At 40.3% G+C, this 143958-nt stretch overlaps 1 protein-coding gene across 1 annotated transcript; it reads right to left on the bottom strand.

The window, feature by feature from the left end:
- Positions 1-38639: 38639 nt before the first annotated feature.
- nfasca (neurofascin homolog (chicken) a) lies at positions 38640-115545 on the bottom strand. The gene is made up of 27 exons (XM_027272978.1): positions 115273-115545; positions 95979-96046; positions 89837-90011; positions 85391-85408; positions 84211-84316; positions 79533-79729; positions 79074-79196; positions 77210-77380; positions 76701-76809; positions 73936-74120; positions 73708-73839; positions 72996-73139; positions 72669-72780; positions 72349-72515; positions 71462-71609; positions 70871-70995; positions 69328-69429; positions 68576-68773; positions 68102-68172; positions 66936-67155; positions 66559-66674; positions 66210-66420; positions 65596-65718; positions 65096-65269; positions 54221-54349; positions 52754-52823; positions 38640-43951 (listed from the first exon to the last, which is right to left on the bottom strand). Exons 3-27 carry the CDS (start codon positions 89928-89930, stop codon positions 43723-43725), a joined length of 3474 nt encoding a protein of 1157 aa, XP_027128779.1. The 5' UTR covers positions 89931-90011; positions 95979-96046; positions 115273-115545; the 3' UTR covers positions 38640-43722.
- Between the last annotated feature and the right edge of the window lie 28413 nt (positions 115546-143958).

Below are 143958 nucleotides of genomic sequence, written 5' to 3'. Positions count from 1 at the left end.
CACAATAAGCCACATCAGTGAGCATGAACATCACAGGACCCTGGATTCAGAGCTCCTAACTGGAATTCCACCATTTTAAGGTTATCATGGCATGTCAACGTGTCAACGTGTTTGTTTCTTCCCTTTACAATAAAAAGCTGTCCTTTGCACAGATTTACTGTTCATCATCACCATCACTGGCACCTTGTATTGATCAGCCCACTCCACCGTCGTTCATTCTTTACAGTATATCATACTCCCAGGTGGTGAATGACAGGCCAGACTCTGATCTCCCTCAAGGCTGCGTCCATCTGTTGCTCAGAGCAACAAGATCAATACTGCCGATGTTAATGATGGCTAAAAGCCTGCTAAGAAACCTGAGAGGCTCTTTTAGCTCAGGGCTAGTGCTGTCACCCCGCTGGGCCATCAGTCCTCTGGTCCACTGGTCGACAGAAGACAGAGTCAGCTAACACAGAGGGGTCTCATGGTGGATCAGTGTGGGCTGAGATTTAGTCTCAGTATGTACCTGTTATGTAATTATCATTTTCACACATAATTCCTGCACTGACTGTTAGAGAAACACACTTCTACACTACTGAAAGAGTTATATAAAAACATAACAAGTTATATTTGCTTGTCGTCAGCTTTACAGTTTTGGGATGAGATTACTTTAGGAATCTTCCAGCATTTTGTCTTCAAAATGCTGTTGTTAGTTTGATATCCTGCCACCTTTCTCTGAAACAGGATAAATTTGCACATGAGATTTGATTGTTGTCACAAACAGCAGCTCATCCTAATGTAAAAATCAATGCAGGAGGTTTAAATGTGGAAGGAAGCCATCAACACCCACGTGGGATCATTGGACACAATGCTATATTGTGTATGTATCCTGTCACCTTCAAGTAAACACAAGAAAAGCACAATATACTGTACTCAATCAAAAGTCCTTATTTCTGCTCTGTGCTTTCTGCTATTTAGTTTCCAACCAAAAGATACTGTGTGTATCTCTGAGGCCTTACAAACATTTTAAAATGTATTTCCTTCATAGTCATAGTTTAATAAGGCTGAGCCCAAATGTAGACACTGAACAGGGAGGTAAGGTGAAACAAGTCTGTTACCAGCAGGAATGGAGCGCTGAGGTGAGGCGGAAGAAATTCAGGTGGAGGCTTGGCAGAGAGAGTTGGCTGATGGGCTTGGTGGATGGCGAGACAGGCAGGCAGATAATCCTGAGTAGGCATAAGACAGACAGACAGGCAGGTTAACAAACTGACTAGACTGGAACAAAACTGTTATAAAAATTAGGATTATACTGGGGTTCAGATGTTTTAACTCTATATAACTATAATGTGTGTTTCCTGTTTCATGTCTCATGCACTTCTTTTATTTGGACTGTGTTTTGCTGAGGATGGCAGGGAGAGATAATTGTAGATCAGTAGTTCAAGGACAGGAGAGACAAGGACGTGAGAAACAGCCTGAGAAGTGTCATTTTGATACATAATGTTTATTGTTGAGCAGACTCATCAGTGAGGGAGGTGTCCGAGACAGCCCATTTTAAAAAATGTATAAGAACCTACTGATAGAGCTCCTCAGGGAGCCTTTTCTCTGTAACCTCCCTTGTGTGTTGTACTGTTAAATGCTCCTTGTTGTACAAGAATAATAAATTCTACTTACACTTTGATACTTTGAATCCAGTCCTCCTTATTCAAGGGTTCCCTTGAATAATCTAGGTTCTAAACAGGACGTGTAGCACAAAGACAAACTGTGTGTAGAACTATGATCCAGAGAGGACTGGCAGTTTGTCCTGTAGACAGAAGTGACTGTCAATGATCTCTGTCCATGCAGAAAAAAAACATTACATACAGTACTTCATTACTTCAAAGCATAGCACTTCCAGGCAACATTTTAGCATTCAGACCAACATAATGTCAATGGTGCAAAATCCTGAAGAAACAGTTAATATATCCCGTGTTTGCACACCCCGCCTTTACCCAACTGTCTCAGCTGCCTGCTGCCTCAGCATGTTGTAAGCAACATACAAGAACCTGAACAAAAAGATGCTTTCAGTGCTTCATCATCATCTTAACCAACTGCCGGGTGATTCACAGATGTGGTGAATTGTATAAGGTGTTTATGGTGCAACCTTACTGCAGGTGTCTGGTAATTCATGCTGTGCAACGACACGTTGCAAAAAGATGTTTCACAGTTTCTGTGTTTGCACCTGGCACATTATGTACACAGTGATTCTCATTTAAAGTGACCTGTACCATATTTGATGCCTTTAAGAGAATACTTTGATTTATTTTCATGAATCTGTATGAATTTGTGATAGAGCTTTAGCACTTGATCAAAGTCCTGCTTCTTGGTAGCTCTGTGTCTTTTATGATATTATCTCTATATATATATTATATATCTATAGATCTATATATTTACTGACCAAGACTTTGGCCTCTAGATCTCACAGTGTCTGCTGAGTGAAGGTGGCCTTCCTCCCTCTGCATGGTGGTGGTAATAGCACAATTACCCCTCTCTCTCTGTATTTTCTGTATTCACTGTGTGTGTGTGTGTGTGTGTGTGTGTGTGTGTGTGTGTGTGTGTGTGTGTGTGTGTGTGTGTGTACGTATTCCACTTGTTAGCATCCCCATGGTTTAGAATTTTTACCACAAAATTGCCACAAAAACTCACCCACTTGTCTAAAACAGAGGAGTAAGAGTAAAAAAAACACAGGAAAGAACAATCTCTACCTGCTTGTTTTACAAAGCCTTCTTGTGCCAGCAGGGAGCTTTGTTTGCAGCCAGAGCAGTTTTTGACTTTCCATCTATGAATGGTCAGCTGCAAAAACTTGTTTGATGCTTTGGGGATTGGGAAAACACAGAAACATGTAACGACTCATTTTCACCGCAGGACAGAACAAGAGGCTGCAGATCAGACTGAACTTTGAAGATGGAAGTTACAATAGGTTCAAAATAACCAGAAGGAACACAGCAGAGTGCGGTGTTGTTAGTCAACAATAACAGTATCAGTCTCTTTATGAAACCTCAGCATCACTGTTATATGTTTGTTTTTCATCACCTCTTTGGCTGAACCGCAGACTGAGTGATGAGGCTACAGTATTGGTCGTTGAGTGTTGGAGTTGCTGGGACTTGTTTGTTCTCTGTAAATTTTATTATAAAGAGTACAGTCTGGACCTGCTCTGTATGAAAAGTGTTATGAGATAACTGCTGTTAGGATTTGGCATTATATGAATAAAAGTGATCTGATTCAGCTGCTGCTCTTTTGAAACAAGTTGGTATGAACACTCATCAGTTACATCCTCGGAGGGCTTTTACAGAGGCTCCATTCACTGACTGCTGCTCATTCCAAATCTATTGCATGGTAAGAATATGGAATATTCTGCAGGTCTTAGATATCTGAAGACTAAAGCAGTTTTTCTCAAACATTTTACATCGCATACCACCTCAGAAAATATTCAACTCTTATGATAGGGGTTAAAACAGTCAATGTTCAGTTACAGTCAGGCAGGTTTATTTGTATAAACAGATTATATAATGCTGAACGGAACTGGTTCCGGAACCAGAGCTGCCTGGGTGGAAAATATCTGCGCTTCTCTTCTTTATATTTCCTGTTTGGAGCTACAGTTGCAGTGTTTGTTTGACCTCCACTTACTGTCTTCATGTCACATTTCAGCTCATAACTAATCATGGATGTAAGTGTGTGCTACATGCTACCTGCTTGAACGTGATAAAGTATTACAGGTGATGAAAAACATTTTAAATTACATTCTAGTGATCTCAAGTTAAGTCTCTTTGTGAAATGTATTTAAAAGAATAATATATTTCAGAGATTCCTCTGTGTGACACTCAAGGGAGCTCGCGTAAAACCAGTGGTACTGAGAACCAGTGAACTAAAGACTTCTGAATTCATTGACAGGTCGGTCACTAATAGATGTTTGCACTGTGTTACAGTGTCTTTACCAAACATGCACAAAGTGGGCCCAAAGAATGATGACCACCATATTGTATTTGTAACATATTGGTAGATAGATGACAACAGACTTAGTGTTGTGGAGAAATTTCTGAAGTCAAAGGACGATGGTGAGGTCAGGAGTTCAGAAAGTGTTCAGGAGCCTCTGATGTCTTATGCTGTATTATTTATTGATGCTTGATCAAGGAGAATTAGAGACACTCTCAAAGTTCATCAGAAGTGCTTGAGTTGGTCTCGCATTCTGCTGAACTCGTGATGGTGCATATACTTTAAACCCCAAGATAACACCACAAATACTACACGCCCAGGATTAGTCAAAGAGAATGTTTTTACACATGCAGGTGTTATTGTCAACATATTCTAGTCTGGAGACACAGATGTCTGTTTACGCAGATTGGAACGTCAATGTCAAGCTATCTATTATATCTATGAAGGCAGCAACAGGTCTCTTTGACCCTGGCCACCACAGTGTTGAGATATGTGGCACCCAGTCAAAGACAAACAATTAGTACTGCCGAGGACCACAAGGCCCACACGTGACCTTGTGTAACCTAAGGATAGAAAATTCCATAACACTTAGAAGTCAATCTTATTAGGAAAAAGTATATCAATCATATTTATTGTGTCAGTCAGTGGCGCTATTTACAATTGCACCTCTCATTCTCTATGATGCAGGCTGATCATTAAAGGGATGGAGAAAATTGGACAGTAGTGTCAGGATCTGTATAGAGAAAATACACAGGACACTGGCAACATGTCAAATGAAATAATTCATTAATATTTAATCTCTAGAGTCCAGGTACATCCCTCTGTGCTTTCACTGCAGGACAATGTAAGTGGATGAAACTTAGTTTTATGGTTCCATAAATTCAAACATACTGACAATGCTCAAGAGTTTCATTAGTCAGAACTACAACTTCATGACAAATTTATTCATTACACTGTTACACTCTCGGCTATATTGTATGGTGTATTTTGCTATACTCCTTTATTTTCCTTTAAGAAATATGACTACAGTTTACAGCTTGTCTTGTCTCATAGCTGTGACTCGTTACAAGACCAGCCTGGAGTTTAGGTAGTAAAATGATGTCTGGTATAAGTGGCTATTTAAAATAAGTTTCTTTGGGGAGTTCTTCTTCTTTAACTTTCAAAGTTAGGATAGCGGCCTCTGCCTCATCATGGGAGGACTCCACTTGTCAGAACTGAACTTCAGTTGAACTCCTCAAGTAGGAAGCTCTATGGTCAGATCAGGGGCAGAGCAAGAACTGTATAAACATGTAACTCTGTTTCACTGTTTGTCAGACTCTGAACCACCTTGTGATGTGATGAGTGATGATCTCTGATGAGATGTGATGACCTTTCAGCTGAAATACTTAGAACTTGTGCAAATACTTAGAACTTGGTATTCTCTGTATGAAGTTGTTGTAGTGGTCTTCTTAAACTGTAGTTTTTACTCTGCTCGAATAAATCAATGACAAAGACAATATCAGAGTAACTGTGTTTATTTGTTCATCTCTCACTGGAATTGCTGCCACACTTTTCAGCCCACTGCAAAATGTGCAAACTGTTACAATGCTGCATGAATTTTGGAACACAAATTTAAAAAACAATTAAAACAGAATCTGGACACGGAGATAGAGGCCAGTGAGTGAGCTTAGCAGTTTATTTCAAACACAGGGGGTGATCTGCAATACATTTTCCCCTAACACTTGCATGGGCTGCAACTACTCATAAAATCTGATGACGCATGCTTTACAGGAGCTCTGTGATCTCTCAGATCAGAGAGATCACAGAGCTCATCATCTATACTTGAATCAAAACTTCAAAACGTTTTTTATCCAAAGCTCTCCACCTTCTATCCATCCTACATACATAATGGAACAAAATATCTTTTCATTAGTCAATGAGATGCTAAATGCTGACCATAGAATATGTACATTCAATATAGAGAAAATCAAATCATCCAAAGTGGAGATACGTGGTTTTGATGATATAAAAACTCATGAAGTCTGCACAGCTCATTCTGTTACGGGAAACTTCAAACAAACCACAACACTGGAATAGTGCAGGCTGTGGAAAATGCATGAAACCTACTTTCCTTCAGGGTTTGTCCTGTTAAACCAAAGTGCAGAGGACAAATTCCATTTTTAACCTCAACTGCCTTAAATGTCCTGACTCTATCCGCTTTGTGTAGACGGACAGATGTTAAGAGTGTAACAGTACACAGAAGGCATGGCTGGGTTTAAACCCCATGTGGCAGCGTGGAGTGGTTTGACATTGTGCAGCAGTACGCAGGAAGGTTGTTGCATGCTAACTTACCTTCATGACCTCATCCCAAATGTTTTGTATTGAAATGACTCTTACAGTGAGAAAAAGATATTTTCATTCCTCTGTCACATTTATTTTCCTCTTCTCGTCTGATTGTCTGGAAACAATTAGCATTTAGACGAGTTGTGTCCTCTTGTGCTGTTAACCTCACACACCCGTGGGCGTCCAGCACCTCAGCGTGTCAGCTGCTTTCCGGTGAATCTAATGGGTAAACATAGAATCACAGCACTGCTAAGTGAGCAAAACATTTTAAATAACTCTTCTTTCATTTGATTCTCTATAATTGAATTGGAAATTGTTGTGTGCCTGTCTTCAAATTATGCAAGCTAGCTGCAGCTGATAGGCTCAACTAGCCGCTGTCATCTTCTCAGCAGATAAAATCATCGACTTGAAATGAGAAGCAGCTTTTGTTTACTTCTGTGAGAAATCAAAGACCCGCAGATTTCGAGTGTGATCATCATAAACAACATATGTCATATGCAAATCGAGTAACAGTAATAACTAAAGAGTGGCTCCTCATTTTGTTTGGATTGTGTAAACACACAATGTCATTCACATCCCACCACTGATGATTTACAGTCTGTAACGGTAACGTATCAAAATATGTAAAACAAAGACAGTGAAGAGGAAGATTGCCGGATTTCAAATATTCAGATGTCTAATAGAAGGAAATGCATTCAGCATGTTAAACCACAGTGATGTACAAGGATGTGGCTGGGTTCACCTTTAGAGAGAGTGAGGATAAGGAGCCAAGAAATCCAGAGGGAGCAAGGAGTAGAACCATTACTCCTTTATGTTGGAGGTAGTATGGTGTGTGATCTGACAATATGCAGTGTAATGTGTGGAAAAATGTCTATCTTTTGATATTACTCTCAAAGCACAGAAGCAGCATGCAGGTGAAAGACTTGCACAAACATGGAGGAGTGATTTGACAGACTGGAGGGAATCTGAACAGGAGAAGGATTCCAAGCAGCCAAGACAAAACAAGGAGCTCATAGCTAAAAGATGAGCTACTTCTGTCACATAAACATCTGACAGAGACCAGAAAACTGTAACATTTAACTCTGCAAATTATTTTCACACTTCATATGAAGACCACATCTGTACTGTGTATGTAGCACGTTACAACTCGGCTAAGTTAACCTCAATTCAAAACCAGGAAAAGAGTTATGTGTTAGTCTCCAGATACAACTGACCCCGGTTATGTGTGTGTGTGTGTGTGTGTGTGTGTGTGTGTGTGTGTTCAGGTTTCATTTATTTAGGTTTTATTCCTTAAGCAGACAAATATTATTTTTAATTCTCTGTAACTTGTGATGATGCAACATGATAATTCATTGAACACTAACAATAAATCTTGATGAAGCATGCATTATTATTATTATTATTATTATTATTATTATTATTATTATTATTATTATTAATTATTATGCTGCAGACCAGTCCCAGCAACACTATAAACCTCCACAGGAATCATGTCCTGTGATGTCATCATACGACAAAGAATCAATCATGAAGTGTCACAACTTCAGCCAGCCTTTAGTTTTTCATTCACCTGTCTTCTGTTTTTTCCACATTAACTCTCATGTCATTTCAGACGCTGCCACTCCCCCCTGCTCTGCATTAACCGCTGAGTTCATTCACCTGGCTTGCCCCACCTCCACTCACCTGCTCCTCATCAGCTAATCAGCCCCTCAGTATATGTACCAGTCCACTTCCCTCAGTTCTTTGCCAGATTGTCTAGTGTGTTTTCCCTAGCTATCCAGCATCTTCTACTACCCTGATTCTGATCCTGCCTGCTCGTGTTTTGACCTGCCCTTTTGGACTTTGGACCTCCCTTTCTGCCTGCTCCTACTGGATTTGTTTGCCATGCGGACTGCTTTCTGGTTTGACCTCTGCTAAGTCGTTAAACTCTGTTTCTCCACCCAAACTGTTTCCTGTGTCGTGCTATTGGGTTCTTGCCTGCCGTTTTGTTACTCCTGACATGAAGAGAAGAAGGAGATGTCGGCTGCTACTGCAACACACATCAGAATCAGGCTTTCCGGTTTTCACACACATAGAAACTGTTCTTGTGGTGTGAGGTTCTGATCCTGATGGACTGCAGCCTCCTGCCAGAGGGGGGTGACTCAAAAAGTGTGAGGATGAAGGTAATGTCGTCCGTGAACCTCAGGTGCTTGATGGACTGATGACTGGAGGTGCAGCTGTTGGTATACAAGGAGAGGATGCAAAGATGGTTTGGTAAAATGTAAAAAAGGAATGTACTTTTTCAATTGTCATTTAAAAATATTTAAGATAAGGTAAACTATTGTATTATAGTGCTACACAGAAAGATCTGTAAAATAATGTCCATGTGTCGTCACACACAGAAGTTATTAAACTTGAGAAATGAAATCATCAAGCCCTTCCTGAATTGAGCCGGTTGAGGTGATTGGGTCACATGATCATGATCCTTTATTTTCAAGTCAAAGTAATAGGAGGAGCTGGAAAATGCTGTGCATTACCTCGCTTAGGCTGCTACACGACCCAGCTCCGGATATGCATGATACACAGTGTGAATGCTGAGAGCCAAAGAAGCTCCAGGACTGAATCGGCCTGTCAGCATCTTTATTTTTACACACACTGTCCGGCTTCAGAGGTCCATCAGCTACTGTAAGGATGCCTTCACTGGCACCAGCATGCACACCATCTGCCCAAAAAGCGTGTGTGTGTGTGTGTGTACACACCTGGGTGAAAAAAGCTGCAGCAGGAAGCTTCATCTAGCTCTCTGTTCTTACTTACATATAGCCACATTTGGAAAATGACTCCATAAAGAATAATTTATAACTCATTCATCAATGAATTACACACATTCGGAAATTTACATTCCAATACTTGCACATATGTGTACTATAAATACACTTAGGCCATATACAAATATTATTTTGGTGTCATTGATGGGCACAAACACTTTGATGTTTTATGTGGGTCTACACTGTCTGCTTAAAATTAGCTTCATATTAATATAAAATGCTAAAAGTTTTAGAGGAAGTGTAACGGCAGCATGGATTATGTTCAGTCCACAGTGTGTTCCTACGTCACAGGGAGGAGTTTGGTGTGAATGATTGGACGTACAGCTAGATAGGACTTTTAAAGCAGACCGGGTTCACCTCCAGTGTCCCATGTGTGGACAACAAATACACTCCAGTTAAAGGTCATTGGTTTGTTAAGGTGATGTTCTAAAACAACAATGGCAGTGTGTGTTTCTTCCTCTCTGCCATAGAGCTTCATTGGTGTCCAGAACTATTAAAAACACATCAGTCAGTCACTCTGTTTCACCGGGTGACATGCTCCTTCATTAGACTGTAGTTTATTTTGAGTATTTTGCTGTCCCAAATACTCACTAAAGCACCAAAAGTGGATTCATCCACAGCTAAAAATAGTCCCCAAATAATGCACTATTATTCCTGTATGGGTTACATTTCCTAAAACTAAAAACTGTTTGTTTAAAAAATAAATACATAACTAAATAAAAAGAACTATATTCAGTATTTTTAGCTGTAAAGATTTACATCCTCAGTATGAACTAATGTGCTTGGAGCAGAGTGTCACAGACAGGGATGGGAAGTCAGAAAGTAATCCAAGTAAATCCATTTTGACTGGTGTCACGACAAAAGACAATTTTACAAGTTTTTGTCTGGACATAAGACGTCAAACACCTTGATCATGCAGCTCTCCTCTGCCACAATAAAACTTGCTTTCACAGCAGCGTCACTTTGTGATTTTGCACAGGTAAAAACGTCTGCTGAAGTGTGAGATTCTTCTTTAACTGCTTTCTGTATCTTCTGCTCTGCATTCAGGCCTTTCGGGTTATCCTGATGTTTTGTCTCATAGTGCAGTCTTAGATTAAATTCTTTAATTACAGCCACATTAGCTCCACCCATTGGTTTTTAAAGGCTCTGTTTTCAGAATCAACTTTTCTCTTCGGCATTGTGAGGGCTAGCTTCGCAATAACTTGCAGCATCATAAGCTAGACTTGATTGACATGGGAAATGTTCGGCAAGGCAGCTGAAGCGCTGCATTCTGGAATCTGTAGTTTATTTTGTTACCAGCATTTCAAATCGCTGGGCCATTAATAACAATAATATAAAATGATCTCGCGGGCCGGATATAATTACACGCCGGGCCGGATGTGGCCCGCGGGCCTTGAGTTTGACACATATGCATTAGAAGAAGACAGGGACAAACACACACGGGAGAAGTCTTTTTGTGCATAACAAATGAAGAAATATCTTAAAGCAGAATGTTCTTCATACAGTTAGACTTTTAGATCATTCACATCTCTGTCTGAATGTCACTCATCCAACACGTGTCACATGCTCATTTTTCTTTTTCTTTTTTTTTAATTTTATCCCTTTTGCCTTTTGCTAAATGGTCTCTGAGCTTTTGCTTCTCATCTTCACCCCTGACAGGAAAACGATATTCTGCCAGTTAAGAATTTACTTTTCACACTTGCTCTTTGTCTCTGCCAGTGCCTTCCATTCTCACGAGTAGCTTTCTGGCATGGCTTTACAATTCAGTTAAGTGGAGTTTGTGATTGGAAAGCAGCTGACTGGAGAGCCTTTCTCTGTATTCTTGGATTTGGGGAGATCTACAGTGGAGGCTGCCAGTAGAACGAGACATCAGGCAGTCCAACACATTTTATGAATATTAATTATTGAGTTCCTGACTAATCATGAATACCTCCTTTTCTTTGTATGTGGAAGATACAATACACAGTAGTTATAAAACTGTACAAACTGAGGAAATTGAAGGAGATTGTGTTGCCTTTTGAATGTTCAAACAAACCCTGTCTCTAAATTTGCAAAGGACATGGTTGCAGCAAGTAAATCAGTGCCTTTCAATGAAGGCACATATGGCAGCCGACACATACAGTAGCATATACTGTACAGATAATCTGTCTTCACTAACAAAGACATTGCAAATATGGATATAGATTTAAATTTAGGTTTATTGGCTGTTGTGGATTAAGGTGAACCAAGATGATAAGGGATGAGGGTCAATGAATGGGTAAGGGATGAGAAGAGAAAATGGCATCGGAGATTAATGGATGAGTTTGGAGATGGGCTAGTGTCGACTGGTGGTGGGAAGATGGGTGGGACCTAGGAGGGAGTTGAGAAGAAAAAGGGGTTTGCGGGGGAGGGATGTAAAAACTGAGTCAAAGTATATTCTTAATTTTTATTAAAAGGAATAAAAATGGGTTTTAGGAAATTAAAGATGCCTCTTTTCATCTCACCGTCTGGAGGGACATGTTGTCTCTGTCAGACTGACAGCAGCTGGCAGGTTGTTACACTGTAGGGAATGAGAGACAATGTAAACAAACCTGTGCTGTAGTGCATCAGTGTTTTAGTGGTACCAGAGACTAAAAAGTAAAGACAACACTAGCGTTAAAATGTTTACTGTGCCACAGTGCAGCAGCTAATTAGCTATTTATCCTGCAAAGTTAAATTAGCAATTCATTTTGTGAATGTTTGTTTGTTTGCTTGAAGGCTCATTTGTAAGTTAGATAAAGACTTAGTAGGAAATCCACTGTGTTCTGTAGCAGTGTGAGTCTGCGGGCCTGTGATAGAACATGGACATTAAGTTAAGAAATTTGATTGGCTGTAATGAAATAAGGTTTCATCTAATGCCAACCGAGATAAAAATCAATGATTTAAAATTCTCTCTTTTATTTGTAACGTAAGTGCGGTACAGATCAGACGTGTTTGATATAGCAGAAACACAAAAAATAATAATTTAGTTGTACTTGAATCAAATGAGAGAGAGAGGGTTCAGTTTTGTGAAGATTCTCTGAGACAGAAGACATCCTGTCTGTCCATTGACTAGAGTGCATATTGATTTCCTCTACAGAGTGACAGAGATGGAGTCACTCTGGGCCCATGTGCAGATGGTCTGCAGTGTAAGCTTAGTCTGATTAATACGGATACATGGCATGTCATTCAAATATGCTGATTAAATTATGACAGAGGTTCTTTCACAAAACTAACACATGGTAGACACCCCGCCTCCATCCCAAAGCAAGCCCCCACCACATCCCACAGTGGGTGGCTCTCAGGGGACAGACCCCATTAAACCCCATTATCTGAAGACGTAGGATGAGGGGCAGAGGCATTGATCCGTCAGAGTGGACACGTCGAATGAATGGAGTGTGTCAGAGTTACCAATCTATCAAGTTGAATACCAAGGATTTGGAGTCAGAGAGTATCAGTTAGATTATCACAGCATAATTCCTTTAAAACCTGTTCACCTGCCTCCAGCAGTCCAATTAACTAATCACAGGAACAGTCTGATGGCACAGTGTCTTCCTCAAAATGGCTTCACTCTTAAATTATTTAACACATGCTCCCCCCAGAACTCTCCTTAAACAACCAACTGCTCATTTAGGTCCAGTGGGATACTTCTCTTCCCAGAAATAATCCTGTATTAAGTTACTACTAATGCAACCTAAAGACTACATACTGCTGCAGCTTCACAAGCATTTAAGTGGTGAAACATGAGTTCACTTTTATTATCAGGAGTCACAGGAAACCTGAGGTGTTTGTCAGTGAGATTAGCACTGATCACAATTTGTGTCAAAAACAAGCACTTTGAGTTGATGCATATTATACAACACACACTATACTTACTGGCAGGGGAGATACCATGATCACTCCGCCTGTGCTGACCCCTGTGAATTCCCCAAATGTGGGAATCTATCTATCTATCTATCTATCTATCTATCTATCTATCTATCTTGATGGTAATGCAGGCTGCAAGGCTCTTTCTCAATACTGGACCAAATTCAAAGTTGCATAACTGAGTAACAATACAAAATGTACTGTATATCTGAAAGAGATCCAATGGAAACACTGGGCTCAAAGAACATTCCAAATAAAATGATTAAACAAAATGGTCACGAGTTGGAGGACATGACCAACATGTGTATATGAGTGCCACATGAACGCAGGTGTGCCCCTTCTTTCTAGCTCAGTGCGCAATTATCAAATCATCTTCAATACAGGGTCTACTGTTAGTACTGAGCATTTTAAAGTCATGCAAATGAAACAACAAAATGCATCATTTGTCCATACCTTTGAGGAGGACACAAAGACGTGTTTTCAGATATCTGTCAGCAGGAAAACATCAGCGATCTTCCTTAAACACAGATTTTGACTGACTGTTATATGGTCCAATATTTTCTTTTATCTCGAGGCACATATTAAAATGAGCACTGCTGTTGTTCTCTCTGTACTTGTAGATGGTCGATCAGGGTTGAGCTGACAAAATGTCTTATCTTTGTTCTTCTTCTCCTCACATGCTTAATCCCTTCTCAGTCAGTACTGATAGAACCTGTCACCGACATCACCTGAACAAGGAACGAGTGATGTTAATCATATTCTGGGAGCAAAGTTTTGTCACTTTGCACAACCAGCTTTAGAACACCACCATGAAGAAATATCTACAGTAGAGTTCCTCACACTTCAGAATATAACAAGGAGCACTCAGTGAGCCTTCAGATCTTGGTAGAGGAGTTTGTTTTCATTGGACAAAGCCAAGAAAGCTTTTTGTAGTCATTGTGCTAAGCTAAGCTGACCAGCTTGATATTTTCACTTTACAGACTGGAGGGTGGAATCAACCTTATCATCTATAGATATAGGTGTGTGTGTGTCAGATCGTGCTGCATTGACAGGCTCTAATGAGGCTCTAAATACTGTTTCAGTTCTATGTCTGAAAATCACATTGTTCTAGAAATTGTACACATTAGTATCATACAACACCCTGACTAAGAATCTTGTGTTTGGAAACACTACACTACCTGACGTCCTCGCTCTGTGACTGTCTGAGAGTATCTCAGCTCTCAAATCATCCACTGCTTCTGAGAGCTTCACATTCAGAGCTCCGTGGTGATAAAAGAAAGACAGGGCAGAAGCAAAGCATCATCTGTGGAGGAGTGAAGAGAAGAGGGGAGAGGAGGGGGAGAAGTCATCTATGATGGGAGGTCTGAGGTGTGATAAAAGGGAAAGACTCATCAAGGGGGTGATACTTGAGGCTGGGTGGTGCTGGATTGTTCTTTTCTCCTTAAAGAAGACTCTTTGAACTCTGAACAGCTTCAAAAAAAGTGCTGACAGCTGGTAATGAATATGTTATTGTCATCATAGAATCCCGTTTGACTGCACAGCTCCCTGTGGAAGACCTCAGATCTAATTAGACCTGGTGGGGTTTTTTTTCTTCATAAAAACGAGTTCCTAACTCGACATTGTAATCTCACATGGGATATCAAACTAATACCTCCTGTGGTTGTTTCTTTTCATGGTAACAGAGGATAAGTATAAGTATTTTAAAGTTATTTAACATTTAGGCTCATTTTGTTTTGTATCAAAATGTTGATTTTTATTTCTTTTTGAAAAACACTGGCTCGCTTTGATGTTTTCCTATTCATCATAACCCAGATCATCAGGATTTCACAACCTGGGGATGAATGAAGCATGAAGAACTATCTTTCTCCAGTGACTGAGCCCACCTTTAAGGCTTTAAGTTTTACTCATTAAAAAAAGCGAGTGATTGACAGGTGGGTGCCATCACTGGCTAATTTCAGCAAAAAGACTTCCTTCAGACTGCCTCAGTCCCACCCACACTACACGTCTTTGCCCATTCTTGGAACCATCAATGGTGACAGACAGAGCCACAATGAATCCATATTTTATACTAGTCCATCCAGTACAGCCTGGCCAGACACCAGTCCATAGCAGTATGACCTGAAGCAGAACTGCTCTACAAAGTAGAAGACACATTGGCCAAAGAGGTGAAAGAGGTGATTGAACCAGTGCTGTATAAAACACCAGCTAAAGGACTACATTGACTTACATGGCACAGAGTTTGCACCCATCAACAGGCATGGACGTACTGTAAATGAATAAAGAAATAAACTACAGAATTCCCCATATGATAAAGAAATGCAAAGTGTGGTCCATATTCTTTGTTAGGAATGCCAAGCTGTGGGTCATTAAAACATAATAGATGAGAGGCCACAGGAAAACTATGAGTTATGACAGGAGATGGGGTGAAATCAGGAAGAGTTAGAGGATCTGAAGAGTTGAGGTTCAACGGACTAATGTATATTGTTATGTTTGTAACCACCAAATAATGATATGGCATTTGGAACAAATGTCAAATGTCACATAAGGTATGTGATATAAACAGTGTTGTAATTACTTTTTTCGTGTAACGTGTAACGTAGCGTGTTAGTTTCGTTAAGTAATCAGTACCTTCGTTATTTTTTTTTAAGTAATCCGTTGCTTTAAGAATTTCTTGGGATAAGGAAAGAAAAATTCTGACTGCGGCCTGCTGTTTGTCAGACAGCGCTGTGATGATGCGTCTGTGCCCTGCTGACCTACGTTACCTGTGTGTGTGTGGGTGTGTGTGTGTGTGTGTTAACGGTAACGGTAAAATGCACTCTCTGCGTTGGTGAAAAGCTTCTGTCTGTTTTCTTATTCGCCCTGTTTGACATTTTTGTTTGACAGAGAGGCAGCTGTTCAAATTTCTGTTAGATCGTTGACTGCTCGTTAATTTCTAAATGATCTGAATCTGCTGCCTGTTTACCTCAGCTTGTGTTTACTTAAGCGCACTTAAATGCACTTTCATAACTGCATTCAGGAGTCACCTCTGTTCTGACTGATCCAAAAGTAATGAATTAATAAAACACTATGTGTCATATTGCTGACTGTCTTTCCTGGTATTGTTGTCCTGCAGAGTTAGTCTGTTTGGATGACTGACATTACTCATTGTCAGGACGTCTCGGTGCATTTAAAGCAGGCTGTGTCTGTGTCAGTTAATGCAGCATGTGCGAGGCGCTGCTAACGGCTTTTCATTTGTGGTATCGCATGAGTACTCTAATGCGTTACTTTTATTCATAGGTAATGCTGTAACGTAATGGATTACTTTTAATTGGTGGTAACGTTGTAACGTAATTAACTACTTTCCTAAGTAACTATACCCAACACTGGATATAAATAAAGAGATTTACTTCCTGGCAAAGATGACTAAAATTCCAGGACCTGGCCAGAAAATAATATTAGAGGATGAGGAAAAAATTAAGATGCAGGTTTGGATTTTTTAATTGACTTGTTAATGTCAGTTATTCACAATCATTGCTCTACCTTTTCCTTACAACATGAATTTAAGTCTAGGATGTGCAGCATTTGATGAACAATAAGTTCTGGCTTTGAAGTGCTGTATGGATCAAAAGTGATCTGACCAACAGGAGATATGCTGTAAGAGCTCTGACAGCCTCGAGAAAGTTATTTAGAGCTTTTGTTTGTTTGTGTCAAATTACTTCTCATTTTAAATTATGTCACCATTGCAATGTATTCAGATATATTTACAGTTTTAAATGAGGAATTAAAGTTAATTTATTAAGATAAATAATTTAGAGGGCAGTGTTTAGCTCAGTTGGTAGAACATCCGGCCCATGTACAAAGGCTCAGTCCTTGCCACAGCAGCCCAGGGTTCAAATCTGACCTGTGGCTCTTTCCTGCATGTCATTCCCCATCTCTCTCTCTCTCTCTCTCTCTCTCTCTCTCTCTCTCTCTCTCTCTCTCTATCCACAATCCTGTCACTCTTCAGCTGCATCTATACAAAAAGAAAAAGAAAAAGAATTAAATAACTATAGGAGATATAGATATTAAAGAAGTCACAGAAGTGAAGAATGATGGAACATGGGTGACTGTAAAATGTGTTGGAATCATAGACAGAGGAATGTCGACTTTACAACGCTAGTTCACTCTATATTTAACCAAACTGTGATTACACAAAGTAAGTATTTGTGTTATCACAGTTTGATTCATTATTATTCAGTGATTTGCTTCAATACAACAGAAAGGTTACAAAGAAGCTCACCCAGTTCTTTGCTATACTGAACAAAGATATCAGTACAATGACTTTGGCTCAGTTAACTGTAAAAATCAGTGTGCATTATTCTCTAATCTGCTTCATTAAAATTGTCATAATAACCCAAATGCCAGAAATACTTCATTCTAACTTATCTTTTTTTTCAGACAGACATAATTATTAGAAGGTGGTTTTATGTTGCAGATCAAGGTTAATACAGAGAACCGTTCATGGAATTCATTACCATGCTTTTTGATGGCAGAGCGTGTTCAACATTTTTAAACAAAACTTAAACTTACATTTTTTTTACATAAGGACATGTGTAAAACATGAGATGACTTTTTGTTTTTTAGTTTTTATTTTATGCTGTTTTTGAATATGTGAGATGGATGTAGAGAGTTATTCATCTCACTTTCATTTCGATGTAATGGATGTTTGTTATATACAAGATGAAATTATTACACATCTATTGTATGTATCAGACAGAGTTTAGTGTTGCTTGTTGTCTTGTGGTTGTGTTATCTGTTGAGTCTTATTGTATGAATGTGTGGATGTGTTTTTGTGCATTTTCTGTTAACAAACATCTCATGTAAAAGTGGTTGAAATGATGTTTGCTCCAAAAGAATATGGATAAATTCATGCCCTAACAGTGTTATAGAGTACTTTTATTTGCAACCCTTGTTGCATAATAAATTAAATAATGTTACACAGACTTATTGAGCCTCCCAAAAACACAGCAGCTGCCGCTGACGCAGCCTGTGTGTTCTTGTTCTGTTGAAGTCATCATGAAAGCCCCTCTAGATTTAAGAAGTCAATATAGGCCATCTTCATTAGGAATTAAAGAGGCAAACCAATACTTAGTGCCATAATCAATCACCCGTATACTGTCAGGTATGTCTGAATCCATCCACTCATTTGAAGAATGACAGTTTCAGACTAGCAGCTAATCCTGTTAGCCTCTTGACCCCTACAAAGGATGCCTCCCTGGGGGAGTGGACAAACAAGATTCTCTTACTTACAACATAATGAAGTGAACAATGATGTGGCTCATTTCCGTCTTTGTTCATACTCAAATCTCATTTAGCTCAGGCCTTTCTGTAAATCCTGCAAGGCAACATTTAGTCACGTAAAGAATAACACAGTGTGTGTGTATGTCTGCTTTGTTGTTGTGTGTGTGTGTTTTAATCATTCACAGCACTGCAGTCATGTTTGTTTGGACTTGGTTTGTCTTTCTGGCATCAGTCCCCCACAGAGTAACTGAAATGTCAAATATGTATTTCATTCAAAGAGAAAAATAAATGGAGGCTGTTCTGAGTGAGCCTCTGCTATATCACAGTACAGTGAATAAACACGATTACATGTAATGAGATGATCAGTCACAATACAAAGCAGACAGTCAATGCTTTATGACTACACTCATAAAATAAATATGTTTTTGGTAACACTTTACAATGTGTACACTGTATATGTACACTGTAGGGGAAATGTCATCTCTGTCATGTTAATCTTTCATGTAGCGCATGATTCTGCAGTGAGTACAATGATCTCCTATTCATCTGCGATTTCCTGTCTACAGTCTAGTGACCTGTACATGTACTGTTAACTGTGCATGAACTGTCTTTCTTTTATATGTCTAATTTTAAACTTATGATTAACCTGTGGAAAGTTCCCCTAGAACCCAGTCCTTGGTTTCTTTGTCTTGTCCACATATAAAAATGCTGATGAGGATGCGCTTCTCACCGATTCCTTCTAGACTGCTTTGTCACTCTGTTAGTTCCGGTCCTCTTTCATGAAAGCAGTAATAAACTCTCAGTCTCTTTATTTTCTTCCACCACATACACAAGTTGGAAAGATATTGGCAGATTCGAACTTTAGGGATAACTCTTAAGTGAAAACATTGTTAAAACACAAAACAACTGATATCATTTTAAACCATACGCAGTATTGATGATCGCAGATTATTTAAATGCAACATTAACTGTACCATCTAAATGTGCTATCAATATGCCCTGTAATTAGTCCCAAACACCCCCTCATTAATATTGTTTCAAGTGAGCCTCTAATCGTTTAATAGGAAAATACAGCATAAAACAACACCAGGACTAAATAACAATAAGAGAGTTTCAGTGTGATGGTGAGCTCTCCATCACTTTGTGTGAAGCTCTGAGGCTTTACAATCGTAATATACTGGACAACTCTGTTCACCTGTGCACTCAGGTGCTCCTCATCAGTCTCTAGCCACTATTTAAGCAACACCAGCCCAGAGTTACATTGCCAGATTGTCTTTGTATCATGCAGACAGTACTGTGCCACCTCGCTTGTTCCTGACCCGGACTTTTTGTCTCTGCTCTGGTAAACCTGACTGCTTTCTGTCCCTGGCTCCGAACCCAGCCTGTGAGTTTCCTGGTATTATTTCGTCTGCATCTGTTTGGCGTCTTGCCGCTCCGACTTCTCCGTGGCTGATTGCTCATTGGCCGCCTTTGGCACTTGTGCTTAAGACTTTTGAACTGCAGCTCTGTCTAAAGACTTTTAAAGAGACTGTGTTCTCACCTACTGCCTATTGCAGTCATCTGTTACCAGAAGTGTAATAAAGAAAACTTAATCACAATAAGATTGTACTGCATTTGGGCCTTCCTGATCGGTGACATTTAAGCATTAATGTATACTGAAATCTTAATTTATAACGCATGAATACTCATTAGTATGTATTTTATAAACAGTTACAAATGTTTTCCTCATCATTGATAAGCACAGTAGTTATGGATTAGTAAATACTGAATTCATCATTTATAAAGCATGTTTATGATGTAAATACTCATTAGTATATGGTTTATAATCACAGTTATAAATGTTTTCCTCTTCTGTACTAATGGTTAGTGAGTGTGTTAGTAGATGTTTTATAAAAACTCACAAATTCCATTTCCAATGGATGACCTATAAACAGTTAATGCAGGAATTCAGGAATTCAGGCATCTAAAGTGGACAATATCTATGCCTTATGAAGCATATATATATATATATATATATATGATATAATATATATTATATATATATATATATATATATATATAATATCTAGATATTTATATCATGAGATTGTGTTCTGACAAACTAAAGTTTACAAGATGCAGACTTCAAGTCCTGGGCTTCAACCATCCTCATCGCTCCAGCTTCAGCTGTTCTGTAAAGAAGTCTGTACATGTTGACTTCTCATAGAGAAGGAGAAATGTACCAGGTGCTACTGTTGGATGTATGTCTGGAGCTGGTTCATAGTGATAAACAGATGGAACTAACTCTTCAGTCTGTGCCATTAAGCCATTCCAGACGGAGCGTGTGCATTGAGATGACGTGGTTAAAACAGCACTAGTTGAAGCTCAAGTGGTGGAAAACATTAAAGAAACATGATGGAAATACAATATGACATTTCTGTTTTTCATGTGTTCATGATTACAGCCTCCTCATTACTTTACATGTTTTCACCTGCCACTATTTTAAATCCTTTCAGTGGAACCAAAGATTCAGTCACATGCTTCATTGTGTCGTTAACTCATAAAATATGTAAGTAAAAATGAGTAAATTGATTTTTAGGTTGATGTAAACTCACCTGCTTGTCAAAGTTGTCAATCTATCAGGATCATTTGTGTGCTCTTGTTTTCTTTTCTCAGCAGTGTGTCAGGGTTATTTACTGTTATTAACATGTCTGCTTCTCTGTCAACAAACTATAATGTTATACACCTTTTATATTAATATCTGCTTGACTTTTGCCCCACAGAGAAACAGCTTTGTAGATTTTTGTGGCACTAATTTGGAGCTGAACTCCAAACAAAGCATTTGATGGTCAAAGTCATGAACATAATTAACATGCCAACCCCCGCCCTCCCCGACATTCAAACCAAACCCAAAGTGACAGTGGCTGTAATGAAATGTATGATGTGATTTTTTTGTAAATTTCATATGAACTGCTCTGCCGACCAAACTGACTTATTTTTCTAAAATTGGGAGCAATGAGCTGAACGAGGTCGAGTCAGTGAGTGCTGTCTGACAGCCTAAACTACAGCCAGGACACCTTACTTTGTTTCTGTTATATTTTTTTCTATATTATTGTGTAATTTTTTTTTAATTGTAAAGGACAGATTAATGGATTTATTCAAGGGAGTATTTTTCGCCAGTCACATTCATTGACCTTGTCTGTATATAAACGTAAAAGGAGACGTTTCAGATCACAGTCATTTACAAGCAGAGGAAATAAGACAGACTGTATGTCAATTATAAAGCCATTAAACAAAATGTGCTATATGGACACTGTACTCTATGTCTGATACAATGATTTTATTGATTTTTTTATTTGTTAAAATACTATTTTTGTTGGAGAGTTCTGTTTTTGTGGAAAGGAAAACCTCATCATCCTTATCAGACATTTGAATGACATTCCCTGATGACTGCATATTAGATAACAGACAAATTTTTGATCAGATGGAGCACCTCAGAGTTTAGGTAAAAGTTGATTCCAGTTATAGAATTGAATTTTTTAATATCGAAATAACTGAATACGGTGCAGCAATCTCTACACTAGGTGTGTGGAGGAGAGTGAACTGATTACATCCCATTCTAGCTGTGATCATTTCTACTCAACTGAAGTATAGTAAAACTTAATTATTTATCATTTATTTACTTATTCATCAGACCCCAATAATTGCCTCCAGGGTCCCTGGAGGTCCTCTGAGGCCACTTCACATCTCAGTCACTCAGGCCTGTTTGTTTTTAGATTAGATAGATCGTATTTTGTGCTGCAGATAATATTAATATTGATTTAATTCAGTTCAACAATCATCAAAAAATACAACTCTGCTGAAAGTCATATTGATGCTAACTCCTGATCGGCAAACCCATCCACTGGACCTGCAGCAGACAGTGGGAAGGAGGAGGGAGGGATGGGGGAATGGCTGATGTGTGTGTGGGGGGGTGTCCCTCTCTGTGATATGAGCTAATGGCTCTCCGCTGGCATCTGGCCACTGTGTATACATGCGGCTCATTAAAGAGTCACTGTGTAACTCCCAAGAGAGAACCAGATAGGGGAGGGAGGGAGGGAGGGGTGTAATGGAGGGTGAGGCGTCACACCACGATGACAGCAGCATCAAATTAGCTCCATTTCCTTCTACAGTGGGACATTGTCTCTCATTGATTTGTGTCACACAGTGTTTTCACGTGGTAATGATTTGGGTTGTTTGCCGTTTCTCATGTTGCTGTTGACTCACAGGGCCAGACAAGTGCAAGCTGCACTCTGCTGATGAAATTATTACAAGCTCCACCGGTGATTTAGAATCAATTATCTGCAATTGATAGTTGATGAGAGAGGCTCCTCTTACCTGACCCAGATCATGAAGACAGACAAAAGGAAACAGTTTAACTACATCATTCATTGTAATTCATTGTCATTTTATTATTCATTGTAATTCATTGTCATTTTATCAGTCATTGTAATTCATTGTCATTTTATCAGTCATTGTAATTGTACAATATGTTTGTGTTGATTTGTTCTGTACACGTGACATCTATTGCACGTCTGTCCGTCCTGGGAGAGGGATCCCTCCTCTGTGGCTCTTCCTGAGGTTTCTTCCACATTTTTTCCCTGTTAAAGGTTTTTTGTGTCACTCGAACCGAGGGTCTAAGGACAATGGTAAAAAAAAAAAAGGTCAAACTTGATCAAGATAACAGTCTAGCAGACAAAACATTCCACTTTTGAAACACTCCTGCATGTTGGGACATGAAGCCGCATGGAGAACAGTCACATGGCTGGCGTGTCATGGAATCATGCCAGGTAGATTTAGGGGTGTACATGAGGGGTTAGAGTCTAAACACCATTTAATAAGACTTTCCTGCATTAAAATGTTGATAAAACCAAGAGCTGCAGTATATTATATAGTTGTATTTCCCTCGTCTCAACAATGTTCAAACCCAGAGAAATCCATAGTTTTATTCTGGTAACAGTGAGTTACATGGTGTGTGTCTTCACAGGTAAACACAGGATGAATTACATTAATTAATTACCAAGCCGCTTTGTTGTTTAACAATAAAGACAACAACTCCCTACATCATGATGTCATCCAACTGCATCTTTTGTTATTGTTCTGATGTGAGAGTCCCCCTAGCAGCAGATTAATACATGCTCCATGTATTAATTAAATAATCAATGACTGAACATTTCCGCAGTGATGAACTAACTCCTCATGAATTTTATCCATTCAACTGTGTCTTCTGTCTGTCTGAGCACAGGCTATGCCACTGGGTCATACTTGTTTGTTAACTATATATAAAGGTTTGGGAGGTCTGGCAGTACATGCAATCCATATTGGATGCAGGGCTCGTGGTCATAACTCAAGTTTAGTGAAGTATCCAATTGTTATGATGACAAAAGTCCACATTTGCATTTTAATGCATGTAAGATACTTCAACAGTGTGAATGATAGAAAATGTAAATGTGGAGAAGGCAGACAGAGGGAGGGGTCCATGCATGAAGAGCAGGAGAGGAGGAGAACAGATGGACAATGGACAGGACAACGCTGCCTTGCTGCTCCTGAATTTTTTCAACTTAAGGACAACATGATGAGAGACAAGATGGAAGCCAAAGCAATAGGGAGACAGAGAGAGAGGCATTGAGAGAGAGATGGATGAGAAGAGGATGAGTTGAAGATGATGGATGAGAGAGAGCTGGAATCTGCTGCCCAAAATAAAGTGGTAAGATGGCCCATGATGCTTAGCGTCTCACCCAAGGCTGAGATGAGTGGAGAGGTTAAGTGCAGGATGCTGATGGAGCTACACAGTGACAGAGAGATGAAGTGGTTTACACTGAACATTCAACACAGGTTTCTGAGGTAATTCACATTTCACCTCAACTGCATCTTCATCAACATATACGTACATATGTGTAGACCAGCATACCAACATATACACACTATATACACACAACTGTGGAGTGGAATGTAACAGTTGAATTGGTGCAGCTGTAGCAGGGATTGAACAAATACCACATCTGCCCACAGAGTTCAGGGTGACATTTTTCCAACATAAAAGCATTTTGCTGCTTCCTCTGTACTTTCACAGCTTTTGAATAGAGAAAAGGAGAAACACAATAAACTCAAAATTGTAATTTCATATTAGTATGCAGATTTAATGCTCACTGGACAAAGGAAGTGGGTTTAAGTTCAAGGTTTACAACCACTAATAAACAATGACAAAAGACAGCAGAATTAAAGAAGTCCTCTCGTTGAGGACAACCGTGTCTACAAATTCAAACAGCTCTGGTGAGACTCACCAGAAAATATGTCACATGCATTTAAAAGGCCTTGACATGTTCCATTCAAAAGGCCACCGGAAAGATTTGCATGGTTCATTTAAGAAACCAATGAACAAACCAAAAATCAATCCTGCACTTTGAAAAGAGAATGATGAATGATTGACCTGCCTGTTCTTCTAGAAGGCACAGGGTAGGAAACTATTTTGTTGTTTAATTTGAAGGACGGTCGCTTCCCAGCCCTCAGGAACCAAACTCCAGTATCCTTCAGTAACAGACTAGAGAACAGAATAGAGTGACTGGAATCATTGCTGTATACTAAGTGACTGTATATTTTTGTAAATATAGACTCTGAATTTTATGCATCTGTTTTTATTTACATTTTACTTTTTCTGATTTTTTTGCTTGTATATTGTTTAAGTCTGTGTAAAAGGGCTGTCTGAGGTGAAGCAGTAAAGTATTGTAAATATTGTAGTTATCAGCTGACTTATGTTTTCAATGGGCATTTTTTTCATGTTTTGCTGTCCCTCCTGTCCACATTGCTCTGCTTCCATGCTGGTCCTCCTCTCTGCTCCCCAAACTGGGGTCATGCCAACCGTAGTCTATTGCAGGTAACACACATACAACCACACTTCAATAAATCCAAACTAACCCTTAAGTCTCCTGCATCAGTTCTGGCTCTTTAACTGTGTATGCCTGCAGAAATGTAACACCTTCATTACATTACCCAAACATTGCTTAAACTGGGCTGCTGCTCTACAGCTTTAATGCTCTAAGTGTAGGCAATTAGCTCAAGACATTAGATTTTTTGTTTTACTTTCCAGGCCTGAAAGAACTCTGCAGACTCACTGGGGATCCAAATTATAGATGCTAATGAATGCTACAGACATTACAATCACAATTAGAGCAGCACTGCCAGCTAAACTGAGGCAGCCTGAACACAGCTGTAGTGCGGAGTGAAGCAGAATGTTAAACAAGATAAACAGTATGACAATACATAAAGGATGTTCATCATCACCATGTCTGACTGATTCCACCATCTTCTGTCTCATTTTGTCTTCTTTCTCATCCTTCCACCTCCGTCTTCTAATTTATACTTGGCACTTGGCTCGAGTCTGGAGGAAATTAAACTTTACAGCAAAGCAGTAAATACAACAGTGACTGGCATACCAATAAAGCTAAATGAACAGAATGTATAAAGACAAAGAGTGGCTGATAATTGATACAAATGAACATAAAAATATGCAAAACAGACTATGAAGGTACTGTCTATGAATTAATACTAATAATATTAATATCAATATATGAATATTAGGAACAGCAGCCCAGTACACCACTGCAAGCTACAACCTCAATAATAATAATAATAATTTTTAAATAACATTAAAAACGGACACCAGCTGTGTGTGATGGGCGACCTGTACAGACAGTTGTGATGCATTAATAGTGACACAGTTCCAAACCCTGGTTAACATTACAATTTTATGGACTATGACATAACCACTACACATGAACTCAGCTACATCTCTTCATTTGAATGCAGAAAGTGTCATTTATTCAGATGACGGAAGGATATGAGAGAGAGGGTCATACAAAACATTGACACTGGGGTCTAAGTTCATACTCTGACTTATACTTTTTCATTATTTAGCCAGGACCAATCACTAAATCAAGTGCTCCAGTTATTTAAATAACAAATAACAATGTACATATTTTTTTATTTGTTATAATAATCTTGTTATGGTCATTTTTATATTTATGCTTCTCACCAGTACTTGCTTTTTGTCATTCTTTATATTTTTTTCAGGACAAATTCTTTGTATCTGATAAACCTGAATCTGATAAGCACAGCCCATCATTTCCTTCATCTTTTATTAGTTAGATACTTTTAAAATCTAGCTGTCTCTTGTTAGTTTCTCTTTAAAGGAATCGTTTGACATTTTGTGAAATATTTGCTTTCTTGCTAAGAATTAAAGAAGCTCCACGTCACTCTCATGTCATGTAAGGTAAATATGAAGCTGACTGTCAGACTAGCTGTTCTTCCCTATCTTTAAGCTAAGCTAAGTTGCTGCTAGTGGACAGGTATACTAAAGGTATACAAGAGAAACCTTTAACCAAGTACAAAGTACTACTGTTTATATGTGGATAAACTCCAACCCTCTATTAGCTTGTGCAGGATCCATTGATGTTCATTGATTTTCCATTGATTTCACACATCAAAGTCTGTTTACAGGTGTTGGAGATGTGTATGGCTCCGCTGTGATCAAACTGATTGTGATGACAAGTTTGAAAATGAAAATGATCTTCATCTCTTGCTTAGGCTCAAGGCTACATTATCTACTAGCAAAACACAGTTGAATCTCTCTGTCTGTGACTGACTTCAATTACAGGTACTGTAGGTGCTAGTTTTTGACACATGATATCGCTGGTTTTATTGCATGAATTGTCCATCACCAGTTTGACAAGGTTAAAAGAGTGAAGTTGATTTTCTAGACAGACAACAGAGGGATGGAATGAACAGGCAGTTCATTGGAAAGATTGTTTACTGTTCCATCCTATGAAAATATACTAAATGTCCAATTATTTGTACGTGGTTTTATAAACATTGCTCCAGAGTTCAGCCTGACACATCTTTACAATTTCAAATGAACTTCAGAGGATTAAGAATTCAACGTCAGCCGATACTTTGGATCTCGAATGACATTGACAGTCACAAGCCTAACTTCCCCAAATGTAAATACAGTTAACATACAGTACAGTATGTTTTCCCGCCTGGCCTGTCTCACCTCCCCACCTCCTGTCCGTGACCAAACGTCTTAAGCAACATGAATAATTTAGTCCTGACAGATTGAGCCTGTGGCGGCTTAGTGCCTTTTAAGCCCTTCTAGGTCTGCCACCACATCACCTTTAAATAGCTCCCCCCAATGACAAATGAACATTAATGGCATTACATGCTGTGCTGCAAGGCGTTTTATTATTTCGCCTGTGACTAATGAACAACACATGACAAATAACACAGATTGATGGTTAAAAGGTAGGCACATGCATTCATAACCAGGAAGGCGCTCGAGTCCTGCTAATCAGGTTTCCTAACACATAATAAAGTGTCTTATTGGACGAGCATGGACAGAGATGTAGTGGACTCCAAACAAATGCATGACACAATCCGGCTAATTGACTGATAGAGATGAAACACAAATAAATGATCTGCTGTGTGGACTGAGATTAATGGAAACATTCCACAGATTAAAAAAAATGTCAGACAGACAGACAGACAGACAGCAGGACTGACTGATGACGAACAGAATCAGTAGAACTCTCTTTTTTAAAACCCAATTACCGCCTTAACAAACCTTACATACACACAGACAGTGCTGGTTTGTACAGAAGGTTTAATAAACCCAGTCTGGAGATGTAAACATATATTATTTTGTCATTCCACTGCTGGATTTTGCAGCAGGGCATCCATTTTTTACAGACTCATGCATCAGGATTGTGTGCTGGCACAGAGCTGCTCTCAGGACAGCAGAATAAGACTAATGTTGACATCAGATAGCAGATCCACTCTGTATGTGAACTATGTGAAAGAACTTTCTGTGACATCCTTGAAGTCTACAATTCTGTGTTGGACTGTGGGTCAGTTGATCAGAGATCTGATTTTACCCCTGCAATACCTGCACTGGTCTGCATCACTGTCAGCTGAATTATGAACAATCTTGGGCGCTGCACTAAACTGCATTTAGACTGACAGTACAACTGGTCTGCCTGCATATGGCTCAATGCATGAAGTGTCACTGCTTCTATACAGCTCAAGAATAACTTCACATAAAATCTGTTTGTTTGAGTTTGTAGATGATGTGTACAATCACTTCATTACACTATCAAATGATCCTGGTCTCATTCCATTCACCTCCAAGAGGCCCACCTCCATGGTTGTGAAATAAAGCCACTGTGGCGGTTAGATGGTAAACAGACTGCACTGCCTTTCTTCTGACCACTCAAGGCACTTTTACACTACACATCACATTCATCCATTCATACGCACATTCATACACTGAGAGCGGAGACTGCCATACAAGGTGGCAACTGTAACTAGCAATTGGCAGTTATATGTATGGCTAAAGATAAACGTAGATACAGTAAGACTGTTATTAATGTCAGCGGTAATGACACCCGGTTACGCCAATCGGAGGTCACTAAAATTAATGTTTCATCGGTGTGTGAATACGCCAAAACGATGTCGGACTCCGTAGTTTTCTCCTGTCCCCTCCCCAATGTGACCAGTGATGACATGTTTAGCCGCATGTCGTCATTTCACCGCTGGCTGTCGAGGTGGTGTCCAGCAAACGATGTGGGCTTCATAGACAATTGGACACCTTTCTGGGGAAAACCTGGTCTGATTGGGAGGGACGGCATCCATCCCACTTTGGATGGAGCAGCTCTCATATCTAGAAATATGGCCAAGTTTATTAGCTGACCAAAATCATGTCGACAACCCAGAGTTGAGACCAGGAAGCAGAGCTGCAGTCTTACACGCTTCTCTGCGCCTCCATTAGAGCAGTTGCCCACCCAGTCCTTTAGTATAGAGACTGTGTCTGTCCCCTGTCCACCTACATTATTTAAAGATAAAACAAACAGAAGAGGAGTTCATCATAAACACTTAATACAAATTAAATCAACATCTCCAACAGTCCAAAATAAGAGAATTAAATGTGGACTATTGAATATCAGGTCTTTGTCATCTAAAGCTGTCTTAGTCAATGAATTAATATCTGACTATGATATTGATTTGTTTTGCCTCACTGAAACCTGGCTGCAGGAGGATGAATATGTTAGCTTAAATGAATCCACTCCTCCGAGTCATTATAATACTCATGTTCCTCGAAGTACTGGTCGAGGTGGTGGAGTTGGAGCCATATTTGACTCAAGTCTATTAATAAATCCCAAACCTAAACTAAATTATAATTCATTTGAAAGTCTTGTCCTTAGCCTCACTCACCCAACCTGGAAAACTTTACAGCCAATTTTATTTGTTACAGTATATCGAGCTCCAGGTCCTTATTCTGAATTTTTATCTGAATTTGCAGAATTTGCATCAGGCTTGATCCTTAAAACAGATAAAGTAATTATTGTAGGTGATTTTAACATTCATGTGGACAACCACAATGATAGTCTTAGTACTGCGTTTATCTCTCTATTAGACTCAATTGGCTTTTGTCAAAGTGTAAATAAACCGACTCATTGTCTGAACCACACTCTTGATCTTGTTCTTTCATATGGCATTGAAATTGATAATATAATAGTCTTCCCACAGAATCCTCTTCTGTCTGACCATTTTTTAATAACCTTTGAGTTCATACTACCGGACTATAAGCCTTTGTGTAGAAGCTTCTACAGCAGATGTTTATCTGATAGTGCTGTAGCCAAATTTAAGGAAGTGATTCCTTCAGCATTGAATCAAATGCCATGTCTAACTGTAACAGAGGACTTGTCTACTTCCTTTAGCCACCCACAAATAGACCATCTTGTTGATAGTATTACAGGCTCATTACGGACAACTCTAGACTCTATTGCACCTCTGAAAAAGAAGATAATTAAACAAAGAAGGCTAGCACCATGGTATAGCCAGCAGACTCGTAAATTAAAGCAAGAGGCACGTAAATCTGAACGCAAATGGCGTGCCACTAAACTGGAAGAATCTCATCTAGTCTGGCAAGATAATCTCAAAACATACAGGAAGGCTCTCCGTAATGCCAGAGCAGCCTATTACTCTTCTTTAATTGAGGAGAATAAGAACAACCCCAGGTTTCTCTTCAGCACTGTAGCCAGGCTAACAGAGAATCACAGCTCTACTGAACCATCTATTCCTTTAGGTCTAAGTAGCAATGACTTCATGAGCTTCTTTAATGATAAGATTATAACTATTAGAGACAAAATCCATCACCTCTTTCCCTCAACAGGCACTGATCTGCATTCTGATACAGAACCAATGACAGTATAAAGAATGGACAGAGCATAAGTGACATCACCCACAGGTTTCTAAAGCACCGCTCTGAAGCCGAAAATATGCAGTGCTGACCACCGCCATGTTGGCTACACTGCTTCTTGGCCTCCAGGCTAATCTAAATATCGACAAAGATGTGGATCATTGGCGGATCTGAGGTGGGCTGAATGATGCCTGGGCGCTCTAATAATCAAAGCGGCCACGCTGTTAATTATGCGCAACTTTAAGCCTTAATATCATTTGAACAGGTGAGTTGTATATAAATTCACCCTCTGTACAGTTGTCATGAACAGAGAAATTAGTTATAGAGACCAAAACTGTTTTTTGTACCAGGCTGTAAACATGTTTATTTCTGCTGTGAAACATGGGGACTTATGGAGACTGACTCACTTCTGCAACCTGTTTCAGACAGTTTTTAGCACTTCAGCATTGGCTTCATTTCCCAGTCACAGAGGTCGCCTCTTGGTTTGAATATTCCTCTAATTTGGGAAGAGTGCATTTAAGTCCACGTTGTAATGATAAACTATAATAATATTGTCATGCCTGACTAAATAACATCATTACACAGTGACATGTTTGGTGCACCCTCATGCTGTTTCATCCGGCAGATCCACATATCCACATATATCAGATCACCGACTCTGCATTAGTTAAATCTATATTAGTTGAACTCTCATTCTGTGCTACCCGCCGGTAAATCACTCATACAGACCCTACTGCAACACACACCAAGAACAGACACATACTGGTGCACTTCATTATAGCTGATTCCAGGTCTGTCATCCCTCCTTCAGTCTGCTTTGAGTCACTGCAAAGACTGTGAGTTCTAACCCCGCAACGACAGCATACTCCGCCGTCTGCCAACTCATACATAATCTGTTTGTGATGCGCTCTGGTGCGGCTCCACCGGCCACCGAGCGTCGCAAGAACGCACGAGATCTCGCGAATTCACACCTAATCGCATGATATTGCCAGCTGTAGTCTCTTTGCTCCTCTAATGGCATTCCATGCCGCATCTTTTTTCTGGTGTCCTGTGAGGATGTGAGGTGTCATAAATGTGGACCTCCAGAATCAGCTTCTCCTCATCCATGGTGTCGACGGGGTGAAAACCCCTGAAAACCTCTGACCTGTTGACTTCAGGTCGGCCCCGCCCATTATGACGTGTTCTTGAAATGAAACTCGATCCGCTGTGAACACGGAGTGTTTTATTTTGAAAATCAACTGGGGTTTTATTTTGTATTTTCTAGCCAATTTCCTTTCCCGCCCAATCTGTTCCGGCATCCGTGAAAAAAAGAAGCTCTGTGTATGTGTTGCGGAGGGCTGTCGGTTGCCGCAGCCGTTCCGGAGTCGTGACGCAGCGGGACCGGAAACTTTGTGAGCTGACACATTGACTAACATTGAAACGTTGTGGTGGAGCTGTTCCGGAGCCGTTCTGCATGCAGTGTATTTTAGGGGTTATTCACAATAAGAGCAGGCTACTCTAACCTTCGTGCTGTTTTCAAAGTCATGGGTAGCTCCAGCTGGTGTGTGTCTCATGTAATACTTGCTTTTGCATGAGATGTACATGGTCGTACAGGTTGGTGAAAGAGGACTAAATATAATAGAACTAATTAAACACAAGAGACACAGAAAACTTGTGACACAAGACACCCAAGAACTTTCAACAAAATGCTAAAACAGAAAACCATGAAACCACTCTTATTAAGAAAATGTCACCGTCAGACCTGTACTGTAGGTCACTGCGGCACATGCTCGCCTCTCTGGTCTACAGCTCGACACACTCATCCTCATTTTAGATTTCTATTGTCTTTGGTCAAACATGTGTATAACAATTTTCAGCGTGGGCTTTCTTATCTCCAACTTCTGGCTCCCATGTAGGCTAATCATCCCCTTTTTCAGAAGTTTGCTCTGATAACTATATTTGAGTCGCAGATATAGACCACTGTATCTTTTTTAAATTAAAGTTACTAGTACTACTTTTAATCTTAAAGTCTCAAGGTGTGTTTCAATTCCTGGGAGACCAGCATTACTTCCTGCTGCTGTCTTTGCTTAAGTCAAAGAAGGGAGGCACTGCTCGAAAAAATTTAATTTAAAGTTTTTCTGCTGCTAAATTGCTGCATATAAATGTCATTGTTAAAACTGATTAATGCCAAGCAGGATCTCCTGAAGCTGCAGTTGCAAATGCAGTGGACGTCATACAGACATTGCTTTTCTCATACATATCCTGTATGTACACCATATATTCTATGTATTTCCTGGTAATCTCAGCCAGTGTCATTTGTCTTTCTACAGATTGTCTGGCTGAGGTAAGTTGTGTGGTTTCCAGGCAATGGCCTCTGGAGAAAAAGCCTAAATGTGATTTTCATCTCCCCACGGAAAGTCCATTCAATCCAGCAACAATGGAGGGTGTGAGCCCATTCATTCTCAATATGGTCCTCAGTGTGGGATGCAAATGTTTGCAGGAGGGTGCATTACAAAATTAGCAGGTCATGGCATTAATAATACTTTGAGGACAGGGAGATGAAGCGTAGGAGAAGATTTTTGGCAATGACCTCACCCCCTAACCTGATGACTCAAATGAGATTCTGTCGTAAAGAGATTCATCTGGAAGGAAACTGGGGAGGCGACTTTAGCACTTCACCAGATTAAATCAGGGGTCCCACCAGTTGTGTGTGTATGTGTGTGTTCCAGGACAGTTAGTTGATTTGATTGGGTAACTGGCACACAGCCCTGCGATGACTGCAGAGCATCTGTCAGTGTTTATGCTAACGTTTCCCGGTGGAGATGCCACTGCATCTGTGACCACAAGGAGAAAAGACAAATTGTTTGTCCAACACCTTGTTTCACATCAAACTCTGGGCAGCAGACATCCTTTAATTCTTCTGAGGGAAGAGATTTTTCTTGATTGGATTACTGTAAAGTATGAGAGAGAGAGACAAGAAGGACGCATAGAGAGACAAAGGTCGTAGGACACTTTCATAGCTGGAAACACATTCAGAGATTAGGCTGATGAACAAATCACATGAAACAACCAAAGTCAACTATAAATCCTACTGACAGTACCGTGTGTGTATCCTCAGTGTCATATATCTTCTTCCTCTGTGTCACAGAGTGTCCAGTGTCGTCTAAAACTATAAAATACATCAATAAACCACACTGTTGCTCTGGTGACATGTTCCTTCATTACCATGAACACACACGGTACTTTATTTGGACTCAATTACTCACACACCATCCTGCTGCCACAAATACTCACTAGAGCATCAAATGTGGATTAATGCACTGCTGAAAATAGTCTGTTTGAGTTGTGCTTGTTAAAACTACGGTTGTCAGGTGTTATGGCAATTTTTCCAAAAAATAAAAGTATTTTTTGTGGGCTGTTTTAAAAGGTCCAGTTATACACACATGAAAACATAGCTCTTCATTTCTGACATATTCTGTACATGAAAGCCATCTAAGTCTGATACACCGAACTTTTAAAAATTTAAGTCCTCAACCAATGATATTGGAGTTCATTGGATTTGTTGACCATAACAAAAGTGTACAGAATACCGGCAACCCCTAAGATGTGCCAAGACACCCAGCTATTCATTTGATTTTATTTGCTAGGATCGCCAATGAAATAGGAGGCTCTTTACCAGCCATTGGTTCCCAAGCTTTTAAACCTCAGACATATTTTTATATGTGGTGAAATGTTATTAACAGTACAGTACAATAAAAATAGAAATGATGTGTACTTTGCAATGTAAATGTAGACATTACATCAGCAGCAATAACATTTTCATCACCCTGGACTAGCCATTATGAATCTGTAATCTCAGAATCACAGAATGTGTGATGATCTGGTGACAATGAGATTATTAATCATGTGATTCCAGGCTTTTACTTTAGGTATCAAATTGCTCCCTATAGATCCACAGAGTGACTCACTATACAATGAATTGGATTTCACGCATTGATTAGGTTACTGAAAGAGTGAACACATGAGTCCATGGCTTGAGACATTATTACAAGTCAAAGTATGCTGCGTGTGTGGAGTTCATAATAAATGAGTCAATCCAGGTTGCAACATTTACATTTGAGAGGCTGTAACTGGGTAATTGGTTAATAAAACCAATGATGGATTACATAAAAGTGTTTATTGACTAAGGAGCCATTAACTGACTAATCATTTAACCCATCGTGGAATCTTTCCATGCAGAAGCCTTTAGATTTATTTGACCAGGTTTTGTCTACCTCATAAACAAAAAAGTTACAGTTTACAAATTGTTTTTTTCTAAAACCTTTCATTCTGTATAATTGAGAGAAACAAGGACATTATTTCTTGAAATTGAAGGTTTTTTTATAGGAGGCGATCTCAGGTCCTGTCAGCAAAAATGGTCAGAAAGACATACTGTATGTCTGCTAGTCTCTTAAACAGATCTCTGCTTATGAATGCAGGTAAATTTAAAGAATAAAATAATAAAAAGCTAAATTGTCGTCAGGCGATAGTTCCAAGACTGCATTTTGACCAATTGGATGCGCCCAAGTGGCAACTTCGTGGCTGTAAAATAAAGACAACATGTTCCAAAAATTGCACTTCCTCAAAAGTCCACCTCAGGCTGGCTCCAGAAGTGAGTCAGTCTCCATAAGTCCCCATGTTAAGTGAGTCAGTCTCCATAAGTCCCCATGTTAAAATGTCCAACTTCACAAATTTTTTGATTAGCTGGGAGGTGGCAGGCAAGGAAAGGTGCTGGGGGAGCTATTCAGCCACACTTCTAAAAAAGCCTGTGCAGAGGATGCAGAGGATGGAATTGCAAAACACTGCCAGAGTCTGAGCCAAAGGCTGGATACTGTTCTGGCCATCGAGGGGATGATAACAAAATTCACATTTTAACTTTGACATTTGCTCTGAATTTCATTATAAGAATGAATATATGCCATTTTAATACTAAACTTGGAACCCTGAAGCACACACACATGGTATGTAGCAGCATATACACCTCTGATCTCCATTGTCAACTCAGATCACAGAGCAATCTTAATTTATTTTCTCAACGTTTGCCTCGGTTGCTGCAGAAACCTCAGCCTTTTATGTGGAGGAAGATGTAATAATTCCCCAACACTTCCTCTGAGACGCTGGACCAAGGCAGCTCCAGTTCACTCTGTTCTGCCAGTCCACGTATTGGGTTGCTAATGGCTTTTACCCACTGATGTACAAGATGGTGGGAACGGTTGTCTATGGATGGCTCAGACATTAATATTTACCAACCTTGAGGGGGTCACGGCAAAATGGATCAGACTATCTTAAATAAAACATATCACCACCAAAGAAACCACTCCCTCGTGCTCTTTCTCCAGTTCTGTCATCCCCGCAACAAGATTTACTGTCAGAGTGTGTTTTATTAATCTTTGAGCTGGTTTTGTGCATGTCGTTTGTGTAAAACGAGCTTAATGATCATGGCAGTTTAATGGGAATGGGGTAATCCACTTTATCCCGGGGTATAGGGGATAAATCAATACACTATAAAGTTCTGGCCTGGCTACTTTGTGGACTGAAACATGACTGTAAAATATGATCAGTGTGATGTCTGGGTGTGTAAAAGCTTTTAGGCAGAATACTTGTGCAACATATCAAAGTTTTATAATGCAGGCTTTCAGACTTTACATGGAAGGGTTAAAGAGCAGTGGGCTCCTGGATTTGTAGATGTACTTGGCACCGGACAGATAAGAGCTCACCATTATCCAAATGTGATGCACAGGGACTTGTGGTAGAGCAGGTCATGGAGATACTATCATTGATTTCTACGAGAAGCTGTGGGCAGATCATTTATAATGTAAGAAGAGAGAGTTTGACCCCCACAGAGCAGATTAAAGTGGATGCAATATCTGTGATGTCACCTGTACATTTTCGGAAGGGGTGTTCTGATCATCCTCATTCGTTGGAGGTCATGGATTTTAATTAAAGAGGACAGAGTCTGGGTCTGGCAATTAGCTAAGTTAGTTAAAGATACACTCCATGGATTTTACAGGTCTTGGGCAGGGCTACTAAATATGTGATATTAAGCATTTTGTAGTTTCAGAAGGAGGTTTGGTGTGGCATTAGAAAGAAATCTCCGTTTGAGCCTAGCGACTCAAGTGCATTAACCTCTAGTAGCATCCCAAATAGCATGGCAACATTGATTCAATGTTGAAATTCCATCAGAATCATTGTTTTTGTTGAGGTTGAATATTCAAAGCTAGATACCATTGAATCAATGTTGATTCAATGTTGGTCTGCTATCTGGGATACCACACCCAAATCTCCAGTAAAACTTAGTGGTCAAGTTGCATCGTGAGTAATGTAGGCAGCAGGTTTTACAAGAAAGAAGAAAGAGCAAATCACTGATTCTGCTGCACTGAGTTGCATTGTTATTGTGCAATGCTAAAGCTAAATACTCTTATTATACTGAACATTAGGTGTGTTCCAACACCTGAAATGTGCAGTTTGTGCCAGAGGGGTCTGTCAATATCAATAACACTATCAATAACACAGGAAGCTACAGTTTTACTCTCTGTGCCAACACTTGCAAGCTACAAGTCTACACATTAAACTAAAGTTAACTGATAGTTGCATATGATGTATACTGACTGCTGTTACTGATTTTTCTTGGTATTCAATATAGTTGGTGATATTTAAAAAAGGATGTAGTGGCCATCAATGATACTGCATCTTTTGACTACAACCCAGTTTCCGAAAAAAAGTTGGCACACTGTATAACAGAATGTGTAATCTTAAGAGTGAAATGTTTTCCCATTCTTGCTTCATGCAGGATTTCAGCTGTTCAAGGTTTTCTAAATAAAGGTTTTCTAAATAAAGATATTTAAAATAGGTGACTGTCTGGTGACTATCTGGACAGCAAGCACCCGGACCCTTTTTCTTCTGAGCCATGCTGTTGGAACTCGTGCAGAATGTGATTTGACATTGTCTTTCTGACATAAGAAAGGCCGTCCCTGAAAAAGACGTTGTCTACTTAGCAGCATTTGTTGCCTGTATATGTCACTCAGCATTGGTGGTGCTTTCACAAACATGCTGGTTACCCATCATACCATGTGACTAATGCACCCCCGTACCATCACGGATGCTTTTAAACTGTGCTCTGATAACATGCCAGGTGGTCCCTATCCTCTCCCTGACATCCATGATTTCCAAACATGATGACTAATTGTGACTTGTCAGACCACAGGACAGTTTTCCACTTCACCTTCATCTTGAGCTCAGGCCCACAGAAGGCAGTTTCAGCTGTCATTTGTGGATGCAGAGCTGAACTGTGTTCACAGACAATGTTTTTTGGGGAACTGTTCCTCAGCCCATGCAGTGACGTCCACGACAGAATCATGTTTGGTTTTGATGCAGAGCTGTCTGAGGGCCTGGAGATAACAGCTGGTTTTTAGCCTTGTCCCTTTGGTACAGAGATCACATTTCTCAGTTTCAACATTTGATTCTTTGGTGAAATCAGTGTTTTGCACATCATCACATTTTGTTTAAATGTTTGGGTATTTTGTTCATTGGTTGTAACCTGAATTCAAGCTGCTGTCCTCCGTAAGGCCAACCAACTTATTTAGCGTTACTGTCCTTGCACTAGTCCTATGAAGATGGGTATATAATACAAAACTAAAAATACATTCTGAGTGCAACATTTCTTTATGGTAATGGAATGTTGGTGCAGCATGAAGGTTCACACCCCAGTTTTGTCTGGGCCCTCTTCAGAGCCTGTTTTCCCTGTATCTGTGTAGGTTATTTTGAGGTTCTATATTTGTTTCTCCCAAGCACTGGAAAGTTTAAACAGCCCATAGGTTGGGCATGTTTGTGTCAGCCTTGTAATAGATCTGTCCAGGATGTATTCCGTCTGCCACCACCCTGCAAATGATAATCAAGTGATGGATGATAAATTCAAAGCAATTTTGCATTGGCTTCAGCAATGCTGGTGGCTTGGTACACATTTTAATATCAAGACAGTGATGGTTAGCTTAGATTGCATAATTATTTAGAGTTGATACATGAAGAATAATTTATAGTCAGATGTATCAGTGATGAACAGTTCTCAGCATAAATTTCATGACTGAAAATGTCTCATTTTATATCTGTTTTGAAAACATGACAAACGCTCAGAGATGAACAGAGACCAGCCATCAGGAGGTAGAGAAAAGGAGATAGCTTTACTATAAAGAAGGCGTCGCTAGCAGAAGTTGCAACATCTCATCATACACGCATACATGGTGAATATATTTATGCCATATTCTGTTGAGTATGTACCTTACAAAAGCTGTTATTTTGCGTGTCGAAGCAAGACTTTGACGAGCTGCTGTGTTACACATGGTGAAAACAAGAAGATGCTAATATGAGAATTTATAAAAAAGAAAAATCCAAACAGCATGTGATCAATCATTAAACAGAAATCCTGTTGCAAATCTTGTATGTGCACCAGTAAAATCTAGACTTGCAGCATTTTGAAATGAAGAAAAACACAAAGCTGTCAAACTGCACATTGACATTTTCTTTTCCCCCTTAGGAAGGTGAGCTGAGGCGATGCGGACAGTAAAAAGAGACGCTCTGCTCATGGTGCACAAACAAACAGACAAAAAAAAGCACTCTATCAGCAAAAATGCATAATTCACTTTTCTTCTTTTCTTTGTTTGTTAGGGGGAGGCATGTGGGAAGAGGGGGTCAGGATTCCAGGCAAGATCCTGAAGAAAACGTAACAACTAGTCAAGTGAGAAAGATCAACCATATGTTCCAAACCAATTTTGCGCTCTCTGTGCTTTTTCTTCCTGTTTTCTTCTTTTTCATACACCGGGCTCCTGTTTCTTTCAACACGTCTGTGCTCGGTGCCCAAACTAACAACCGCCAGTGGTCACACTAAAGTTAGAGTGAACAATACTGTAAAATAATGGCATCAAAAAAAAACCAAACTGATTGAATCTCTCAGCATACTGCTTTGAGTTTCTGCAGAAAATTGGAAGAGGGGATTAATGGCAGGTCATGCTTTAGGAAAATCTGACACTCTTTGTTTTGAAGGGGTGAGAAATACCGGGCCAGAATTGTTTTCAAAATGGCCGCCTGTCACTGAGACATGTGCTGTGTTCCATTTTAGGGGTCTCCTTCTTCAAAGTCTGCAGATTGAGAATGTCATAATGGATCCACAAGGTTAGTCCTAATTCAAAGGCTCCTCCCAAACCTGGTCAATGGATTGTGGGCCACATGTTTAATCCTTGTCAGCTTGTAATTATATCAGATAAAGTTGATGTAAAGCCAATGTGGGTGTACATAATGAGTGCTCCCTGTATCTGTGTGGGTTTCACATGGCATTACAGAGAAATTATGACAGATTTGTCTTTTTTACTTTTCCCCCAACATCACATAATGTAACCAGTTAGGGTTCATGAAAACATTGTTGATTGTCCCATAACCAAAAACTGCACTCAGCTACCAAGAGTGTGAATGATCATAGTTGTCAGTGCAGTGAAAAGGCAGATAAGGTTCAGGGTAAAGGAAGCCACAGAATATAAATTGTTGAGTTCCTCCAATGAAGAAGCTACAGTGTTTCTTTTGAGGGTAACTTCCTGATGGAAATGTGGAATTTATAATTTGATGATGAGGGCCTGAATGCAGCATTCAGGGTCAAAATGGCCCATGCTGGACCTGATGGATGTGGGCAGCAGAAATGCAGCACAGTTGGGTAAACATGACATTGGGTGTCTGCAAGGCTGGCCATAGGTATGGATATAGGTGTGTATGGTCTGCATGCAGATGATTTAACTGGCACCATGTAGACCCTCAGCAACACACAGACACAGATAGAATAATACGGACTTTAGTTTGTGTGAGGATCAGACTTTAAGGTGACCCCTGAAATGGGAGTAGCTATGCAACAATAGGCATGTTGGCTGAAAGGCATTATGGGAAGAAGAAGTATATGCAGATGACAAACAGTTTACAGGAGAACCTCAGCAAATGCATGTTTTTTAGGCCTACTAGCAGCTTGTGTGCGACGATGCTACAAACGGTATATTGCAGGAGCACTTACATCTTATTTACATCATAAAGAATCTAACGTAATCCTCTTTCACAATATAGAATCCAAACCATCATCAAACAAGTGACTGATCAACTTGCCACAGTCAGTACCATATTTCACAATGTCAAAGCAAAGGGCAACACAGAGTGAGGGATGATTCTTGTTACTTTTTCAGAGTGCAAATGTTAGTCAAAGCTACATTACAAAGGTGCATGACAGACTAAAGATGCACCTGCCGCATTTGCTCGGTGGATACAGATTTGTGACTTTTTGTATCCTTCTTGGATAAAGCATTTTTCTGGGGAAATCGACTTTTAAATATTTACAGAGATAAGAGAGTTTTTTTTTCAGGATGTACATGTACAGAATATATGTCAAATAAATAATAAGCAACAATATTAATTTTCTGCGTGGTGGAAAAGTTATGTTACACAAATCTGATTAACAACACAGAGGAACGGTAATACAACATGAGTACAAGAAGAGCAGCACAATGGACAGATAAATGTTACCCTTTTCATGTGTGATGAATGTATGAAGTTTTTTTTGTTTTGTTGTGTACAACAGAAAAGACAGCTGTTATAAAAATATCTTGAACATACTGTTGGGTTAAATGCCTCTCATGGTGAACAATAACAGATTCTGGAGACATCTTTATTTTGGCTATATCTGGTGTGAAACAACAAAATATGTTGGTCAAAAATGTGTATTTAACAATTATTAAATCAATGTCTATTAATGAAATTAATGAATATATTAATACTATCCACATAATGTAATAAATAGAAATATAAAATAAATATTTGAAATACAATGTTAAGTCCAGTCACTAACTGCAGTGAAGATCTATTTGATTTAGGGTTTAATAGTGCTGTCGAGTAGCAGGTAACTACAGTATGAGTGCCAAAGGGAGGTGGTGAAACCAGTGAGCACTCAGTGAACATTTAGTATAAAACAAGAAATCCAAATAAACCGTCAGTCCGTCCGTCTGCTAACAGACTGACTACATGACAAATATGGTTACAGGAAGTAGTGAAGTGAAAATACTGAGTGTGTGTTCTTCTAAAAACTAGTTCTGTTACTCAGTTTTCTTTTTTCTTTCATCCTCTGCAAAAACTTAAAGAAAGCCGACGCATTTCATCTCAAAGGTGACGTGGTGTGAATTAAATGTATATATTTTCATGCTGTAAATCGTGTCATTTAATTCAAGTATTCTACGCGGCCATAACACAGTCTTTTTTTTCATCAGTAATGATCAAGAAATTGATTGAGTTTATAAAAATTAGAGGGAAGGAAAGAGGTGTAGATCACTCCATCAAGGCGCATTCAGACTAAACATAAAGTGTGATACAAAAGAAGTCATCACAAAAACAAAATGGACTGAGCTAAGAAGTGTGTGAGTGAAAATCTTTCCACTTCAGCAATCAATGGCTGTTCTGAGGTTTTGTTTCTTTTATAAGAAACAAAATAGAGGCCTGGTGGACGGTGGCATCACAACACACGGTTTCTGCATATGTTACTGGCTGTATGTACATCTACACACTGGCTGTTTAAGGCGAATAAACACAAATTGCAAAATCAATCCAATGGTGAAATTTGTGCGAACAACACAAGGCAAGAACATTTAGTCTGAACACACCTTAAGGATTCTAGCCTCTCATGCTGCATTCATGTCCCACAGGAGAGAACGTAGATGATAGCTCCTGACTTAAACAACTCAGCTTACAGGAGCTAAAAAATAATTGGAAACTTTGGGGTTTCAAAATTCTGGTGTCACAACTGACAAAATATCCTGGAGGTCAGCTGTAGAGGAATATATATATGTATACATTTTTAAAAAATCCATTCCCTGTCATGATCATCATGTGGTCACTATGTTGGATTGACGTTGTAATGTTTGGTTTGGTATAAAACATCACTCACTTTTTCATGTGGGAAAGAAAAACAGAATCATGGACGCTTTACAGCTCCAAAGTACCACAGAGCTGTTCCCATTTGACATGAATGCAGCATTAGCCTGCATGCTAACAAGGGAATTCACCGGGTCGTGAACTACTGGTGTTTCTCGAGCAAAACTAACTTTTCTCTCTGTTGCCTTCCCATTTCACTTGCACTAAGTTACTACCATGCTATGGTAAATAATATTTATCATCTTTTAAAAAATGAGATTCATTAACAACATACTGTAGCAGAGCTTACTGCTTGTGGCAGAAGTAGCTTTTCTTGTGGCGGCCATTTTGAACATCTGCACTACAACATTGGATTAGAGGTTAGAAAAACATGTCTACCACATCATACAAGGCAGGTGAATAAAAGCGTGTGATTAAGCCTGCAAGTGGTTAAAAAAAGAAAGAAAAAAAAGTGTACTTTTACTAACCAGATTCAACCCAAAATGGTATGGAGGAGGTGATAGTGCATAGTTTTGCAGGGCACTAAAATGTGTGCCATGACTGTATACAGCACTCATTTAGATTCAATGACTCGTCTACCAGCTGTGGAAAAACTAAAATCTTTCATTGCGTAAATATCAATATGATAAACATATCTGCCGGCATCCTGTTGAGTTTTATGGTTAGAAGCTGATATGTTACAGGATGGGGCCAGTGTGTTTGTGTGTCCGTGTGTGTGTGTGTGTGTGTGTGTGTGTGTGTGTGTGTTTGTGTTTGTGAGTGTGTGGGTGTAGGGGACCTGCTGTGTGTACTGTATTGTGATGCTACACAGAGGTATGAGGGACGTATCAGGAAGGAGAGCACGGACACTGAAAATGTTCGGAGCCAAAACGAACCAAAGAAAAATCTCTAAAGAACGCTTGTTAATGCCTCCAAGTGCTGAAAGCCGCCCCGAAGGCACACTTCAAGTCTGTGTGGGTAAAGGGCAGGCAGAGTGCAGAGGAAAACGAGCACTGTCCACTTTGTCCAAACGTCACCTCCAAGGGGCCAATTTCTTAGAGCTGGAACATAAAATAAAGGCTTGTGGTTTAATTCCACTCCCATGTTCCCGTTACTTCATCTGTAGAGGAAAGCCTACACAGTCTCCAGACAGGCCCTGCTGTGTTTGTTCTGTTTTTAACGTGTTTCATATATTAATATATTCATGTGTGTGTGTGTGTGTGTGTGTGTTTGTGTCTGGTGTATGGTGTCGTGTTTGTTATAACACCCTCGAATCAGAAGGTGCCACTGAGTCCCCCGTGTAATACAATGCCGTTACGCCAGTGAGTAGATGGCATTGACGGGCGAGGTGGCCTCAGAGCTCTCGTTTCCCTCCGTCTCGTCCTTGTCCTTCTTCACTGTGTACTGTCCGATGAAAGAGCCGTCCTCGTTGAATTGGCCGTCGCCGCCTTCGCCATAGTCCACCAGACTGTCGTCACTCTCCTTCACGTTGCCGTCCAGCGAGGTCTGGCTGCCCTGCAGAGGCTTGTTGTCCTCGTCGCTGCTAGCAGAGGTAAATGACAGGAAGTGTTAGCGGTTCAAAATGGGAGCAGGATGTTGTTACATAGTGACAGCGGGAGTTTGGGACCTGGTCGTCCACATCAGCACAGGTTAAAAAGGGAAAGTGTAAGGTTACGCGTATTGCAGGTAAAGAAATGATAGAAATTCCTTATTTTCAGTTTTTCCATTGACAACTCTTGGTGAGGTGACTGTCACTCAGGCCTTATCAGACTAGAAGTTTTACTTTTATGATTCATTTCTTTTCCATGTTTTCCTTAAAGGATAGGTTTGAATATTTTCTGTTCTATATTAATACCGTACTCACATGTCATTCGGGAGATCACTGCATTCATTCCTCCTAACACTGGACTTCGTAGAGTGACTATAATGTAAGTGACAAGGGTAGGTTGTGATAACTTGGGGTACATTTGTTTTCCTCAAATAAAAAGTTTAAAAATATTCCAATAAATGGCCTCCTTCTCTCATCTTAGTAGTATGCCTGACAATGGCTGATACCTGAGGACAACTAAATGTCATTTTGGGTTATTACAACTAGAGAGAAACATCTTCCTATCCCAACTATCATATCTGTCATAGCTTTGTGATAAAACTTTGACTTCTGTTCATATGAGTGAAATCGTTAACATTCGATCCAAAACATTATCTAAAAGATTGTTCTGATGATTAGGCACTGATGCAGACACCTTTAGGAAAGTATATGGTGAGAAACAATTCTGCTGGATCCTCATATTAGCTTCAGCTGAACTTCAGAAGTAAGTTTTGCATGGATCAAGAAGGGATTTCTTCCCACACCAAGCTTAAATGGAATGACATTATGACCAGTACAGACAGAGGACACATGGCATGTGAGTATTGTATGAAATGGACTTGAGAAATTCCAAATCTATCCTTTAAAAACTAGCTGCATATGTATTTTATACCAGATATGCTTGCTGTTTACAGTTTAAGGTTAATTCTGCAGAACACTACACAGTTTCGCCTCTGTGTTTAAAAAGCAACCCCGTCTCCTGAAAAAGACGATGACTGATTTGCACTGATGTGTTTTGTAGGAAATGTAATTCTGCCTGGAGAATGTTCTAGATCAGCATAACATAGAACACTGTTCACTGCCAATACAACATGATTATACTGAATCAATCTGCAAACTGATCATAGTCCTGCACTCTACAGAATTATTTGTGACCATCTCATCCCTCACGTCTGTTCACCATACGAACATCATACTGAAAAAATACTGCCAATGAAAATATAATAGGCAGCAATTACATTTCCTTCAAAACATATTAGCAAATAAGTATAGATACAATATTTTGTAGCAGATGGGTGATTCAAAAAAGCATACTAAATACTGTCCTCAAAAATTCAAATAAGACACTGGCATACACATGCTAAATGGTGACCATATTCTGACATGAGATCATTTGTGGAGCTGTGCTTGATCTCATTTCAGAGCATGGCTGCATGTCTCCTAACTCTGACTTTAAAGGGGACGAGAACTTCATGCACAGGGAGAAAGAGCTAAAGGCTTAGCATTAGCTTTCTTGTCTAAGATCAAGCCAGTAGCATAACAGCAAGAAATGCATTTGAAGGATGCAAAAGTTGTAAAAATATTTTTTCTGCAGGATTTTTCTTCTCTGCTCATGTCTGTGCATTGCATTTCAATAAACATCATGTATTGAGACTCTCTGAAGAGAGGACAGAATCTACACCATAGCTTCTCTGAGTTATCATGCTACATGCTGAAAGACTTTGAGAACCACACATCACGTGAGACATTTTAGAAACCATACAACCCAGAGCATACAACCGGACCCGGGGCAGACGCAGCACAATAAAAGTCTGACACGATTCAAATCCAGCAAAGTCCAAACCAAAATCCAGAATTTAACCAATCCACAAAAAACCTGTAGTATACACCTGAGTATAGAGACAGTGAGAAAAGAGAGACAGTAAAACAATGGCTGACATGTAACAAGGTAAAGAGATGAAAAGATGATACGATAAGGAGATGAGTGTATACGAGGGTTGTGGTGGATGAATGTAATATTTTTGTAATTCGTATATCTGAGAGAGAATCATCAGAGATGTCTAAGACCACAGAGTGCAGTGTGGAAGTGTGAGGACAGTGACACTTTTTCTGCCGTGTTGGCTCCAGCACACCGGGTTTGAAATGAAACCATGACCATGATGAGGTTTAGAAAATGACTCAGCTTTTTATATAACCTTTAATGCGCAGCCCCCCAATTTTAGGGGGCAGAAGGTAATTGGACAACTAATGTCTTCCCCGCTGATGCTCTGCAAGCCTGTTCCTGTCAGGTCTTCAGCAGAAACACAGTTTAACTGAGATCTTAGTTTTTTTAGCCTTTCTTGGTTTTGTGATATTCATCTCTGACATTATTTCCCTGATCCCCAAATCAATGGAGGCAAATGTTTTGTGGTTGTAGTCAATTAGTTTGTGGTGCACATGAAAGCTTTCATGGTGTGAAAATGTGTTTTTCATTGTTATGGTTTGGATAAAGCATCATCCTCTTTTAACCATGGCTATCATCTTTTCAATGGCATCATCCTCTTTTAACCATAGCTATAATCTTTTCAATGGCTTTAACAAAGTAGATCTTGTTGTTGTGTAATTCCGTAAATGTTTTTGTTAGGGTTCCAAATATTTTTTTGTAACCCTGACAAACAATGCTGTCCTGCTGACAGGTTTACAAAATCATAAAATGTTTATGTGGATCAGAGGTAAAAAAGCTCATAAAGTTCAAAGTCAGCACGTCAGAGTTATTGTTTCATTTCTAATTTAATATGCTGCTGTCCAGAGCCCACACAGCAAGAATGTGTCACTGACCAAATGCTTATTAGACTCCAGTGTGTATTTAGTTGTAAAGAAAAGTGTTGTTATCAAACGTGCCCAGAAGGCCTGTAAACTGTCGATTCGGGCGCAGACGTCCTCAATAACTCATCAATACATCAGATGCAGTGTGCAGTAAGGTGAGCACTCCAGCAGGAAGATAAAAGTGGCTTGATGTCCTTTGAGTATGCCAGGAGTAAATCAGAAGGACATTTCTCGACGCACCAGTACTGAAACGTTTTAAGATAACATCTCCAACAGCTAATTAAATAAATCTGGCCAAGAGGCACAGCTTCTTTCAATCCACCTGACCGTTCGCAGTCGCCGAGCTTGCTTTCTTTTGTTGACCGTACTGCACCACGGACTTCAGTGAGCCGGGGGGCTTTGAGAGAGCCTTTTATTTCAGTGACTTCAAACTGTCTTCAGAATGAAAGAGGGCAGTCTGGAATGATTCAATTATCTGATTAGGTGATTTTTTAAGTAGAAGAGCAAAGGTGGGTGAAGTAAGTTCAAAATGGGAGTGAATTTCAGATAACCTTCCTTGCATAACAAAATGTAAATTCGCCTATCTGCAACATTCACAACATCTCATGAAGACAGATTTTAATGTGACTATAGAGTCAGGAAGTCAACTTCAGTTTAATGCGAGAGATTCCTATTGGGGACTTTGTTTCTACGATTCTTAATGCTTTAATTTGATGGATAAAATGTATTAGGATGCAAATAGATCAGAATGGCTCTAATGAACATTAATTGATTAAAATGCACTGCAAATGAGCAATAAAAGGATGAGATTTTCTTAGAGCAGGATTAAGAGGACTCAGGTGGTGATGCAGGAGACTCTTCTTCTTTCATACCTTTGAAGAGATCTTTGGACCAATGAGGAAAATAAATGCCCAAAAAAGACAAAACACAAACATAAAGTGGGGTGGGTAGAACAGAAAGACAGTGATGAGACAGACAGATAACCACACATGCTATAAACAGAGACTAAGAAAGGAAGTCTAACATTGTCTGTGCATGTAAATACATTTAAATCATCAGAATCCTAATGACACAAAGTAGAGGTTTTAGCTTTGAATTAAACAAATGATCATTTTGTTATTGTCCATATGAGAGAGGGCAGCATAGCACATGTTGGAGCCATCAAATACCAGCTTGTTACCACTTGGGTCTTGTTTTTGTAGTTTTTGCCATCATTTCTTTTAGTAATAAAAACACAGAATTGACCAATTGCTGCTATACTGGAGCATGGGGACCTCCTGTTTGACAGGGTAAAAAACACAGACAAGAGACACGAGCAGTCTGATTGCAACAACCTAGTATGCTAATGACCACGCACTGGATGATTTAATACCTCACACTTTATATCGTCCAATATCAGCAGTCTTGTCTGGCAACAAGGTTGGCTTGTGAACAAGCCAGCAGTCGATCCAGGTGATCTAAACCACTAGGGGTAAAGTAGGGTAATTGTACTGTTCCCCTTTGTTGCCTGTGTTTCTTTCTCCTCTAAAATATTTTCAGCTGCTGCATCCCAGATCTGAGCAATTCATTTGCTTTTTTACAGTACTGATGGGCAACTACAAAAATAAAGATCCAGGTTGTAATAAATTGGATTTATGTTTTTAACCTCTAATAATAATATAAAATCGCATGTGTCTTTCATGCGAGATGGCAAAACCTGTTTTTCTAAGAGCTGAAGTTAAGTTCTTGTCCTGCGCACTAAGACTGAAGATCCTCTGACAGAGGACAGAATTCAAAACAAGGTGGAGAAAACAGGAGATGGAAAGTATTTTGTTCTTTTTAAGATTCAAGGCCATAACTTTTTGTGTTTCTATCTTAGTGTTTATTCATTCTTTTGTCCTCCAAATCTTCTCCAGTTGTTTGTTGCCTAAATCAGTTCCTTAAGGGTGTCAAATTGTGCCAAACATAGATCGCCCTGTCCCTCCTGCCCTGACTACGACCCAAATTGATTTCCCTCGCCATCCCTCGCCCCATGCACCTGGTGGCGGATGCTTTTTAAATGTCAGCCAGTGGAGGAAAAACAATGCAATTAACCTCTAGAAGGGTGAAAAACATGTTGGTGCCTTAGCTGGAAGAAAAAAAAGGTGCAAGACCTCCATACTGTTCATTCTTGTTTTTTGGGATCACTACATCTCCTGCTGGAACAGCTGATCCGTGAACAGCCTGATGGGGTTATAGGGACGAATGCTTCTTTGTTCTTTTATTTACAGGGTGAATTTTGAGACAAGGTCTCTGGTAGGCAACTCGACACAATATTACATTATGACTGCTAATGTGCTCTTTCCATGCGGCTCTATAAGAGCCTGGGTCTGAGCCGAGGCTGTGATTAACCACAGACATTTTTTTTTTTAAAGATTATTTTTTTGGCCTTTATTGATAGTACAGCAAGCAGGGGGCAGAGAGAGGGGGAGTGACACACAGGAAATGGGCGTCCGATTCAAACCAGGGCCAGCTGCAGCGAGGACTGTAGCCTCTTACACACGGGGCGGCCGCTTAACCCACTATGCTACCGACCGCCCCGACCACACACATTTTATATTTAGGTCTGAGCCTGAACACAGCCCTGAACAGTCTCTGCTGTGTTGCGGGAGATAAAGCATCTTATCTAATTTCTTCACTCCTTGACCTCCTGTGAATCACCATGTAATTACGCTATTTTCTTTGTCGTGAATATGAAATTTAAAAACAGGACATTTATTACCATTAAGATGGAGGATATTCTGGGATTCATCTGTTGCCACAGCATATTTAAATTGCTCAAAGCCTTTTTGAAGGTTTTCATATTTCATTAGGCTTTATATTGTTATATTCTATATCATTCATGATCGATGGATAAACTGTTGATTACACAGAGGACATCAGCAACCAGTGTGATTTAGAGGTGTTGCTAAGTGTACATATACTATGTGTTTTTGTACTAGCTCTGGTCTTTATGCTAAGCCAGGCTAAATTATGGGTCCAGAATGCTTTGGAGCCAGGCAGCCCTGGCCTTGTTTTTCAAATTAACAGATTAGTTTGATGAAATAGTTTCATGTTGAATTTGACACCCCTGAAGAAACCATAGCCATCCTGTAAATCTCTCTGCTAATCATATTTGTTCATGATGTCTCCTTGTTCTATCACTTTGTTCAAATGCAGCTTTAAAAAGTAACGCAGGCCAGCTAGGCTGTTAATGCTGATATCATGAATGAAAACTATGCACTCTTTGCAGACTGACCAAAGAGCCAGCAAAGCATAATCAGCACTGTCCTGTTTGGCCTCCCCAAATAAGCTACACCATAACCCCCCCATTCTCCCCGGCTCAGGGGAAACATCTGCTCCCCCCGACATGCACAGGCCAAGAGAGATGCCGTGCCGAATCCAAAGTACCTGTTCTCGTTTTCGTTCCTGTCAGGGACAGATGACCCATTTCAGCATGGGGAAAAGAGAGTGGCAAGATGTGAGGAAACAGGGGAGACAGCAAGAGAGAGGAAGTGTAGAGAAAGGAAGAGGAAGGAAGGAGGACAAACTTGCATGCACACAAACACAAACACACACACAGAGCTGAGTGGACTTGAGGTTTAGCACCAGGGATGGAGTCTGGGTCAGAATCAGAGTGAAGCAATGAGCCTGACTGTCAAGGAGGGGTTTGGTATTGATGTTAGACTCATTACTGATTAAAAAACAGAACAGGATCTCACACACTGGATGATTATTCACACAGTATTAAGCACAACAGCACAGCACGCAGGTGCTAATAAATGCTAATTACACCTGTAGAGCCATCTATTGATGCATGAATGTTATATTCCCATTCTAGAGGACAGTCTACGGTTACAAGTTAAAGTTTTAGTGCCACTCTCACACAGCTGAGTTAGAATGTGTGCTTAGATATAAAGCTGATTAAATTAAATTGAAATGTTTTTAGTCAGAGTGGACAGAAAACGACAGACTCATTCTTCATTAAGAAGAATGAAGCCACAGAGATCAGTGGGACCTGAAAGGAGCAAAGAACACATCACTTACCAACACACACTGCACAGACACATTCTACAGTGTATACAGTACATCCTCACATAGCCTACTCTGCATGCTGTAAATGTTATTCTCAGTTGACTGCACTGCCTATACTTCACACGGGGTGAGGTTTAAGAAGTGGTGTCCAGATTTAGAAAAATGCTGTTGGAATGGCAGTTTGAACATTGGACAGCAGGGTGGCATTGTGCCTCAGCTGCTTGAGCTAGAAAACTGTCATCACTGTCCACACTAACACAGACAGATATGAAGGTGTCCCACACAGTCTGCACCTCGGTTTTCACGTAAATTGTTCTTTCCTCTCTCTTCAGATGTTGCATAAGGTTCACTTGACTATTTTGACTATCATTGACTCTTTGTTAAATGTCCACACAGAAAGCAAAAAAAAATTGCACAATGAGATTACATAAAAAGTCGATCAAATAGTCAAAAAGTCAAATAGACATATCAATTTTTGTTGTTCATGTCTACCAGACAATACTTTTGTTGCGTGTATTAGACTTTGAGTGAAGAATTTGCATGTATCATGAGGCCTTGTGTTTTGCGGAGAGGACTGGGAAGAATCGACAAGGCTGCTGCTCGCTGACAGACAGAGTGACGGGGAGCTTCTGTAGGACGCCAGAGACTCTACACTGATCCACAGCTGATTACAGGCAGGAGACTGCCTCAATTTATTTTTTATTAACTTTTAAAAAGTGGATTTAACCTCACTCTTGCTTCTCAGGCTGTCTGCAGCAGTAAGCCATATGCACTGTCTGTAGGTGCCCAGAGCCGGACAAAAAAGGAGACTGCTAAAGAAAAATAAGTGAGGGACTGTTTGGTTCCCTGATAAGTGCTGAAAATATTTGTCTTGATGAACCAAGTTAGCATCTAGCCCTAAACGATTCAAACTCCATTCAGAAAAGCAATATTTTACAAATATTTCAAACAGCATGAATTCAGACTTTTTACAAATCAGTATTATGATGTAATTATTTGAGCATTCTTTTGATCATACATTTGATCTTTTGGTCAAATCACAGAAAAATGTGCTTGTTCTGGGCTGATAACACTGGAGTAAGACAGATTAAGGGCCAATATTAGTTCAAATACAAATGATCTCACTACTAAACTCGAGTGAGTAATGCGGGGTGAAAATTGGCTTTGCTTTCTGTGAGAACACGCCAAGAGACTGAACATAAATTCCTGGGCAGCCACATCAAGACCTTTATATTTATTCATTACTGAGCATTAACTGAATGATGGGCTATTTGGTTGGTTGAGTCTTTTAAAAAAGCTTCGTCTGGGGTAGACAACAGAAGCTTGGAGAGAAACAGATGTGTTTCCAGATGAAACTGTGTTACCACCATGACTCATTACCAATTGTAAGCACACCTGTAGGGCAAATCGATCAAGGCTGGCACCTCTGCAACTAAATCTCCTGCATAATTGAAGCATTGTCTCATCTGATCTGAATTTCAAGGATGAAAACGTTCCTCAGCCCTCGCATGACTTGCTGGTGACAATGCTACATCTGGCACCAATAACAGAGGTTTCCTAAAGAGACAAGTCTGTGCACAATGACACTGCTACAGTTCAAAAGGTATTACAACATCTAGAGGGAGCTGGAAATGATCTGATCTTTCCTATAGTGTAACAGAAATAGTAGGTTGTTGTTGAATATGATGTCTTAAAGTTTTTTGTGTTCAGTATCAGTCAATCTTTGCTTGAATGTTAAAGATAAGCCACCTATGTCTGCTTGAATATATTAAACCCCATACACTCAAATCGTGTGAACTGACTAAATCTGGCAAAACCTTTCACCTGCTTAATATGTCCTGTACTATAGTACCCAAAACTTAAGTCCTCATACTAAATCAGACATGTCCACTCTAACGCAGGTCTGTTATATATACTTACTGGTAATCAAAGGATCCGTCCTGGTCTTTCTGATCTACTGGGTCCAAGGGAAGATCTTTTTTGTCACGGACTGAGGAGACAATAGAACATAATTATATTTCAGAATTTTGCTGAGAGCTCTATGTTATAGACAGACCTGATACACAAAACCATCCACATGGTGAGGGATTCCTGGAGTTAGTTTTCACATAAAAAACATATACATACATACTTTACTTTTATCACTTATTAAACTTTTAACTTACACTGTGTCCCAATTCCATACTTATCTACTAACCCCTATATTTCTCTATATATATATATATATATCTATATATATCTAATAGATATTTATATATTCCCATTCTGCAAGATGATTGAAGAATGGGAAAACTTTCTAAATGTGTTTCTATTCATTTAATATATGTATTCATCCATGTATACTGTAGTACGTACTGTATGCATTTGGAACACAATGCCCTTTTTAAGACAAACTGTTTTAGTAGCAGTTGTATAACACTGGGTTGGGTTTGTAAGATGTGTCAGTGAACTCTTCTCATTAAGCCTTCTTTGACTTAGTTCATCAGCCGCTGTTAGTTCTTAAATTTCACAGCTTCACACTTGGGCACCCACCTAGATATTTTGTGAAACCAGTCACGCAACCACCACCTAGACATTATAGAAACTGCAAAACATTAACACCACTCAGTTTCAAACTACAGTATTAAATGATCTCATACTGAAGCTTCACTGTTACACGAAGACTGTTTTCATTTTTGTCAGAACAAGAAAAATACAACTCAAAACATTTTGAAGCTGTCAGTACTATTTTTCGTTTGTTTTTTATACTGATTGTTTAAGAGAAATAAATAGACTCTTGTATTCTCTTGTGCTATTAGATCAAATATTAAATAAAATCCACAAATCATACTCTGGAATAGTAACCAGCAGCCAGTTACTGTTTTTCTTCAGTGCTGTGATGACCTGTAGTTTTTATTTTGCTTGTTTTCAGCTGAAACAGACACTGACATTTTTAATATTGGTTTTCCTTCTGAGCAGCCATGCAGGTTTCTGCACTTCCACAGTTTAAAAAAAACATGTACTGACATTTAAATAGAGATGCACATTATACACATGATGCACATAAACATTTTAACAGCTGCTGTCAGTAACCCACAACAGAACAGCTTTTTAGCACAGCTTACATATTGAAATATATTTATATCACAATAAATAACTAAAACCTAGATATCAAAGCAAATATAACAGGTCATATTTACCATGAACAACATCTGAACATCTGGATCTCAACTTAGTACAAACAGAAGAAACTATTGAGTTTGGTAAGAAACATACAATCAGAAAACTTCTTCTGCAAAATTATGTTGCCGTGTTAACTTTGGGATTGTGCATGTTTTTGTCACTTCAGTGAACGTGTGACTATGCTAGAACTGCTCCTCTAGTGGGTGTCAAAGCCTTAGACCTTACCTGGGTATTTGCCCCCGCGACTCCTCTTGATGAAGCAGACGATGAGGAGGATCAGTATGATGAGGGCGATGGCACACATCAGGCCAATGAACCAGCCTTGAGTGGCTATGTCTACCTCGTCTATGTAGGCTGCAGACACAGAACACACACACACAGGGTGGGACAGGAAAAATGAGAGAAGAGTGAGTGTATTTATGAACCGCGGTGAGTCGCAGCTATCTGTTGTCATCTCAGAACGCTGAGCAAAAGTCAACAACTCAGAACCAACATCTCATTATTTTGCCACAAGTTCATATCCAGGATGATGTTGTACAAAAGTTCTCATCCATTACAATAAGGTGTCTTGTCTTCTTTTCCATTACACAGGGTGTGAGTTTGAAAGTGAAAGTGTGTGAGACGAAGGTTTGTGGTGTGAAAAGTCACACCTGGGCATGGTTTCAGTACACCGTGAAAGAATGCAAGTTCTTTGAAAGATGCAAGGCATTCCAACTCTGAAATGTGAATGTGAATATTGAGATGCTAATCAAAACTAAAGGGGCCATTATAAGATATGAGGCAGAAAAGTGATGTTACTGTATGATAGAAATAGATAGTAAACCTCCCTTGTAAAAACGTAAAAGTTCACTGAGTACTGTAAACTTTGCTTTGGTCTAATGTGACAGCTTCTGTAAAATTGAGTTCAGCAGGTTAAGTTAGCTTTATACTTCCGTGTTTTCTCTTCTCTTAACTCTTTCAGGTACATCTTGTACAAGACCCTGCAGAATGAGAAGAAGTTATTCTGGAAGTTTTTCCTTGCCACTGTGGCCAAGCGCTTGCCCATGGTGGGAATTGTTGGGTGTCTGTAAACAGTATTATAAAGAGTGCAGTCTATACCTGCTCTGTCGTTAGATAACTTCTGTTAGAATTTGGTTCTAAATGAATAAAAGTGAAATGAATTGATTGTCCACCATAATCACCAGATTATATGTCTCAAGGTCATAAAGAACTTAAGTGGAACTACAGTATTTATAACTTATATATAACATACTTACAGTTATACTTGTGTTTGTGCAAAGAAGTACCTAGATGTACATTGTCTTGTCATGAGAATTTGCTTGACAGATCGTGTGAAGAGAACATGTGAGTTGTGTAGAGTCGCAGTCTGAAGAGTCATAAAGACAACCAAATGTGATATCAACTGAATATAGACAAACCATCATAACTCACCCAGCCTTGACTGAGTTACTGTAGATACTACTACTGACAGACTTGCACCCGGAGTATCCCACCTGGCTGGAACCCCAGTTCTACCTGGCCAGGTGGGGTCTCACCTGCTTTGGTCTTAAAGGTGACAGATTTGCTGCTGACGCTGTTGAGCTCATGGGAGTAAACCCTCAGATGGTACTTGGCGCCTGCGATCAGATCGGCCACTGTAATGGGGGGCTGTTGTTTCACTGGTACAACTTTCACCGTCTTGTCGCCTTGGAGACACAAGAAAGGGGCCAATCACACTCCAGGGGGTGTGGCCTTTATTCCACAGTATAACGGCTGTGCTTACTAGCAAAGGGCATCACAATGATTTACAGATAGACTGCTTTCTCTGAGTGAGAGCAGGGTCACTGAAGTGAATTGAGACTGATAACAATGCAGTGCCCACCGCCATCATAAAGATTAATTCACCTATTTACATTATAGAAGCAGGCACATGGTGTAGTTTAAAACTTATACTACACATTATATCTATCGTACGAGATGCAACTCACTTCAGCTGACACATTCTTGCTCATTTTCTCTTTTATGGCTTGGACACCACATTTTGTCTCAAAGGCATAATTGTCCAAAGACAACTGAACTATGAATAGAGAATGAAGGAGTAGAGGGGCACAAGGAGTTCCCTCAGGCAAAACGACCGTGGACATCAAAGTCTCACCCAACTAAAGTGATCCATGAACTGGTTGCACTTTTGCAAAATGTTTCAATCAGATAGAATTAGACCACTACAGAGCTGCCTTTGTTTTTGGGTTACATCAGGGTCTAAGGTAGCAAAGCATTGTTTGTCTCAATTATTTACAGGCCCACATTTATCTCCATGAGGTCAAAACAAAAAGACAGCGACAACAGCCTGCATCTTTCTGGTGGAAAGACGTGTCGGTCATGACGCAGCCGACCTATGAGCATGAATGGAAAGGGCAGCACAACTTGGTGACATCATGCACCATGCTATCAACCATTACACAAGGTTGATGTCATCCAACAGAACTCATTCCAAAGCCATGGTATTAATACCAGTCCTTAAACAGGACAAACAAAACATCTACTGCACACACAAGAGAAGACATGCCAAACAAAGTAATCAAAGTACTTTGATAGAGGCCACGGTCAATGTTTAGTGTTACAACTATGGTGATCTTTATGTTTTCAGGTTAATGTAAATAAATAAAAGATTCAATATCTTTTAAATACCTCACTGACCTCCTTGTCTTGTCACTTGTCTTTGCAGTGACCATTTTCACAACATTGTGTGAGCAGAAATGAAATTGGCATGGTTTCATTCTTCTGCATGTGGATCAAATTTTAAATTTTATCTCAACAGTTAATAATTTGTAAAATAATCTGGTTCCTCTGTGGTTTGATAGTTCAACTGAAGAAAAACATTTAGATACAAATTTTGATATAACCTTTTTTAATTAAATAATTAATTTGACAGTCCACCTCGAGTCCACTTCACTACTTCATGTTTCAAGAAACATTACCTCACTGTGTGAACAAGGAGACAAGGCCACGTAAAAACACTGAGAAGGGGTGGAATTACCTGTACTCTAACAGTCACCAGATAAATTTAGCATAATGTACATTACCATCAGTATATGTCCAGAATAATCATATACTCATCACTCTGCTGCTCTCAGTTTCTCTGTTAAAGCACAAATACTGTTTTCATTCATTAATTAAGTCCACTCACCTCTACTATTTTGATTGACTGTTAATTATTTCTAAAATAATTAGAAATGAACGCCTGTCTGCGAAATTCTGTTTCAAATAACAGCACGATGCAAATCATGCATTGTGAGCACAAATATATGAAGGTTATGTTTGATTATTAATGGATGAATATGACAGCACTACATAGTGTTCTTATGCATTCCTCATGTGAGAAGACTAATGGTACAACTTTGGTTACACTTGGCACCTCGTCCTCTAACTTTTACTGCATAAAGCATGTTATCTGATGACATGAACTCATTACATAAGAATTGTGTGATAAGTGGAAGTTGGAATATAGATATGTAGCAGCTTTTACATATACTCTAAACATTATAGCACTTGTGCTTTTGCAAGGTTTCCCATTTACTTTTCAATGTCACAGACAAGAAGACAGGGGGAGGATGAAGGGGCGATTATGGGAGATGGGGGAGTGTCTGGGGCTCCCTGCCACTCTTCCTTTGAGTCAAAGCTTTCAGATTTGACCTTGGAGAACAGGGACTGTGTTGGGAGGGGTAGAGACCATTAGATCAGTCTCATTATCCCCCGCCCCTCCCTTCTTCTCTTTCTATTCACATTCAGGCATCATTAAGAATTAAAGCCACTGCCCAAGTACATGAAAAATACATCCTCCCTTCTTTCCATCCTTGGCCAAAGATCACACACTGTTGAGTTGGTAGAAAGCAGTAAGAGATTGCTTATAAGCACCAGACTAGCCAATCTCAACCAGCACTGGACTCCAGAAAAGGAGGGATGATGTGTTTTATAAAAAGCAGGCTTCAAGAGTGCTAAACGACCAGTCAAAAGCAAAAGCAAATGATTATGGAAGCATGGATGGCCAAAAAAGTGACATTCAAACAGCAATGCAAAGAGAGCAAGCCAAACGGCCGTTTAACAGTGCTGGTTCACCAAGAGCCATTCAAAGCCAGGCAGCATGTTGAAAAGAAACCATCGTGATTGTGCACTGCACAGGAAGTTAGTGACATGATGATGATCAACATTTTCCAACATATAAAGAGAGACAGAAGAGTGCAAGAGACAGACAGACAGACAGACAGACAGACAGACAGACAGACAGACTGTAGTATGTTGCATTTTCTGCTTTTTTAACAAAGTTCAAATTAAGATGTCAGCTGTTAGGTCCAAATATCACATTCTTAAAAAAGAAAAGGAAAAGCTGCTGCTGCAGTTGAAGTTGCTGAGATATATTTTTATGTTTTATTTAAAAAGATCTTTTTCTTTTTTTTCTTTACTCGTGTCCTTGTGTTTCCTTTCCCTTCCTTCATGTCGTTTCCCTTTCATACCGTGGTCTCACTTTTTTTCAAACATTCTTTTTTTCATTACTTGCTTGTCTTGTCAGCAAATGGGTTGAAAAAACAAGGACACATTTCAGCAAAACCCTTAAGCAAGGAATTTTGGGGAACAAAAACCTGCCATTGAAGTGTAATTGAAGTCTGTATGAAGAAATAAAACATTAATTATTTAATGAGAAGGCCACTGACTTTTTCTAACTATTAGTATTTCCATTATCAGGAAGGAGCTGTAATTGTAATTAAAATTCAGCTGCTAACAGGACTGAACTTCATTCAGAGATGCAGGAAAACAAAAGATTGATTAGATAGGTTTCTGTTTAAAGAAAATTAACAGCACTCACATAACATTTTAAATATAGAGTGCTGTTACAGATCAAGGTGTCTTACATTAAGTTCTTTCTCTAATAGCCAGCATGCTAAGTTTTTGTGTCTTTCTCATTTTTTTAAAAACTAGCTAAATGTATGATTTTACATTAATCAGACATTTTTTGACATAATATTTGGCAAATTATGGCCTCATAAAGTTGATGACTAACATGTAGTAAATAATTGCCTATTTACACTAAACATAGCACACAGTTAATATGAGGGCCTGAATGTCAAAAGAGTGAGTGAGTTAAAGATGCTAAAGGGCTCCATGGATGATGGGAACTCTGTGGGTTCATGGCTACAACTAAAAAGCTACATTATCCATTGTCATTCCAGTCATTGTTCATATAAAAATACTGATAGTGTAGCTTTAAAATGAGAGCTTGTCAAGTCCTAAACTTTAGAGGTCAAGCCAAAATTGGAGTCAATTGGATTCTGATATAATCTCAGTATTTTGAGGCATCTGTTTTGCCCGCTCTCTGTCTGATCCTATTCTTTGTACTTAGTATCATCATTGTAATTAATACATCACCACTTTAATTAAGTTCAGATCTTGCTATAGCTCAAGCTGGGCTTGGTCTGGTCTCTTACTGTCCAGTGTGAACTCTAGCACAAACTCGCTGCTGCCGGCCGGGAAGTTGTGTCTCCAGCTGACGTTAGCGTAGTTACTGTTAGGCTCCACCGTCAGATTCCAGATCTCCCGCCCAGGGGCCACTACACAAGGGGGGGTCAGGGGGTAAAGGGTTAAAGGTCAGGGTCAAGGGGCAGAGAGGGCACAGTTACAACAACCACACACAGGGCTTAAATTAGACCTATGCATGGTGCTAGCACTAAAGGAGATGTCCTACAAAAATGATCAGGGTCCGCTCAAAACCATAAGTAAATTTAATATGTTCATGGACAGAAAATTCACCCACAAAAAAATATTCAGAGGATTTTTCAGTTCATGGAACACTTAGTAGCAATTCTTACTTCAGGTTCAGAGTGGACTCCAATGCTAATTGGACCTAAAAAAAATTAAGAAAACGATGAACTCTGCCAATATTACAATCCTTATCACTTGACAAAGGTGACCCTCATCACTCTAAAGTGTTGAAGGGTACTCAGAATTTTACAGTTTTTACATAAAAACCATTGAATAAAAAGAAAACTTTGGATTCTCACTTCCTGACCAGGAGGATAGTTGCTGGCTACATCCCAATATTCTGAAGTAATTCCCCACTTTTTGTACAGCAGGTACAGCACAGCTTATCGGAATGCAGCCTTGATGTTGTTTCCCGTTTTGTCAGGTGGGAGAAGGCAATTGTCTTTTGATATCCATGAAGTGCCATTCATGGTCAACTTAAACACTACAAAGATAGTTAAAACCACAATGGGACAATGGCATGTACCCAACACGTTCTTATCAATACGTTTGGTGGTGACGAGCACTGGAGGTGTGGTGGTAGTAGTCGCCTCAGTTGTAGTTGTGGTGGTAGTAGTAGTAGTAGTGGTAGTAGTAGAAGTCGTAGTTGTTGGAGTGGTAGAAGTTGTACTAATGGTTGTAGGAGCGATGGTGGTAGGAGGAAGAGGAGCGAGGGGAGGAGGAGTAGGACTGAAAGCTGAAGCCAGGGAGGCGTTGGTAAGCTCAACTACAAGGGAGGAGGTGGGAGAGAGCAAAGAGTTAACGACAAGGCAGCAGGAACATCAAACAGGTAGACTCTGACACACACAGCAGAAAGTCAATGAAGCTCTGAGCTGAAATACAATGAATTCAACCACAGGCAGCACTCTTCACCGTGCACATCCCTCGCCTCACTAAGTCAGCACCAGTCAAGAAATTATCATACTGTTCAATGGCGTGTTTCCTACATCATCTCTGTTGAGTTCCACACATGCTTCATCATCGTCCTGCAGAGACTTAGATGCCACTGCCACCAAGAGGACAAATCTGGATATTGCAGCATGACTGTCACACAAGACTGAAGAAGATGCAAATAAGTGGATACTGTATTTCCTAAGAGCTAGGTCTGTAAACTAGTAACCTTATGTTGCATTCATAGTGGCACGCAATTGTTTTTACAAAAAAAGTTTCCCATTTCTTTTCCCCCATCTTTCTTTCAGAAAGACTCAGCCTCTGTGGATGCTCTCTTTATACCCAATCATGTTACTAACCTGTTGCCTCATTCATTGTGAGATTTTCCACCAGCTGTTTTCTTGTAGCATTTTCCACTGTCGAATGTTTTTTTAATGTGTTGCTGCTATCGAATTCAAATGTTGATATCATTTTCCAAAAACAATTACATAACATCAGCACATTTTGTTTCTATTTACATTTTACATTTAACTTTTTTGGATCTGGGTTGTACTACTTTTTTCACTAGCCTGTGAAAATAGTTAGAATATAAATAATGTCTGGACAGAGCTGCATCAAATTGAATAACTTTTGAGATAATAACCTCTGATGATGATGATGTCAGCCTGTGTTACAAACTAGGGCCATCAGGTTTTAGACACATGGGTCAAAGACACTGTAAGTTTCATTATGGGAAATGGAGGATCCAGCATTCTTCTCATGATGGAACTGTCTATCACGAGTCCCCCAACTCTATGGAAGTGCAGTAAGTGCCTCATGCAATACACGTAACATCACATTTCTTTCAGAGGCTGTCACTACAGTAGACACTGCAACTGCGGCCCTTGTAATTTTCTGTTTAAATCAAATCAAATCAAATCAATTTTATTTGTATAGCCCAAAGTCACAAAGTACATTTGCCTCAGAGGGCTTTACAATCTGTACAGGGAGTGACACCCTCTGTCCTTAGACCCTCGGTTCGAGTGAGGAAAAACTTGCCCACAAAAACCTTTAACAGGGAAAAAATGTGGAAGAAACCTCAGGAAGAGCCACAGAGGAGGGATCCCTCTCCCAGGACGGACAGACTTTTATCATTTTCTTTTTAATAAATACAGTTTTCTCTTCTTCTGATCCTTAGTCAGCACTTTTCTTTTTAAATTATTGTTAGATTAGATAGTACCTGATTTAACTTTTTAAAATTTTAGAGAGTTTTAGACAAGAAATCTCAAGTCATTTAAATTATAAAATGAATGAAAGCAAACACTAAACTTTGCTTTTTTTTGTCCCCGTCTTATATACAGTATATTTTTCTCACACTGTGTTGCCCCCTTGTGGGGATCAGGTTGGGAACAAGCACATCCTTTCCCTCTGATTTCCACTTGAAATGTTGTTCACGCTTACTGTACCTTGAAGCTGAGGTCATCTCCAGCCAGTAAAGGGTCGCACTACTGATACCCCCACCCCACATTTCCATCAACCCCAAACCCCAGCCAGCATGCTTGTATCGCCCTGAAACCACTGTGCGAGGGAAAAAGAAAGTGGGACGAGATAATGGAAACAACAGCATGTTCAGGAGCCATCACAGCCCAGTGGTGGTAAGCCAGTTTAGCCCAAAGCTACAAGCCAGCTTACCTGTAATCCCCAGCACTGTATGTACAACTGACCAGGTGAACAGATGCAATGTATAAAGATGGCAGAGTGGCATGACTTTTGAAAAAGCTTAGAAGCAAGACGATCAAGCCGGTGAGCAAGAGTGCAAGCCAACTGCTGATCTGTCATCAGCAGCACACTCATCAAGTCACATCATTCATCAAAATGTTTTTTCTGTTTTGACATTCAGATGCAAGGTGTGCATCTTCTCCCATCACACACACACACACACACATACACACACACACACACACACTCCCAGTAAAGCAGCGTCATCATGACATTGTATTCAGTGACAAAACTTTAGAAACACATAAGTTGCAACACAAGGCTAACTTGTCTCTTGTGGTTGTCAGTGATTGCATCATACTGGAGCACCATCAAGGATTGGTTCAGAAATCTTGAGGTCATTCAAGATCTACTTGAATACAAACAGCTTAGAGGAGGATTGTACAGCAGCTATCAGGGTGTGAGTGCTGATCATGAAGTCTATCTAGTATAATATGACACTAAAGATTTAGCATGTGTCAAATATGTGATGTGAAGTTACATTTTCATATAACTGGGCTGATTATTCCATTGAAGTGTGTGAATTATAGATGCAACTTCTGTATTCAAAGGCAATGATGACCTGAGCATGTTGAGTGGGCTTCTTCAATCCCAGACAGCACATAGCAGCAGACAACAAGCATCAGCTTCACACACAGAGGAGAGATGGAGGAACAAGGAGAGGCAGACGGCAGATGGACAGGATGAGAAAAGAATTTAAAAAACAGTGTATACAGCAGTTCAGTCCACTGAGAAAAACAGGATTGTCTGTTTTTTCTCTTTTACATCATTCTAAATGTAATGACAGACAGAGTAAATACACTTCTAAATTGGAGAAAATCCATTAATCAATCACAAAAATCAGTCTTACGTGATTGATCCTCTGTTTGCAACATTACTGATGTAAATAAATCATTTAAGCAGAAGTTCATTCTTGACATGGACATAGTTTGGTAAATAGACTGAAAAAGAGGGAGTCTGTCTGCTCTGTAACTACTGAGCTTTGCAGGTGAACAGATCTCCATAGCAACTAATAAAGGTCATATGATTGGTTGAAAGTGCCAGATAAAGCTAGCCATGGACCTTAAATTAGGATCGCTTTTACAGTTTTAGAAATTATTCATAGTTTTGTCTTGGTTGCTGTGGCATTAAGCTTTGTTTGAAAAGATCTGCCACTCAGTAAGCAGCACCTACTTAAGCATGCTGAATATCCAGTTATGGAAGAGCTTCCTGCTGTGTACACATAGGTCTTGTAAATGTAAACGTACTTTATGTCAACCACGAGAAACAAGCTCCTGTTGTCTTTAATGGAAAAGCTGGAAGCTCTCAGTCTACCGTGCAAAGTAATATCTGAACCCAATGAGGTTAAAACTAATACTGCTCTCTGCCAGTATGAGCTGCAGGGGGTGGTAGAGCTGCACTTCAGTGGACAATACAATGCTGCTTAGTGTTAAGATGAACAGATAAAGAGACAGAAATGGAGGATAGGGGTGTGGAAAGGCAACAGGCAACAGGCAAGCACACTGTGCTTCTCATTCCCCATTACCTAGACCTGTAGCGTCAGTAAAGTTCTCTGCCAACAAAAAGAGAGGGAGGGGAGACAGGAGAGAGAGGAGAGGTGTAATAAACACAGAGGGACAACAACGACGATAGCGGATGAAAGGTCAGTTCAACAGATATTCTTCACTTATGATGTCTAACCATGCAATCTGTCCAGCATGGCAAGAGACCAGCAGAGCTGTTCTAAATCTGAGTAAACCAACCCTTAAACAACCTGTCGGGTGTACTTTTATTCAAGACAGTTAGATAATAAATAAATATTAAAATATCAGCACACTGCTACACCTTGTATTCATGCAAAATTAATATCACGAGTGCCTGGAAAGTCACTGGTGGATTCCAATCTTCTGATCTTCTGTGATGTTGGTGTGCTGATAATGTCATCCATCAGTGAAATGCGTGTTATTTCTGATACCCTGATAAAGAGGCCTGTGTTTGCTAAAGGGCCACAACCTCTCTAACTTTCTATTTCTATGTCTCTCTTTTCACTGTCTCTCACTCACACAGGTTCCAGTGATTCACAAAACCAGACTCTCGCAGTCAAACCAACCTAGGTCCCATGCAGCTAAAGAGGCTAAAATGGTGTAATTACACAGTAAAAGACACAATGCAGCAGAGTGAAGGTTCAGTGTCTTATGGGGTGCTCTATAGGGAAACAGAATGATGGACACACTGTGTGTGTATGGAAACATTCCAGTAACTCTTGTATTTTCTATTTTAGAAAAGTCTCTGCAAGTTGATTAGAAAAATGTGGACAGTCTTATTCTGTATTTACTGTGGTCTATGGTCTCTCTGTACTTTCCAGCTTCCTTCCTCTTTATACTGAAGATGTAAACTTTTAACAACAGCTCAAAAATATGTTCCATTTATACAAAACATCAAGAAATATTGATGTAGCTCTTTGACAAAGAGGAAGGCAGCATACACACTTTGGATACATTCACTACTTGTTAATAGCATCAATTGCCTGATTGCCTCAAAACATCACTCTGGTGAACTGGTTGCATTGTTTGGTTTTAGCATTGGCCTGTTTTGGCATTTCAGATAAACTTAACTCTCAACTAGAATCACATTTTTATGGAAGCACTGAATGTGAGATTTTTTTGGCAAAAAAAAATGGTTGAATGTAGAAATGCTCACCTTCATTGGCGAAGTGTGGAGACTCCTCAGCAAAGACCTCCCCTGCTCCCACCTGGGTGAGTGCTGACAAGTAGAACTTGTAGCGGGTAGATCTGTCCGGCAGGCGTAAGGTGAACTCTGTCACATTAGGAAGTAAAGTCTCCAACTGGGGACGACCCATCCTGGATCCATTGACTACAGACACACACATTCACAGAAGAATGACATAAAGGACAGAAACATTCTCTAATCATCTTGAGCTGAGTCTCCTTTTTATTCCTCATTTATTTCTTTTTGCTGGAGTTGTGTACATATGAAAAGTATTTACAACAAACCTTATTATCATGGGCATTTGAGTACATTTATCTTCACTGTCACCTCCAAATAAGTGGTTGAGATAACAGGGTTAAAGTGGTTTGTAGTTTAGCAAATCACCACCAACTAAAAATTGCTTTCTGTCCGAAAGTTTGAAAGCTTGTATAAAGTGTATATGTGAATTTTGGCAAATCAGAGCAGCTCACCTATTTGGTACTTTAACTGGTATCCAATCAGAATACCGTTGGGCTCAAGAGGTTTGTCCCATTCCAGATAGATTGTGTCAAAACTTCTACGGTTTATCCTGAAGAACCTTGGAGCATCTGGCACTACAAAGACACACACCAACAAGTATGTAGACAGAACAAACAAGAAAGAGGTCCAGAACAGAGGAAAAAAGTAGCTTAATTTGCTGTCATCATGGCTGAAAGCTGGGGCATTATAATGTGTTAGCTTCAAACACATCACTAGTGCCATAAACATCCATTCCAATAGTGCCAAAGTAAAGTATGAAAATGCAGTCAGTGTTTTTTCTTACAAGAGTCACAGCCTGTGTATGTATGTATGTATGTTTGCATGACAGGGCCTAAGCCTGTTTTACTATTATGTATATTATGTTATTTATCTCATTCCACTCCACAAAGATGGGCAAATATCGGAATCAAAAAATTCATTTAGAAATCTACGTGTGCTGTCATAGATACTTACTGCAGTCTTTATAAAAAGTGTGTTTGTCAGAATCCCATATGCTACATTTGGCTCAGTACACTGAAAAGAGATGTTGGCCTCTCCTGTTGTTGTTGTAGGGGTGTATCCTCACCTCCCTCCTTTGTGGTGAACTCCACTGTGTTGCTGGGTGGACTCTCAAAACGATTGTTGGCCACAACCATGAATATCTTGTATTTAGAGTAGGGCACCAGGTCGCTGAGGAAGGCAGATGGCTCATCCACAGTGCTGTAGAAACCTTTAGTCTTCTTTTCCTTACTGACCACCAGACCAGGAACCAGACTGGATTCACGCCAGTAGTACAGCTGGAAGATAGAAGGGAAAGGTTAATGGGTAAGATGTGTAGAGGAAGGTATGGAGGAGATTAAACAAAGTAAATTGTTGGAAACTATCCTCAAACTAACTTTGCAGTTGGTTCTCTTAACAAAAATACAGCCACTCACTCTGTACTCCTTGAACTCTCCATGGACAGAGTTCAGGTCAACAGGTTTCCAGTGTATGTTCGCCTTGGTGCTGTCAACCTTTGACACTCGCAGGTCAGTGGGAGAATCCGTGGGCTCTGAACACATGAAAAAGAACACATTATGTGTAAATAGTTGGAAAGGTCCTGTTCTGTTTGTGCAGGAATAATACAAATCTTAAAGTCAATGTCTTAAAGTAGGACAAAGTGAAATAACACTGTGAGGATCTGAGTTTTCATCATTTCAAAAAGCATCAAACATACTGTATCATCTATTTTGATGAATATATATTTAGCCATAGTCCAAAAGTTAATATAAGTATTGGCTTTCACAAACCGATATCCTGTGTATCTACTTACTGTCCTCTCCAGAGTATCCAGTGACCACATTGGACTCAGGTCCTGGTCCAAACTCATTCCAGGCCTGGATTTTGATCTCATAAGGCACATAGGTTTCTGTGTTGTGGACAACATATTTGGACCCCACGATGGTCACATTATTCCACTCCTCCAAATCCTTCCGTCGCCACGACACATTGTAGTGCAAGTTTGGGCCATTTCTCTCCAGATCAAGCAGAGGCTGGAAAAGAGACACACGTCATTTGGTCGATTCATTTGAATGTCTTACATGTCAGAAATCTTTTTAAAGGTTTTTTTTTTCTTACCCAACTGTATAATTTCTGTTACTGCTATTGAATCATTCATTTTTGCAATTCACATTGCAGTTAGTAGAATGTACTTATGCTAATAATAAGTATTGGGCCCTTCCAATCAGTGGAGATAAATACATTTTTTGGGTTTTTTGGACATTTATTGTCTTCCAATACTCATTCCCCCAGGATTCATGGGACAGAAGCCACAGAACACATGTAGATGCTCAAACTCCTGCAACCCACTCTGCACCTGACTCTGCAAAGGTAAAGAGACAAGTCCCTCGAGGTAGAGCGGGTCGTCCACTAATCAGATGATTGGTGGTTTGTTAAACAGTTTCCCAGAATTTCCTTTTGGCCACTCAGAACTGGCAACTGCTGAAGAAGCTACAACTTATCTGGTTTACCATGCTGCTGCTTCAAGAATCCCCTGGGCCAACCAAGCCCAAAAGCCTTCCTTTTTCAGTTTGATCAGTTTGAGTTCTTAGATTGCCCTCATGACAGACCCCAACGACATTCTGACCACAGCTCCTAGCAGCCGCCTCTACAATGGAAGCTTTGAACATGACTTCAAACATGGGATGCATGAGAAAGGTGGAAGTTCCTCACAGACAGGGGTCTACCATGGTCTTGTGAGTATCCCCACAACTGTGAGGCACGAAACGTATATATTCTATTTTACTGCATGCATTTTTTTAGTTGAGGTCATAACTGTGAATGACATGAATGTGTGACTCTTTATTATGTCAAATTAATGGAATTTTAGAATGTTTTCTCATGCTCACTCCTACTATTTTCAGATTATTTTATTTTATTTGTAGGTGTACATTTTACTTATACTGTAAGGTGTAATGTGTTGCCTTGTACATGTCTTACCTCCCAAGTAATCTCCATATTGTCCTTCTTAGACCCCCATCCTCGAAGACCTTTGGGAATGGCATCTGGGGCTTGTTTTAACAGAAAATAGGCACTTACATTAAACAACATGACGCTTCATGTCCACAAGTACAGATTTATGATGTGAGGCCTATTGGCTTGGAGCTTCTAGAATACCGTATGTTTTCCTCCTTATTCTGAAAGTCCGGCACAGTTTTATTCCAAAATTAAACATCCACAGATCAGATATATTCATACAAACTGATTAACAACATATCGTTTTTAAATAAAGTCTTTGTTAAGGTAGTTTGGAGCTTGATGAGCAAACTTGATGAACAGAATTTGATTTTTCATGATAAGTAGGTTGAAGCTAAATAATAGAAAAGATGGAAAAATATTAGGTTCAATCCAAACACATTAGTATGTGTTTGAACACATGTGTGATTTCAGTTCAGTGTGTATGGAGCTCCTCACCAGCTCCGCTGGTCTTGTATCGCAGTGAGGGGAGGCTGGGCTGACTCTGCCCCACTGAGTTGATGGCAATAACCCTGAACTGGTAGTTGACAAAGGGGGCAAGCTGCAGGACAACTGAGTTAAGGTCTCCAGGGTAAGTGGACAGGTCCTGCCACCTGCCCGGCTCATAGCGGTTCTCCTCGAACTGGACCAGGAACTCTGCAAAGACACACAGCCGGGTTGAGAACAGGTGGACCACTTTTTATTGAAGCTGTGGAAATGTGTGAGGGGTTCAAACCTGCAGTTGTGTTTTCATGTATTCTGGTATGATGTCATTTCATCCCCTCATCTCCTCTTAACTTTGTTTAATGACCCTAACGCATTAATTTTACAAACCTTCCTCTAAATACAGATTCTAATAATCATTTTATGATGAATATGCCCCCAAATTACACTTCTCTGACAGACTAGAATTGTGCCCTTATTACTGAAGAAATTGGGTATGTTTTAATGAGTATTTCTATTTCAATATCCCTACATTATCATTTCTTTTCTGAGCTTGGTGACCTGAGACAAACTCACACAATCTTCCTTCAGGATACACTCAACTGCTATGTTAGGAGACTAAGAGATGAATGAAAGCTGAACCTGTTCCACACAAATATAGCTCAAAGTATTCCTGTAACACAAGATGCATCTTTGAGAAAGGCAACAAAAGAATGCAATTTAATCCTTCCAAGATGTTCAGGAAAGATGAGAGAGGATATACTGACGTGTGATTGGGCTTCTATGGTCATTGCCTGGGATCCAGGTGAGGCGAATACTGCGGGCAGCTGGATCAGAGAGATCCAGGTCTATGGGAGGGTCTGGACGGTCTGCAGAGAAACAGGACATAATCTTATCTGAGACATGGAAGACTTACAATCTACTCTACAAACAGACAAATACAAAAATAGGCATGCTGTGAAACACATCACTCATACTGTACAATGCCATTTATTCTATTCTCATAATCAGACCCTCAAGCTTATATATTTATCAATCTTATACTCTCCTCCCAAGCCACTGTTGATGTTTTGAAACACAGTTTGAGTTACAAATCAAGCTTGACTTGGAAAATAATTGGTAAATATATCAACAGAATAAAATATAAATAAAATATTTTTCTATCATCAAACAACGTGGAACCTTTTATTCTAACAAACTGAGACAAATTTTCAGACTTAATATGAGAATAAATGACTGGACAGGATGGGCTGTGGTGCATGCATATAAAAATCCATACTGTAATAAAAAAAAAAGTATCTCCTCTCAAACAGACATTGAGGACATGTGGTAGATTATAAATCATAACAATATAAATTATACGCATGTTTTAATATATCTAAATATAATGATATATCAGAGGGACAGAGAACAAAAATAAAAACAATAAAAAGAAAAAATCAACATGAAAGAAAACCAGGTCAGGAAGGAAAAGAAAAAGAAAGATTTCCACCCGAGCCGTGTGTTACCTGGAGGCAAGGCACTAGAGACTGAGGGGTTGAGGGAGGCTTCCTCTGTGGGACGGGGTCAAGGACCAGGAAGTGGGTATAAAGGTTAGAGTTTGCAGGTTAGTCTACCAGCCAATCAACAGCGAGGGAGCACAATGTTTAACATGTCATTTAGTACACATTGTATTATTGTAAGTCAGCTTCACTAAGTCTTTGAGACAATCATGTGATCATCAGGTTTACATTTGAGACTTTTGCACTGACGATTACATTTGAGCAATATTGACTCTGTCAATAACGCAAACGTCTCAAATGTGACACACACAGGATGCTCAAACTGAGTCTAGAGTACAGCTCAACTACAGTACAGCACTTCTACACAGCACTACAGTACTGATCCTGATACACTGCATGCAAACTGGTGAATCAATGAGAGTGAGTAGAGTAAAAGCTAGGTAAGTAATTTAGTAAACTGCAGCGACAATAAAACATGCACAATTTCCCCGTGAAGGCATAAAGCTGGAAAATAGTACAGTGTCAAGAAAACTGAAGACATTTAGAGTAAAAATAGAGAGAAGATCTAAATGAGAACATACAAAGCACCAACAACAAAAATAAAAGCATCTTGACAAAAGACATTTGAGTCCATTTTGAACCTTCCTATGTTTCTTACTTCACTACATTTAACTGGCAGCTAATTTACAGAGAGTAAATAAAACATGAGCTGATACTGTGTAATAGATTATTTGTAGTTAAAACAAGATACTGTGACATATTTGGGTTCAGATATTTTTTCTTCCAGTTGCTCTGTATGTGAGTGTACCTAACACAGTGAGGCGAGCTGAGGCTGAGTCCTGGTCTATCTCAGACTGAGCAGTGCAGGCGTATGTTCCCTCATCGCCTTCATTCACATTAGAGATGGTCAGTGAATCCTCGTCTTTCTTCAGCCTGGGAAACAAATGGAGACAAGGTTAGGCTGTTATACAGCAATGTTTCAGCTTGACTTTGTGTCTTTTGGAGCTGCACACTCAGGTCTACAGTAAAATCCTATAACCTTGACAGTAGATTAATATATTTGACCTGTATTTACTATGCAATATATGTATTCCCCACCATGTATACAACAACATCTTTTTATTCTGTGCCGTTAAGCAACCTTCCTTTACTATAAATATATTAATTTCTCAAAAATTTAATGAAAAGCAAAGCTTACATTCTTAATGTCGTGGCATTAATTACCACTATGTGAGAATTATTTAAAGACAAGACAGATTTGTCAGTGTAGTGAATAAATAACACAATAAAAAAGAGGAAGTCCCAGCTGGTGAGGTGTTTCTCTGGAAAAAGCCTTTTTGGATGGGGGCACTGTGACATGCAGAATTAGTGTATGAGAGATGAGTGTAGGTGCTGTTACCTCCATCCTATATACAGAGGCTTGTCATCCTTCGTCCAGGCCACTGTGATGGGCAGGCTAGGATCAGAAACCACCTTACAGTCGAAGCGAGCTGCGGAGCCCCTTATAGCTGACTGGTGCTCCGGAGCTCTAACTATACGAGTCGGTTCTGAGTTGGAGTGAAGTCAAAGAGGAACACACACACACGCACACACACATATTATATGAACGTGCATATTTCAATGCATCCAGGACAATCAGTAAAAGGTGAAACTGTCCATAGAGTAACACACTCCTTCACTCACACCAGTACACTTTAGTATGTAAGGCTAATTCAATCTATCACCACAACTCCTAAAATCTTTCTTTATCTATTAAAGCAAGCTTAACCCTAAGAGTCCTGTACCTCCAACCATCCAACCCAACCTCTTCTGTACAACTTTTGTGCAGGAAAAGAACATCCCACTTTGTGCACTAGAAAAGGCAAGCTTAATCTTCCAAAATATATTTAGCTTAGCAAATATGAACATTGTATGAACATATTTTGAAGGGGACAGCTATGATAACACATTAAGACAATATGTTTCAGTTCATCCAGTTTCAGTCTAAATACAAATGTAACTCTTAGTCAACAGAAGATGAGAGAATTAAATCAAAGGCAAGACAGATTTGAAGAGAATCCATTATCGCAGACTGTTTGGCACAAGAAAAGGAAATCATTTCATATTTCATTCACGATTCGACCTGCAGGGGGAAACCACGTACAAAGTCATACACCCTGTTGGAGATGATTGTTGTAGGTTGCATGTGATGCAAGGGATGACTGCTAAAGTTTTCAGGTTTTAGTGAGTTTGGATGCTAAGTAATGCCTCATGTGAGTCTGCAAGTGCTTTGATGCAATGTCTGACCTTTGACCTCCAGGCGGACCTGGTTCTCAGCTGTACCCAGGATGCTGTTGGCCACACAGGTGTAGGTGCCCTCGTCCTCTGCTCGAGCCCGTTTGATCTCCAGGGTCCCGTTGATGTAAACACGGTACTGACCACCATCCAGCCCACTGCCCTGTCCGTTCTTAAACCTACACACATGGAAAACATATTTTAGGGTTAGTAAATTTATCATTACAGTAAAGGGTATGGATACACTCTCTTGCTCACAGACACACAGATAAGGATTTTTAGAGGATGATGTCAGAAGCAGTATTTTTGGACTAAATTAAATAAAAAGCCACCATCGTAGCTCTGGCAGAGGAGAACCAAAGAATGGACAGTCCAGGAAGGTGCGGTTGTTCTCGATGACTTTAATCAGCTGGTTTTTGGGGCCCAGCATCCTCGGAGGCATATCTACGAAGAAATAAAATGCATGTGTGGATGAGAGTCAGAGCAAACAATGTCAGCTTTTGTTGATGGAAAAAATCAGAGGTCAGAGGTCACGATGCAACACAGCGCACATATTCATATTTTAACAAGGCTACACAAACTGGTGTAGAGTGATCCAGCCAGTATTAGTCACCGGTCTGTTTACATTTTCAAATCAACCTCCCACGTCTGTGTCTCACCAAGGACGCTGACGAAGGCATTGGCCAGCAGGTAGCCATGCTGGTTGGAGGCATTGCACTGGTAGACAGCACTGCTGCCCATCTGCACGGAGCGAAAGATGATGGTGTCACCCAGCACCTGTCTGCTCAGGTTTGGGGGAGAACCTGTGGTCAAGCAGAGGGAAGAGAATAGGGAAAGGTGACAAAAATAATATTTAATATAGGGGTTCAACTTCTTACTGTTTATACTGGATATATAATTAACATACAACATAACACATAATTAACATAATTAATTGTTTTGAGATGTATAGTGGATACAATATGACCTTTAAGTCCTGTTGCTTAGCCGAATAAGTCATTATAGAGAACTACTTTGTTAGATATTAAAAATATGAGTAGCACAGCTCATAGTGAACTGTCCTGAGATAAAGATAGAAAGAGGCTGCATGAAGTCTTAATAAATGTACTACTACACTGTCAGGTGTTATAACAGAGGATGATACTGGACAGAGTTGCACACCGAGCCTGAGACGGCTGTCACAGTGAGTGAGAAGGAAACAGCTGCTGAACTAAGCAAGTTCCTGTGCCAGAATATGACCGTGAGAAACCTCTCAGCGGCAACAACTGTCTCAACTGGCAGCTATGTTTCCAAAATTCAAGCCAAACAGACAATAACCATAATGTTCATTTTAATATGATATTATCTTATCACAATATCAGCTGTACATACTGTCTACAGGTTGCCCGTTGATCAGCCACTGGATGTTAGGTTTAGGGTTGCCGTTGGCCCGACACACCAGGCGCCCGTTCTCATCTGGGGCTAGCACCAGATTTGTGGGTTTGTCTAGCCAATAAGGTGCCGCTGTGGAACACAGGAAGTCAGGTAAGCACGATGGACTTGCATACAAAGATGAACTCAGACATTTGTACAGACACACATACACTGTAACTGCCTCACCTTTGACCTGCACAAAGATGGAGTGACGTATGCTGCCTAACTGATTGTTGGCCATGCAAACATACTCCCCAGCATCCTCCTCTGACACGTTGATGATCTTCAGTGTCTTGTTGTAGTTCTCAAACTTCACTTTCCCGGCTGGCAGATCTCCACCCTTCTTAAACCACTTGATAGTTGGTGTTGGACTGTAGAGGACAGCGAGAGGAGAGATTTGAGTTGAGTCATTGGTTTGAGTTTGCAGGAAAACTGCAGGTTTATTAACAAATGTTTTCATTTCAAATGTTTTATATTTGTGCTTTTTACAGACAGTACACAGTAAAATAAAAAGCTGATTTTCTGAATTTGTCTTATCCTGTGTGTATGTGTTAATATCTCTTATCTCTCAAACAGTAAAGTGTGTGTGTGTGTGTGTGTGTGTGCGTGAGAGAGAGAGAGAGAGAGAGAGAGAGAGAGAGAGAGAGAGCCAGCAGCAACACTCCAGCGCAGTTTTCATCTCGTAGCACCAATTGGAACTCTCGCTCCCTGAAGGTGAAGGAAGGTCGGAGTGGACTCGCTACTTTAACGACCTTCAGACGAGGATGAAAGGGGTTAAATACACACACACACACACACACACACACATTCAGAATTAAATCCAGGAGCAATACAGTTTATCTTTGTACCATGACTCACTTCCTACAAGGAGCTAAACATCCTCTTTGTGGGCACTGCCACATAAATCTAACACTATTATTCTGATTTTTTCCTTGTGGCTGTGTTCCATCTTCACCAGGCTTTGGCCCTCTGCAGTCTGTTGTGAGGCCAAAGGAGCCTGTAAATGGATTTAACACCCTCTGGCTTGTCTCACAGGAAGACATTAAAAGATGCAGAAACAACAACAGGGTCATTGGTCTTGCTTTGTGTCTGCCAAGTGCACAGAGATTGCAATTAAAAGCTTTAATAAAACAGTTGATAAAACTTGCCCAGTTTTTCTGCTGTAATGAGATTAGTTTAACATCAGACTGAAGAATTTAAGTGTTACAGTTTTTGAGGTCATGGAGTTCATGGCTTTGGTTTTGTTCTAGCTTCCTGTAGGGCTTGGCTAAAGTAATAAGCCACAGCAGTATTGTAACTGGTAGCTTGGCCAAAACTAGAGCCTTTAGAACAGCCTTGGTGTTCTTTGGAGTTAGCTTTAAGGCTTTTATAATCTACACATGTAGTGCAATGACTGGGAGCAGGGAGGGATAAAATAATTAAAGGGTGGTTTAGAGTCAATATTGTCTTGGTTGGAAAGAACGTTTCGACTTAAACTGAATAAAACTTTTGAATTTAAATGAACCAAACAGTCAGTTCAGCTAAGCAGTCCGGGATGTGAGCAAACTGCCAAGTGCTGTCTTTGTTTGGATGCTACAACTCCAACCACTGTGAAATCACTCTGTTTAATGTACTTTCACCTAAACTACACTTCTGTGCTTAGTCCTTACCTGTTAGTTAATCTACTTTAATGTTACATACACACAAACAAAACTAAAAAGCAGACCAAAATGTCTCCGGACACGACTGGATGGAACACTAACTCAATCAGAGCAATAAAACACATGTAGTGGCTTTGGTGAATTAAACTTAGCAAATCCTGTCAGAAAACATGAGCTTCATCTGTGCCCAGGCTACTTTTACAGTTAAAGTCCTTTCAGTCTTTCAAAATGACTCTTCAACGGCTTCAAGTGCCTCCACTTAATGATTTGTGAGTAAGAGTGAGTTGACATTCTGCTTAGTGCCCCAAAATGGCTTGAGCTGACCTTTAGTATTACATCCAGTTGTATGCACCATTGCTAATGATAACTGATAACTGTTTGCAATCACACCACACAGACTGAACCAACTGAAATTTGTTTTCTTAAATGTGCTTTTTACTGACACTTCTCCTCTGCACATTTCTAGTCTGATCCAATCTCACAAACGCTAATAACACAGTCAACATAAAATCCAGTTAGCATTGAGCAGCAGCCTGCTGGGAAGTGTGTGGGATTAAATTAGCATCTCCTTTGTGATGCAGATCTGAATGGGATTAAAGCATCTGTTAGCGGTGAGCTTCTCCAGTGACTGATAAACAGACTGGAGTGGGTGAGGAGGTGAGGAGGATCTGTTAGTGACACGGTGAGGAGAAGAAAACTGACAAGAGGAGTAAACAGACAGAAAAAGAAGGCATTGGTTAGTGCTTATGTACAAAATCACTTAAGATGGTGATGCAGTGTGTGTCCTGGAAACATAGCAAACATCCTGCTCAGGGTGCTGCCAGGGCTTCCCATGATGCACTGCATCTTTAGACCGCTTCTACAAAAAGACAGACTTGTGTTTTTTCTTGTGTGTGTTCACAAGAGACTAGTAATGAAGGAGCTAGCATGTGTGTATGAGTGTGTGTGTGTTTGTGTTGTTGTGTAGTGAGTAGGAGTTGGCTTACCATATTTCCATACATATATACATGACTACTAATAACCACAGCATGGATCCGGACTGAATATTCATCATGTGACCTAATCCTTCCCTGTGCTGGAGCCTCATCGTTGTCTTCAGTCCCACTGGGCCTCAGATCCTCCACTCTGGTCTGTCACAGGGAGCATCTTCTCCCTTAGGACTCAGTGCATCTACCCCCAGGTTTCAATTTTTATACTCACTCTCCACAGTAAAGCACATAGTGAATGCTACTCCTGCAGAGCGCAGTTAGGAGATTAAATGTGTGTCTAAGGTCAGTGTGAGCTGGCAGGTTAGTGTGCTGGCCGTGTTACTGTGAGACATGACAAAAAAGGCGGACAGGAAGTGAAGCTGTCCTGACAGCAAGTGACTCACCACCATAGGGGTCAGTGGCATTGTAAGATGTGTCATTATACGGCTCCTCTGAAAACACAGGCACACACACACAAACACACTCTGAGAGCATGATGACACACAGTCGTGTTGAATGTTGAACAAAGCTGAAAGAAAAAGATTTCATGTCATTTTAAGATCAGCCGACATTTCATTGTCTTCTCTACTCTGCAGCAGCCTGAGGGAGTATCACAAAAGGTTATGATTTCATGCATCTCCTGTCATGTCATAGCATCACCTCTAGATGGGGATATGTCATATTCCATTTGGGTTGGATTGGTGCTTGATCAAAATATGCACAGCAGACATGAAGAGAGAACAGGAGCGTTACCACAGTCATCCTGTTGAATAGACTTCAGACTACAGTAACTTGAATGTTTGAAGTAAGTGTGTGTGTGTGTGTGTGTGTGTGTGTTGTGTGTCTACTCACTGGTCAAAACTTTGAGTGTGAATGGGTTCTTCTGCTGGATGGTGTGTGTGAAGAGAAAGCGTGCATTGCAGCTGTAGTCAGTGTGAGCATCTTTGGCCAAAACATTGGAGAAGTACAGGTCTCCATTCAAACCCATGGACACTCTCTTATCCTGAGGGATCGGAATCATAGCTGGGGGAAAGATGGGAGGACAGAAGAGAGGACAGAGGGGAGGATACAGGGGAGGACAGAGATAAATAGAGAAGAAAGAGATAGGGGCAATGAAACCACATTAACACATTTAAACACAGTGTACTGTAGCTAACAGAAATATCAGCATTAGTAACAGCTAATAGTTTCATGCCACCATCAACAATTAATTTTCTTCCTGGGATATTATTAAAAAATGATTCATAAATTTTGGACCCGATGTGTTAACGTCACACCTGGTCCTCATTCTAAACAGGGACAGTTTCATAGATCTCACTGCGTTATTTTGAATATTTTATCACTTATCTTACTACTTCAAATTCATATCTTACTACAGCTTTTATTTTTTGAAATGTTTGTATTTGTAAAACTTTTTCATCAGTTGCATTATGTGAATTTAAGCATCCAGCATTTTTGGAGATGATCCACAGGGACTAACACTCTGCATAGCTAAGCATCTACTGCTTCCATTATGTCCACTGATGTTTTTTTATCCCATGAGTAGATGGAAGTGCTGTATCAACCAATGACTAATGGATATGTTTAAAAAAAGCTTCACAGTTCTAGAGATGGAAACATACATTTTTGATTTCACAGGTTTATCAGGCCTTAACTGGTAGACAAACAACAAAAATTCAACATATTAAATATCAGATTTACACTGGATTAGTGTAAATACCACACACACTCTGCAGTGATAGCGTGACCTGACTTTAGTTCTGGTCTCAGGCTAAGCAAACATACCTCTAAGACCAACCACTAGATTTGTACTTCCACTTATAGACTGTTGGGTGTGTTTACATTTTCATAGGTACAACTCAGTTTGACTTCTGTTCATGTTAGTGTGGCTGATGTGTCACCCTACAGTCGCTACAGGCGAGCATTAACTTGCAGCACACCCACACAGACCTCCAGACAGACATCATCCACACTCCATAACTGCGCCAACTGACGTGAGCCGTATGGTCATCAAGACAGTGCCCGAGGACCAATCAGCAGCCGGGCCAGCAGTCCTAATCACTCATGTTACAGTGTCTGATGTGGTGATATGATCTACTGTGGTTGATTATATAATTATATATGTTTATGTCAGTGTGTGTGTGTGCGTCATTTAAGGTTCACATAAGGTTAAAAAGAGCTATATACTCTATTTACACTTTTAACAGGGAAGAAAATATTTGTGTCAATGTCTGTTTAAATGTTTTAAGTACTCTTTACCACCAATACCAATATTGAAATAAATTACATATTTGTATGTACACATTCATATTGATGAAAAATGGTCTCTGATTGGATATGTGTTCCACACACACACACACACACACACACACATATTCCCACACATGTACACATGTGAATGACAATACAGTGTAAAGGTGAGAGAGGTTCAAACCAGAGTGGTTGGAGATCAAAAGTCTAGACGAGAGATAAAAGAATGAATGAAAGCATTACGCTTAGAGGTCACTGAGACAAACTGCTATAAAAGAGAGAAAAAAGACGGTCTCTAGCTGACCTAAAAGACCTCTAGCCAAAGACCGCCCGTGTTCACATGTCTCAGTCCACCTTAAGATGATGAGACTGTAGCAGATAATGAATGACAGTGTGTGGACAATGATAAAACACACCTCATTTAGAGAAAGAGAAACAGTGTACTTGTGTGTGTGTTTGTGCTCACCGCTGTTCATCCAGAAGGTGTATGGAGGAGGCAGGCCTGGTGGGGGGTTGCAGAGCAGAACCAGTGGGGAGCCTTCAGTCACCACCACTGGCTCCAGCACCTCTTTAGGCCACAGAGGAGCCTCTGAAGGGTGGGGACGGGGAGGGGGGTTGCAGAGGGGGGAGGAAAAAGGGAGAGAGATGAGAAATAGTGGAATGACAAGAATTTCAGTCAGATGAGGCGGGGGATGCAAAGTCTCTCTGGAAATTTTGGTACATGCAATTATGAATTATTACAGAAAATTTAAAGCACTACAAACCTGCAGAAACTATTCCATCATAATTAGCTTTTTCTTTCCAGATTTGCTAATATAAGTCACCATAGCGCTCTAATTGAAACTAATTTCTTCATATCATGTGATGATACTTCACTGTGTGCATTATTGTGTGATGACATGTGTGTGTTCATGTGTGTTCTTACTGGAGACCCGCAGCAAGATTTTGTTGGATAGAGCCACTCCAAATTCATTGCTGGCAAAACACTGGTACTCTCCTTCGTAGTCCTCAGGTCGTCCTCCGCTACGGAAACCGATCTCCAGAGTTCCCGAGCGTTTTCTCATGGTTACCCTGGGATCTTTCCCGATGTTGAAAAACTTCCCGTTCCTTCGCCATGAGAACCTGAGTCAGACAACAACGAATCAAAGAGTTAGTATTAGAACAGAAGTTCATTCTACTGTTTTCCTCTTCATGTGCTGCTCATTTGAACTTGATGATAGTCTATGCTGCATTGAAATAAGTGTACTCAAGCAAAGGTTCTAAAAATATTCCCTGATACTATACTAAAATAAAGCATTGCTAATGTTACGACTGAATGGGGACCAAGGTTCAAGTTTGGAATTGTATTCAGAATTCATAGGGGTTGTACATTTTGGATTTAATAATTAGCATGTGTGTAATTATAGTTAGATATTTGTATTTTGCACCTATCTTGCTTTTATTTCAGAAATTGGAAAAAACTAACTAAATAGACAGATTGTTACTATTTCTAAGTTCTCATCAGCAGATAGAACTAAGTCTTTATTTAATTGACCTTGTTTTACATATTATATATTTATGTATTTATCTATAAGTCTCCATGTTTCCTGGTCTGATTCAGTTTAAACATTCTGTTTAAGTTTGAGTCATGGCACACTCACCACTGTGCTCAGCTTATCTCTCCTCCCCAGAAACACAATTTTCATTCACTAATTATTTTAATTATTATTTGTTTTTTGAGTGATGCTAAGCTACTGCCAGTGTAACTTCCTGTACAGTTCTTTCACAATAAAACCCTCACACCATCTTAACCTCTTCCTGGTATGATTTTAATTTAAATAGTTTGAAAAACGTAACAGAAACATTAACAAGTGAACAATGAAAACAGTCAAACCTGGTGAGTATGATTTGACTTTATTTTATGTTTCTAGGCTTACACATAAAAAAACAGCACTTCTTAAAGAGGATGATGAAGACAGGAGAAGCATGACAAAAGTTGCCAAACTGGTTGTCATCATGTTAACACGCACTCTTTTAATTGTTCCAACAGCCATAAAATGTGAAAGCCTTCAGCTTGTCATGCGGTTGCCATCTTACATTACTGGCACATAACAGTACAAAAACCTACCACACTCTCTGTGTGCATGTAATAGTACTGTAGCTTAATCCTGTTCCATGTGGTGTTTCCAGAGGACTCCCTGATTAGTGAAGAACACTAAATATGCTTACATAATACTGACTCTAATTTTAGTGACAAGCAGGGATTTGAAAAGATGCTTCCTGTCATTTTTAGTTGAGCTACAATTGAGCTGGGCCTGTTTGAGGTGCAGCACAGCACTGAACAATGGGCCACTATTGAATCACTGGAGACCAGAACTGTGTGTGTCTGTGTGTGCGGGTGTGTGTTGCGTAGTGAGAGACTGATTGCGAGTGAATAAGTGAACGATCCCTTTCGCTGAATGTTTCATGAGCATGAATAGTCAACCGAGTGCATTATTGGAGCACAATGCCTGTCCTGGGGAGGGGAGAGCCAGTATGTGCGCATGGGAGAGTGGTCGTGAGTGCCTTATTGTCAGGTTGTGTGTGCGTGTGTGTGTGTGTGTGTGTGTGTGTGTATACACAATGATCTGGGTACATGTGTATGTATGTGTGTGTGTCTTACGTAAAGCCAATCTGTCTCCAAATAAACAATGTACCACTGTCCTAAACTGGTCATACCCCCAGTGATGTAACCACTGGAGACCCAGTGTGTGTGTGTGTGTGTCTGTGTGTGTGTGTGTGTGTGTGTGTGTGTGTGTGTGTGTGTAGGTCTGCTTCTGAGTGTGAATTGTGTGCACATTTCAATGCATGTATGTGTGTGCAAGATTGGGTGTACATCACAGCAGGTTTTAACTGTGCCTTTGTCTGTGTGAATACATGTTTGTTTGTGCGTGTGTGTGTCTGTGTGAAGCTAAAGAAAGAAAGGAGGAAAAAATGTGGATGAGAGCAAGACAAGGAGAGAAATGAGACACAAAGACATCTATCGACTATCCACTCACTGATTTACGGTCTGGTGATAATGGCAAACAGAGTTTCACAGTTTAAAAATGTGGATGGATAAATGGACTGATCTCTAATCACACTCGTCAATCAGTGTACCATTAATGTCACCACATAGTGTGACCACCAAAGTGAAAGCACTTAAGTGCTTGATGGCTATCCTCTCCATAATTTGCTACTTTATGATTAGGCAGTAAATGAATGGTGCTGTAATCCATGATTTCTTGCTTTTAGTCACAAATGGTGACAAACACCATTTATTAATAATAATAATAATAATAATTTTTCTGAACATCAGGAATCCCATAGATGACTTAATCCAAACATATCATTTGTTGTTTTGATGCTGGTGGTCAGGTCAGGTCAGGAGTTTTTGACGCTCTCTGTGAGTGACATCTTGCAGGTACTGTATGTGAATCAGGACACCACCAGTGTGCCAGCCTACACAGAAAACATTGGGTGTTTTGACCTGTGTCATACACCTCCCACAGTAACTGTGTTACACGTAACATGTCAGTCCAAAATCTCAGAACACTAAACAACTGTCCTTCATGCATCGATTATATATCTCCATATATATGGTCATGTTTTTCCTTAAGTTGTCACCTATCTGTTGATGTCAGATGTAAATGTAGTTTTTAAAACACTGACTGGCTTTTAACTCAGTTTGGACATCTCTATTCTACATTTAGTGGTTTTTACAGGAGCTCCTGGACATAGTGTATATATATTTATATTGTTTATACTTTTAATATTTGATTATCTTGATCTTGATCTTTCTTATATTTTTAGAGGATGTTTGTTATACACCAATGACACCAAAATAAATTCCTTGTATGTAAAAATCTACTTGACAATAAACCTTTTTCTGATTCTGGATGTATTTCTTGGCAAAAGCTGTACAAAAGCAGTCAAAATGTCAAATCTTTACTACAGCTTTGTGTCTGCTCTTGAGCAGTAACTGTGTTCGCCATTGTCAACACTCAGATTAGTCTTTAGAAAGCGTGAAGAGAAAACAAAGCACAGGACATACAGCTTTTTACAGGCACATTGTTTCCAGAAAACAACAGAGTTCAAAGAAATTATAGGAAGACAGGGAGGCCTGATTGTGTCTGCAGCAGCTGGAGCAGACATCAGACTGAGTGATGGAGGTACTGGAAGGACAATGTGTGTCGGGGTGGGAGGGGGGTTGCAGAGAGAGAGAGAGAGAGCACGGCAAAAAGCACAGAAGACCACTTGTCAGGTTAAGGCTGTAGAGGGCAGGCAGACAGGTGTCACGCTGAGTTTAGAGGGTTGTTAGAGGGCAGGGAGGGAGTGAAAAAGGAAGAGTGGGCCGAGGTTAAAATGTGTTATTTGGTGTGGGAGACAGTTAGACAGACAGACGGGCAGGCAGACAGACATGCAGAAGAGCTGAGAGCTAAGTGGCACTGTCACTCCTTATGAGTTTCCCTGCCAGAGAGAGAGAGAGGAGGGCAAGGACACACCAAAGACAGACAGGCAGACATTCAGACAGACAGGCAGGCAGATGACAAAAGGTAGCAGGCAGTGGAAAGAAAAGAAAGATTAAACCAAAAAAGACAATGAGCCTGAGTGAGAGGAATGAATGATAGACAGTGGGAAGGAGAAAAAGAAGAGGAGGGTAGAAAAATGTGTCACCCCCCCCCCCCTGCTTTGTCCTCAGCTGTGCTGTATTTTCCTGATTACTCTCCAGCTGCGTCTGATTGGTGCACACAGTCTGCAGCCTGTCAGTTTGGAAGCTTGACAAATCAATCTCAGCTTGTCTGAGTTATCTGACAAATCTTTCCAACTTTATTTTGAAGTTGTTCTACATTTGTTCTCTTCAGCCATTCAGCTCCTCGCTTAACTTTCACTCAAGGTGAGTTCACAGGTCAGGACCGTTTACCCATCATGCCTGTGAATCTGGAGGAGCCACACAAAAATAACCCCCGTGATGTCATCAAGGTTATCTGGGCTTATGCTGCGTTCCAGACAACTTGAACATTTTGGACCAGGAAAGTACAGTAGACATACTATAGTACTTAGTGATTGTACATGCTGATGAACAAAACATTTGGATATATTTACAAATAAGTGTTGTAAAAAGTAATGTATAATGTCTGTTTTTTCCTCTGTTTTGTTTAAACATTCTGCTGAGTGTTCAGTTGTATGCACACTTGCCAAAGGAACATCAGTTTGTCACAATCAGCCATGTTTTTTTTTTTTTTTTGTGCACCTTGAACACCCGGAGGTGTGAAGTTAGAATATTTCAGCTGAGAAACTCCCACCAATAACTTTGACTGAAAGCAGCATCTCAGTGATCAGAAGTGAGGATCTCAGCATCTGCTTTGACGTTGTAATGTAGAGTTTTGCTTTGAACTGTTCAGGCCTTCTTTACTCTGAAAAGTCCACTGGACACACAGATTAAAATTCACCACAAATGACATTTTCATAACATACGAAAATAAAACAATGATATTTCTGAAACATCATCTTGTATCTGTAAAGAGATCTATTCCTTAAAACTGAAAGTATTGAGTAGATGACGATAAATGGTGTGTGTGTGTGCATGTGTGTGCACTTCTTACGTTGGCACTGGGTTGCCCTTGGCTTCACACTCGATAATGATATTATCTCTGGGGTCGACAATGTAGTCCTTCACTGACTGCTTTATGATGGTGGGAGGCTGCTTCACTGTGGGAGGAGGGAGACAAAGAGAAGGTTACAGGGATAAGGTTATGTACAGATAATGCACATGTGCACACGCATGCACACACACATTCAAACCTGGTTGTCAACAGTTAGAATATATTTGGTCACCAAGTTGTCAATTGTTTGTTGTAGCAGGCCAAATACACAGCAACCATAACCTGTTCTCTGACCATAGGGGCGTTATGAGCCCATATGTCAGTTTAAACCTGCTTTACATTCTCATAGTATATTCTGATATATACAACAGCTTCCCAGCTGTGACTCTTCACTACTCTACATATTTAATGGCTCACTTAAACCAAACCCATCAACAGTACAGACACACCACGCAGCCTGCATTTCTCTGCCCTTTTGCATTTCTAGCTCACTGAACCCTGCAGGGCTTTGAATCTGACACTGTGTACAAGTACACACACACACACACACACACACATACTGCACACACAACACGAGATAACAAGCACTTCAGAGGGCCAGGCGCCTGCTAGATTAAAGCTGAATGCTCTAAAAGAAAGCTCTGTGACTGAACTATAAGAATGAATTCTCGTGAAAAAAGAGAGAACTGTTCCTCTGTAATGGAAGCTATTCCAGCTAATCTCATCCATAACTAAAGAAGGGCACATTACACATATCCTTTGTGTTGCTATGGCAACCATAAGAGTATTTTTATAGGATGCTTGCTTGTGGTAAAAGCTAGGCTATGAGAGATAATTGGTATGGAAATTACTCCTCAACATATCGTCCAAGACTCTTCTTGATTCTATCAGCTACCTCAGAGCTATGAACGCTGCAGACAGTATAATGCTGCTAGATTTTGCATACACATTAATTACTAAAAAAGTGTGTGTTCTCTAAAGGTCCCACAGTGTTTTCTGCTCATCAAAAGAATATATTATATGAGTGTATAGACTGTATAGACCAAGAGAAGAAACTCACTGTAAATACCATCATTCACTTTGTAATATCTGTTGTTACAGCGTTACAAGATTTAAGTTATAAAATGAGTTGAGGGGACAGAAAAACATGATCAGTGACATGTTAAATAGAAATACTTACGGTCTTGCAGGATCTTTGCTGTTAGTCCAACGTAAAGCCAAAGAGAGACAGAGACAAGGATGGACAATTTGTAACGCGATTGTTAATCATATTAGAGACATAATATCTATAGTACTATGTTATAACTTTGAATATTCGTTATGTTATGTTTTTTGAATTAGTTATTATATAAATGAAAGAGAGAGAGCTGTGTGAAATGTTGACTGAGGACTTACCTATAAGGAGTTCCCATGTCAGTGAATGATGAGCAGTAAGGAAGGAAGATAACACACACGTTATGTTTCAAATTTTACATCAGAGACTGTAACACAAAAACATATGAAACTAAAGATGTCGTGTTTTTGAATTTATCTTTCTCTGGATGGATTCCTGCTTACTGCTGACAGTCCTTCCCCCGCGAAAAGCATTTAAATCACTGTTCTGATTCACCAGGCTTCATCTCATTACTGTTCACACTACACAACCTTTGGTCCTGTATTTAGGTATCTTGAACTTGTTGCGAACACTACATGACTAATCAGTGACAGGGTCTCACATTACTAACACAGTACTTTATCTTTCACAAGGGGGAATCCCTGACTAAACTACATTTTGTCATGAAAACACACCTGAGAAGTGACACATGAAATGTGCTGTTTGCAGCAAAAAAGGATGAAAAAGAAAAGATTGTGGCTGAGAGGATGGATTGAGATGTACGGACAGAGAGGACTGTCTGCACATGTTGTGGTCTTGTGAGCAAGGACAACAGGGTTACAAATACTGAAAAGCTTGTGTGTCAGTGCCAATAAATTTATATTATTGTGCTCCCATGATATAAATAAGACTAAAGGCTCAGCAGCCCTGCTCTCACTGGCAGTGGCTCGTTCCCTGAACCACCCCAGACAACCAGACGTTTAGCCTGCTTTATAGCTTTCAGACATTGGCAAGCTCTTGTGTCGTGTCTTTGAACAGTTCACACATAGTGAGCGAATGCCAGTTTACCTCTGATCTGCAGGCTTTTGTCTGCAATCTCCAAAAACTTTGGAGTGAAAAATCAGGGTTCCAATCCTGCAGTGTGAACTTGGAATACGTAGGAACACTTTTCTTTGGCAGCCTGATTCTGTGTGGTTCAGATGTGGTAAAGAGCGTACACTGAGGTGGTTTCTGTGGTTTAATGATGCAATTAAATGTGCGTCAGAAAAGACTTTTAGACATGGGGTGTCATTTTGTTCCATTTGGTATACACATGATGGGAGTATAAATACTTCACGTTTGTCCAGACTGACTGTATATAATTAGAGAGTCTTTTATTGTTATCTGGAATAAAGTGCTGATGCTGCCTGATAAAAAGTAGAGAGAAAGTAAAGGGACACATTTTTTTGGGGTGACTGACTCTGAGTATGATGTAACGTAGCAGTAATAGTAAATTATTTAACTGCAGTACAAGTTAATCAGATTTCAAAGCACTTGTTCACTTGTGTGATGGACTGTCCGGTTCAGTTTGAGCTGCTTTCATTCACAAAAAGAAGAAAGACAAATATACACTCCATGTAGTATGCATGTGTGTGTAGATATTTAGCAGTAATACGGACTGTGTGTGATGGAAGCACCATTCCTACTGACACAAGGGAACACACACACACATGCACACACAATGATGAAGCGACCCTGTGTCAGGAGCTTGTGTGGCAGTTACAGATGAGCCTTGATATACAGTAAGATGTGTGTTTGATCTGTGTGTGTGTGTGTGCATGCTAACATCCATGCTGCTATGTGCCAATGAGTGTGTATTTGATCCAGTTAATTATGATGACTAAATTTTATTATTGTTATGTTTTGTGTGTGTGTGTGTGCGTGTGTGGGTGTGTCCTGTAGGGATTTGTGGAAAGCACCCATCAATACAGGTCAAGAGTGCAGTTTTCTGTGAAGCAGATAAGGAGCCATAAGGGAAAGAGGGGGATGGGGCTTCTCATTGTGTCTACTGAATGAACCATCAGCACACTCTAATAATTAGAGCTAAACATGCCATAAAGCTCGTTTTAAAATTGTGATGACGAGCATTTGCAAACCTGAAAAATGAGTTGATATTGACTAAATGTGATCTGTACAGCTACCAAAAGGACACTCTCAGAATGTAAAATGATTGTCTAATAATGGGACAAACATTAATATTGTTCTTCAAACTGTGTGCAGGCACACTGAGAGCTATGGGCTGCAAAATATGAAGTCAAATGTCCTTTTTATGAACACGCTTGGCCTGTTTCTGATTCTGCTGTTTGAAAATATTGACAAAATGTTAGTTTCTGTAAAAACAGATTCAAAGATTTGTTCTTTGTGTTAATGAAGACATTCTATGTGTATTCTCAGTTTGAGGTTTTCATTAAAGAGCTTCTGTAATTTACATTTTGCTCCAAATAAGTAAAAAAACTTCAATTGGTCAGCTTCAGCGTGTTTGCACAGTTGGCTGGTATTTCTAAGGTTTGTATTTATTCAAACTCTTGCATGAAATATCACACATCACATCACACCATGTATCACACTGAAGCATGAGTTGAATCTATCTGTGACCAACTGATTATATTTTTGTCAGAATAAATAAAACCCCTGCCTGTCATTTATCACAGTGTGCTGAATACGTTAAAGAGAGGTCACTGGGTTATAAGAGTATTACTCAAATGGTTTCTCTTCTGCACGCTGTGTGTGTGTGTGTGTGTGTGTGTGTGTATATCAGATCAATAGAGCATCATAAGTCCAGGGTTGAAAGGTCAGGCTTGTAAAAAAAAAAAAACAGAGAGAGAGATGGCACCATGGGGGAGCAGAGAAACAGAAGACAGAACAGTTGACAGCTGACTGCTGTGTGTGTGTGTGTGTGTGTGTGTGTGTGTGTGTGTGTGGTGTGTGTGTGTGTATTAACGTATAAGCCAGGTGTCCTCGGGGCTCTCTCAGTATCAAATCATTTTTCATTGTACAATTGTGAAACATTCATCTTAGCTGCGAAAAAGCAGTGTGTGTGTGTGTGTGTGTGTGTGTGTGTGTGTGTGTGTTCTAAATAAAAAAGGAGTGTGTAGTGAGGGCACGAGGAGTAAAGAAAAGAAAAGGCTTTTGTTCCCAGTTCCCTCAGGAATCCTTTTAACTCCAGAATGCAGTCAGACTGTTATACTCGTCATAATGGACAGGTATGAGGATGTGTGTGACTGCGTGTGTGTGTGTGTGTGTGCGTGTTGGGAGTATATGAATATAACATATTAATGTGTGCGTGTTGGAATCAATGAAGACCTATCACCTTTGAATTTGCAGTGAGGGAGCTACCCACAGTGTCACCCTATTACCCCGGGATATGAAGCGGTCTATTCTCATGGTAATCAAATGTTAATGTGTTCACTGCTACAGCTCCAGCAATACACATACACTTTCATATTTAAAAAATGAAGGAAAAGTGTGTATCAGCCTCACTGTTGAAGTTATTCTGTCATGTCCACACATGCTTTTTCTCGTGCGATAAGAAGTTTGAAACTGTATTTATTTTTGTTGACTTTAAACTGAGCGCTCTAAAGCAAATACTTCATTACCACAGATTCATTTTCAAAGGGCTCATACAGTATACACCTAGCAGTGCTTAATAGGCAATATGTTAATGATGATAACATTATGATTCTATATGGTTAAAGGAACATTTAACCACGATTTGTGTGTTTAAACTTAGTAGTAGTACTGTGCTTCCATAGAGGTGGGAGATTTATAAGGGGCAGGTAGAAAAGAATGCAATGAAGCAGATTTGAACAAATCTGTGCACAAAACCGAAGAGTACAAGCCTTCTGTCTGCACAGAGAAGTCTTAAATCTTCAAGTTATGAAAAATGGAAGTGAGCAAGCTCGCTCAAGCGTTCTGCTCAGAAACTTTTTTAATACACAGTCACAGTCTGTACACAGTCAGTAGTATGTGCTGAGGTTAGCACAACAAGCAGTTGCTTCATTCAATTCAGGTTCTGGATCGCTTACAAAAGCAACAGTTAGTTGTTAATAAGACAAGGGCGGTGACGAGGACGGTGGGTCAATGTTGTCTCACTGTTGTGGGGTCCTGAATGAAAACACATGGAACATGCTAAAGTGTGATACATAACTGTGTGGGTGCTTTGAATGTTTAAATACCACCAAGGTGGGATAGACTGAAACATGCCTCCTGTAGTAGATGCTGTTAGGGAAAGTATTCAGTGTTCAGTGGACTGTCAGCAGTACACTGAGCTAAAATCTAACATCACATGGAATATATATAATAATTACCATATACTACCATCATTGTTTTCCAGGCAGCACGTCAGTGAGACTGCAATAATCCTAGCAGCACTTGTGTGACCCCAATTACAAACCTATCTGAGCCATCCATCTCAGCCAACTCCCTTTTGACCAAATGAGTTCTCACATACATGTAACATATCAGAGTGGATCAGATGATTTCTGAGTGACTTACGGTCTTGTGGGACTTCGATGGGTGCTGCTTGGTGCCACAGTAGCAGCAGTAATGACATTAGAGTCAGGACCGCATGTCCACCCTGCGCCAACATCTCTCCCCCTCCGATTGGCCGGCCTCGCCCCTCACCTCTCCTGATTGGCTAGATGGTTCTCCTGAGCGGCGTGCTGAGGATCTGTGTGTACAGACACGGAGACAGATGGTTGAGATGAAGACAGCGTAATAGAACGTACAGTATATGTACAGTATAAACTGTTTGCATGTGTGGGTGAGTGTGTAGCTGTGTACGCGTTCTGGCACGAGAATGTGTGCTGACTCTGGCCTACATTCACAGCTGAGTCCCTGTGCGGCTCCCCGGAGAGAGCAGCCTAGAAACAAAGCCAAAGAGAAGCTCTGTGACACTGATTCTTAAAGTGGGATCAGGATCCGATCACAGGCTGCTTCAGAGCAGCAAAGTGTAGAGTGGTTTAAATGATGATGAATGGAGAGCAGATTATTGGGATCATTTCAGCATTTGAATGTCTCTGCTATGGCTGAGGTTACAAAAGGGCGTTTGTAGACTTGACTGGGAAAGAACTGACTTATTTCAAATGTTCAATTCCTGGAGTACATGTTCTACAAGAACAAATATCCTTTGGGCAAATGTAATAAACATTAACATGATTGCATCATTCAATGTTGAATACTGAATATAGTCAGTCACACCTTTTTAAATATCATGTCAAGGATTTTTCCAGGACTTTCCAGGCCTGATTCATTCTTCACATTCCATTTCTGCGACGCTGATAATCTTTATTAGAACTAGTGGAACATAGCCTGAACATTAAGATGAAAAAAAAATCTAAATAACTTAAATTTCTATTCAAAATATATAATATATAAATTTGAGCACTTGACACGTCTATTTATGTCTGTTTCAAAACCTTCTAAGTTTTTTTTATCTCCTCTAATTCGCAAACATTCAATTATTTTAAGGACTTTGGAAGCATTGCATTTGGATGCATATGCTAATATCAGCATGATGTTGTGATATTTATCGTAACATAACTTATGCTGCTAGTGAAAAAGCAGGACACTTCTGCTGATTGGCCCAGCAGGAATTTGAGGGCCAAAGACTCCATATTATTCTCCACTCAGTGATCTGAACATTATTCAGCAGTCAGTCCACAGGACAGAGATTTCTAATTTATTTTTCACCACCTCCACATGACAGCCAGGTCTGTGCACTGGCAACCATGCCAGGACCACCTGCCCACTGTTAATCCCTGTCCCCCATGCTGCCATCCCCCACCAGGATCAATCCTTCACTCTGCTTCAAATCACACCAGAGCTCAAAGCTATGACGAGAGGATAAATTTAACAAAAAAAAAATCAGGTGGGAGTGTGTGTGTGTGTGTGTGTGTGTGTGGGAGGAGGGTATTCACCATAACACTGCCATTTCGAATACCCAGGAAAGGAGAGAAGGGAGAATGTAACATGACACAAAGGACTGTTGAGGTGCTGAGGAGGGCTGAATGACTGGCTGTACAATTGCATTACAAATGAAATAAAGTAATTCTCATGAAAATTGGGTTCAGATCTGCCTACTGTACAATATTCAGCATGAAGCTTGTCACTGCTGTTTCCTGATGTTTGTCCAAAATACTAAATGATACAAGTGGTCAAAAACACAAATTTATTATCAGCCTTTAACTCTTTATAACAGAGTGATTTCACAGCAGAGGGGACACAACAGCTTTTTGGCCTGAGGGCAGTAGTAAGAGCTCCCCCAAAACCTGCAAACACCTACCACACACACACACACACACACACACACACACACACACACACACACACACACACACATTATGCATAAACCATCTGGTGGTATGTCAATTCAACACTATTCAACTAAATAGCTAATCTGCCCCTGGGGAGCTAATACCGCACACTGGCTGGCATGAGGTGCCAATCACACACACACAACATGCATGGATGCAGATGCACAGGGACCTACTGTACATATGGTCACACATGGATGAAGACACACCCTCATTCCACTAGTACACACACAAAAGCACACATATCTCTGCAGCCCAGTTGTTAAACCTGACCCGTTACCACCCCATCTCTGTTAATTACTATAACTCTTTTCAGCACACACACACCCACAAGAGAGTGAGAGTAGTAGAGTGAAGGGATTAGGGGAAAAAAGCATACCACACTATCCAATATGAGCCTTGATACAGAGGCTCATGCTTTGGACTGTAGATTTATTCATGGAGAGAGAGAGAGAAATAGAGGGATAAAGAAGAGAGAGAGAGAGAGGAGAAAGAGTTTTGCAGCACTGAATCAGTGAAGCACTGAAATGGGTCAGTGTTTCTCTCCACATGTGGAACCCTCTCTGCACACTGCAGTGTATTATATATGATACCAGGACACAGTGATACGCAAGTGTACATGCAGGCAAGAAAAGGGGTCAGTGAACGCCACATACTACATACTACACATTGCAGTGGAAAATAACAGCAAAAACCTGCAGCCCATTTGTACTATTTTACTGTCTGATCATAAATGCTGATGGTCATGTCCTATAAATGTCTATGCCTTTAACATTTAGAACTATGCCTTTGATTTAAGGCATGTAGATTATCCCATGAAAGGAACGCCTTGGTGTTCTGATGCATAACAAACATTAACTAAAAGGAAATTTTAAGAAAGATACAACTCAAATAGAATAATATATGAACCTATGATCAATATGTTTTAAATGAGAAAAATGGGGAATGCTTTATTCACTTTGGGGACCAGCAGAGACTCAATGACCCGACCTCAGAAAATCCTACATTTGCATCCTACTCTTTCCACTGGGGTTTTCAAATGTGTCCTACATTGTTGGGGCATCGGAAATCAGCCACTTCCATTCACCTGCAGGCAAGGTCTGACAACTCCAGGTACATGGGAGGAGATGCATGGATGTCTACATTCTCATCAGTCAAAGGACCATATACCATAGTACACTGGCAGTAATTGACATTTTTTCAGGGGCCCAGTCAAGAGCAGAACAGCATTTAGTCCTTGACAGTCACAAGGAACTGGTGCAGCCCTTGTTGTGGGTCTGAAAAATGAAGGGTCAGGGTGTAGGTTATCAGTTTTACAGTGTAGTCTGTGGGACAAACATTCCGTGCTGACAGGTTTGGTTTGGCTGTGATGATAATTTGTTTCATCACACACACAAAGTATTTCTCCTAATGTTAAATTAATTGGTGTATCATAGAAGCCATTAGACTAATGGATGACATTTTCATGTGGCCTTCCCTTTCTGCCACTTGTGCTACAGGCTCTAACAGAAACAGACTGACCGACCTGTTGCAGGCTTTCTCTAAAATTAACATGTTCATTTGCATCATGTGTATACAGTATGCACCGTGTATCAGTGAGAACTGCTTCGTGACCTTCCATGAGTTTTACCAGAAGCATACTCCCAGTGGATATAACCTACTTCTAAACTGCAGGGAATTAGCATAACTTTGCTAAATGAGAGTGTTAAGGCAACCGTTCTTTAAATATGGTATGAGTTATTCCATTATTTAAGATGAGAGGGTGATTTCTTTAACAGAGTCATTAATACACACTGAGAATACAGATATTTTTTTATAACAAAGGCCTTGGTATCAATCTGCTGGTGTTGCCCATCGGTGTAAATGACATTTCCTAGTATTGTCAGAATTTCAGCCAGAATAAACTGGGCTGCAGTCTACCATGAACACTCTGCGTGGTGGGTGACATACTGCGAGTTGGGCGGCGCTTGGTTTTGCTTATCAATTTTAGGCAGGAGAAAATGGCGACCTGGTTAAGCAATTTTTTGTTTGCCAGTAGTAAATGTAAAATAAAACAGCAGAACAGAATATATATGAAAACATTTGTGGAAAGAAATAAGCAATGCAGTAATAGAATTTTGATTTAATTTTCTACCTAAAGTAAACAGAAGTACAGTGTGTAGTTCAAACGGCAGCCCTCAGAGCTGGCTGGAGTCTGCAGGTTTCGAGGATCTCTGGGTGCAGGGAACATTCATTTGCATTTACTTGTTCTACCCACATTGTCATAATACAAAGCCAGAGGAAAATCTGCAAAGTTTCCCTTTAAAACTTGCTTCCTTATTATAGCGCTCACAGATTTTACATGTCTTAAGAGAGACCACTTAAAATGAAAGAGCATGAAAATTTCTCAACGTCAAATGAACTGTGAAGGCGAGCGTGATTAGCATGATTGAGGCTTGATTATTCCAGCTGCAAACACAAGGCCTAATCAGCCGTTGAAGATTTTCATTTGGGTTCATTTTAGGATTATTTTCCTGGTTTCAGAGACTTGCAAGTAATTATCCATTTATAGTGGCTGCTTTTACAGTTGGATTTAGCCAACGAGAGGATCTGCTCTTTTACAGTACATCTCATATAGCAGACACCACAGTACATACTGAAAATGTACTGTATCTATATATTTTTGACTATTATTGTTATCTTTTCCTTCAACCAGATGCATTAACACATTAAATTCACTTCATTAAATTCACTTTTTATCCTAGTAGAAAGCATTCATATTGAGTTATGCCAATCTCAACCCAGTACACATAAACACTCACACAGTCTTTGTACCAACTGCCACTATTCCTTTGTTCCCAGCACTGGGAGATTCCATTAGAATCGTTTGGATGATGTTCAGTGCTAATGGTGCTCTTCTGGGACAAACACAATGGGGACACGGCTGAAGAGGTGAAATTAAATTTTTGTGTAGATTTGTTTGTGAGTGTCCCAAAATGGAAAATTCTTGTGTCTTTCATTCTGTGTGTGTGTGTGTGTGTGTGTGTGTGTGTGTGTGTTATCCCTAAAAGAAGACTGTTACTACTACTATAACTGTTATGAAACATTTATGTGCTGTTAGGAATTTATTAACTATTGAGAGCTAAAGTGTTGTCAAAAAATCATCCATAGAGGATGGCACAAGTTGAAAGCTGTAACTTTGGATATAAATTCAGTGTTGGTGGAGGGATTCATGATGAACAATTAATCTATTCTGGCAAAATATCTTTTTTGTACGTCGCAGTGTCATGACTGAAACTTAAATGCTTAAATGCAGATATTGGATGTGCTCATTACATCTTGAGGCTGAAGACACAACAGCTGGAACTTTTTGTCTCACCAATCTTTTAATCTGTCTCTGTATTTTCTCCCTTGTTGTTTACCATTGTTGTTGGTGTGTCTCTCTTTAGTGTGTCAGATTTAGGGGACTCTATTTACATAATATGACAAAAGGAAATAGAGGGTCAGATGAGGGGTGTTCAGTTGGTTGTAATCTGCAATCTTACCAGTAGATGCCACTAAATCACACACACTGAACCTTTGTAGAACACTTTGGTCAGATTAATCTCTGTTTAAATGTGCTCTCTATATAAGCGTTATTTATAAGCAGTGGATGTAGGTCATACAGGTCTATGCTACTCTGTAGGCAGCCCTTGTTAATTTAAAAGGTTTTCGTTAAAAAAAATATTTCCAGAAGGCAAATAGTCTGCAAAGATTCAAATGATTTGTTCTTCTAGCTTGTTCTAAATACAAACCCTGTAATTTTTTTTTCTCTCTTTGAGACAGTTGCAAAGCTGGAGGCATTAACACATTAACTGCTTTCTCAATGATTTCTCTGACCTCCAACACAGCACAGTTCTACAAACACCCCAAAAATAGGCCTCCACCCATCACACACAATTACCCTCAGCAACAGTACTTTCATGGCTGCTGGGAGTACTGTGCACACATAAATAAATACTGTAGGTCCAAGCAAGCCAGCAGTCAATGTAAACCGGCAATGACAGAATTCACAATCACTTGCACTTCAACAACATTAGTACATAGATAAAACTATGATGTGTTAGTATTTGTACAGGCTCTATTTTATTGTCCAATGCACAGTAGATATATGCATGACATATTTTGTAAAACTGTAAAAATGATATCAAGCGACGTTTACAGAACTCAGACATAAGAAAATCTAAAAGTCAGGGAGGTGAAAGAGGATTAGTGTGAATGTACATCACTAGTATAGTAGACTAGTAGCAGCTTACAGAGTGTGTTCTAGTGTATACTTGTGTCTAACACACAGAAAGACTGACTTGCATTCACTGATGTGGGAACTTCTCTTCTGTCTGTCCACCCACTCTGTCGTGACCACTTAGCAGACCTGATGAGACACAAAAAAACATGTTACAACCTTTGGAAACCTGTTGTGCAAAAAATAACAATGTACAGTTTAATTAATCCATTTAAAGAGAAAGCTTAAACCAGAGCTCATGATTATATCATCAAACATCTGTGATCTTACAGGTAATAGTAATAGCTAAACAAGCTCAAGTTTGTTGAGCAAAGAGAGACAATTTGCCAGTCAATATGCTGACTGCTCATTAATCTTAGTTTCAGGCGCAGGAAGAAGTGGAGAATAGAGCAGACAGCACACACACACACATGCACGCACACACACGTTTGCCTCAGGACTGTCTGCAACAGTGCTGCTGTTTCTTCAACTGTGTGTTTGTGCTTTCAAAGAGCTCGTCTGTACGCCAGCCGCTGCCCTCGGGATCACAGGATGCTCTTTCCCTCTTGTTTTTTGTCCTTCTTGTCTGTGATGCTGTTGCTGCTGCACACATTTGCACATGTACAGAAACACACAGCCTGCCTGGAGGTCTGTGGAACAGCCTCTATGGGAATATAAAACGCATGCTGTCTCTGCAGTAAAGTCTGTGCTACAGTGACAAAAATGTTTCAGTCAACACAATAACACCACCCGTTACTATGAAACTACACTTCTCACACACACTGTCCCTGTCCAGTGGCACTCAAGGATCACAAAGTTCAAGGACCTGGACCAAACGCCTCACTGTGCATGTGGACCGCTGACTTCCTGACGAGCAGACCCCAAGTGATGAGGGTGGGCAGACATACCTCATCCACCCTCATCAATAAAAATGACACTGCACAGGACTGTGTAGAAATAAAGAAAAAACGGTAATGCTCAGAGTCATTTTATCTTAACTTCTAACAGTGTCAGTCTTCAGAAACCTGGCTTTCTCAGCAATAAAACGTGTTCTGTCGTGCATAGTGAAATCCAGTTCAGCGTTCAGTGTCCTGGTTTCTCTCTCTGGTCATGATGGGCCACAAACTCAACCAGCCAGCTCAGTTGTCTAATAGTGCTGCTGAGCTTCTGTTATTCCCAGAAATCATATTTTTTTCTGGCTAACACAAATACATCTGTTCAAGATGCTGCTGAACATAAAAAAACATAATGTTCTCTGCATGTATCTACAGTGGGCTGTTCAGGCTCTATAATGCAGACTTGCCACTGCTTTGATGTAGATGTGGTTCAAAATCAGAGAAATGTTGCTTTAAGGGTTAAACTCGACACATCAATAATTCAGAGTAACATTTTCTTTTCTTTAGACTATTAAAAGGTCCAGTCTGTCAGATTTAGGTGGCACTATTTATAGAGTTAGACACCACTAAATCCTGCACACAGCTCCTTTAATTTTATGATTTCATTCTGTATGATTTCATATTGTATGAATGTGAATCTACCAGTGTAATGAGCTGAGCTTTCTAAACTATATTTAGAGTGGGAAAACTTTCATAATATCACTATCTATAAGTGGTTACATCATCTTTAATTGGATCCAATGACTAAAGAGTTCATCAAGTTCGTGTTTAAGCAGCAAACCCCCCTCCAACTACTGTATGGCACATATTGAACATCTGGGGGAGAAATGTTTAACTGGGTTAAGTGCATTGCCAAAGGGTGCAGTAGTATTATGCCCTACTTGAGGAGACTGCTTGAATGAGGCTGCTGTGTACTACCACTGATGTGCACAGCGAGACTCTCCTCTGCAGCACTGTCTTATCTGTTCTTTGGGAACACGGCTGAAGTTCTGAACCTGACCCAACTTCACCACAACAACGACGTCTTTCATCCAAAACTGACCTGACCACTGCTTCAGCACAATATCAAAAATATCAACATGTATTAATGCTGCAGTGATTTACAGCTAAAACAGCAATCCTCATTTATGTTTGCTGTTCACTTCTCAGCCTCTGCATGGTATACATTTTCATTGTAGTTGAGTGTTAATGGTCTTCACATGGTATGAAGATCATGTCATGGTTGGTCACAAAAAGGTGGTGGTGGTGGTTCTTCTGTTTGCAGACATGCTGGGGTCACTAATGAGATCAGAAGTGGACAGCAGGTGTAGGACTTGCCTATTTCTACTTGTGTTTTAGTTATTATTTCCATTTTGTAGTATTTTAGCTGTTGATGATGGTTTCTTCGTCTACCTGTTTTGTTATCTACAATGTATTTTAATACTTTCTGATGCTGATTTGATTAAGCAGCCACATGTAGCTACAACTTGAGTCAGTTTGATCAGCAGGACACCCACAGCCTGTAAGATCATCAGACTGGAAAATGTGAATACAATTAAATGGACACAGTATACATGTTAATATACAGTACCTACTATCATAAAACACAGTGCATGCTAAAATATTATCACTCAACAATATACAGTACAGTATTTACTTTGATATTAGCATCTGTCTACGGTTTGTTTTCATTATTGATTAATCTGTCCACCATTTTCTAAATTAATCATTTCTTTGTTTGGTCTTGATTTGTCCAAAACCCAAACATTCAGTTTACTGTCATAGAATAAAATATTCCCATTTAAGAAGCTGAAATTTGTTACTGACTCAAAATGATTAATTCATTATCAAAATAGTTGGTTATTAACTTCATAGTTAATAACTAATTGGTTAAACTCCTAAACTAAACTAAACATTGCAGCATGGAGGAAATGTTGTTCATGTTAAACATAATTAGGCCTAAAAATTCAATTCTCTTTTCAATCAGTCAGCTGATGTGATTCACTTCATGAGCTTATTCTCTTCTGTGTGTCCAGAGGAAGCTTCAGCTCAGTCACCTACAGTGAATCTGGTGTACTGAAGCATAAGATACTGAGCAACATCTGGTCTTAATGTGATTACAAATACATTAGACATGCAATCTATCCTGAGATCTCAACAGATGGGACCTCTATCAAATTATCCTGCAGAAGTACAGATTGTCTTACTACAATACTACTGTATTGTGCAAGTGAGATGTGACATCCTGGATCTTTACTCGTCTCTTCAAAGGGGAGAAAATCATGTTACAGATTATTGTGGGCAGGAGGCAAAGCCCCCAATTTGGAGAAGCAGACAGGAGGACCAGCATGAACACTCAGAAATGAACTGCTGTGGAAGGCAAGCAGCAACAGCCACAGTTTGGCTACCTTCAAGCGTACACTATATCAATAGTACTTTCACTGCTTTACTTTGCCATCAGACAGCCTGACAGGAAAGAGAAGTGTTTAGAGCTGTCTGTTCTCTTCAAAGCCACCAGACTTCAAGGACAACAGGTTTACCTAACAGAGCACAGGAGTTGGTCCACTGATCTGTTTCTTTGTCCTATTTTGTGACTTTTAACACGTTAGTTTGCATCTGAACAAACATTACTTGCTTCAGATTGTTACTGCTATGTCTACTGAGGATAATACAACCCCACTTCAATAAATCTGAACTAAGCCTTTATTACAAAAATGTGAATGCATATATTTGAGCTTAACAATATTTTATTTGACTTCTCATTTCCAGGAGTGTTCTTTTAATGTGAAAGAACAGAAGCCAGAGTACTATCTCTGTGTGCAGAAAACGTGCAGCAGTTAATTGAGTGTGTTTCCACACACATCATAAATAGTGAGTACTAGACTGAATGTGTAAAGGGAATGAAGAAACAAGTGATCCTGTTGATGCTCTCCATCAAACACAGCCTGCTGTAGCTCTCTCTGACCTGCTTTCAACAGCCTCATGGGACAATAAGGAGTGTGTGTGTGTGTGTGTGTGTGTGTGTGTGTGTGTGTGTGTGTGTGTGTGTGTGTGTAGGCACTTTGATGTCCAGTCTATCACCTGCTATTCCCTACTGATCTATAACAGGTCCAGTACTCACCATTTCACTAATGACTGTCCCTGAGGTGTGTATGTGTTCATGTGCGTGTGTTATGTTCACGTCCATACATGCATATTACCTCTCTCCCACCAGCCTCCTATTCAGCCTCCAGCTATGGCCTTTGAACTCCATTACTGTGCCCCTTACGTGCACACACACCCATGCACACACACAGAGGTCATGGTAATAAAAGGCACACACACACAGTAGAAGGTCACAGGTCAAATGCTAAATAGGTTTCTATGGGAAATGACAATGACATCATTTCCTTGGTATAGATGATCTTTACAGTGGTTGCCATGACAACCACTTTCAGGAGCTTATAGGATAATTAGGAAAAGTGATATGTGGAGTGATAAAAAGTACCAATTGTTAATAAGCTCACAGTCTACAGACAGAATCAAACATGCTTGTGCTGGTTAATCAGTGAGTCCATCATGCAGATGGAGATATGTTGTGATAACATCTGTGACAACATTATCCATGTGCGCTGATAGAGGTGAAAGCATGAACTCTGACTGATGCGTTTAGGTGCTCTGAAATAGGAGATAGGAAAGTTAGCTGCTGAACTGAAGTCCACTATCACTGTTCAACACATCTCATGGTGATATTAATAAAAAACAAAAACGTTTTGTTTGATGAGGTCTAAAATTAGCTTTCATGTGCAGCCTGAATGCTGTGGCTTAAGCTTTTCCCTCCCGACCCAAATAAAAGTCTGTGTGCAACACTATTCTAAAACTTTTAGTAATTTATTGGCATGACAACAGTAACAATATAGTAATAACTTGGCACAAAACATCAATATAAGCCATTAAATCACATGAATAGTTTAGTTCCGTAGGTTGTTTAGATTAGATTCAGCAGTGTAGACCGTTTTTTTGTTTTCTTATTTACACACTAAAAAAAGATATTATATATAGAATTGAATTAAATATATATAATTGCAATGAAATGTTAAGTAGAAATTCCTAATCACCCTCCAGGGGCTTAAAAGCATTCTCCAGGTAACATATTACAGGAATTACATATACATTATGAACTGTGCTGATGCTGAACCCTTCCACTGAACATCTATGAACATTATGATGTATGCAACAAAGCCACTCAATTAACCCCCAGCCCCTCTATAAAAGCCGAGCAGGAGCAAAACAAAGCGGTGTCAGATTGCAAACCCAGCCCTCTGCACCGAGCTCCTCCTGGGAAGGCAATATGGAGGAAACTAGGGTGGAGGATGGAGAGGGGTGTGGGGTGAACGCGTGGTTGCCAGGCGATACGTGTGTATATGTGGATGTCATGCTTGGCGGGAGCTGCAGCTCGATGTTGCAGAATGACCTACTTTTAATCGAAAGGGAAAGAAAGAGCGGCGTGAAAGAGTGAGGATGCAGAGGGAAGACGAGCAGCTTCACTGGTTTTATTTCATGGACAGACAGAAAAGAAAAGAGCAGAGAGGGGAAGCCAGAGATGGACAGGGAGAAAGAGACGTGATAAAGAAGGAGAAAGATGTCCCAGAGGGTCAAGCAAGAGGGCTGGGATGAAAAGGAAGACAGATGCAGCTGTAAAAAGAAAAGAGGGGAGAATGCTAAGTTGATTGACTGGTCAAATACTGTGTGTGTGTGTGTGTGTGTGTGTGTGTGTGTTGTCACCCCCAAGGGAAAGCGCCCTGCAGCTCGATCACAGATAAGTCAATCCCAGAGTTTCCGTAGTGAGCACAAACACACTTCCTGTGTCTACACAGTCTCTTTTATGAGGCTTCTTAATAAATGATGACTGCCACCTGCAGCAATGGGAATAGCCATAAGACCTGTCTGCAGCATGGTATGACTGGCCTGGGCATATGAGTCACATACATCCTATTCTCAGCATGTTAACAAAATATCTTGATGACAGAAATTAAAACATTTCTGCATAAACTTCTACAGCACACAACTGGAATGTTAAAATGGCCTGCATAGTGTGCACATGCAGGGTTTAGGGGGAACAATTGCATGGAATTTATAGACATATGAGATATGCAGGCACAAATCTAAGCTTTCCCGCAGCCAGTTTAAAATGTAAATGTGGTTTTGACTACCAGCAACTCCTGAAAATATCTGGAACTCCTGATCACCTCCTGAGCAGTGCCCCAAATGTAGTTACAGAGTGAGTAGAGAACAGTGGAAGCAGAAGCAGAAGCTGTGAAAATGGCTACATGTTATGTTCCAGGTCCTCATGTGGAGAAGAGTTAATGTTCTTGTTGTTGTCCTCTTAGGGCTCGTTTGAACAGGGCGCAGACTTAGCTTACGCAACAACGTTCATTAGGAGTGTACTACAGTCATTAGAATGTGGTGCTACTCAGTCTGACAGAAATCTAAATGTCCCAAGAAAAATTACACAAAAAACAAGTATCAGAGTCCTCTCATGACAGGGGCAAAGGAGGAAGTCCTGTGATGTCAATGAATGAGAAGGTCAGCTTGGTTGGATGGGTCCAACGTCCAACATCCAACTTCAACACGGGGGACACAGCTATGATCCTCTATGATCACGATCCTTCTATAACCTGAACCACATGTTTATTATTGTAACCTACCCTTAACAACTAGTTATTTTAACACCAAGTGCAAATCTAACCAAGTTGTTTTGGTACCTAAACCTCACCTAGTCATAAGACAGAGTGCCGTCACTTCATAAAACAGATTTATAATGTTGGGTTTATGACTGTAACAGCTTTGGAGGACACAAACAGATGATGTCATTTGACATGTCAAAATGTCCTCCATGAAAATCGTCTATTACATTTTAGAATTGCAGACTACACCACAGTGATGTGAGGCAATAAAGGACAGCTTTGACAATATGATGACTGCAGTGATAAATATCTATTGTATCAGATGCCAGTTTTTAATAAAGGACTGATATCGGCCACAAATCCTGGATCAGTCTAGCCCTCATCAGGAATACTTATTTCCAAAGATGCTAACCAGGTGACCATATCCATGATAGCACTATGCATTCATGAGCATACAGTTCACACAATGACACCTCACAAGAAAAACAAGCAGAGCAGACAAGACAAGACCACACCAGGCTCTGTAGCTCTTCCAGAACTGTGAACTTAAATCAGTTCATACTGTCTGAACAGGAAATTCAAGACAGGGGACCCCAATCAGTTTGTTACCCCCTGTCAGTTTCTACCCATCACATCCACAAAGACAGGATGGAGGCAGACAGAGAGAGAGGGAGGCTGGGGGGAGGAGAGACAAGAAGGATAGAGGTTAAAGATGGAAACAGCAAGAAATCAGCAGGCAATAAACTGGAACAACAAAACAGGGAGGCAGAGAGCAGAGGAAGACGAGAAAGAAACACAGATGCAGTATGGATCATTTATTACAGGAGATGAATACCACCGTCTCAACAATTAAAACAACATAAAGCGCATTTATAGTAGTATGCTATTCTGGGTAGCCTGGTTAGCCTGGGTAGTCTCATTGTACTTGTATAATGACAATAAAGGCATTCTATTCTATTCTATTCTATTCTATTCTATTCTAACTCCCATAGACCAACATGAATAAAAGCACAGAGGAGGATCCTCCCAATCTGTTTGGATCATTACGGCCTCAAGGTTTCCTGGTTAGTTACAGCGAAATGGACAACCATTAAGGTCAAAATGAATTCAGACTTGTCTCTGGAAACCTACATCAGCACCACCCAAATTTGCCAAGCAGATGAATTTGACAAAAACACAGACACTTGAATTTAAACAAATTGCTGAATTGCTGCTCGCCCTGAGGCGTGAGGCTTGCATGTACTCATGCATAGTCAGTGTGTGACCTACAGTAGGAAGCAGTCAGCAGGCTTTTTGAGAAGCAGACAGACGTCCTGGCACAGAAGCAGAGTGGAGCACTGCTGTGGACAGGGTCAGCAGAAAAATGTGCTTTAGCCACATAACGGCTCACCTCCCTTTGAGTGCACACTATAGTGAGCATGTTCTTGCCATGTTACTTTGCCATTGATTAGTGATCGACTCTGAATATGAACACATCCGTTTAGGACATGTTTGATATCTGTGTTTCTCACTTTACCCTAAACCATACTATTGTGTTCAAATCAAATCTATGAACCATAACTCATATTCATGTCAGACTTCCTGTTCATTAGCAGCACCAAAGGCATGAAAAACAAAAATGTTTGGTGTATTTCTACATGATTTAACAAAGAACCATCCTCCTCCATACTTCAGCTGAAATATTGAAGACCTCCTGCTGACATTCAAATCACACTAAAGACGTCCTGTCTCACCTCTGTCAAGACATCACGTATTCATGACATACAAAGAGGCCATTTAGTCATCCCTCCAGGCACACAGTCCAAAACCACACCCACCTACTGTGCGGTGGCAGACACCCAAATACCTTTTTAAAACACGCCGTGTACAGTGACACGCAGCATTATTAAAGGTTTTCCAAAATTGTGTTAAAAATCCCCCTCATTCTGCATTTAGCTTCAAATCAACATGACCACACCATCAGACAGCACTATTAGAGAATCAGTGAACGTGCACAGCAGCACATGAGAGGCTGCAGCCTGCTGGAGGTTAAATAAATGTTAGGTCGGCTCTGAGGGCTCAGCCAGAGGCTTATGACAGCACTGCTCTGCTCCACTGGAAATGGCTTATTAAAGCTAAATCCTCACTGTGGCCTGCCTACCTGTGTGTGTGTGTGTGTGTGTGTGTGTGTGTGTGTGTGTGTGTGTGTGTGTGTGTGTGTGTGTGAGGAGTGAATGTCCTCACAAAGACACAAAGGATGAAATTGTGTCCAGCCAGGAAACCACACAGCACATAGAAAGGGTGATGATGACACAGGCACAGTCTGACAAAATGTTTTTTTCTTTTCGGATCACCGTGAGTCCAGACTGCTCTGTGCTGAATACAGCAGGTCAGCATGAATAAAATGTCACCATGAATGACATCATCTTGTAGTACGGAGGCTAAGGGTTCAAATAATTGGCCAAACATTTTTACAGATGTAACTGGGACACATCTGAACATGATCCTGCATGTTTAGTCACCTTACAACTAAAATCTGAACGGGACTGTCGTAACACAGATGTGAAGTCGATCATCAATCAGCATAAAATGTCAGAAAATAGTAAAATACTGAAAACAGTCAAACCCAAAGATAAAAAAGAAAGTAAAAAGAAAAAGAAAGTAAACTGTTTTTTTTTTTTTGACAAATGACTAAAGAGATTGTTCATTGATGCATTTTCTGTCATATTAGTAATTTTTGAAGTACTACTGTGTACTAAAATAATTGGAAACAAATTGCACAGAAGTGACGAAGGTCTGGCTTCAGATCAGAATTAGTCTCAGTTAAGGTTAGGAAATGAGCCATCACATGTATAGTCATACAAGATTATGTGTGTGTTTGAGCTAATGTTCCTTTGTGCCAGGCAAAATAAATGAAAGGATACAGTCTGTCCCAACCCCCCCCCCCAGTACTTCGCTCTCTCTCTCCATCTTTTTTCTCCCCCCTGCTACCCACACTCCCCATCTTGTTTTAAATTACCTCTCCCTCTCTCCTTTATCCTCCTTTTCCTTTCCTTTATCTCATCTGTCAGTCTTTTGTTCTTGTTGCCAACATGATCTCATCATATTCGATTGTTTGTCTCCATCTAATGCTGAACCCGCTCCGTCTTCACTCATTTGAACTCATTTCATCATTCCATTTTCTACATCACGTCACTTCTATCACTCCTGGTCCATGTCTTTCTCTTCAGCACACACTCCCTCCCCTCTTTCACTAGTCCCTCTTCTGTTATCTCTCCTCACTTTTCCATCCATCCTATCAATCTATCCTTCCTATCTTTTCCTCCATGCCTCCATCACCTGCTGTGGTGTCTGCTCACCACGCCACCTCATTAGCACATCTGGATCTCACTTTGTGCTCCATCTCCATCTATCGGCCCCTCCAGCGACCTCCTCCTTTCCACCACCCCCTCCTTCTTTTTCAACTTCCTTTTTCCTCCTCTCCTCCACCTCCATCCCCCCTCATCCAATAAGAAAACTCCTCGGTCACCAGGGCTCCTTAGCAACAGCCCCACAAGGAGAAGAGGGATGGAGGTTGAGGAAAGGAGGAGGCAGATATGATGGGGGGGGAGTAAGAAGGGATGAAGATGAGGAGGAGGAGGAGGTGAATGGGGAGACCAACCCCAGCGGGAGTGTGAGGCTCGAGGTGTGTTTGCCATTATCAAAGCTTTGTATCTGAGTGTGTGTGTGTGTGTGTGTGTGTAGGGTAGAGAAAATGGAAGAGGCCTGAAAGGGATGGAGCAAAAGTGCAATCACTGTGTTTTATCAGTGTGTGTGTTTGTGCATGTGTGTGTCTGTGTCTGTGTGTTTTAATGTAACAAAAGCTGGAATCATGAAGGCGAACTGTGTGTATAATCCAGAGCGTATCATTTCAAAGTCTGGCCACCAGCTGCATTGTGTATGTGTGTATGAGTGTGTGTGTATGGACCTTTCTAGACCCGACACAGGAACAAGGTGCAACTAGCAATAATACCCCACAGTCATATTTCATGGCATAGCTTACACTCTCTGTCTCCGTCTCTCTCTGAATCCTTCTTTTAAAAGCATTTCTATTTCACATTATAATTAATAATAGAAAACAGGCTAATAACAAAGTCAAAGATGGATATGAAAAACAAGCAGGCTGCCTGGTAAGCTCCCAAGTGACTTTTTGAAAAAGTGAATGAATAAACATGAATCTGTTGTCTGGATTCTAGACACTCTTAAGGGCCATGTGATTTAAATATGTCCTAAAACGGCAGCCTAAGCACTCCCTAGCCTCAGCACAAAAGATCATATGAGTAAACCACAGTATGTGATATTAAAAAATGATTTAGTCTGCTGGACAAAAGCTGCTCATAGTCAATGTTTAATTCTTGATATCAACCAGTCACCATCGTGGCATCAAGCCATATAGCTATAATGTCGACCCATCTTCAACCTCAGTTTGGGGCCTCAAGATCAAAATCTCAATGGGACCTATCATTGTTAAAAAGAATGTTAAAAAATCTAAACTTCTGTTAAAATTATTAATAATTAATACACAATACAATCATATACTGTCTATTAAAGAAGTCTTGTTATATGTGGACCGGTTTGAAGTGAAGAATAGTGCTGATAACAAAGGTCCACTAACTTGGTGAGTACATTTCTAATAGCTGTTTCACAAAAAAAAGCCTACAGCTGGTTTACAGATTTAAAACGTTTCATGTAGCAGCAGTGACAGTTGAGTTTGAATTAGCAGGAACCTAACACAGCTCCAGTGTGGTTGAACATTGACAGATATCTCCTGTATGAGGCCGTAGAGGAATCATGTGTATCCATGAGTTTTTTGCACAGCTATCTCACCCCAGCCTAGACAGAATCAGAGTGGATGTTGTTCCCACACTCTCCTACCCCACCCCATATCTTGTTTAAGATCCACCCAGGTTCCACTCCCTGTGGTCATTCAAGGATAACCTGGCTCCAATAACTGTAAACTACATTACATCAGTGCTTTCTACTGATCGAAACTTTGGCATTTTATGACTGTGAAAACTAGATGCACCTCAGATAGATTGGGGACAGGGGACGGTTGATATATGTCTGTTTAACAGCATTAGAGGGAAAAAGGTAAATTGATGTATGCCATTGTAAAAAGCATTATGTTAATACTCCAGTTAATATTAATTATAATTTCAACAAGACAAATCAAGGCATTTGGATACACATACACTGATGTATGCTGATGTGTGTGTGATTCCACATTGGACTGCTGAGGTCATGTGTAGGGCCTCCATTAATATATGATGAAGAGGCTTCACCTGCATGTATTTATGTATATATATTGTTATTATATTCTATTACTATTATAAGAGAGACTTCTTTATGTTATGACATTAAAGTGCAATTGATTGTGACGTTGGTTACCAGGCCCCTTAGACTTAAATTTGACTTCAGTTTCAGTGTGGACTGAGTTACTTTCAGAGCATTCTACTCTCTGAATCTGTGAAAATCAAAAGGCGGTGACGCTGTCAAAGTTGACTTGACTCGCACTGAAAGAGCATCCTAAATCTGCCTCTTCCTCATTTGTCAGCATTAGACACACCTGTGTGTGTGTGGGTGTGTGTGTATGAGTGTATGTGTGACTACCAGGCCTAATTTGCCAGCATGGGCCCATCTGCTGTGAGGTTACCACGGTAATTTAAGTAATTCTGCCATTGGTTGGTCTGTCCTGCAGCCTCACAGTCACTCACACACACACACACATATGCAGTTGTCTTTTCCAATTTCTCTGGCATAATTATACCATTACCAGATTTCATTGTCGGGTCTCTGTCTCCCCCCTTCCGGTCTTTTTCTCCTCCTTTCTGTTGCGCTGATAATCTGTAAAATGACATTAAGTCCATTATGGGCTGTGCGTCCACCTAAAAAGCCATAGTGAACAGACACTTTCCTGTCCTCCATCTCCTTCTCTCCTCATTCATTATGTAGGATGATATTTCATCAATCCCTCCCATCTCTCCTTCATCTCTTCCTATGGAAAACACAGCTGGTCTGAGTTCAGTGTCAACAGATTTTATTGTCATTTTACTCCTCGTTTCTTTTCTCATCATGTTATTTTAGACTTCCTTTTTTATCTGTTTTTACATGATGTTTTTATAAATGTACAAAAATATATCTTATATTATATTATATCTTATATATCTAACTTCACCATGGTGTGTGCTCTTTGTTTCAGCTCCTCGTGTCCTTAGCTGCCTTTTTTCTTCACACAACAGTGGGTGTGACTTTGAGTGTGTTTGTGTACTTGTGTATTTTACACAAGTACACAAACACACTCAAAGTCACATTTGTGAAATGAAGCGCATGTGTGCGTGTGGACTGTTAGGAAAGCCCCCCATCCCGCTTCCCGGGGGTCCATGGTGTTAAAATGACTGACATGTCTGTGTGTGTGTGTATGTGTGTGTAGTAATTACTGCTCTGCTGGAGTAGTTAAAAGGTGTGATAAAGTGTGCTTTTGTATGTCTGTGATTGTGTGCGTGTGTGTGTGTGTGTGTGAGTGTGCGCACATTTAAGGGGCTTATGGATGATGGTGTGTGTGTGTGTGTGTGTGTGTGTGTGTGTGTGTGTGCATGCTTTAGTAAGAGTGACACACAAGCCTCTCTTAGATGAAAGAGTGGGATGTTTCACAGAAAGCATTATATTCACAAAACACATTTTATACACAAAACACTTCAGTGTTAATTACAGAATTAAGTCAATAAATAACTACATTTATAGTCACAAAGGGAGCTGCTCTGGTGCAGAGAATGTTATATAAATAAGGGAGACATACTCATGAAAATGAATGAAAAATGAAATGAAAAAGAACTCAATAAAAGGAGGTAAAGACGGATCCTTCTGTCCAGCCAGACCTTCACTTGGACGGAAATATTCATCGTTTTTTAAACCAGAAAACTGAAAGAAAAAGTTGATGTCACTGAGACTGAGGTTAATGACAACTGGCAGTATCAGAATTTAAAAAGGAGCTATCAAAAAGTGAGTTGGAAGGGACAAAAATCTTTGCATCACAGTTTTTCGGGAGTCAGTGCACAATGTTTCCATATTTATTCCCATGTTTAGTCAGGTGATTTTTTGGGTGTGAAAACCAACGTAGTGTGCATAGAAGGCAAAATAAACCAAGATGTGTTTTTAAATTTTATTCATTTAACGTGTCACACTCATGGCATAAAAGTTGATTATTTTACATGAAATTGCAGACTGCAGTAAGGGTCTGAAGTTTGGAATGTTTCTTTAATTTAGAATGTCAAACGTTACTTTAGATGATATTTAATTGCAAACTGGCATTAAACATACTGCTAAGAAGTGGATTTAAATTGTGGACTGATGTGGTGATGTGTTGACCAAGAACATACAGGTATCAAGAACTGTCCCCTGGGGTACACCACATGTTTCAGGAGATACCAGGGTCACCAGTGTTAGCTGTAGCACTACTTTGTTCTCTGAAGCATTTTGCCATGTAACAAACACAAGAAGAAATGACAATAAATCACTTAGCATGGATGGGTAAAGTAAAGCTGACGCATATATCATCTCTATCTATATGTCATATCTCAGCAAGTGCGTAAATTGAAATGAGAAAGGATCACACAAAGGCTATCCCAGCAGCAGCATTGGTCACAAATTAAAGGAACCATTTCACGACTGAGTGGAGCAATGGCCAATGGCAAGCTGAGCCCTGAAACCTAACCAATCAAGAGAAGCATTGGGTGGAAAAATACATGAGAACAAGACAACCCCAAATTGCATTTTAGATTGAGGGCAGCTATCTCCCCATTTACTTAAATGGATTTATGACACATTTTAAAAAGAGGTACAGATGAATGTTTCATTATTCAAAGAAGTGCTCTTCAAGTTCCCTTACTGGAACTGTGTGTTCATTCAGTCAGTAAGGCCTAATGCATCGTACAGTTATCTATATGGTGGTCTTCAACCCACCATGAAAAAACACAATTATTTTATTTAGTATTTTTTTCATATATTTTTGTGTATCATCATTTCAGTTTTCTTTCAGTTCCAGAACAGTTTCTTACATATGTATATCACTGATAGTAATACAGTCGAATATGTACACAAATCCACGACATGCAGCTTCATAATTAATTAATTTCATCTGTGTTGTTTTGGTTCTACTGGTGCTGTTTCTACAGGTAGACAGCTCAGTGGCAAGTGAAGACTGCCAAGTAGCCAAAATAAGTTTGATTTCCAGGTATAAAACCACATATGTTTCTGCATTGTGTGGCCCATAGAGAAAGCACACTAGAGACTTTCACCGGCTGAGCTGCTAATTTCCAGTTTAGCCCTCACTAACTTGAAAAGAAATAAAAATATTGTGCAGCTCTTCTTGACTTGCCAGATATTATCAGACCAAATGGATCAATAGAGAAATGAGTCATTTCACGATGGTTGTCAAAAAAAAAGAAGTTTCTCTTTGGGCCAGTGTGCATCACGTGACGGACATTTTGCTGTCTTTGTGCACTACATCAAATTGGTTTCAAAGCCCAGTGCTCATGGCTGTTTTCCAATGATGACAGGAAGGACAGAAGTACAGGGTTTAGGGTTTAGTTACCATGTTCAGGAGGAAACACTCACCCTGGGAAAACACACAACAGCACACACACACACAGTACCACAGTGGTTTTTGTATGTTACGACCTCTTGTTCCAGAGTGTTTATGTATGAGTAATCTTTGATCGTGTGTAATAGTTCAACAGACAGACCTGTCCCCAGGCCTTATATCTCACACACATGCACACACACACACACAGATGGATGCCTGTGCAGTAATGTAGGTTAAGTACCCGGCTCATGGGTACAACATCTGTATTCCCAAATGGTATCAGGCACGTCTGAGTCTTGACCTTCTTTAATATCTTTGTCCTTTTCCACCTTTCTGTCACTTACTTCCTCTCTGTCTCTTCTACCTGTTTCTTTCCGTTTCTGCTCCCGACTACATTTCCCAGCTTATTAGTGTGCACATGTACGCAAAGGAAATAGATATTTGTTAAAACACCTAGGTGCAACACAAAAGAGGTGTCACAGAGTCGGATACATTACCATTCTGATATTGAAATCACACAAATGCCGTCAGTCAAATTTCTCACTATTATGTCCTGATCTTGACATAATGAGCTCTGTTTTGATGGTGATCACAGAAACACAAAGCTTGTTAGATCACAAATTCATTATTATTCACAAAAGTGAGAAGATATCTTTTTAAATCAGTAATTCCTTTCACTGAAAATAGTAAAGAATGAATGTAATATCCATCCTCTTTTTTGCGCATGTTCTCATGTGAGATCTATCGTCAGCACAGAGGATCATCTTCAGCTTCAGTTCTTTGGTTTCTGCTTTCAGACAGAATATTTCATGACAGGAACTTGCCGAGTGTTTTTCTATTTGAATATTCTGCTGATGAGGGATTATCCGTGCACACACATGCAAAGATACACTTTGAGCCAACAGATTAACAGGGCAAGGCAGAAGTGGAGTCATCTCTAGCTAAATCTCTATGGTTACATAAATATCATAGTCAAAGCAGCAGACTGAAGACCAATGAAAAATATATTTCTGAAATCCCACTATTTTTGATATTCTACTTCCTTTGAATTAGATTTGTGGTGAATGAAATGCTGATATCACATCATGTCGGATAATACTGGACAACACAAAACAATAAAGTGATAATGTAAGAAAACCGAAAAATCAAGTATTTGCAAGGTTTGTCACGTATCTCTATGAAGTTATATTCCAGGCTTAAGTCCTGTATAAAAAAAAAAAACCCTTGGCACAAGTATTATCACATTTATTGCATTAACTTGTTTGGGTTGTATCTGAAAGAAATTCAATCAGAGCAGATTATTATATATTATTATTATATTCATCCACAGAAAATAGAATCATGACTGTTGTAATAATTTAGTCATGTCAGTGTGATCCAAACTCAAAATCAGATTTCCCTGCTTCCAAACAACAACATGACAGGCATCACATACGTGGCCTTGAGCGTTGTTCCTTTTGGAAGAAAAAAAAGCCATGTAACGTGGGTGGATCACAGAGTGACAATTTGTTCTGATCTTTTCCCTTCGGCCATGGAGAGAGGGGGGAGGAGAGAACGAGGGAGAGAAAGGGGGATGGGGTGGTTAGCATGAGACCTCCCAACCAAATATTTGTAGTGAAAGGCCCGTCCTTGTCCATTAGGGTCTCTCTCTCTCTCTCTCTCTCTTCCTCTCTCCGTCTTTCTTTCTGTTTTCTGGGTGCATTAACCTCCTCTTCACAATGCTCCCAAACAAAGAAGGACTGTATCTGTGTGTGTTTTCTGTGTGTGTTTCTGTGTGTGTGTGTGTGCATTTGATTTGGCACTCCCACTACTGTCCACCCTCCTCCTGCATCCCTCAACAAATACTCATCCACATCACATCACAGCACAGCACAGACACACACCTGCACATGGCAAAAAAAACAAACTTATATTACACACTAATATTAACAACAATCCTCCCACTTGCATATGACACACACAGAATACACACAAACACACACACACACACAATAAACATTTGTGAGAGAGCTGTGTGATAAATGTGTGTTTTGTGTGTTCCATGTTAAAATCCTCCTACGTGAGGGGCAAACAGCATGTTCACAGCCCTGCGTCACTGCAGCCACTTAGGCCTCCCACACACACACACATACACACACACACACACACACACACACACACACACACAGAATGGTTCAGTATACTCGGGCCATGAAGAGTTACATGAGAGAACTCAGACCTCAGAACAGGTCAAAGGTCAAAGTGATGCGCTCATGGCACTGCTACTGTTTGAGAAGAGTGAGGTAAAGAGTCTGTCACAGCGACACTGAAGTTTACACTTTCTATCCTCCACATCAGGCACAGACTTGACACTAATTTGTACTGAAGGGCACGTTCCAAGAGGTTCTTTGCTTTGCTGTATGAAGGCACAAAAATTCTTCACAGCAGGAGAATTAATGATGACATGTTCTTGTGTATTCTGTACTGACAGTGCATAACAATATTTAATAGATCAGATAATAAATCACATTGCATGAAAAAGGGGCAACCGTGAAGTGAAGCCAACATGGAAGTGCCAAAAATTGCACTTCCTCAAACATCCACTTGAGGCTGACTACAGAACAAATTAACCTCCATAAGTCCCCATGTTCAAATGTCCAGCTTCACAGCAGAAATAAACATGTTTACAGCCTGGTACAAAAAACAGTTTTGGTCTCTGTAGCTAATTTCCCCGTTCATGACAACTGTACTGAGGGTGAATTTATATACAACTCACCTGTTCACATTATATTAAGGCTTAAGGTTATGCAGGATTAAGAGTGTGTCCACGTGTGTGTGGGAACGGATAAATGAGAAGTCAACTGTTACGCATGTAACCTTACAAACAAAAATATGCCACACTGTGCCAAGTAGAAAGTAGTGCCAGGCTGCAGTCATTCAGGATCGGTACAATAAATTAGATGTGAATACAAAGATGACGTAACAAACTGTCTGTACTGCAACGTTTGTAGCTTGAGAAGTGGTCAGTGGTGTCAATGAGCGAGCTAGCTAGCCAGAAAGCTTCCACTAGACTCACTAGCTAATGTCTGAAGATCAGACATCTGGTTAGCTAGCAAATAACTGGAGGGGTGCAATTATTAGATGCAACATCACATACGCGTGAGGCTTTTTTTTAGTGACCACCACACTGCAAGCCTCAAGATGTTTTCAAAAAGACAACATGTAGACCAACGTTCTTCAGTCAAAATGCTTACAATGGATACCACAGATAGAGAGGTTATCTGTACACACACACCAACAGGCTGACAGACCCTGTGAAGACTCTTTGACTAAAACATTAGCAAATAAGACTTCAGTATGAGACAGTCAACAATGGGTACAAGACAAACTCTGATCTCACTGTGGTGTCTGAGGATGAGGCAGATAACTAAATACATGTGAAAATAAATAAATAAATATAGAAAGAGCCAAAAATGTGGACAGACATGCAGCCTTTAGGAGTAAATGTGGTCAGTGAGGTAAGATGCACATAAAACCTAATCAATATTTTTCTAATCAACTGTGGCAGACAGACTAATCAGTGTGTGTGTGTGTGTGTGTGTGTGTGTGTGTGTGTGTGTGCAGTGTAGCAGTATAGACAGATGCAACCACATTGCATTTCTCTTCATTTTAGCAGCCTGAATAATCACTGAACCAGCCAGTATAAACACATTCAGAGAAAAAAGATTTTTTTTAAATGTCATCCAGTAGATCAAACATACAACATCTTATATTCAATCAAACCACACAATTCACTCCACCACAATGATATTAACTAACATTAAAGAAGATGCCGTGCAGAAGTTATTCAAGTTTCACAACTGTTTTCCCTCTCTCTCTCTCTGTCTCTCTCACACACACACACACACACACACACACACACACACACACACACACACAAACACAAATGTGGACAAAAGCTGTGAGCTGTGAGGGATTCTAACCCATGCTAAAGTACAGTGCACTGCAATCTGTTTGATCCACGTGGACAGTGCACTGCTGTCTTTGAAATGCAATTAGTTAGGCTTTGTGAGGCTTTAAGTTAGTATTTCCCACAGAGAATTTATAACGCTTTGTCCAAATCCTGTAACTGAATTTGAGTAGAGTTTTTGCTTTAAAGCTCATTAGAAAAGAGGAAAGAGAGGAAAACTGTAAGGAGATTGGTTTAGTCTCCTCTTTACAAACACACATCACACACACACACAGACGTGTCAGTACCTCTGTCAGTAGAGCTCTTGCGTCCAGGTGTACAGTAGCGCTGAGTGAATGTGTTGTATCTCCATCCCCATCAATCCTTCAGCATCCAAAGAGAAAACAGCAAACACCAAGACTGAGCACCTGTCAGTCAAATCCAGCACAGAGACACAGACACAACAGACGGAAAGGCTGTAGAACACTCCTTCTACTATCTATCCATCGCTTTCATTCTGTTTTCTTCTTCCTCACTCTCTCCGTCCCTTTCCCTCTCTCTTTGCTCTCACTGTTTCTCAGTCCGTACGCTCTCTCTCTCTCTCTCTCTCTCTCCTCTATCTCTCACACACACACTGATTCTCCATCTGTCACCGCCCCCTCTCCTTCACCCCTCCCACCTCATACATTATTAATGAGCCTGATACTCACACACATGCTCCACTGCTGTCAAACACACACACACACACACACATTACAAGCAATGTACAACTGTCCCACACACACATGCAAGTCAAACATTGTGGAAAACCATTGTGTCTCTGTGTGAGACACAATGGTGTGTTTCTGCTTGATTTCAGAAAAAACGCATTGAAAGAAATGCATGCAATGAGTTATTTGTTGGACTCACTGTGGATTTTTTGATGGGAAATGAAACATAGCAATGACACAGTAACCTCAACCAAAACAACATACAACCAGAAAAATAATATAGCAACAGCCCCCCCCCTATTCGGAGAGACAGTGGACCAATCAGAGCTCTATAGGCAGAATAGATGACATCATTTTCCTACTGTGGCTGCAGACAAACATAGATGAGACTGGCACATCTGAGACAGAGATGAAAGTAAACGAGAAGCAACAGGACAACCAGTAGAACAGTGCGACGAATTAAAGTCCAGTGTGTTATTAGGGGCTCTATTTATAGAATGTGGACTGGAACTGGGAACTAGAGCGGGTCGTCCACTAATCAGATGATCGGCAGTTCGATCCCCGGCTCTCCAGTCTGCATGTTGAAGTCCAAGATACTGAACCCCAAATTGCTCCTGAAGGCAGCCAATGCCATCAGTGTATGAATGTGTGTGAATGGGTGAATGAGGTATGTAGTATAAAAGTGCTTTGAGTGGTCGAAAGACTAGAGAGGAGATATACAAGGTCAGTCCATTTACCATTTAAGTGCAATATAATATTCATAACTATATTTTCCTGAGTCTATAATCACCTAACATTTTGTATTGTATGACTGATATAATGACACACTTCCTACATGTACATGCAACCTATAAAAGCTCAAACACACACATCATCCATGCATGAATACATTCACATGAAAAACACACGCAGGTCATGGAGAAGACAGGGCCGATCATGCGTGAATGCAGAGCTTGCATGCACACACACACACACACACACACACACACACACACACACCAAAATGTCACACGGACAAACACGCAGAGCTGTCCATGCATACAGTTCCGGCAAGGAAGCCCCCACCCCCCCTCCCAGCTGTAGGGTATCTAAGTTTTCTCATGGACAAGACACTGCAGCAAGGACATGGAAGCAAAAAAAACAAACACATTGACAGACACAAATATATAGCAAACATTACTGACAGACATATCAAGCTGGTCACCAGTCGATTTAAGAGTCAGACAGATTTTATCTAGGTTTAGGGGATACCTGCCAACCCGACTGAGGACCGGACCTTTAGGATGTTGCATGTAGTTGCTGCATGCGGCTGTTGATTAAGCAAAAGCTCCAATAGAGGAGTCACGATGGCCTAAAGGCTAATATGTAGCACAAAAACACCACATGCCCCGTTTGAAGTGAACCTTTGCATGTTAAATAATAAAGAGGACCCAATCATGTTTTCTTCTGATGAATCTGATACACAGCCAACACAGTTTTTAAAAATTAAGTACTAAAATATGTTTTAAACAAACCTTTTCTTTAACCAACTCCTTAAAAAAAGAAATTCAATGAATTAGAATCAAACTGATCAGAATCAAAAATGATTAATTTTTCTTTTCTTTTTTAAAAATCTCACCATCTCTCTCTCTGTCTCTCTCTCTCTATCTCTCTCTCTCTCTCCCTCTCCCTCTATCTCCTTTCTTCATGCCTTGATAAGTCTGTTACAAGCACTATGAACTTTTCATAACTTTGCCTCTTTACCTTATCTGGTCATCTTCCAGTTAAATGATGTGAAGATGTTTTGTTTGTAAAAGAAGTAACGGCCAAAGTGTGTCCACAATGCACCAAGTCATCTCAAGTGACCATGTGAGGAGGATAGAGAGAGAGAAATAAAAAGAGGCTGAGGTTAGTCAGCAGGGCTTCTGGTACCTGCAGGTCCAGGACGACACATGTCATTTGCATTCTGTAATTGTATTATTCTGAGTTTGTAATAAACTTAAATTATATAAAAGAGTATCTGTCTCCAGACTAATCACTGCAGCAATAACATGATTAAAGTGGTCTTTATATTGACTGGCTTTTGACTGCTCTGTTTTACATGTTTGAGTGTTGACTCCTCACTCCTTCTAACAGCTCATCATATTAGAAAGGTCAAGATCTGCTGTAAACAAATATCCTGAATCCTGATCTTCTCATGGCATATTTGTACTAAATATCAGTTGTTATAGTTAGTTGTAGTTGGTACTGGTACTGTATATTATAGGTTTGCTTCCAACTTAATGCAAAGCTAGACTAAACCAGTGTTCATTTTGTCACCCATTTTTTTAATTTAGTCTTAGTCTTAGTCTTGTTTCAAAATTCATTCTTAGTCTTAGTCACTTTTAGTCTTTCACAAATCATTTTTGTTAGTCATATTTTAGTCGTCTAAAAGTCTCAAAATCTTAGTCTAGTTTTAGTCAAACGTGAACACAGGGTATTTTAGTCCAGTTTTAGTCAAAACATTTTTTCTTTTTATTTCAGGAATATTTGTTTTGTTTATTAATTCCAGTTCCACAGCTAACATATTGATTAAATGTCTTGATTGAATTGAATTGAATGAATTCATCTTCAATGCAACTTTGCTAAGTGTCTCGTCTGTTGTTTCAATACACACTTAATATGCACTTGATTTCAGTTTTGAATCTACTAATAGCAGGTACACCCTATTATGACATGTTCTGTCATCTTCTACATGCAATTGTTAAATTTCAATATAAATAAATTGATTTTATGCCAGTTGCATCTACTAAAATGTTCAAATTAAGATGAGTCCATCACTGTTAGTGTTTAGCACAAATGGGGAGGCTAGACTCATTCTTCGGGCTCTATAAAGCTGTCGGGCTGGGCTCGGGTGGAATTCTATCTGGCCCGGGCCGGGTCGGTCCTGACGCCGCGTTTCTCCTGCATGCTGTATATTTCCAAGCCACAGGTGCGAGAGCAGCCAGTGGATCTCAAACGTGTGGCCGTGACGTTGCCTACAGTAAAAGAACTGCTGGCACAAACACATGACAGCAGGACTGGACTTTCTAGATGAAAACAAGGAGGACGTTTTTGTTTATTTTTATTTCTTGCATGACATTTTCGTCTTGTTTTTATTCGTCAACAAAAACGCACATTGGCACATTTTTCCTCAGTGTTTTTAGAACATTGTGTCGTCTCGTCATCGTCTCGTCTTCGTCAAGGGAAAAAGGCTCGTCGACGAACATATTTCCTCTCATCTCGTCTGACAAAATTAACACTGGGCTAAACAAACTTTGGTACCAATTCTTAGAAATGATATATTTATACTTTCTGTATAAATATACATATACAATAATACTGGTTACTATGCCAACACCTCAGTCAAACATGTGGAAATGAAAACTTCAACAACTACAATGTAATGTACTTAATGGGAGAGAAAAACAAGACAGTGCAGAAAATCTAGAGAGAGAGGAGGTCAGTGGGAGGAGGGGATGACTGGAAGATTTGGATGTTACAGAGACCCCCCTTCTGGCAGAGGTTAAGCAGACCTGAGGCCTGGTGAGACGCAGAAAGAGAGAGATTTTCAGTTTCATATAGCTGTATAACTGTGTGTGTGTGTGTATGTGTGTGTATCTAGGCTTGACCTGCTGACCTCGGCCAGTATTTTCTGCTCCCTTCTGTCTCCAACCACCCCCCAAACAATCAATACCCCCCCCCCCCCCATGACCCCGCTGCTGCGAGCTGTGACATGCAAATGACCCTTGCATATCATTAAAACATATGCCCTGACAACAATAGGATAACCTAGCCCCCCTCAAGACATGCGCCAAGACATTCACACACAAACACACACGAGTGCACAAACAAAAGCAAAGACAACATCAACTCGTGCCCAGATGGACTCCAGTCAGTTGACCTCTGCTCGGATCTGCAACAGACAAGCAATCAGACAAACAGACATGGAGTCAAGTGCACTTGAGCCTCCAGATCTTAACACACACAAACCTCATGCATCATCCAGCTACTAGCTCAAATCCAAAGCTTTGCTCATGTTAGCATAGTGTTGTGTGTCTGATGGCTCTAGTGGGTGTTGACGTAGTCGGTTAGGATTGATTACATTTGATTACATACTGAGTCTACAGCTTATATGTATCTTTAAAAAACTTGTGTGGACTGTTTCTGCTTTGCCTCTTCCCTCCTCTTTGTGTTTGTGTCGTCTGTCTCTGCCTGTTTGTGTGTGCTGGGTGGCCTCCAGTTTTCCTTCTCACCTGGCTAATGACCACCACACCTGCAACCCATCAACCCAAGAAAAGACCGGCTCATCCTTCCTCACTACACCAGATCGTTGGAAATGGACTAATCTTAAAGTTCAGGGCTGAACAGTGGACTCACTGAAATAAGAACCATATTTTGGCGAAGCTACAACCAAAATAAATGTTCAACAATAGATGTGAAACAATCTCTAAACACGGACATAAAAACTCCTGCTGCAAAAAACATGTGGAACTTCAGACAGAAGATCTCCACACTGAGATGTTCTTTCTCAGCCTTTATCACAGGCCTGTGGCCTCAGGTCTTGACTTAGCATTGTGTGTGTGGCCATGAGAAAATATATTTTGGTCTAACCCTTTAACAACAAGATACTTCTCACATTATAACAAGACACTGTGGGTAACAGTACATTGATGCAGATTGTTCGTCTCCACAGTGGTAACCTAAGCTCTGCCTTTTGTGATCACCCTGTTGCTCACCTTGTTTTTCTGTGCCTCAGGGTTTGTTTTTTTTGCCTGCAACATCTGCCACATCAAGTCCTGTAAACCCCAGACACAACATCATCACAGACCCTCGACTACCCTGTCCTTAAAGATCCTGCAAGTTCACCCTCTGCTTAAACTGTTGCACTGATCCCAGTCTCTTTGTGTTTGCAACCATTCATTCTAACAGTGATCAAGAGACCAAAACAAAGAAGAAAAAAATCAGGATACATGTAGACAAGACAATAGTGATGTGATGGAGGCAGGGAAGGGAATACAAATGCTGTCTCATCTTAACATTCACCATTCAGAGACTTACAAGACGACAAAGTTTATACTCAGCAAAGTAAGGTCTCACTTTGGTGTCACACTGGAAGTTGTGCTGAAATAAAGAGAACCTCATAGCTAGACAATAACTGGACTTATTGCTGGGGGGAGGGGGGGCTTTAATTAACTCTGTTTTTGGCCCTATACACACACACACACACACACACACACAGCCATGTCCTGTGGTTATTGAACCGTGGGGGTAGATCTCACCCATGGGCATTGGGAGAGTTTGGTGTTCCAATCAAATGACAACAAAATAGAGAAAGCACACTCACACACACACATGACCATGGCACATGGTAAACAGATACAGTATGTGGGCTACTGTCAATAAGGCTTTGTCCAGTGGATTGTAGATTGAGCCAAACAATATGGAGGAGGAACAGACCACAGCTATTGTACAAAAAGTGTGCAAACATCACACTGTAGCACAGAGGATAAAACTCACAGGAAGCCCTGCTATGCAGCACAAGAAGGTGTTTTTTACACGACACGGACACACATATCAGAGCGGAGAAAATGTGGTTAGAGCAGACTTGAAAAGCACTTATCTTAAAGTTCAGGCTGAACAGTGGATTCACTGAAATAAGATCCATATTTTGTTTTTCTGAAATAATAATAACATCCTTTCCTGGAACATGGATTAAAAACAGGAGGTTTCTTTCTGAGCAATACAGACTAAAATAGTCCTGCTGCGAAAAACATTTGAACTTTAGACAGAAGATTTCTTTGTCTTTAGAGAGAAGAACATTTCCACACTGATTTCAACACTAACTCTTTAAACATTCATTTCATCACAGGCCTGTGGCCTCGAGTCTTGGCTTAGCATGTCAGAACAATAAAAAAGCGGATTGGATTTTGTAACTGTTGTTGTTATTGTCATTACTGTGACAACAAAAGCTTCTTGTTAGAATAATGACTTGGAATGTGTAGTTAAAATAAAGAAAATATGTCATGAGATGAAAAAATGTTTTTCATTAAACAAAGAACATTTTGTAAGAAGAATTAGAAACAGTTTTTTTTAAAAGACCCGCTTGTTAAGACATTTATTCATTCCATGTAAAACAATCTGACATAACAATACCACCATATGTGACAGCACCAACATTCCAACCAGAACCACAATACAATATAACACACACACACACACACAGTCACACATGAACAGCCCCTTCATCAGTATCAGGTAACTCACTAATTGAGCTGTTTAAAAATTTACAGGGACAGACATGAAGAGAGAGAGGAGGAGATGCAGAGGAGCATGAGATCAAAAATAGTTGTTGGGGGGGTCACTTTAATATTCACACATGTGCCTTTAGAGTGGAAAACAGCGTGAATAAGAAATAAAAAAACAGCACAGACAGTTTTGGAAACACAACAGAATGAGGACAACCTGAACCTTTCCACTTCCCACAATCCTCTGTTGTTTATTCCACTCTAATCAGGCGGCTTTATTAGAACAAACAAGTTTAGGACAGGAGACAAAAATGTGTCTTGATGTTTGTGTTTGTGTGCCTGTGTGTGTGTGATTGAGTGAGTGTGTGTGCTCGACATGTGAGCTGTTCCTGATCAGGAGATTACTGTTTACTGATTACTTTTTAACACAGCAGATGACATTACACATGCATTTACTCACATGTGCACAGACATCTGACGATAGCAAAGCAGATGAAGTTTCACTGTGTGAACAGTGAAGTTCGACTAACCCAAAAATACAGACCACAAAGAGTTTTGTTTGGTTAGTGTAATAAGGAGGTTCAACACTCATTTGTGCCACATTTTTATTACTAAGCTGAGATACGATTGCAGAATATCTTAATTACTCCAAAAATAAGATGATGGCAACCGTTATTCACTAAAACCTGATGCCTGGTTGCCGACCACTATTATTCTTTTATTGTGAGCCCTGGGAATGACCTGAAGTTTCAGGTTTCACCAATAAGAACATAATTTTCATTTTAGGATATTGATATGAAGCCCGTTACATGAACCAATGACACTGAAGCACAGTGGAGACTTCATGGCATCAAAAAAGGATTAAAGCCAGGTGAACTGCAAAATAACAAACTAACACACAAACATAGCTCAGGTATTGTTGTCTAACCGATGTCCAGTTTAAAGCACCTGGGACTCCTGACCTCCAGGCAACCAAAGGTTTTGGTTTTGGTCAAGAGGCTAAGTCCAGATGTTGTTTAGGTCAGTTGGTAGAGAGGCCGCCATGGCAGGAATCCAACCTGTGGCTCTTTCCTGCATGTCATTCCCCATCTCTCTCTCTCTGTCTCTCTCTCCACATTCATGTCACTCTTCAGCTGTCTCTGTCAAATAAAACAAAAAAAAAAGAAAATCTTTAAAAAAAAAAAAAGAGGCTAAGTCCAGTATTGTGCACTCTGTGTGGGGCTTGCAGAATAAACACCTGGCCTCTCTGCTGGAGGTTGCATGAATAAAGCCATCCACCACCTTTAGGACCAAGCTAGGTGACATCACACTGAGCACTGGGAGAGCCAGCCAAGGGACATGTGAGTCATCCGTACACAAGCACGTACACACATGCACACACTGATGTGCTGCACCCAACCTGATATTCAACCTAGTTCCAGTAAAGATCTTAAGGTAACGTAACAGGGAACTGGGAAAGAAAATCTCTAAAGGTTTGTCCTTACATGATGATTAAAAATCCAAATCTCTAAATTCAAAGTTTGCTAAAGCAGACTTTCCACTAAGAAAACGAAGCATCAACATGAGTCTGCTTGCACATCAGGAACTTTGCCAAAAACCAAGGAACTATTTCAGGAACTCAGTGACACTACCAGCATATTGACCAGAGGAAACAATTCTCAACGTCTTCTCCTAACCTTGAGATTTGCTCTGAGAAACGGGGATAAAGAAATTGTGAGAAGAGGCAGGCAGTGAAAGGTGGAAGAGTGAGAGGCGGGGAGCAGAGAGGAAGCAGCTGTTGCAGACAGTGAGGAAGAGAGAGGCTCGCTGTCTGGACGTAAACAAGACACACCGGTAATTGAGCAACCGTTGCCATGGCTACATTGATGCTGAATATCCACCCAGACACAATAACACATCAGGTTTAATCCTGTGCTTTGACAGAAGGTGAACACAAGTCAAAACAACAAAAGCCTTCTTTTAATCTGAAATCTACCTAACAGGTACAGTAATGATGCAGACTGTGAGACATCCTTTGACCAAAGGACAGTTCAGGAGTTCAGTCTGAAACAGTTGAGTGATTTAGCAGCAGGATGACTGCATGTAAAAACCATCACAGCCACTACATTAATAAAAGTCATACTGAAGCTTTATCTCATTCACTCCTTCTAAGATGATTTAAATATATTCTACTAGCTGAGCACCTTAACGGGTAAATCATTAAAAATCATACTAATGCTAGCTTTAAACCTCATGTCTGGTGGCTGCAGTCTGAATGCTATTTCTTACTTTCTGCATACATCTATTATTGAAATGGTTACCATGTTCTGCAGTGTTTTGTATTACTTAGTACAACAATAGTATTGACCAACACATTTTGTTTCATGGATATAAACCAAAGGCCTTAAAGATATTGTATCTGCAGCTACTTTAACATGACACAGCATGCAATGGCGTGTTATCTTACAGTGTGTTGTTGGTTTGAATGAATACACCTGTGAGGACGGTCACATTGTTGATACACTGAGGACAAATGTGCAGCATGAATTGATGACCAGTGCAGTTTTGTTTACCAGTCAGTGTGAAGAGTGTATCAAGACCAAGACTTTGAGGGGTCAAAACCAAGACCAAGACCAAGGCAGAGCAGTAAATATCCTATAAGCCTTACATGTAGCTAATATCCAACATATCTGTTCGGGTGAGGCTCACGCCTTTCAGTCTTCTCAGTAAGCGTGGATTCACTTTTTGGGATCAGACATTGCGGCAACTCATAGCAGGGTTGTCTGGTGGTGGGGGGGTGAGGGGAGCTGAGGTGGGTTGCCAGGGGCGTGTCTATACCTGCTGAATGTAACCGCTGTGAAACAATCAGGAAATAATTTATTTCTCTGATTAATAACAGCTTCATTGGGGCCAGCGCTCACTCTCTGTTACTGCTACTGTATGTCTGTCTGTCTGTCTCTCCACAAATGTTGTGTTCTGAGTGATACATATATACTTTTAAATGTAATATAATAGAAGCACACACATAGACACACAAACGCACAAACAAACAAATGAGGAAATATGTTCAGGAAACACAGCTGGGAAACACCTTTTTGGGAGGTCTTGGCCTCAACAGTATCATGGTCTGGGACAACTGCAGTAATAAATGTTCCACCAGAAAACATTCAGTCAGTCAGATTATGGAGAAGTCATGCACACACACACACACCATACACACTCATAAGAAAAACACATACATCACTACATTCGCTAGATGCTCAGAACATTGACTACGTGATCATAACAAAGTACAGCATGGTTGGGTCCACATCTGGTGATTTGACTATGTAACAGTGATATAAGGTGGTGTGTAAAAAGCTGTATATTATGATTATAAAAAGTTAGTTCTAAAAAGCCGTGAAGATTTTAAGTAAGAGGGTTTTTGGATACGCAAGCAGCTGTCTCGTGTTTTTCATTCATCAAGTTTTCTCCACAACATAAACAAAGTGAGAACACACACACAGGTAGATGATCAGAGTTTAGTCCATGAATCCACCTGGACAGTCTCTGCTTCAGAGACATTTCAGGCTGTCTGTGGAGGTTTGGCCGATCTGAGTGTCTGATTGGCTTGCAGAGCGTGGGCTCCGTATTCCCAAAGAGATCTGGATCAACCTTTCTCCCACATGCCGGTGCCGGTTGACACCCCTGCTTTGCGTACTGCCCGTGCAGAAACGGACAACCCTCCACTGAAATGAATGGAGAAACCTCTGCTTTTGCCAGAGCGCCTGATCCTGTGTGCATATTGCAGGATTTACAGACTGCTGTGTGTCTTCTCTTAGATGCTGTTTTACAGATATAATCTTTGACGTTTAGGAAATAATTTTTCTACAGGAGGTTTTAATCTTTGATCACAGTAATGATGTTAACAAAAAAAAAATCTGACAACATTTAGTGATTCAGTGTTCAGGAATTTGTGAGATTGTGGGACGGACATCAGACCTTCTAGGGTATTACAATTTGAGTTCTGGCCATCCATTCTAAACTTCACATGAAAAGTAAGAAGATGTGTGTTTACACAGTAAATTTCCAATATGTCTTGTTTCATCAGACTTCAATCATCCAATCCACCAAACAAGAGTCTGCAGCAGAGAAAAGCTGTTTGTCAAACTATTCACGGGCGCAACACACATACTCAGCTCTGCTGCTCATGCCACAAATACATGTGGCACTATGGTATAAAATGAATTGCCAAGAAGCATTGTTACAACAAAGAAATCATTTACCAAACACAAATCCTCACACATTGTGCGTGTCAGGTTCCCATATTTCAGTAGATCCAACAGGTAGAAATGATGACCACAACTATAAACATGAAACCTCATCAGTATAAAGTTCACACAGCTAAATTGTGACTTGAAAAATGCTCTTGGATGTCTCCAAATGTAGATGTACATTACACATTTATAAATTTTCCACATAATTCAAACAACACGATAGAAAAACCTATACTTTTGTCATCTTGCTTCTTCAATAAAAAAAATAAAGAAATAGTGTTTATCTTTATAAATAAGTGTCAAAAGTGGAATCATCTGGAATCCAAAAGACACACAAGTGTGTGTGTGTGTGTGTGTGTGTGTGTGTGTGTGTGTGTGTGTGTGTGTGTGTGTGTGTGTGCGTGTGTACAAGAGACCTTAAACACTTCTTCCCTGATTGTCAGGACAAATAAAGGGTTGCCGCGCGCCAAGCCTATTGTCTAGATCTGACCCCCACCGCCCCCAAAAACCTGCCTAACCACCATGCCTCACCCCCCAAACACACGCACACACAAAGACCCTCATGTCTTTGTCTTGAGAAACAGGAGGTGTGGACGTTTTCTTTTTCAGTTAATGAGTTGGTGTGGCCACGAGGGCCAAGCAGAGGCACGGGTCATTCATTCGTTTAGCCCTATAAGCCTCCTTAGTCCCCCCCCCCCTTCTTTAATGATGCTCCTAGAGGAGGTAAAACTATAAATTTTACCTCTATTGAGAATACATACATACATACATGTACTTTCACACACACCAGCAACTCTGTTTTAATGTTCACACACATTCAGAGATCCACACACACATATACATGCTATAAAGCCCTGGCGTCTGGTGACACAATAGCTTCTGGTAGCAGCTGGTCAGCAGTAACCATAGGAGTCATATACACACACACTGACACACACACACACACACACACACACACACACACACACGCAAACATGCAACATGTACAAGTCCCTGCATGTCTAATGACATGCCAAGACGACATAAGAACAAGAGAGGAAGACTTGACTGGCCATCTGTGGCATGGAGGCCATGTGGAACATCTGTGCCAATCAATAACACACTCACTCTCACACACACTTACACACAGAGGCATGCATGAGTGAACATATTAAGCCATGCAGGCATGTGTGTTGACAAAGGAACATAAACTGACTGCATGTGTTGATACAGGATTGTGGAAAATGTGTCCATCATCATGTCTTTATTCTCAGTTTAATTTAATCTTTTAAACAAGTTTGAATAAAATATAAAATATAATTTCACCATCCAAATGTTTCGCTTAATAGTGCCTCATGCACACCCCATCAGCATGTTGAGATGCCATAGTTACAGTTGCTAAGCTATGATTGGATTGAATAAGTGTTTAGGGAATTGTTTTAGTCAAGTCAGCTAGGCTTGATGAAATATCTGGCCGAGGTGGTGGCAGCGGTGGATCAGGAAAGACAAGAGAACTGTGTGATGGACTAACATGCTAACTTGCAAAGTTTTGCAAATGCTTTTTCATATTTGTGTGCACAACTTAGCAATTCAGACTTATAAAAAGATATGACTTTACTGTAACAGAGCAGAGGTTACAGGTTGTAGTGTAGTCTACGCTGGTCATTTAGAGGGAAGCACCCAGAGCTTTAGCGGCAGGCTATCAGCTGTGATTTGGTTTTGAGTTGTTCATTCATGTTAATATTATTAGTTTATCAAATTCATTCTGTCTTTGTTCTGTCGATACATTTTTATACAGCATGTCATGAGTGACGCACAGAGTCCACTGCACAGCATAAAATACAATGGCTGTGTCATGTCATTTGACATGCACACACACACTGAACACAATGACACACAGAGACAGAAGGAGCAGTCATGGCCAGGTAGTCAGGTATAGGCTGATACACCGTTTGAGGACATGAATGAGATAAAGCAGCTGCTTTTCTGGAGTGTTGACAGGTCAGTGGTGTGAAAGTGGACAGTAGTGTGTCCTGACACACGAGCATACATTAGCCCACGGTGTGTGGGCCCAGAGACATGGGTGGTGTATGGATCTTTCTCACGTTCTCATGTATCTGTCCTGTGATTCATATCTGCTTGTAACTTGAATGGTGCCTTCTTTGGCCCATACTACTTCCTACCAACAAGTTTTATGAAAATTGGCCAAGTACTTTTCTCATAATCCTGCTGACAGGCACCAAAAACATAACTTGTGGAGGTATTAACAGTATGCCACACTGACAATGAAAATTCATGTATAAATGGTTTCCATCTAAATAATAAAATGCTAATCATATTTAGGATTTAATGTGGCAGAAGTCTGACTCCATAAAAGACGATGTGAATAATTTTCATTTCCTCACATTGTATCAATACAAATCGACACACATGGCAGATTACACATCCAATCAGAAATAACACACTTGAAACACTCAGTGGAGAATATCTGTCAGTGAGCTGCTGCTTATAAAGACATCACTATTTGGTGAAGAGGAATGGGATTACACACACACACACACACACACACACACACACACACACACACACACACACATACACACCATCCCCCCCACTTCTGGGAAACACCTGCAGCCATGCTTGTTATTCTGAGGAACAGCACACAGTTCACACCTCCCTTAACCAATTAGAGAAGCGACTGCTCACACTCTCTTCTCTCTCTCTTCTCTCTGTCACACACACACACACACACACTCCTCCTGTGACACTGCTTATGTGCTTTAACAAAACAACATGCATCTAAAGCTTCATTCTCGACTCTCACTCATTCATTAGGAGGCAGCTGAGAGGGACACAAAGACTTTTAAGACACAGCTGGTTTTGGAAAACACTTGTACTGACACTGCAATGCTATTCATGATCATAATCCTGTGATTTATCATGAATGATAATAGCTGTTTTATCCTTATCTATATGCTCTGTAAATGAACATAATGCATGTTCAGTTAAAAACATTAGAGAAACTTGGATCTAGCCAAGGCAGAATGATTGCTCCAAGCTGCAACACAAAAGCATTAGTTGTTTTAGTCTTAAGTCTTAGCAGTTGTGTGGCTGAAAATGTAAAGGTTGTCCTGAGGGTGGTCTTGCATAGAAATCAGATGGGTTCATCCACATGTTTAGGCACTTTTATGTTGATCTGTGCTGTTACTTACAAGAGGGCATCTTAGTCTGATGGTTGGCTCACCATAATCAGGATTAATGATCCTCTGAGGACTTTGAGTATGCACAGCAAACCTCATCGCAATCTTGAAAACAGATGTTAAGTTAAAGTTAGACCAAAATATGCATCATGACTAGAGGCTAGGGTTGGGTGATTTTTTCGGTTCTGTCAGTCCAGTCCTGCATACAAGCATAAACTGGTCTGGGGCGGCTGTGGCTCACAGGCAGAGCGGGTCGTCCACCAATCAGATGATCGGCGGTTCGATCCCCGGCTCCTGCGGTCTGCATGTCGAAGTGTCCTTGGGCAAGACACTGAACCACAAATTGCTCCCGAAGGCTGTGCCATCGGTGTATGAATGTGTATGAATGGTTAGATCCAGAAACTGATGAGCAGTTGGCACCTTGCATGGTAGCCAATGCCATCAGTGTATGAATGTGTGTGAATGGGGTGAATGAGATATGTAGTGTAGAGCGCTTTGAGTGGTCGGAAGACTAGAAAGGCGCTATATAAGTACAGTCCATTTCTATAAACTGACTGAATCATTCTTACTTTTCTATAGAACTCTAATATAACCCTGTCCCTGGTAAATCTAATCTAATCATCAATTTAATGGGCAATGTAAGATTTCTCCCCAATAAGATGGAGGAGCTAAAGGCGCTGACCAGGCTACAGAGGGAGTATGGAGAGCATCACATTCCTCACAGAGACGCAGGCTCGGACTGGCAGTCTGTGCTACCGGGCAAATGCCAGATGGGCCGGTCCATCTCGGGCACATTTGGGCCGGTGGCCTCCGATGTTTTTTTGTATGTATGTATTTGTTATTTTGTAGCCTTTGCAACATTTGCCCAGCAGCCCAAAATGGACTTGCGGCCCATTTGCATCCATTTGGAATAGGCTTTGGGTTGCACTGGCTAATATTGGTTAATATTTGCCTCTTCATGACAGGTTCAGAAGTTACGATTTACACCCCCCCTCCCCTGCCCCCTCAAATGGATGCGTCCATGCAGCCGCTAGGTTTATGTGAAACCGAAACAGGGATAGACTCATATACAGTCTATAGATAAACTTCATACTGTATGTTGCACGAATATTAATTACAATAAATTATGGACGACAGAGGTTCTAAAAAGAGGAAAGGAGGAGCAGAGAAAATCCAAGTTAAAATGCAGGAAAGGGCCGCACAGGTCGGGAGTTGAACCTTCGCCTCCACAGCGAGCCTTCACATGTGGAACGGCTGCTTAAGCTACCAAGCTAAACACCACTCCTATATGTTCAAAGTTAATTGTCTGCTCTGTAGCTCAAATCAGTGCTGTAAGTAGACTGTTTCCAAAGTTTAATGAGGTGTATAACATGATCTTCATTGAGCATACTATGTTCTGTGTCATTTATGGGTTATTTGGGGGTTCAGTATGGGTGGGTGGGAGAATGTTTAAGTGCGTGTGTTTTGGGGGCGGGTTAATCGGTCCAATGGTGGGCCAGTCCAGAGGAAAAATGCCAGGGCCGAATTTTGTTCCCAGTCCGACCCTGCAGAGACGTGGCTTCATCAGGTTAATGGCTCTTTGTGGCTGAATGAACTCGCTGCGGATTTGCTGGTAACTTTGGACAGCTTTTAACTTGTGAGAGAGGATAGGAGAGCAAAGGCTGATGTGTCAGTGGTCTGTGAGCATGGAGGAGGTGGGGAAGAGGAGGATGCTAGCAAAGCTGACATCCATCATGAACAACTCCTTCAGCAACAGACTGCTACTCCCCACGGTGGGAGAAGGAGTAGATCTCAGAGTAGATCTCTAAGGAGATCTACCACAGGTCCTTCATTCCAACAGCAGTAAGACTCTTTAACGCCAGCATGACTTCATGACTTTTTCTATATATTTCTTACTTGTGAGTAACTTATCATCAACCTTGTGTATATGAGCTGCTGTGACAAGTGCATTTCCCCAGTGTGGGATCATTAAAGTCTATCTTATCTTATCTTATCTTATCTTATTTTATCTTATCTTATCTTATTTTATCTTATCTTATCTTATCTTATCTTTTCTTATCTTATCTTATCTTACAACGCCTTGATTTGATCAACTCCTGTTTGCCCTGTTAAAGGTACTGTGATACACTGTTAATACAAACTACACACCTATATCTGTATCTCTTTCAAATTAAAAGCCATCTTGCATTCAGACAGCAGACAGAAACCCTTCATTTCTTAACAAGGCTTTGTTGTGAAAGATTTACTGGAACCTGACATAAAAACATACTCTTATTCCTGCTTCCTGTTATGTTCCACAGCACCTAGTAAAATTCAATATTAGTGGTCTGCTGTGACCTTTGGCTTCATATCAAATCAGTTTGAACATTTTACATCAGCTCAGACCTACCATGGTATAAAAACTGCGTTCACATATTCCTGTAAGTTCTTTATACAAGGCCAACACTGAGTAGAGCTCACTCAGTGATGTGGCTTTCACTAAATTCAGAGCAATTAGTGTGAAGTCTTTATGAGTGGTGAGTTCACGTCAGACACAGACTGAGGAAGATGATGATGTGCGGAAGTAAAAGAAGAGGCAAACTGAGAGAGGGAGTAAAGCATGGACACACATGTGGTTAGGTGACCTATATGTGTCAGTGCAGTGGAGAAGACCCCTGGCCTTAGTTTATATTTGGTCATATACCAGAAAGAAAACACACACACACACACACACACAATAATACTGATTAACTCCATACTCCACTGGCCCAAAATGTTCCATCTGCACAGTGGAATGAACTGTGGTCACCAGAAGACAGCACATATAATCTGACTGAGTGCTGCACAACACAGAATTGCATTACATGTGTTACTCTGAATGGCATTAGGTGAAGGATCAGTCTATTAGGACTGACCTCCATCACTCACACACTGTTAACCTGTCAACACCATGGTGTGTGTGTGTGTGTGTTGAAGGTCACAAGCTGAAGCGGTTGTATGGGTTTTATGCCCTTGACTCCTCTCTAATCTCTACCTTGACATTCAATTTTGACCTGCCATGCTCCATTGACTTCAGATTACTGTACACACACACTCACAGACATGCAATGAGGTCTGAAACAGATTACCTTGTACACACATTAGAGGTGTAGTCAAGTGTGAACTGTTTGCATGTGTCTGTATACAACGCGAGCAGAAAGAAACGCTGTGGATGTACACAGAGACACAGAACTCAGTTTGTTCAGTAGATCATTTCTTGAGAGTTCTGATTGGTGAAGAGTGCTGTCTAACATGTCACTGGTGAGTGTGAAGACCATGGAATATGACATATGTCATATCTACCACATGTTTGGTACTTATATTGGACCTATAAGTCAGAATATCAATCTAGAACTGAAAAGTACTTTACTGTACTTCTTTGTTTCTAGCTGTATACTGTGAGGGAATATTCTGTTCAAGTCAAGCATGTGTCTTGAGATCACTGACAGTGTTAAATCTTAGGCTGTTATGGGCACACTGACTTCTCACCTTGAGTTACAGAGCAGAGGTCATAAGACATACGCTAATAATGTCACACTTAGTAGACTAATATAATTTGTAGATTAATTATTGGCAAATACCTTACATTTTCGGTACAGTATAATCGAGTACGAACATTTGTGGACATAGTACTGTCCTATGGGCGTATAGACGAGCCAGAGAGGACAGCTCCAATTTAAGCCTCAATAAACCTTTCAGCAGAAGACATATTGGATTTGACTAAACAATATAAAGAACACAAACTTTGTTTATTGTTGTTTATTTATCTTTAATTCAGACTCACTGGCCTTTCAACATTATGGCAATGAACTTTAGCAAGGTTTATCACAATACAACCATCTTCCATGCACTTATAAGCAGCTACAATCACACACCAATCAACGTAAGGTGGTCATCTTGTATGCATTCCTGTCTCTCTGTGTATTCCAACATCCCAATCATCGTTCAACCACAGACAATTCTGTGTACCCATTTTCCTCTGGAGTACGACCTTTATGGTGATTGGCTGTCCACCCTGACTAGGACGGGATCCTGTCCAATCACATTAGTGGAAGGCCTGGGCTGGCTAAATTAAGTGCATTATATAACAAGGTCCAGGGGATAATTGGTGGACAAGGACCACAGGAACAGACAGGTGACCTCCGGACAACTCATCCGCTTTCATCCCTCATGTCTTTCTACATTCATCTTCCGCTCTGTCTCTTTTCCTTTCTCTCCATCACTTTAGTCTGCCACTCATTTGTCACATTACATTTTTCAGCCTGTCTGTATATTGTCAGATTAAACAGTTAGGGATGGAAACATTTCGCATACAGTAGATTTATTTTGGGTAGTACAGGGTGACCAAAAGTTTCCTACAAGTTCAATACCTCTGAAGTCTGCTTAAACCATTTATAGAGAGTGTTCACAGTGTTTATGACATCTCTGCTTTATTCTATAGAAACAGTAGAGAGAGAATAGTTCTAATGTGTAGCATCCACCTGAGTGGTGCTCAGCTTGAGGTGGAGATCTGACCAGCTAAACTCCATCATTGTCAGGCAGCTGGGAAAAGACTGAGATGGGACTTAACTCATCCATACAAACCATACAACCCTACAGAGGACTCCACTCAGCCCTGACTCACCCTGACAATCATCTTGATTAGAGTGGATGATGACTCAATTTTAAATTTAAGGTGAGCAGTTCCTGTAAGACCAGACTGAGAAATCAGCCTGACAAAGCATCACATCAGATGACTGCACTCTTGAAAAGCATCATTTTAAGACCTCTGGAATGCCACATTCAATCCTGCATTCGGATTTTTCGCATATCAACGAACGTAAAAGGAAAGTTCTCGTGGTGCAGGAATCACTGAGAAATATCAGCCCCCAGTTCTGCTTCTGAATTGTGTGAATTGTGATTTTTAGCTTCTTTTATCTCAGTGTTTGGTCTATGGCACAATAACTGTACGGTGCAAACTTAATTCTCTGATACATTCACAACATATTACCTGCCCTGCACCGAAAGTTAATGACTAGCTAAAGAAGGAAGTCAAGCATGCTCTGCATCTGTCAGTTTGTTTTAACATTTTACACCCCCTCTGCAGCCAAAAAATCAGTCCAATAGAGTTGTGGCATAAATTGGTGACAAAACATATGAAATACAAAACAACGAGCCAAGAGAGGAGATAAAATAAAATGAAGAGTCCAATCACACAGATTACCATGACTGCTCACTGCCTGAGGCCAGACTGAACGTCTGTCACTCACAGCACTGATACACTCCCTGTGCACGTATGAATATATAATGAAGATTACATGGACACACACATACATAGTGCAGTCGCTTGTGACTGATAACACATCACCACTGATAGACCGGGTTGACAGATTAGTCATCAGATTAGTTGCCTAGTGAATGAATCAACCCCACTCCACATTAGCTCAATGGCCTCTTTACTGTGTATGAGGGACTTCAGTAATTATGCACAAGGCTTAAACTGGGATTAAGAACTTAATTAATCATAGAATCATTGTTTGGCCTCCGTGATTATAGCTAAATGGGGAACATTGGGCTCTTGGTTCAGATAAGATAAGTCAGTACTGGTAGGCTAATCAAAATAGGAGCCTGGATCCACAGTTACAATCCATTAAATCCTGTTCTCCTTTTAGGCTCAGCCTAAGAGGAGTCTAGCCACAGCAACGGAAACTATTGAGAAATGCTTTCATTAGCTCTGGTTGACTGCCTGATCAAATGCTGTTTTTTGGTCATCATGAGGAAAGTTATCTGCAGTCCAGAAACGTCCAAGATAGGTTTGAGGAAAATTTAGGAAAAGTGTTGCCAGGTTAGTTGAAGAGAAAGAAAGTTTATTTCCACATCTGTGAATTAACAGTCAACTGTCACGCTCTTGATGACAATTCACTTATGTGTGTGACCCTGTGCATGTACATGTGTGTATTCCAACAGGTGCCAGCCTGCATGGGTTAAATGCGGAGAAGTAATTACACATTCAACGTGATTAATAAAGTTTCTAAAAAAAATTTAAAAAATTATAACAATAACCAAATAAACACTGGTATCAAAAACCAGGTAACCTCTCTTAACTAAACATCATCAGGCACAGAATCGTGAGGATAATGTTGCCATTGTCTCCCAGTTTTTGTTACTTTTCAGTTGAAGTTAAACACACCTCTGAATCGTCCAGTAGAGTCGGCCCATATCGTAAAGTGATGGCAGGATTCTTGCGTTGATTGTCACTGATGACTGTTTTCCCCAGAGCTATGTAGGCAGAACTAAGAATGTCATCTTTGTGCGACACTCGCAGTAGGAGTTTATACATGGATTGGATCAGCATCATAAATCATCACTGTAGATGATGAAGACGATCTACAACTACATGAGTAAATATGTAAATGTAGTTGTAACTACAACTCCCATATAAGGTGCATTTTACCAATCACCAATCTTAAAATTCTGTCATACGGAAGTTAAAGATTAGACTGTAGAGAAAACTGATTTCACTGTTACTACTTGACTGGGGTCACAGCAAAGACAAAGCTGAAATAATTGAAACTAATTAATAAAATTCTGCACAGAGAATTACTGTTGCTGTGAGAGCAGCTATAATTTATATCGTTTTCACTGCTGTGGCGCACACATGCCTTTTTTAATAGATATGAGAGTACGACTTTCCACAGCTCAGCACAAAGTAATCTGAGGAGCATTCAAACCCTTTTTCTAAAAAGCAACCTTGAAATGAGTGGTGGAACAGCTGCACAGCAGGCTGACAAACATGCAGAAGACTATTAGACAAATCAATGAAATGGAAATCAATGGATGTCATTTTCTGACCAGAAATGCCATTGACTTTAATAATGGGTAATTTACGCTTCAAATCAAAGCAGACAGACGTGTCATTTGCTTTGGTTAAGTGTTGTATTATGCAGGCGAATGAAGCTAAGACATTGAAAACACACACACACACACACACACACACATACACACACACACACACACATTCACTGTGGTGCTGAAAGGAAAATCAGGCAGGTCTGTCAGGAAAAAAAGCATTCAGCCTCAAAAACACACTGAGAGCTAACAAGGACTGCAGAGATGTGAGTGTGTGTGTGTGTGTGTGTGTGTGTGTGTGTGTGTGTGCATACATTTGTTAAAAGACAACTGTGAGCAGCAGGACAGAGTATTAGATCGACAAATCTTTTGTATCCCTAAAATGTCTAAATTGTGTGTGTTTGCTCCGCAGATGGAGCTTTGTTTAATTTAAATTTGAGTGAACTTCCTCTGTGTCCTGGACCAAGCCTGACCTTGCTCCCATTCTGAAATCCTGTACCAACACAGTCTGAACAGCAGCCATAGCCTTAGCTCCCTGCCAAGCTTCTGTGGAATCCAGCAGAACATAAGACATCGTGCACAAATCGATCACAAGCACGACTGTGTAAGAAAACACAAAGAGGTCTCTGCTGGAGTGTTGGTAAGAAATGAGTCGACTCGTTTTCAGTTTTTTTGTAGAGTTGAGATGTAGGAAAAGTCATATTTTATCCAACAAGCTGACTCCTGACTCATCATTCACTTTCATGCATACCAGCACAAAACCATCATCCTGCACTGTGTTGTCACATACTTCCATACTTACACTTTCTATCTAAAAACATACATGCATTCACAGTCAGTTATGGCAAAAGTCAGAATGCCGCACATGTCGGTGAGCTAAAGCATACCACAATTTACAAATGTGTATATAAGGTAAAATGTTGCAACTGTCATTTCTGTTAACTGTACCAACAGGATACCTGACTTGATGTCTGTTACTGCATAATCACCTGCTCCTTTTTTACTCCCTCCATCTTTCCATTAACCTCCCTCTGGCATCCGTATTTCTCCCCCAATCTGTTTATTTCTTACACATCACCCCTCCCCTCCCCTCCCCCTTTATTTCATCATCTCCCTGTCTTGTATTCATATAATCAGACACCTCCTCCCCTCCATCTTGATTTGGTCATTTTTTTTCTCTCTCTCCCTCTCGTTCACTCCTGATCACTGCCCCCATCTTTCTCAGCCCTCTGTCCCTTCTGTCCACTGCGGCTGTCTTTCTTAACCCACTTTCAAGGCCAAACAATAGAAACAAAAGGGGAGTGAGCCCCCGAGGCGATGGGAGGGGATGTAGATCGCAGGGCCAGTACAAGTATCAAAAGACTGCTCCCCACCGAGAGAGAGAAACAGAGAGACACAGAGACAGACAGAGAGAGAGGGAGCACTGCTGCCCATCTGCTGAGGTGCTGAAAGGAAAGAGGGGGGGGCTACAAAGGATGGTGACAGACTGCAGAGACAGAGTGAGGCGATTAGAGTGTGTGTGTGTGTGTGTGTGTGTGTGTGTGTGTGTGTGTGTGTGTGTGTGTGTGTGTGTGTGTGTGTGTGTGTGGACAGTGACACACTCCATTCTCCCTCCCTGTCTCTTATGGTCCATGTCCACTTTGTAGATGCAGTAACACACACTGAAGCAATAATGGGAGGGCAATGGGAGGAGCTGCTGGTTCCAAAACTATTTATTAGTGCTGTTAACGATGATTTCCACAGAGTTTTCTTCAATGATCTCCTTGATGTTCCTCCACATAGAAACACAAGAGTCTCTCAGATCATTTAACAATATAACAGATTAATGTTGTGCCTTTTTTCAAGTTCATTTTCATTAGTCCGGTGTGGCAGATGGTTTTATATACTATCATATCCATCAGCTATTAGCCTAAATACCACCGGGCACGCCTGCAACACGTTCCAGCTGTGCAACTGGAGTTTTAAGAGCGTCCCAGAAGTGGTCTGAATATGCAGCTGTTCTTTTTTGATTGATACCAGGTCAAGCAGCACAAAGCAGAGCGAGCTAGCCAGTAGTCTGACACTGCATGGACAATGCGGTCAATTTCAATAAAAACACCCAGACCATCACATGAGGGCGACTATTGGACCACTATCTATGCAGCGGGCCCAGTTTCTAGGAACAAGTCCTTGCCTGTGACATAAAACAATCATGTTTGTTGTGTTGGAAGACACAGATTTCACTGCTCTTGAATTTGGTGTACTGGCTTCCGGTTTTCTGTGTAGTCACACAGCTCCTCATCTGACTGTCAGTCTACTCAGTCAGAACATAACCAAACTGGAGGGGAAAACCAGGTGATGAGATGTTCCTTCACAGCACTGGTCTGCATGTCTGCACCTCCATCAAAGACAGCCAAAATAACTCAATTACTGTTAGTTAGCCTTGTTAGCAGGTAGCATTTCTGAGCTTCAATCAAATAACTATTTCATACTTGTGTAGATTGACCTGCAGAGGAAATAACAGCATCACATTACTGAGACTAAAAGAAGAGAGTGCGTAATAGTTTGATTGTTATTTAGTTGTTAACAAAACATATTAAGTGCCAGCAAAAGTCTGATCTGGAAACTACATTTGAAACTTTGCAGTTGCATGGACATGGTCCAAGTTTCTCTTTTCCTTCCATGCCCTAAGGAGCATATCACGCCACTTTTTGTCAGCTGGACATACACACACACGCACACACACACACACACACACACACACACACACAGAGGCATACACACACACATACAATGCATTCACTGCTCACTTTTCTCTACATTTTCTGGTTCTTTCAAATCACTGCATTGAACAGAAAGAAAGGAGCACAGTATGTCTTTGAGTTCAGATGTATTGTGAGTATTGTCCTGTGCGTATCTCTGCATTGTGTGTATCCGCGTGTGTGTGTGTGTGTGTGCATTGTGAGTGTATTGTATGCATATTGTGGCGTTTCAATACAGTGGAAGCTAGCACAGGCCTGCAGCCTACAGTGGATGTGGTGTTAATGTATGCCACAAGACCTTTATTCAGTGTGGACACTGACAGTTTGTTTGCCTTATAGGAAAGACTGGTTCAATGTGGAACAGAGATCCTGCTTCAGCATGCCCTTATTATTAAGTCCTTATACTGATATACTGATCATATATATATATATATATATATAATGCTTCGTATCTTGCCCAGGGACGCTTCAGTTCAGTGGGTGGTTGCGGTAGGTGGTTATTAATGTAAAATACTGAAACAGAATCCACCTTTATCCCGCACATTAATGTGTGGCCATGTCACACCAAATTGTTTAGGTTTCTTCCCAGTTCCTGTTATTAAGTTGAGCTGAATTCAGCCAGTGTGTCTTCACGAAGAAGGAATGAAATTATAAGGGGGGACATTGTTGTTTGATCTTAAAGCATTTTTTTTTAATATCTTTTGAGAATAAGAGAAGAAAACACATAGAAACACATGTCATTCTTACAGTTACATGTATGTTGTGGTTTAGCACAGCTTTGCTTTGCTGCAGCAGCACAATGAGAGAGAACTATCAGCAGCACAACATCTGCTAAATGTGTGTGAGAGTTTTCCAGGCCCGAGTCAGATTAATCACAGAGAATATTTAACTAGCAATGATGGTGTGCCCCTCTTTAGGCAGACACACACATACACAAACATAAACACACACACACACACATCTGCTCCAGACTAACACGTGCCTACCTAATGGTGAAGCTGATAACCTCTGACCTCACCCCATCAGTAGCCATTAACACCGCCTGCTAATGGCCTCTCTGTGTGAGGTGGTGATTGTCCTGACCATGGTAATCTGTGATGAAGTGTGTAGACCAAGAGAACCGATTAAAACACACACACACACACACACTTAACAGAACATTTAAAAAAATATATTTCCATTACACTAGCTCATATTTCTGAAACCTCCACAAACAACTCTCTTCCAGCATCATCCATGCTGTTCTCTCTTTCTATCCCCACCATTGTGTGTTTTCTTTAGTCATGGCACTGTAGCCCAGAAACCTGCAGACTCATCCATCTTGCATCACTTGATTCAAACAAAATGAACAAATAAAAAAAAAGTTTCCTGATGGACAATAAAGTAACTGAGGCTGCTGTTAGCTAATGTTAGCACAGTTTGTTAGCCAGGTCTGTCTGGACTGTGAGTGTTAGTGTTTGTACCACAGGTGTTTTGGGCCAACTTGAAGAGGACGTCTTCAGGTCTGCTGTGCAGGGGGAATGCTAACGGGAAGCAGAGCCAGTGTCATGCTAGAACCGGAGCAGACGCCGAGTTGGGCTGACTGCTGTTGTTTTTTTCAAAAAAGGAAAAAACTAAACTTAATGAGCCATAAGAATGTTTTCCATACTGACACCATCATCCTCATCTTCATCATCTCTCTCCATTCTGTCTTCCTTGATACCTAACAGCCTTCAGGTCACAATCATCAAGTTTCTCCTACTTTACCTCAGAGTTGTTGTCTGTGTGTGCGCAATATGTGTGTGTGTGTTTGTGTGACAAACCCCACCCTTCCACCACAGCTCTAAGGTGTCAAAGTCAATCATATCAGGTGGCAGGCTGGTAACAGCGATATTGATCCAGCAATGGGTTAACTGTGACAGCTAGTCAGAGAGCAGTGGGAAAGCCCTGCAGGCCTGCTGCAGCATTCAGGAGACTGTCCTTTGTTAACAGGTTTAGGTGATTCAGCTTCACAATGAAGAAAGCCTTTTGTTGCAGACACTCCTCACCTGCCTGCCAGACGCAGTCAGTCAGCTGGAGGAAGACACTTGGTGCGGTGACAGATGGGATATATGGTGGGAACAAGCCTTTAGGCATCCAGCTTTAGTTACACTCAGACAGGTTGGATCAGAGCTGAACGATACGATAAACACACAACACTGCCCAACATACGGCGTCTTTTCAGCCTAATCACTGGTGAAAAGACAGAGATTCAGGCCTAATCGAATAATCGAATCATACTTTACGTACCTCCATATTCTCATGTGACATACATCATCATTATTATTATTATTATTATCTCAGTTTTGGTCTGTTGTGTGTTTTTTATACCATAAAATAGCACAAACATGCAGTATGTAACCTTGTACATAACACCCCAAACACTTCACTGATTCTGGTTAAAACTAAACTGAACTGCTGCTGTTAGCTAAGGTTAGGCCAGGCTGCCCGGACTGTGAGCTCAGAGCACCAGGGGACATAGAAGCAGTGATGTCAGGATGGGCACCAGAACCAGAGCCAGAGCAGGTAACATAACCAGACTTAGCCGAGGCAGAGCATGGCATGTGCAAAGAGACTGAAGAGGATGACCAGGGAATTTCTGCGTAATGTTGCAGCTTGCAGTGTACTATTTATAACTGAATGAACACTAAGAATATAGCACTGAGAAAGCTAATAAAGAACATCAAACAAATGTAGAATGTAAAAATATAAATATTCTAGAGGCATTCTAGAGGCCCATGATAGACTCATTAAATCAAAGCGGTCCATCCACTTAAATGTTCTTTATGAACAAAAATAAAACATGTAACATAATTTAGTTCACGCAGGTTACACAGTCTTATTTGTACTGGAAATCATGAGCCACAGCACACTGTGACCAAAGAGAACAGGATGATTGATGAGAACAAAGTGGAACAGATTTGCACTCGACTAAAGGTGGTAAAAGTAGATGGACTGAGTTAATGATTAACCATGCAAGCCTTTTAATGGACCTCATTTCCTCTGCACAACACCAGCATCTGCTTTCTCTTCATAGCCAGAAGCCATCTACTGACACACACACACACACACACACACACACACACATCCTGGAGTTACAAGAAAAACTCACTTATTAAATGACTTTGTTAGTTTTGTCCATCGGTTCTGAGAACTGTTTACTCAGCATGTCTTCGCCCTCAGCCTCACAACCTTTTCCTAAACCCTGTGTCATTCCACACCTGACCACCAGTTGACCTTTCTGGGGTGGGTCAGTTTTCTGTTTTGCTGACTGACCCAGCCTTTGTCATTATGAGACGGAGCATTTGAACCGGATACTTCTGCTTTAGAGAAAGAGAGGTTAAGTTGAACAGCTGTCTCTCAGTTTTAATTGTGGTGCCTCTCATTATGGTGTAGCTGAGTCATGTGCGACACCTAGTGGTGAAATTTGTTTGGTATAACTAAGTCCCTGTTGATTTGATCATTTTTTGCTCCTCACTCCTTGAGTTGCCCTAAAAATAGTTCCGGTCTTCCATCACGAAGGCCATTCCAATGCTTATTCCTTTTCAGGGAGTCATGAGTGAGGATACAAACTGTCTCTTTTACCAGGCTGACACACGCCTTAAGTGTCAGTCTATACTGTACGTGATGGAATGCTGCAGCAGTTTTACATCAAATCAGACAAACACAAGAGACAGAACCAACTGAAGGTTTCAGATTTGCCATCAAGTTCAAAATTGTGGATCTTTGATATGATGAATAAGTAGAATCAAAATAATTTAGCCAGTTAAAACTGTTTCAGTGTCTGAGCAGTGAAGTATTTACATACTATGATTTGACTCAGTTCAACACACATTTTTTAGGTTTTTAATATGTGTGCAGATGTTTGTCAAAACATAGCCTACTGTACATCCATTCACCTCTGGATGCACAATCAACAGAGAGGGTACAGAGAGAAAGCAGAGGGATGGAATATATGACAAACCATTGCAGCACCATTTCACACAAACAACCACATTAAAGCCCATGAACAATGAGAATCTAAAGACAGACAGAATATTTTAGAGAAAATAACAACATGAGAGAAAGTGAGCTTAAGAAATAAATGAAGAGACGGAACAAAGAGACAAGCCGAGAGAGGAGACAAACAAAGCATCCTGATAACATCTGCCTGAACAGCAGCTTCCACCCAATCAGACGATTTGTCTCAGAGGATCAGATCTGCTGACTGGATTTGAATCTTAACCATGGAGCAGCTACATTTGGAAAGAAGCCTATGGCAAAACTGTTGGAATATTGTCAGTGTGTATTGACTGAGCAGAACTGTGACCTTTGTCTTCCATCAGGCTTTCCTTACCATTCCTGTCTCTGTCTCCTCCGGCGTTAGACTGATACATGGGGCCAATAAAAGACCAGTCAGCGTGCTACGCCTCCGATATGAAGCAGTCTGACGGATTCTGTATATAATATCAGCTGCATGGACCTGAATTCAATTATCAGATTTAATATAAATTCAGTCTCCTTCAGATCGGAGTGTAGTTGGCGGGAGAGACGACTACAGTCAGTGAGATTAGCCATCTCCAAATGGGCTTCATTTTTGTCCAATACATTGGACCTACTGTACCTACAGGTTATGTTATGTATATTTTCACTGGAAGTAAGCATAATTATCACAAGATAAGCCATTAAACTAATGGATCTGTTACTTAAAGTGGACTTCCTGGATCACATTTCATCTCCTCATCAGTACCTGAAACAGCACAAACGCCAACCCTTGTGTTTTTTTAACACAGCGCTGTTTTCAGTGGTGGCAATGGTGGTAAGGTATGTAACTGAATTATAGTTCAGTCTTTGAAACCTTTCTGAATGTTGGTGGTCGTGTTTCACTATTAGCATGAATCCAACAACATCAGCACCGGAATCAAATCGGTCAGACGCGCTCTCCTCCCTGTTCTCTGTTTTCTATTCATCCAGTCAGTGGTCTCAGTGGAGACTAAGGCCTGGAGCAGTACCAGACTCCAGGACGCTTCTGTGCCTCCCC

Source organism: Larimichthys crocea, chromosome XXI (genome assembly GCF_000972845.2).
Source record: "Larimichthys crocea isolate SSNF chromosome XXI, L_crocea_2.0, whole genome shotgun sequence".
Lineage (NCBI taxonomy): Eukaryota > Metazoa > Chordata > Actinopteri > Sciaenidae > Larimichthys > Larimichthys crocea.
This window is presented reverse-complemented; position numbering and strand designations above follow the sequence as displayed.

Coding starts and splice junctions, on each gene's coding strand:
- nfasca (XM_027272978.1), bottom strand. CDS start 89,930: ATGTTGGCGCAGGGTGGACATGCGGTCCTGACTCTAATGTCATTACTG. Junction 72,781..72,995: donor TGCCTTCGTCAGCGTCCTTG/GTGAGACACAGA, acceptor ATTTCTTCGTAG/ATATGCCTCCGAGGATGCTG. Junction 66,421..66,558: donor GAGAGTTCAAGGAGTACAGA/GTGAGTGGCTGT, acceptor TCTATCTTCCAG/CTGTACTACTGGCGTGAATC.